The sequence below is a fragment of the Phytophthora infestans genome, genomic scaffold (genome assembly GCF_000142945.1).
Source record: "Phytophthora infestans T30-4 supercont1.4 genomic scaffold, whole genome shotgun sequence".
Taxonomy (NCBI): domain Eukaryota; phylum Oomycota; class Peronosporomycetes; order Peronosporales; family Peronosporaceae; genus Phytophthora; species Phytophthora infestans.
Window position 1 is genome coordinate 1,063,078 of NW_003303755.1, and position 138,584 is coordinate 1,201,661.

A 138,584-nucleotide genomic window follows, 5' to 3' on the forward strand; every position below is an offset into this window, starting at 1 on the left:
ATGCACTTCCTCATCGCCAGTCATTGCTTCCGTCTTCGAGACCCACCTCCTCGGATCAACACAAGCAACCACTTCGACCCCTCCATGGACGACGCGACGGCACGGACACGCTTCAATTTTACGCTGCCTCAGCTACGATTGCTAGCGACCAAAATGCATTTACCGAAACCAGTCATTATTACCCCAGAGCGTGACGCTGTCCCGACCGTTGAAGCGCTTGCTATGCTGTGCAGAAGGCTGAAGGAGCCATCGATGCTGTATACAGTAGCTAATGAGCTCGGCAGATCACCTGGGGCGCACACGCGCGTCTGTCGCCACTTAGCGGATACGTTGTACAACAAATACAAGGCTCTCCTGTATTTCAACCATGGTAATGTTGCAGCCCGTATTGAGAGGTATTGTGACGCAATTAGAGCCAAGGGCTCCCCGTTAGCACGTTGCTGGGGTTTTGTGGATGGAACTAAGGAGTATGTATCCAGACCAAGCGCTCGTAGGAATCCGACGTCACCATACGAGAACCTACAAAGATCTCTGTATAATGGTCATCCGAGACGCCACTGCTTCAACTGGCAAGCTGTTACAGCTCCAGATGGAAAAATTGTCAGCATATTCGGTCCCGTGGAAGGCGGGCGGCATGATTCGACGATGTTAAGCATGAGTGGTATTTTGGATGTCTTTAAAAATGATGAATCCATGTTTTTCAATGAAAAAGTAATTTACGGAGATCCGGCGTATGGCTGCAGCCAGTACGTTTGCTGTCCATTCGAAAATCCTGGATCAAATGGAGCTATGAAACTTTTCAATTCACGTATGAGCAGTGTTCGCGAGGCCGTAGAGTGGGGATTCGGGCGTGTCAAGATGCTATGGTCATTCCTGAATTGGGATAAAAAGCTGCGAACCCGACAGCCCGCGGTTGGAAAGCTTTTCGTTGTTGGAGTGCTACTAACCAACCTTCATGCATGTCTTCAACCAACAGGAAAACAGATATCTATATACTTTAATTTACTTCCACCATCAGTAGACAGCTACCTTAACGCAAATTAAGAATGACAAAACGTGTCGTATGTTTATAATCCGTTACTGTTTGTCTTTTGCACGTCCGAGAGCGATTTCCAGTAGCTGCAACATAAACTTCTCGCGGTCACGTTCAGCAGCTTGCATACGCTCATCACGTGCGCGCTCAGCTTCTTGACGCTGCTGTTCCAGTTTTAACTCGTGCTCTCTCATTCTTTTGGCCTCGTCCTTCTCGTATTGTAAGCGACTATTAAGATACACATAATTCTCAGGGTTGCCCTTCTTCATCTCGGTGATTGCCATCGCGATAGCCACGCTGCAACTCGCTCTATCTTTCCCACTTTGGTAGCTCGACCGCTGCTAGCCCTGTTCCCACGCTTCTGACTACCACATAAGGAAGTGTAACGGGGTTACATGGTGTGGAGCACACAGGGGTACGAAGTACCCGGAGAGTTAACAAACTCTCAGTACATAAGTTGGAGAGTTAACAAGGTCTCTCAGTACGTTGGCTGAAAGCCACACGTTATGCATTTGATTAGGTTTAACTATGCTAGATAGTTAAAGAGATACATTTACCCCTAGGCGGCTTGGCCGCAATAATAGTAAATAAAACACTTCTGGTTTTGAAGCATAAAAGTTAAGGTATTAACTTTGAGCCCTGGTCTTGGGCTGTAAGTGTCCTTTGGATAAGGAACTTAGTATTAGTGACTCTTTCAGTCGAACGTCTTCCTCTGACGCTAAAGCTACGGCAGCCCCGCTGCACTTGGTAGCACTTGTAGTCAATCCCGCTCCTGAGTCGGTTGACTATATCCTCTGCGAGGATGGAACACCCCGTGTTCGCGAATTTGCCCCCGGCGCAGCAGGACGCGCTTACTAAGCTTATGTCCTTGCTTGGCCCGGAGGGCGTGGCTCATCTTGCATCGCAAGGTCCAGAGGCGGTCACTGCCAGGCTGGAATCGTTCTCCCGCTACGAGAACGCGCTCTTGGAGCATGTCCAAGAGAAGATGAGCGCCGCAACGGCGGCGGCGTCGATGACGCGTGAAGAGTCTATGAGACTGAAACCGCTCATGGTGAGCGTAAAAACCTTCGAGGGGAAGGATGGAGAGAATCTCCTTCTCTGGACCCGTGAGGTCGAGATGGCCATGGGATCGGCCCTGCTCCAGTCTGAGCATCAACGCGTGGCGCTGGGCTATCTCCAGGCTTGGAGGTCGCGCTCGCGAATGGGCACTAACGTGCGGCACGTCTGTTGACGCTGCATTTCCCACTTGGGATCAGCTGAAGCAACAGCTTTCGCGCGTGTTCGCGCCGCCTAATCAGGCGTACCGTATCCGGTCAAAGTTCCTTGCTACCCGCCAGGGTAAGAAGGATTTATTGGACTATGTCCAAGAGTTGAGAACTCTTATCGCCGGAATGGCGGCGGACCCTCTTCCGGAACTGGTCAGCGTGACCGTGTTCATGGAGGGACTTCGTGTGAGCGCAGCTCGAACGGAAGTGTTCCGTGTACACCCTAACTCTTTTGAAGAGGCGGTGGATGTGGCATTGAATGCCGAGCACAACTTCAGGTCGGCGCGACCTGGTTGGAGCGCTGGTAGCGCAAGCTCTTCGAGCGGTCCAGAGCCGATGGACCTCAGCTATGCTGAAGATGAAGAAGCGGAGCTTCTTGCTGCGGAGCAGCGCGCCGGCATCCGCCGATGCTTTGTGTGCAATAGCACTAAGCACTTGAGGGCCTATTGCCCTCTGCGCAAGAAGCGCGAGGCTCCGGCGAGCCAACCCTCCGGGTCATCGCCGGGAAACGGCAACTCCCAGTAGGCGCGGGGCGGCCTACTGGGGAAGAACTGAGTTCTGTTGTGCCTCGAAGAGGTAGAGGACAACGGGGCTCAGCCCCGAAGAGAGCTGAGCTCTCTTACGAGAAGAGTGTGTGCAAGCCGGGCTTGCTGGTCGTTCAAGCGAACGTGAAGGGCTTTGCAAAGCCATGAAGAGTCTTGATTGACTCGGGAGCCTCGGGCAACTACGCCCGTCGCTCCACCCTGGAAGGGAGTCAGCTGTATGCTGAGGCACTGGAAGTGCCAACGAGAGATACGATCTCTGTCCGTCTCGCGACGGGGACACTGGTAACTGTGTCGAAGGTCTCTGTCGACCTTGGAGTGAAGTTTGAGAACTTCGATAGCGTGGAGCGCTGTTTGGTCTTAGACCTGGATGCGAGGTATGACCTCATCCTTGGCATGGCATGGCTGGAACGTCATGAGCCATGGATCGACTGGAAGTCGAAAACGCTGGGTGCGTCGCACCCTGCTCCTAGTGGAGCTTTGGTGAGTCATGAACCCACCTCTGCTAGGAAGCAGAAGCGCTTTTGGCGCGAGCAAGAGGCCGAGGCGGCCGTAGTGCTGGACATTGGTATGTCCGAAATTGCTAGCAGCGAGGTTGCTGTTTGCCCTGAGGGCGTACGTGGTGCGGCACGTTATCCGCGGAGCGGTGCAGGTCAGGTCAATGACCAACTGCTGGGTCCTGGTGAGGACGAGCGCGGAGTGGCGCGTAATCCACTGAGTGGTATGAATCTGGTCGATGACCTACCGCTGCGTGACCCGAGGGTCGCGGTCGACTGCGAGTCGAGGCATCATGGGCGTGGCCCAGGAGATGCAGGTGAAGTGACACCTAGTTCACTGTGTGAAGGTCAAGAACCTCTTGGCTTTCAGCCGAGTGTCTTGCGAGAAACTGTATCCTCTTCGAGGAGTGATGGTGCTGCTGCACCCGGTGGTGGTGACGGAGATGTCGCCACACCGCCCTCATCCGGCCGGGCTCGGTCGCGGAGGGAGAGGAGAAGAAGACGCAGGGCGTCTGTGACGTCTTCGACGTCGGACGATGTGTCCAACGTGACGAGCGGTGATGCTCCACGTGATTGCTGTGAACAGCTGTATACACTCGTGAACGGAGTGACGGGGGAGGTAGAAGGCGATATCAGCCTTGATACTCTGCCCGCTGCAGATGCTCTGCTAGAGCTGGACGAGATGTCCATTGCCGAGTTCGGCGAAGCCTTAAAGGCAGGCGAGCTAGCCGAGGTGGTCTTGCTGGGACCTGAGGAGGAGTTGAACTCCTCATCCGTCGTGGACGACGCGGTCCTAGAGGACACCAAGAAGGCGCTGAGCGCAAGAAGTGGATCGGCGATCCTCAAAGATCCTTCGGATCCCTTCTACCCGGTGGTGAAGGAGTATGGAGACGTTGTCTCAAAAGACCCACCGACGGGCCTGCCTCCGGATCGAGGCGTGTGTCATGAGATTGACCTGGTTCCTGGAACCAAATACTGCGTAACAAGGCAATGGCCTTTGCCGAGAGAGCAGTGTGACGTCATTGACGCATTCTTCCGTGCGAAGCACGAGGCAGGGATGGTGCGTGAGAGTAAGTCTCCGCACTCGACACCCACGTTCTGTGTCAGAAAGCCGAACGGCAAGTGGCGCATTGTTCATGCTTTTAACAAGCTAAATGCGGCCACTATCCCGGCGCAAACGCCGATTCCTCGCAAGGATGTTCTGCAGAACAACATGGTAGGCTGTACGCTGTACAGCGCGCTCGACTTGGTCGATGGCTACTACCAATTGCTCATGAGAGCGAGCGACATTCCGCTGACAGCGGTGAGTACTCCGAGCGGTATGCTCTGGGAGTGGCTGGTGATGCCCCAGGGGCTGTCAAACGCACCAGAACTTGCCAATCGTCTTGTGACGCAGCTGTTTAGGCCCCACCGGGCGTACGCTCAAACGTACTTTGACGATATATTCGTCCATAGTCGTGCCGAGCACGGAAAGTCAGACGTGGATAACCACATTGACCACTTGCGAGCGGTGCTCGAGTGCATGCGCACTAATAAGTTGTATGCCAACTTGGACAAGTGCGTCTTTGGCGCGGAGGAGATACCTTTCCTCGGGTGCTTCATTGGGAAGCGTGGCTTACGGGCAGATCCTGCCAAAGTCAAGGCCATCGTGGACTGGCCGGTTCCCAAGAACCAAAAAGACTTACGCAAGTGGCTAGGCTTAGCCAATTACTTGCACAAGTACAGTGCGAACTACGCGGAGATGGCTCGGCCATTATCAGATCTCCTTAAGAAGGACGCACCATGGTGCTGGAGCGTCGAGCACGACGGAGCCTTTGAGGCTGTGAAGGAGAGCCTTCTCCAGGCTCCGATCCTTGCGCTACCGGACCCGGATAGTCCGTTTAGCGTCGTCTGTGACGCCTCCGATTTTGCAATCGGTTGTGCTTTACTACAAGCAGACGCCGAAGGGCGTGAACGCGTGATCGCGTTTGAGTCTCGCCAGCTCAAAGCTGCAGAGAAGAACTATCCAGTTCATGACAAAGAGCTACTTGCAATGAAGTATGCTCTAGTCAAATTCAGGGTACACCTGCTAGGCTCTAAGCCTTTTGTGATCTTTACTGATCATGCGTCGTTACGCACTGCGACACAGTCGCCTCATCTCTCTCAAAGAATGGCAAGATGGCTTTCCTTCTTTGCCGAGTATAACTTCGAGGTGAAGTACAAGCCGGGGCGGCTTAATGTAGTGGCCGATGCGCTCTCGCGCAGGCCGGACTACGAGTTAGCTCATGTCACGACAGTGACGTCGTCAGTGCCTGACTTGATACGCGGAGCGTATGCACAAGACGACATGTGCGTAGCGCTGCTACGGGCTCTTGGGAGCGAAGAGTTTAAAGACTCTGACAAGGAATTGTCTGGGCGCTTACGCGCGAGGCTGCATCGATACTCACTCGATGGCGGCCTGCTGTACTACAGCACCGACGCTGAGGATAACCCTCGTGTAGTCGTTCCTCATGATGAGGATCTAAAGTATCGAATCCTCTATGAGGTTCATGATACGCCCGTGGGCGGGCACTTAGGTCGGGAGAAGACCTATGGCTCGGTGAGCTCGATGTACTGGTGGCCCAAGATGTATAAGTGGGTCGGCACCTATGTACGCACGTGTGAGACGTGTCAACGGACAAAGTCCGCGCCGAGCACGGCAGCGCCATTGGCGAGTTTGCCTGTCCCCAAAGGATGCTGGCAGTCCATGAGTATGGACTTTGTGTTTGGCCTTCCCAAGGATAAGGCGGGAAACACAGGTATAGTGGTCTTTGTAGACCGATTGAGCAAGATGGCTCATTTAGCGGCAGTGCCGGACACCATTGATGGTGAAGGTACAGCTTTGCTGTTTTTAGACCGAGTCTTTCGCCAACATGGCTTGCCTGAGGCAATTGTCTCGGATCGAGATCCGCGCTTCACCGCGAAGTTCTGGACGTCCCTCTTCAGAGTGCTCGGCACTCGTTTGGACATGTCCACGGCGGACCATCCGCAGACCGATGGTCAAACCGAACGCGTGAATCGCGTTGTGGAGGATACCCTCCGAAGCGTATGCGCTGAGGCGCCAAAACGCTGGAGCCAGATGCTCCCACTCGTTGAGCTCGCATTAAATAATGCAGTGCACGCCTCGACAGGCTACACTCCGTTCTATGTGAACGGCTTGGTTAACCCTCGCGTCCCACTGACGCCGCCACGCAGTGGCTCAGGGCTTGGTGGGGGAGGGATAGCCGAGCGGCTAGTTGATGTCAGCCCTGTTGCGGTTCGCAAGCAAGTCGATGACTTTGTCTCTTTGAGACTGAGCGTAATGCGTCAAGTACGCGACGCTATGGCTGAAAGCCAAGACACGCAGAAGGAACATGCAGATGCCAAGGGCAGAAGCAATGTTGAGAGGTTTGAGGTCGGTGACCAAGTTTTATTAAACGCTAAAAACCTACCTACTCATGCAGTGTCTGCAGTCTTCAAGACGAAGTTAAGACCTCGGTTCATAGGACCGTTCAAGGTCGTGGCCAGGAAGAGCCTAGCGTATACGCTCAACCTTCCGAAGAAGATGCGCACGCATCCGGTCTTCTATGTCGGCTTGCTTAAGCCATACCAAGACCCTGCCCAGGTGAGCACGGAGGCGTTGGCACCAACGGTGGCTGGGCCACGGACAGCTGTAGGGCAGCAGGTGGTAGAGCCACGGGAGGCTGAACGACAGCAAGTGGTGGATCCACTGATGGCTGATCAACAGCATGTGGCAGAGCCACAGGTCGCGGAGCGAAGTGCTCGAGATGCAGGAGCAAGGCAAGCTGAACGTTCAGCCGAGCAGCTGGACGCTCAAGGTCCGAGACCTGGTTGTGAGTCAACAGTGGTGGCTCTAACCTATCCACAAGGTGGATCATCTCTTCGAGATCGACCGATGGGCGGTGAACGCTCGCGTCGTGGACGCCGGCGTCGTATGGACGCAGACGCCGTTCCGGCAAGTGCTGACTCTCCCCGCGAGAGCCCAGCTGAGGCAAGGCCTCCTCCTGCTCTGCTCGATGAGCATGGTGAGCTCCACTTTCACGTGGAACGCCTTGTAACGTGGCGTAGACGCCAGGGTCGTACCCAGTACTTAGTGAAGTGGAGGGGTTACCCTCACTCACAGAACTCATGGGAGTTTGAGGTTATCCTCCGGCAAGATTGCCCTGACGTCGTTGACGCTTACGACCGGGCACATCATGTGCCGAAGCGCCACCATGGCGTGCGACAGCGTCGCCAGGCGCTGGGCGCCTCCCACTAGAGTGGGGAGCGATGAGGTCAGTAGTTGAGCTCAGGCTCTGACCAGTGGCTGCAGCAGCCAGCTCGTACGTATGAGCGGTGCTCGCAGCGGGAGCAGGAGGTGGAGAGACCTCGTAGTGTTAGGGACATGGTCCCGAAGGAAGCAGGTGCTTCGTGTTGTGCTGAACAAGGTTCAGGCACAAGCGTCTCGATAGACGCATAGTTGTTTTGAAACAACTTGCTCGATGAGCATGATCCAAATGTGGATGCGCTGTAACAGCGAAAGTGGTGTCCCGCACGGGGATCGAACCACTGGCCTTTGGCTTGACAGGCCGAAGCTCTACCATTGAGCTACAAGGGCGATGCCCGTACGTCAGTCCGAGAACGGACTACTCATGGTATGAGAGGGCTGCGCCCGGGTGGATTTGAACCACCGACCTGTGGCTTTCAAAGCCAGCGCTCGACCACTGAGCTGAAAGGGCGTTGCCCTTAAGCTTGTCCATTCAAGGACAACAGTTCATGGAACGAGAGGGCTGTGCCCTGGCGGGTTCGAACCACCGACCTGTGGCTCTCAAAGCCAACGCTCAACCATTGAGCTAAAAGGGTGTTGCCCTTAAGCTTGTCCAAGCGTGAACAATCGTTCATGGAACGAGAGGGCTGTGCCCTAGTGGGTTTGAACCACGGACCTATCGCTTGTGAAGCGAGTGTCCAGCCGCTGAGCTGTTGTCGACGACTCGAATGAGTCAAGAGCATTGCTCTAAGCGGTTTGCAGCTCTTGGAGTAGGCGCGGAGCGCGAGCGTAGGTCTGAGACCGCTTGAGAGCAAGATGCGCGCTGCGCTTGGAGCATTGGGCCGTGGGCCGACGACAAGAAGTTGGGCATCAACGATGCGTAGGCGTTTGTGAGCTCACGGAGCTGTACAACGCTGGTGTGCGGTGTAGTAACCTCCGCCGTCTTAACAAGACGTGACCTCGCTGAGGAGAGTTTCGAGAACGGAATGTTCTCATCTTAGTGGGGGAGAGTGTAACGGGGTTACATGGTGTGGAGCACACAGGGGTACGAAGTACCCGGAGAGTTAACAAACTCTCAGTACATAAGTTGGAGAGTTAACAAGTCTCTCAGTACGTTGGCTGAAAGCCACACGTTATGCATTTGATTAGGTTTAACTATGCTAGATAGTTAGAGATACATTTACCCCTAGGCGGCTTGGCCGCAATAATAGTAAATAAAACACTTCTGGTTTTGAAGCATAAAAGTTAAGGTATTAACTTTGAGCCCTGGTCTTGGGCTGTAAGTGTCCTTTGGATAAGGAACTTAGTATTAGTGACTCTTTGAGTCGAACGTCTTCCTCTGACGCTAAAGCTACGGCAGCCCCGCTGCAGGAAGTGCCTGCATTTGCACCTTCGTCTTGTCCCTCGTTGCCTTCATCACTGTTGGAATTTGTGTCGGATTGCAGCTCTTCCACCAGCTCTCCCATTGCCAATCTGCGCATTAAGACACCCGACGCCTCAATGCCATTATCTTTGGCACGCTGGAGCTGCTTTTCGCTATCTTGACGCTCCTTCCAGTCGTCCATACGGGTGACAATGTATTGCAAGAGCACGTCTCTCTCGTTGTACTCTTCCGTCGTTCCAGACGACCTCCTTGAAACTACTTGTGCGTCGCGATGCTGACGAATAAGCTTATCATAGCGCGTACGCAGCGCTGGGCCTTGCTTGTCTCGCACGAAACCAGCCATTTCATTGCAGATGTCTGCAATCTTGTCAAAGCTTTTCATTATACCGTTCGCTGTACCTTCGGCTGTCGTAAAGTTCTTTCGAGCTGGACCAGCGGGCTGTACGAGAGACCCACCTACTGTGAGGTTCTCCTGATCAGTTTATTGTGCAGGGGGCAAGCTCAACGGCGCGTTCTCTTCCATGTCGTAAGGTGCAGAGCTGGCAGTGAGTTAGCAGTTGTAATATTGAGACAGAAACTAAATAGAAAGCGTGGCTGCGAAAGTTCTCGAATGCAAATCAATTTAGGCAATCCTGTGGCAGCCGGGATTCGCTGAAAATAAACTCAAAAGGAGCTGCGAAAGGTCTCTAATATTTTATTAGATATCTAACTTTAGCTCAGGCTGCGCTAAAGCTGGTGAAAAAATATATCTACCAACTCTAGCGCATGTTGCCACTATTTCATATACGAGGATGCCCCAAGTAATTAGCTCTTTTGGAGATGGAGCTCTTACCAACCCTTTCCTCTAGTGCCACGTGCTTGGGGTAATTATCGCAACTGACCGTAAATACATCAAACTTTTCCAAACTGACCGTAAAACTTACACAGCCGGCGTTTGTACATGAAGTAAAGAGACATCGCAGTATAAAAGGTTTGATGTACAACTGGGACGCGGTGAAGAAAAAGAAAAAGACTGCTTCAGTGCCAGATCGGATCTATTGGTAGCAAGAAGAGTACACAGAGACCACGAAAGTTCTGCAGACGGGTATGTGCAGACTGAGTATCTCACTTACTTTTGCGTGTGTGTTGTGGACTAAAGACAACTGTCGTTGCTGGTTTTGCAGGATTAATATTGAATACGGCGAGACGGTTCTCAGAAAGAAATTAAGACGTAAGAAGCAGATGAGTCAGCGTCACAGGAATGAATAACTGACTTTGTGCTCGCAGCAACCAAGCCGTACGTGAGGAGAGAGCGAGCCAACTTCACAGGAATACCAGGCTTTGGGGGAGCAGGACCGTCGTACAGGTACGTGGACGAGTGTTTCTCTAGCAGTGAGTGTGTAATCTCAAAATTTATTTTGTTTATGTCAACTATGTTACGTAGATACAAGCGTCTGAGGAATTTTTGCGTCTTTAGGGGATCTACTGCTACCTGAACATCCTTGCTTGATCCCCATGTGGGGGGTGAGTGGTGTGGTAATAAAGCCCATTGACTTATTCTCGTTGAAAGCGTAAGCACGAAGAAACGCTGTACTGTCAGACGCTGATAGAAATACATCCCTAAATGTAACTGACTGCCTCCCGTACTTGGACTGAACGTTAACCTTGCCTGGTTCCATGATAGTTGTAGAGTGAGCGACTATGTAATGGAGCGGTACATGTGGAGTCGTCCTCGCTTGATCTTTTTTTACTAGTGAACTTCAACAAATGTAACCAATCAAACAGCATTTATAGACATGTGTATGTTTTACGGTCAGTTTGGAAAAGTTTGACGTATTTACGGTCAGTTGCGATAATTATCCCACGTGCTTGTGGTCACGCCAGATGAGCTGGGGGCACGCCACCAACTGCCAACTCAAGAGCGAGCAAGAAAGACTCCGTGCTTGCTGCCCAGCTGAATGCGAACGTGTGAATTTGCATTGGGAGGCACCGTATGACATCTTGCAGGTTCAAGCGAGCACAGGTGAATTGAGGCGCGACATCTTACCCTCACTGTCGACGTGAATCACGTCGTGATGTGTAAAGTTAATACATGTAGTTTGCTGGACGCACGCTGCAGAAGCCATTGGTTGCGAGGACAGCCTCTCCATTTGTTTGATCCACTGGTATGATACCTGCCATGCGCAATTGTACATGAACCGTCCTCATCGACAATGACACTGTGGACATGTGAGATTTCAGTCGAGCACGTCAAACACAGTCCCACCTAAATCTTCGCGTATTGTCGCCTTTGCGACGCCTGCAGTCGCTCCATGCTCTCTGCGAGACTCGTGAGCAGATCCAGTAGCTTGTCCTGTGTTTATTTCGTCTCGACCTCCTTCTTGACTTCATCATCTTCGCTTTCTTTATTGTGAACACCGGGCCTCCGAACTGTAAGCGCCAGGCAAAATATTAAGGCAGGCTGTGGTGGCGACTTTGGCTATCTTTTTTAGTGGCTACTCTCAACCATGCGTTGGCGTTGGTGTATTACTTACGCTGTTTCGTGGTGAGCTATTTGTATTTGTACGCGAGTAATGGATCTGCGACTTGTCCGACGGATCGACTTGTGTTTCTTTCGCCCAGTGTCAACACCAAAGAAATTATACGCTCAACTGCACGAGTCACCGCTGTACGTGTAGTCGAAGTTGCTCACGCGTGACTGACATGGATTTCTGCACTAATATACAAAAGTAGTAGTAGTTACGACAAGTAGAACTAATAGTGCTTCGTAGTATTATTTTTATACCTCCGCTTTCTTAGTTAGCCATTCTAATCTTTTAAATGAAAAAATACAAAGACATGACAATGTACTACTACATACATGTGCTATAATACACGAACATGTATTAATACATGTCATTAGATTGGATACTGTACACGTAAGTTACCTAGGAATATAATCTTGGTGAGGCTGTTGCCAAGCGGCGACATCACGATGCGAGAGACCTCGCACTGCAGCTCCGAATGAAATCGGATTTTATTGTCATGTCCTAGTAGGACAGTTCTACATCTTGGTATTGCTGGCAAATGTCGTCGCAGTGACAGCAAGCATTGTACATGTACCACGGCGGTCTCGCGACCCTGCAAGAGACGGCGAAGCTGAGCGGGGCTAGTATGAGCAAAAAGATCGAACGCGATGGCAACATGATTGCCAGGGCTTTGCGGATCTACAGGATGAAGTTCGTCCACCACCACCGCGTGGCAGGAAATCGCCAAGTTGCACTAATTTTTCAAGCGCCTACCAGCTGCCGGTGTGGCACGGCCTGCGAACCACTATTGTCTCCTCCTGCTGGCGCCCAAGAACTCCATGGAGAAACAACAACTGGCACAAGTCTTGCCACAAGAGTCCCAGCACCCAGTTGCCACCCGGCGGTTGGACAATCGCACCGCCGAGGAGTGGCACGCCAGCTCCAAAAGATACTGCGCAGCGGACATCTGCCGTGCTGACGTGGTGGAAGTCAAAGCTCACATCGCTGTGGTCACCACAGTGTGGTGATCGCTTGCTTCACATCCACTCCTGAGGCTCAGCTGCACCGATGTTACAGCTCACTCATCGTGTGGCGCCTTGCACTGATGCTCCTCGCGAGCTATCCATGGATAGCACCTCGGGTCAGCGCGGAGCTCGCCATTTTCGAAGACAACTGGGAACACCGGAGCCAAGTTGCCGCTCAAGTCGTGGTCCGGCTCTTTAACCCAGATGCCCAGAAACAGCCGCATCGACTGTACTGAAACTCTCTCCCTAACAAAAAGCACTGCGACAGGCTAATCATGTGGAATTCGATAAGGCAGCTCTCCCGTTGTTTTAAACTGGGCAAAGGCACCCACCACCTCCACGACTCGATTCTCTTTCCTGGCCGCAACTTCACAACGACGGACCAACCTGCCGAGCCGAAGAGCGAAACCAGCAGAGCCCAGCGCAGAGCACAGCCGACCCATCATTACATAATCTCTTTTGCTCGCTACGTGTAACGTGCTGCGTCTCGAACACGCAGGCACCAACCCACGCACACGACACTCGCTAGGACCAACGCCTGTCGTTACCAAAGATCTTGGAGCTTGACAGCTTGACACGCAGCGGCAGCGTTCATTTACTTCAGTAGCCTCATCCGCGCGACAGCTCGCTCTCGCCGCCCTCGGATCAACAATTAGTTCGCACTCGCAGAGACCGAGCGCAGCAGCTCCTCCCGTCCAGCACCACCTCCCGACCAGTTCCAGCACGGCCATGTCCATGGGCCTCCACTCTGCGCGCGAGGAGCTCGGACTGCCCAACGTGACTGGCAGTCACGGCATGGGCATCGCCACCACTACGGGATACCTCAACGGCGACGTCGGCCAGCCAATCGGCGGACTACCGAAGCCCATTAGTCTCAGTCCGCGTACATTCGGCATGGAGGACCTGCGCGACTTCTGTGGGCCCGTTGGCACCTTCAAGACTGGGCTCACTCCCCGGGTCTTTAGTACGGGTCTGACCCCGCGCTCGGGATTCACACCTCGGTTCACTACTGGCTTCACGCCGCGTATCAACGTCACGGGTTTGAGCCAAGCGCCCAATGCCCCGCCCACGGAGACCTCCAATGGCTATATCCACCGACCGGGAGCCGGCTACTCGCCGCGCAGTGGTCATGACGGCAACAATAACAAGATCTCGCCCTCTGGCTTCACTCCCAAGGATGTCTCGGGCGCCAAGGTGCCTATGCGTTTTCCTGGGGCCTTTTCAAGCAACAGCCCGCCCAAGATGCCTATGACTGACCAATTCAAGCAGGAACACCCCCCACCGCAGTCACACTTGCAGCAGATGCAGCATATCCACCAGCAGACCCAGCAGATGAGCCACGGCGGCCCTCACCACGGACAAATGCCCCACCCAGGAATGCCCAATATGAACATGCCCATGTACGATTACATGAACCGCCCCGCACTGCAGCAGCCTGCAGACCCGCGTCTTAGTGTGACGCCCAACTCGGACCGGGTTTCCGACCAGGAGGACCTGGACGAGCGTCGGCGTATGAAGAACCGCGAGCGTGTGCGCAAGTGCCGCAAGCGCAAACAGGACCGTCTGAACTTCCTGGAGGACCGCACTGCTGAGCTGGAGAAGGAGAATGGCTTGCTGAAAGCCAAGATGGCTCGCACGGACTCGGGACTCAAGGACGAACCTCTGACTGAGACTCAACTGAACGATCTCCGCAAGAAGCAAAACACCACCTTGTCCTCATATATTCGCGCTTACAACGAGGCTGATGGCTCGGCCTTCGAGACGAGCGCTCGTGGCATTTGGGCTGTCAACGCTGAGATCCTGTACGGTACCAATGGTGCTCGTATTGCGGGCGTGGCGGACATTGTCGCTAGCAAGAAAATGTATGCTAGTGTCTTTGCCAAGTACGAGATCAAGCAGTACACGGTGCAGTGGAAACCAAGCTCGACGGACAAGTGTCTTGTGAACTGGGAGGTCGAGGTGAGCGTGCAGAAGGAGGCGGCCAAGAACGTGCCGCTGACTGCTCCGTTCGCCGAGCTGGCGCCGCTTTTTGGCGGCATGAACGAGCCGTTGTCGTTCCAGATGACTTCGCACATTACCTTTGAGGAGGGCAAGATCGTGGAGGAAATTCGCCAGTTGAACCTGTCCCGCATTGGCGAGAAGGTACTGAATCAGTTCGCACAGGACCCTAAGAAGGCCGCCGATGTGATGCGGTGCCTGATGACAGCATAGGCTATTCAGACATTGCCAGACAAGGCGGAGAAGAGCTCGGGACGAGCTAGACCCGATAAACGGACGCACAAACGGGCAGAGACCCCACGCAGGTAGCTCGTAGCTTAAGGAGACTGTTCTTCTCCTTGTTGAGTAGCAGTAGAGCATCGTGTATCATAAAAGCAAATATTACTCGGAAACATACAACGTGTTGCTGTCTTTTTACCTACTTGTACGGTTCTGTCTTGTGTCATGGGTGGATATAGATATACGTTCCATCTTCCACGTCATCGCGTCCGTCCACGCTTGCTTATATCCTCAACATTACTAACACATGCGCATTATTACTAGCTAAACAAGAGTGCGGCAAAGTGCGGCGCTGGAGGTGACACGAAAAAAAGTAGGGTTGAGTTGATCTATTGGCTTCTTCTTTTGGTAATACATGAAGTGGATGGCGCGATACAGATCGCTTCTCGAATAAAAACTTGTGTCGCGGCTCAAAAGCAAAGCAGGGTCGGTCGTCTTAAGCAGTCCTGCGAGCGCAATGTGGCGCTTCGTTCGATGCTGCTATCCTCATGGGTTCAACTCTGCAGTTGAGAAGTCGCTTCAAGCTCGTCTTGCGACGTCTACACAGGTAAAAGCACAGCGGCAATACGACCATTAGAATGGGCGACGAACAACATTCACTGTATGCAGAAGATGGAGGAATGTACCAGCGAAGACGCTGTTGAGCGTCGGGATGTTGTTGGCCTTGAGGATCTCGGGCGGTACGTCGTTCACCTCATTTAGTTGCTTTAGCGAAAGCCATACACAGAAAGGTGAGTCCAGATCCATCCAGGCGAGGAAAGCATTGCACACGCGCGGCTGTCGTACCTGAATCTCCTTGAAGGAGCCAATGTAGTGGATGTCTGTGCCCTCAGGGTCCTGTAGAAAGACCTGTGGGTAGTTGGCACGGATGCCGCTGACCTCAAAGTAGCGGTTGCGCGTGTCGCGGTTCTCCTCGAGGCTGCAGTCCACCTCCGTATATGTGATCTTGTTGCCATCCAGAAGTTGCTTTAGGTGGCCGATCTCGTACTTTTGCTCAGTGATCGAGACCATCGAGGAGGTCAGCACGACGCATGTCTAAGACAGGCAGCAATGACGTCAGCACATGGCAGTGAGGATGTAACACATAGCAGAGGAGACGCGCCTTGACAGGACTCATAGTGTTAGCTGGAGTTAGTTTATAGGGTGCTGGAGCTGAAGATAAGAAATTTGGCGATGCGGTCTTAGTTTGGAGCTGCCCAAGCGTTTCTTCGCCGGCCTTTCACAACTGGATCGGAGCCCTCCACGCACGCGTGTGTGGCGCACACACTCACGTAAGTACGAGTTGAAGTGGCTAGGAATGTTCATGAGCTTCGATGTAGCGTTCTTTTCGCGGCGGGAACAAGGTGTCGCAGCCCACGCAAGGATAAGTCGCTTGGCTGCAGTGCGATGGTTGGACGGACGACGCGTGTGTAGCTAGAGTGAAGCCACTTTTCTCTGTTCCTGCACTTCCCGAGATGGCTACGCTCGCAACAATACTATTTATACATGTGCACTTGTGCAGCACTGCAAATGCATGTACTCAGATCGATGCCCGGAATACCGCAAACCGGTTTAAGCTTTTTATTTACTGTACTGCCATAACTGCTAGTTCCGCCGCGACCTTAAACCAGGTACTCTTCGCGAGCTATGAGAACCAAGGTCACCAGTAGACTTCAAACAACCACGAAGCAACAGCTTCTTCATCTATATAAGCTTACCTCGGTTTGAGCGTCGAGTCGTGTCAAATATAGGCACTGTAGTCAATCTGCCTGGCACAGAGCGCTATCGATTCTTGATTGTTGAATTACGATGCCGGCGTTACCCGTGAGGGATGCACATGCAAAGCACTCTCGGTCATGAGGAGCTCATGAGTCATGAGCTCCTCGGTGGGCACTGCCTGCATTCGGTCGATTCTTCCTCGCTCTGTGCTGACTGTTGAATGCTACTGCAAGTTGCAGTGCAACTGCTATGATGTCGAAGCGAACGCAGTATAAAGCTATATAGAGTTTCACGCGTCGGGGCAGCGAACGACATTAGCATCAAATTGATTTTGGGTTTGATTCCACGCCCCACTTTAGCAGTTAAAGATCTCGAGTGAACTAAAACTGGCCACCGAATAAGTCATAAGTCGACAAGGCGATGTTCGTGATCTTCAATCAACCTTTTACAGCGGCCGCACTTGGTCAGCCACCGATGCAATGGTGACTCAATGCGACCTTTGAAGAAGAACTTCATGCCTTCCGCCATTTCGCTAGGTGTGCCAGCTACGAGGGGATCATTTCTGTGATTGGCTATCAAACGCACCGATCCATCCAATCGCTCAATTTTATTTGTCCACGCGCTTGGCTCCAGTTAAAGCCGCCGTGACGCGCCGGAATGTGGAGTCCACTTCCTGTTGGCCACACTGCTTCGCACTTGCCATGGCGTCAAGCTCTCTGCTGCTGCTAGTGGTGGTGACCTGCCTGTGCATCTGGAGCCTGACACTTGCGCAAAATGTCAACGACTCACCGGTGCTGGACGTGGAGTCTGACGTGGTGTGTGAAGCGGCCACGGACTGCTTGGCGCAGGGTTTGAAGCACAGCACGTGTCGTGCAGGAGTCTGTGTGGACAACGCACTATTCCCGCTATCGCACGAGGAGATCGCCGGGTCTATTGGCGCGTTTGTGGCCACCATCCTGGCTGCAGGATCCGGTCTGGGTGGCGGGGGTCTGCTGGTGCCGCTGTACATCATGCTCATGAGCATGTCGTCACACGAGGCGGTGCCGCTTTCCAAGACCACAATCTTTGGCGGCGCCATTGCCAGTTTCTTGCTGAATGTACGGAAACGCCACCCTCTAGTGCGCAGCCGTCCTCTGATCGACTACGAGACGATGCTCCTGATGGAACCCATGACGCTTGCTGGTACAATTATCGGCGTTAACATGAATGCGGTGTTCCCCGAGTGGCTCATCACAATTTGCATCGTGTGGCTGCTGACCAAGACAGCTCTTCGCACATATAGCAAGGGCAAGAAGATTTGGAAGGAGGAAGTTGATGCTGACAACAAGATCATTATGGACATTGTGGCTTACTGGCGGTTGTTGCCGTACGAGTCGAACTTCAAGCAGTTCCAGGTTGTAGCGCGAGCGTATTTAAAGTGGAAGGCTTACAAGTCGCCCGAGAAAGAGGAGCTTCGACTGAAGATTCTGGCAGACGAGGCCAGTAGTGTGGAGGAACGAAAAAGCTCATCAAATATTACAGAAGCGAGCACTGAGGAAGAGACGAGCAGCGACGAAAACGAGAGTGAGAATTTGATGAGTTGGGGACTGCAAGACAAGCGACCGGTGAAATTCCTCTCGGTAGAGGAGATCGCCAAGACACGTCGCACTGTCCCTATGGCAGACATGGGCGTGCTCTTCTTGACGTGGATCGGTCTCGTGTTGTTTTCTATGGCGAAAGGTGGCCACGGTACGCCCAGTGTTATTGGTTTATCATGTGGAAGCATTGGCTACTGGCTGCTGGTCATCGTCTCGTTTCCCTTCTTCATGAGCGTGACGATCTACTTTGGTATGAAGATCAGTCGCTTCCACACGATGTTGCAGGCGTCTGACTACACGTATGCAAAAGGTGATATGATCTGGACGAAATTTGCAGTCGTCAAGTACCCAGCGTTGTGCACTGCCGCTGGCGTAGCCGCTGGTCTGCTGGGCATTGGAGGTGGAATGGTAAAAGGCCCGCTGTTAATTGAAATGGGTTTACTACCTCAAGTTTCGTCGGCGACGTCGTCGTCTATGATCCTTTTCACGTCCTCTGCTACTACGATCCAGTTTATAATCCTCGGCACGCTGTCGGTGAACCACGCCTTGTGGCATGGCGCGGTGGGTTTCGTGGCCGGCCTTATCGGGCAGCTGGGTATGTCGTACTTATTCAAAAAGTACCGCAAGTCGGCGCTGGTGATCTTCCTTGTCGCCGTCTTTATCGGAGTCAGTGGCATCGTCATGGGCGTGCTGGGTGCAGTTCGTATCTCGGAGATCGGCTTCGGAGGCTTCCGCTCACTCTGCCTCAGCGGCTAAGAAAGCCAGTCGACTGTGAAATAGCTCTCTGGTCACATATTATAACTTAACATGCATGTGCACTTCTTCTTGCTTTGGCAAATTGCCACAAACAACTTCTTCGACGAGTTAAAAAAATTCGCCATTACGAAGTATTAATAGGTAATGTGTTCCTTCAGCTTAACACAATCGGTGACAGCAGCTAAAGATGACGTCATCAAGATCTTATTAAGTATATTTTGTGCAATCGGGACAGCTGCTCACTTCTACCGGTACGGCGTTCCGCCTATTCAGTCTTCAATTTGCTCCACGTGTACCACACTTTACCTCAACCAAGGATCCTGTTGTCCACGATGAGCGCCTTCCCCTCCATTAAACTCACATACTTCGCCGCCGCTGGGCGCGCTGAGGCTCAGCGTCTGGCCTTCTACATCGGCGGTGTGCCCTTCGAGGACAAGCGTGTCAGCCATGCGCAGTTTGCGGCCATGAAGGAGTCGCTTCCACTGGGCCAGTTACCGATCCTTGAGGTGGACGGCGATGTGTTCACTCAGTCACACGCCATCATGCGCTTCGCCGGCCGCATGGGAGGGCTTTATCCCGTGAGTGTGCCCTACCTGGCGCTCAAGATCGACGAGGTGCTGCACGCCATGGGCGAGATCGAGGAGAAGATGGGCCCGGCGTTTCGTGAGTCCGACGCTGACAAGAAGAAGCTCATGCGCGAGGAGCTTGCCTCCGTCACGATCCCTCGCTACGCCGCTCTGTTCGAGGCTCGACTCGAGAAGATGAAGCAGATCCCAGCCTTCCAGTCCCAGGACGTCTTCATCCACGACGTAGCCATCTACGCCTGGGTTAAGTCCCTGCGTGCCGGATACATCGACCACATCCCCACCACAGTTCTGGATGGCTACAAGCTGCTGAACGAGGCACACGACAAGGTGGCCAACCACCCCAAGGTCAAGGAATGGTACATGCTGCAACACAACGCGCCCAAGCTTAAGCTGGTCTACATGCCCAAACCTGGTCGTGCTGAACCGATCCGCCTCGCCTTCTTCATCGGAGGCGTCGAGTTCGAAGACGAACGTATCACTCACGAGGAATTGGCAAACCTCAAGCCGTCGCTGCCGTTCAACCAGCTGCCTGTGTTGGAAGTGGACGGTGATGTCATTGCCCAGTCGCTCGCTATCCTTCGCTACGCTGGCACACTCTCAGGACTTTACCCTGCGACCGACCCGGTGGCTGCTTACCGTATTGACGAGCTCTTCGACATCCTCGACGACATGTTCAACTTCCCGCTTTGGGGTGCCTCTCACCGTGAGAAGGACACGGAGAAGCAGCTGGCGATGCGCGCGGAGTTGTCCAGTGGAATGGTGCCCAAGACGTTGGCATTCCTGGAGAAGCGGATTACCGCGAACAAGGGCCCCTACGCGGCAGGAGCGAACCTCACGGTGGCAGACCTCGCTATCTATGGTGTGCTGCTTGGATTCAAGAGTGGTGTGCCCGGATTCGAAAAGACCATCGCAGACTCGTTCAATAACTTGCAGCGTGTGTTCAAGCTGGTGGCGGAACACCCGAAGGTTGTCGAGTGGAACGTCGCACACAACCAGTAAACGGCCAAAAGGTTGCATCCTAAGAAAGTAGTGACCTTGCTAAAAGATACTTTGAAGTAAAATACATAACGCTTGTGAGTTTTAGAAAAAGAAGCCATAAAATGACTGATCTTGCTGACTTCAAGGTAGCAGACATGGACGCGGTGATTTAGTGCTCATGAATCATCCTGATAAACCAGTTGACCGGTAGTCGATTTGGTGCTTCACGAGTTGAGTGGCGATGGCGCAGAAACTCAAGTTGCATTCAATCGTTTCACTCATATTTGCACAAGTAAACCAAAGATAAAAAGAGTTAGCGGCGAGAGCTGTGTGTCCTTAAAAACGACGACGATTCTATCAATATGCCGTTGTGACCGTGTCCACGCAACGCAAGTATCACCACACCTGAAGCCCAAAGATCCCAAGACCAGCCTCAGTGGATAGTGAAGTTCCCTGAAGCTTCATCTCGAGCCCGCTTGTTTCCAACGGTGGGTTTCATACCAGAAAGGATTACGCGATCCAGCCGCATGATTTCGGCCTTGTGTGTCGGCAAAAAGTGCTTTCGGTGGTCAAACCCGGCGCCGCCTTTCACCAACCGCACATACGACTTCTGGCCACGCCCCTCAGCCGTTATCGATAGACCCGTAGCCTGCACTGTTTGAGTGAGCTGCGCGACTCGATAACGAGCTTGCGCAATGCTTGTAAAGCCTCGAACAATGAACGAAGAGTCTGGTCCTCGCAGAAACGCAGTCAGTTCCGCTGCCCCGGGGGCATCAGCTGAAGGAAGCTCGTACGTAAACGGCCTCGAAATGCTTGCAATCTCCGTAACAAGCCATGCTCGACGCCGGGATGCAAGAGAACTCAACGCAGCTTTATGCTCCGGTAAGCTCGTCGGTTTAACCAATGTCGAAAGTGATATTACTGCCATCTTAAGGAACTTGCCATTCATTTCCATGAAAAGACTCCTCGTGTCGTTAAATACTAACAGGTTCCCACAGGCAATTGCATGTTTCCAAAGTCGGTCAACGTCACTCAAACCAGCGAAAGCACTTGGCTTAATATTCGAAAGACTCCGAGCTCTCTCCACCGCAGCCTTCGTGAGAGATGTCCGTGCGGCGGAGTTGTTTTCAAGTGCGTCCGCTAATGACAATAGGAACTCCACACGATCTGCATGTGGTATACTGTAATGGTCTATGGATCTCAAATACGGATCACCAACCTGCCCCCAGCCAACTTTGCGAATGAGGTCCGCAATCACAGAAGTCATTTCCCGCTTTTCATTCACTCGAGAAAAACAAGTTTTGAAAAATGTTGCGATGTATGTCACGTCTCCCGAGTCAGCGAGCGCCTTGCACATCTTTTGACAAAGCTGTAGTACCATTGGCGTGGAGTTTCCGTGCATGATGTATCCATGAGCATAGGCATTTTGCCGCCCCTGTTCAGCTCTGTATTGAAGAATCGCATTCACCTTGGCGATGTCAACATGATTGTCGGAAAGTGCCATCTCTGTAGCAGCGACATCTCCCATCAATTTGAATGTGCACTTGATATCAGCGGACGCCGGCCAACCAACAACTGCAAATCGTTCATGATAGGCGAAACCATTCTCATCGAACCGTTTCCACAACTGGCCAAAGGTTTCGTTCCCTGGATTCAAAAAGTTGAGCTTCTCAGTCCATTTTAGAGAAGTAGGGTTGCCACTACCTAGCCGCTGCCCACTGAGCGAATACCACGAAGCGCTCTGTTGCTCATTTGAATATCCAGTTGAGGTATACTGAAGACGCGCTATACAGAGTTTCAGCTGTCTTTCTGGAGGGACAAGTGCATTTGCAGCTGTCAAGGCTTCACACCGATGCAAGTCAACACCTGACAGCGCCTTGGTTCCCTTCCCTTCGATCCCATATCGTGTGCATGACCGAGAGAGCATGAGAGCAAATACCGTGCTGTCATTGGCAACATCTCGTCTGTTTACTCTGTTCGTGACCCCATTTTCGCCTTTCACATTAACTGGATCTTGTCCCTTCATCTTCTTGATAGTCTCCGCAAGTTGCAATCGTTGCAACTGACCTGGACTTTTCCCATTCAAACTGGGCATTCCTCGGGGAACACACAGCGAATATAACAGCATCAAGCAGTAACCACTCGTCACCTTCTCCACGGAACGATATGCACCCGCAGTGTACACGGCATAGTACGGGGCGAATTGAGCAGCACCGGTCTCTTTGCCGAACTTGTAGACACTGTAAATCTGCGCTCCTTCTTCGGATATCAACAGATCACCCCCAGTGCACACCGACGGCAGCTGCACCAACAACCTCGCAGCACAGTGAGCTCCCCCGATGTATTTTTGTTTCTCGAACTGCCCTCCTTGCCCGTACAGTAGCAGTTTATCCAGCACAGGGCGAAGTGCAATGTTCTTGAACCCCAACTTCTCCGCGCTCATTTCGCACAGCCTCTCGATACCTTCCACCCACTCTGGGTTTTTCACTGTCACTTGATCTCCTGGCAACATCCACACTTTGTCGCGAACTTGCTTGCCGCAACTCTCAAGTTCTGTTGCATTTTCTTTCCGTATCGGAAGTAAAATGTTGCCGCAACTTTTCACTTCCAGCCCTGGCAACCCCGACAGCATTTTTGCTTCGTCTCCAAACGAATATTTCGTTTCACCTGACACCACTTTCCCCAATATTTCGCTCAGCTCTTTGCAGATTGCTCCTTTAGGCGTTAAAGTGTCGTTGACAGCGCCAATGGAGCTGAACGGCCAATACCGATCTGACCGCCCCTCGTACTCGTCCTCCTCATCGCTGTCACTGTCGCCGTAGTACTCTCGCCTATAATATCCAGCTTCACTGTCGCTGCTGTTGTCCCAACTTCGACCGCGTCCCCAACCGAAAAACACGAATGAATTGTCGAGCAGAGCAGAGCAGGTGCGCGTTATTCTAACGTTGGATTTCCATCTGGCCAATCAGCGCTGTTAATTTATCCACTACTGTACCTGAACGAAACTTCCTGTGGTGATTTTCACTACGCATGGGGCAAAGACCCTTTAAGGACATTGCCGATCCGGATGATAGCGACTATGCACCACGAGGTGCTGCGTGTGTGAAGATTAGTGACGCGCTGGGTCGTGTAGGGGTAAACGACGCTGGTCTGTACGCATTCGGAAGCTCGGATGTCGATCTACCTGCTCTACCTGGTCTGGTAGTGTGCGACGCCGGTATCATCCCGATTCCATTGGCCGACAGTTTCGCGTCCTGTTTATTAGACCGATGCACACGAGTCGAAGAGGGTGATAGCACACGCTGGGAGCTGGCGGCGGATAAACTTTGGATAAAGAATCCCGAGTGGAACCGCAAGATCGGGGACCTGGGGGTGGCTTTAGGAGAGAAATTAGGGTTCCAGGACGTTTTGTTGGACGGTGGTATACGCTCGTGGAGGACACGAAAAGCGACAGAAGGACGCTGAACAACACGAAGATGCTGTGGCAAAGCTTGTGGTACATTTGCCATCGCTGCACGAAGGTGGAGACTTGATCGTGTATGATGACGAAGACGTAACCAAAACCTACAGATTTGATTTGGGCAAGTTGATGGGGAAAGCGACGTTCAAACCCAGCTATGCAGTGTACGTGGCGGGTGCCGAGTTTGAGCTGGAAGAAGTGAAGAAAGGATACTGCGTAGTATTGGAATACTCGATACATTTGCCGAATGATGAAACTGTGGCACCAGTGAACCAGTCGAACTGAAGGAAGCAATCGAGGAATTTGGTGACTCGACTGGAACATTTGCACTTTTGTTGGCGAACGAAAATAGTGGAGATGGGCAATTTGACTTAGAGGGATCCCAGCGACTCACTGGGGTTGACAGAGGTCGATTCCAAGCACTGCAGAAGGCAAATAGTCGTGTACCTGATGAGAAGAAGGTGAAGTTGTATGTTGCCAAAATTGAACACACGGCCAAAGTTGTGAAGGATGTTGGAGGCGATGGTACTAGTGCATGTACACTGTTTCGCAGCTACCCGAGGATCTCCACTAGAGGTGGCGGTGCGGCAGAATCTCGTTGGAGAATTCGACAGAGATGTGAATCAGTTGTGTGGCTCTCGACGAGTGGCCAAATCTTGCAAAATTGGGACTGGCAGGACTCGAGTGACAGCCTTGGCCGGACTAGCAAGATGAATTTCTTGAACCCTGACCACTCCTCGCCTCGCTCCACGTGGAGTAAACACTTAAGCCGTGATGAGTTAGTCGTAGAGATGACGATCAAGTACAAGGCGTGTGTCGTTGTGGGGTGGCCTCTTGCGCATGACTTGAGATATACTACTAGTTTGATTGGGGAGAATGCGGCTTTGTCGTTGATTCTAGCTGACAAGCCCGTGAATGCATCAAAACTGCGATCTTTCATGAATATGGCGACCGGAACTGATCAAAATGATGCCGACCGGGACAAACCCACAGCTTGCTTGGATTTTTGTCAACGTATGTGCAAGGCAATAGCATCAAGTGGGGATGTGGAGTTGGTGTGGCTATTTTTCATGCGATTCTTCGATAATTTGAAGGAGAAAGAACTACTGACCTCATCACTAGGCTCTCTGATCGAAAAATTCGGCTGGAAAATGGTGTGTACGCCGCTGACTAACGCTATTGACCGAATGGATTCTCTTGATGCCATGAGTTTAGCTCTCGAGTTGGCGAAAGTGAGTGACGCTCAGGTCGCTCTGACGACGTTAGCAGTTACGAAGGCGCAACTTGTTCCCGAGGGCGTGTTAGCGTCGTCAAAGCATGTAGCTTCACTTTGGAAATGCTCAGCAAGCTGTCACAACGAAGGTCTATTTAATACGGTCGCGTGTATACTCCCGAAATTGGATCCAAGTGTGCTTGGCCCAATTATAACAGAGGTGGCGGAGTATGAACAAGCACAACCTACCCCGGGGCAAAGAGTGGTGCTGGCTTCGTTGGTATCCACTCGGCGTCGATGGTTGGGAGCCGAGATTTCTCGTCTCAACGAGCTCACGTTGCAGATACCAAGCGCTTGGATATCCGCACAAGATCGAATTGAGACAATTCTTCGGGAACAAAAACAAAACGATTCATTTGTTATCGGCGAGTTTGCGGACATTTCTGCAGCACTTCGATTTGTAGAGAACCTCCCGCACTCAACCGATTCGACCTCCCGAACCCCATTCACTTTGGAAGCCCATCAAGCTGATGCGAGGGCGATTGTAATTGTTAACAAGACTGGGGATCAGTACGAGATCTCTAGACAACAACTGGAGCAGTATAACGCGGAGATCAATCTTCTTTCTGCCAGCTTGAGCTCTGGAGGATAGTCGACTGATATTACTGAATCAAGTATTGGTGAGAAGTGGCGTTTGGTTTAGAAGGACGATGCTCATTGAACACGCTCAAGACAGCGGCTAGCAGATTTTAATCAGAGTTTAACAGTGTGTCATGCTGCCTCAGTACAATGAGAATAAAGGGAAAGTTGCGATCACGAAAAAAAAAACATCGCGCTAACGTTACTGATAATTCACGAATTCAGTGCTTCATAGAGCCCCATTCGCCCACTTTCGGATGCTCTGCAACAACGTCGTAAATACTCAGCAGCTTTTTGAACGGCGCAACGACAGACACAGGAACGCCAAGAATGCGTCCGCTTCTAAATGTCCACAGTAAAGAGGAGATAGCAAGATCTGCAACGGTGAGGCTGTTGCCGACAGCATGACGCTCATTCCACTTCGACGTACGCCGCTCGAGGAAGCTCAGCGTGTTAGGGAGGGTTTCTTTGGCCAGACGTGTTCGCAACTGCTTCTGCTTCGCCGGATCTGCCTCAAAGTACGAAGCGTTCCAAGCGTAGGAGCTGTAGAACTCATCGATCAGTGCAAACACCTCATCATTCCGGAAAGCCTCCTTGGCCTTACTGGCTGAGTAGAGTCCCCCGAGCGTACCAACGTACCGGAGAATCCCAAGCGCCTGTGACACGACCTCTCCGTCCACTTCAAGCACTGGTAGCTGGTTAAAAGGCAGCGTCGAGCGTTTTCGGTTCAGCTCACACGCATCGATGCGCTCGTCGTCAAAAGGAATTCCTGCGATGAATAGAGCTAAGCGAATCGGCTCAGCACGTCCAGGGAACGGAAAATAGGTGAGGGGTATATCTTGCAAGAACTCTGTTGTTTCTTCAAAAGCTTCGCTCTGGGATGATTCCCACCTTTCGCCTCCACTGCGACAATACATTTGTGCTTGTCAATCTGCTCAGCCAGTTTTATCTTCCTAATCGACTTTACCCAGCAATACAAAGCGATGTCATGGAGTAATACGTCGTCACTGAAAGCCTCTAACGTCGGGATTTCTTGCAGCCGCTGAAGACGTCTCTCGATCAATGAAGCGTAGCGCGAGATGCTGGACGTTTCTAATGGGCTGGAGTTGTTTGGTTTGGCTTGGGCTTCACTCAGAACGTGAAGAATTTCATCAACTTGGAGTGCCATGATAGGGGAACTGACTGGATACAAGCCACTCAGACGTCCCGCATAACGAAACATGGCGTCACACTGCGTAAATGATACGCCGTTCATCTGAAGCTCGGTGCATTGGCCCTGCGTAACATCCCTTGGCGATAGAGTCCTGTCTTCAAAGGCGACACCGCCAATGCTGAGTACCAGACGAAGAGGGTGGAGACCCGCAGGAGCGACAAGGCGGGCTACTGTAGTTCGGTGTTGCGCATGTCGAGCGGCGGAAAATGAATGACTCAAAACAAATCTCAAAAGATTGAAGATTCTAACATAAGAGTAAAGAAATAGTTTAGATTTTAACTACAGTTTTTGTCCTCTCAAACGTATTTCGCTGGTCAAGCAATTATGTTTATTTGGCAATGTTTAAAAGCGTGGAATGAGCTGCGTTAAAAAAATGCTTTCACCTGCGAAACAATCGCTCGGTCGACTTGTTTGTCTCGACTCACTCACGCGTGAGCAGTGCTCCACTCGATAACTTTCGGGTGCTCTTTCACCTGGCCAAAAACACGAATCAAGTTCTTGTACGGGTCGGAGATGTTTGTAGGGATACCAGGTCTGCCGACTTTCAGGAGAAGGATCAACGCGTAAACAGCCAAATCGGCCACCGTCAACTTCGGTCCCGTAGCGTAATGCCCCTTAAACGCATCGACACGCTTCTCTAAGAACCCGAGTGTCTTCGGGATAAGACCCTTGGACAAGTTCTCACGCATCTCCTGCAGCTTGTCCGTGTCCCTCTCTCTGACAGTCGCGCGCCACTCAGGGCTGTTAAACATCTCATCGATCAACACGAAAACTTCGTCCACGTGAGAAGCAGCGAGCAGATCCGTTGGATAGAGACCCGCAAGGCTGCCAGCATAGCGAAGTATAGCCAACGACTGCGAGAAAGACTCACCGTCCACTTCCAGCACTGGCAGCTGCTTGAAAGGCAGATCTGACTTGACCTTCTCGTACTCATCCAACGAAATTCTCACGTCCTCAAAGTCAATGCCTCCAATGAAAAACGCGAGTCGAATTGGCTCAGCTCGGCCTGGAACTGGGAAGTAGGTCAGCTTCAACTTGTTGGGCGGACCATGCGGCAGACTGTACCATTCTTTCACTCGTTGGTGTGCAGCGACCTTGTCAAACGTGGCATTGTGGAACTTGTAGTCATCCAGAATTGTAGTCGGGATGTGGTCCAACAAACCATCTCTAAAGCCTTTCATCCACGTGTACAGAGAGATCTCGTGCACGTATACGACGTCCGACTGGAAGGATGGCAGTTGCTGTAGCTTCTCCAGTCGATCCTCAATACAAGCTGCATAGTGTGGAATGGTGACATTCGCCAGCTCTTCACGCATCGCCTTCTTCTTGTCCGCATCTCTTTCTTCAAACGAAGGAATTATTTGCTCCCCCATCTCGCACAGAGCATGCAGCATCTCGTCGACTTTAAGCGCCGCGAAGGGAGAACTGGTTGGGTAGAGTCCACCGAGACGTCCAACGTATCTTAGGATGGCGTCAGTTTGCGTTAGCACTTGCCCATCCACCTCCAACACCGGCACTTGGCCTAACGGGAATGAGCTCTTCAGAGCACCGAACTCCTCGCGGGTCAAGCGTTTGTCTTCAAAAGGGACACCACCAACGTATAGCGCCAGTCGAACGGACTCAGCCCGGCCGCCAAAGTTGAAATAAGTGAGCCTAATCGAGGGGAACGCCGCCATCAGCTCGATTCTTGGGTGGAACAGAAATTCTTTGCGAATGATGAGTTAGTTTTCCGACAGGACCAATGATGACGCAAGTCGTCTTTTCCAGGAAAGATTAAGTTTGGCCCGCGAGTGTTGGTCAAGCGCTTACGTATTTCAACGTCCCACTCATCCAATCGTTACATCTTTAGAATAGGCTCATGCCTTGCATTTGCTTCTCTTATCTACTTACGTGTCACCGTCGGTCAGAATTTTCTTTCACTAAGAAGGCAGCATCTACTTTAATAATGATTCGCAACGGGTAGTGCAAAATTAGATCTATTTGTGCAAAATGACCCGTCGGGTACGCAAGACGTTATTCTCCGTTGGGTCCGCAAGACGTCATTTTGCACAAATAGATCTAATTTTGCATGTTTTAATATTATCACTTTTTTATAGATTTCGACGAGTTCTCTTGGCGCGACACCACTAAGCTTCATACGTGGCAATCGCTCGTATGGATAGGGTGCGTATTAAGTGTATGCATCAACGAAGCTCCACCATACATGCATTTGCGAGGTATGCTCATGCAAGCGAGCCGACCACGGTCGCTGATTGGCTGGTAGTTTTGCGCTTGAAGTCATTGCGATATTCTCTGTCTTGGGCGGATGTTCGGTAACCCGGCGGTCAACGGCAACGGGGTCCTGGACGACCCGCTCTACAGCACCTTGCTCGCTTCCGGTGACAGCTCGACGGATTCATGGCCTTTTCACGACATTGGAGCGCCTCATGACGTCCTCGTACCAAAGGGAGAAGCCTGCCAAGCCATCAGCGAGCTGTTGAGTCGCGTGACGCACCAGGCGGGAGAATATTCCTTTGGAGGTGCAGCCAAGACGTTGCCTGTGATGCCCGGAATGGCCCTTAAAGGTGATGAGGAGTTTATCTCGCTGCCACTTCAAAGAGACAATTGTGAAAAACTTCTGAAAGTTTGCACTAAAGAAGGACAAAAGCTGTGGACGTTGCCGGGAGACCACGTGGAGATGAGAAATCCAGAGTGGAGTGCTGGATTGGAGCAGCTGAGCGAGCTGTCGGCTGTCAGAATGGGATACAAGGGCGTCAGGATGGAGATTGTTCTCTCAAAGTTGATGGTGGTTGGGCAAGGAGGGTCTTTGCCGTTACAACAAGATCCTGATGAAAGTGATCGGTGCATTGCTAAACTAGTGGTGCAATTGCCGTCCAGATGCTTCGGTGGGAACTTTGTGGTGAGCGAGGAGGAACAAAGAACCTGTTCCGATACACTCTGGGTGGGCACAAAGGGGTGGCAGCATTTAAGCCACACTTTGTGCTGTATACAGCTGGAGCGTTTTATACGATGGAAGAGGTGACAAGTGGGTTTAGCTTGATGCTGGTGTACTCGCTGTGTTTGCCTTTAGATCTACGGTTTATTCGCGGCACCAACGGCTCCGATTTGTTGCGGTTGGAACTTGCTGACAACATTATGAAGCTGTCACATGAGCAGAGAGAGAAATTTAAATTCTCAAAACGTAATTGAGAAAAATGTGGATGATGGAGAATCAAGAATTGCACTCATCCTTTCGAAGACATTTCAGCTGCAAGACTTGGCTGAAGCCTCCGATATGCAGGTCAATATAGACCTTGAGCGTGTTGCGTGTCTAAAAATTGCCAACGCCAGTCTGCGCCCCGAAAAGCAGCTACGACTCTATGTTGCTCGCCTTCAGTACGAAATTCCGGATTGCTATGGAAGGTGGGACCAGAAGAAAGCCGTCGAGAGCGCGACTTGGTATACTGTTCGTGGCGAGAAGCTAGGAAGTGGCTCTCCTTTTCCTGTCACCTGGACAACCTCATTCAATTTCTTAAATCCAGGGAAAGAGCCATTGGGTCAGCTTTGGAAAAGTGGAGATGGAGAGTTTGTGTGTAGATACGAGCGTTTGGCGATTGTTGGATGGCCTGCATCGGCTGACATAAGGAATACGCACCGGTTCATGGGGGAAGCTGCAGCAGCAGACTCGGTTTTTATGGATGAGCCTGTTGATTTGGCTAGACTTCAGATGTTACTGAGATACGACGCAGATCAAGGCAATCAGGGAGTTGCTGGGTCGCCACCGCCCATTGCTGCTCTCGCTGACCTGAACACCTCTTACGCAGTATGGGCAAGAGAATGGCAAGCAGGTGCCATGTCGAAGTGGACAAACTGTCAGCAAAGCACCTGTATCTTTGGCTTGTTGCAAGAACCTCTGCAAGGCTATTGTCGAGTCCGATGACATCCTACTGGTTGATGTATTCTTTAAGAAATTTTTCAGCCGTCTGGGACAGAAGCGTGAGTTGATCTCATCACTTGCAGACATCGTGCACAAATTTGGCTGGGAGATTGTAAATGCGACTTACGTGCAAGCATTTGATGGCCTTCCGTACTCTGTTAGTATGGGATTGGTCTTGAAGTTAGCTGATGCGCTCGTCGATCTTCCATCAGTAGCGGCTTGTCTCACGATTTTGGCGGTGAAAAAAGCTGACACTCTATTTGTCCCGACGAACTTGTGGAGTCTAGTAACGTGGATTTACTGTGGAAACTCGCAATAGCGTGCTCGAGTCCGCAGGTTTTTCGTGATGTGGGGAACGTGTTTACACGACTGGAAGCAAAAATTATTGGTCCAGTCGTTCAATCTCTATCAAAATGCGCTTCTGCGTCGAGCTCACTGGAGCATCGTAAGCTCCTACAGGCTTTGGCAACAAGGCGTCGGCAGTGGCTGATGGATCGGATTGCGGAAACGGAGAAGCCATTTGCGTGGGAAATCGTCGACATGAATTTCGTCGGAGCTACTGGAATGGCTGCATTTTTGCAAGGTCCCAACACTTCGTACCAGGTTCGATGTTTTAAAGGTATTGACGAAGCGCACAAACGAATGGCACTACTCCAATTGAAAATCAGAGCTCCACTAAAGATGACGGTGGGTGGCAGAGGGCGAGATGTGTACGTGCTTGTAACGAAACAAGCAGGCAAGTTCACCCAGAAGACGCAGGATATTCATCGATTCAAAAGCGAAATTCATCAGCTCAATCGCATAGCTGCTGATGCAAAGGCAATTGATAGTGCAGTAAACGCGGCCAAAAAATATTCAGCCAATGCAGCTAGTGCAACGATAGGAAAGAACCAGAAAACCTCTGCTTTAACAGAGATGGCTGTTATTACGGGGGCCAAGAGACCACGAGAAGAGCCCGAAGTTATTATCATCGAGTAGATGGTTAATGAGATGATGCCTAATTTGAGTTTTGACAAATGGAGTATGATGTGCTTCGCAGGTGTTCGCCTGCCACTTGGGGATTAATTGCATCAACAGGGCTGTACGGCAACTTGTTGCCAACGATAATGAATCACTACATTAGGATATATGCGACTTGTGCAAAACTGGTGTGTCCTGATTGGCTGAAAATCTTTATAATGTGAAACGCCAGTTGAAGTGCAACATTTCCGATTTCACCGCGACGGGAAACACATGAACCACGAACCCAGCGGAAACACTGAAGTCCCCAGCTCTGGTGTCGCCTCGCAAGAGATGTGGCCATTTCACATGATCGGAGCGCCCGAGGACGTGCTCGTTCCGCGAGGAAAAGCTTGCCAAGAAATCTGCAGCCTCTTAGGGAAATTTGTACCTGAGAGAGGAGAAATATCGTTCGGTGGCGTTGCCTACGTGTTGCCAGCTCTTGCCGGGGTTAGTGTGGCAGATGTGGGGACTGTGTCACTCCCAGTACGGGAAGAAATGGCCGCAAAACTCGAGACAACGGGAAATTACCAAGGAAATGCAACATGGGTGTTTCCGTCCTACCTGGTGCAAATCCAGAACTCAGAGTGGGTTGGCGGAATCGTGACACTATGTACCGTCATTGCAGAGAAATTCGGATACAAGGACGTTGCGTTGCAACCGGTTCTATCCAAGGTGATGCTGTATGGGCCCAGAGGGAAGGTGGAGAAGCAGCAGATGCCGGGGGGAGAGCGTTGTGTAGCTACACTCGAGGTGCACTTGCCTTCTGAGCATCTTGGTGGGACTCTGATGGTATACAAAGAAGACGGTCTCAACACGACCCGGTACGAGTTTGACAGAACCAACAACACTGCAGCGTTTCGACCACATTATGTGGCTATCGCCCCTGGTGCATTCTACAGTGTGGAAGAAGTGAAGAGCGGCTATCGACTTGTCGTAGTTTATTCTCTGTATTTACCTCCAGAGGCAACAATCGGCAAAGCCAGCATGAAGCAGATGCAATTGGAATTTGCCAACGCTATTGCGAAGCTCTCGGATGAAAATGCCGATGATCTGAGAAGTGCAGATGAAATTGAGATGCTCGCGTTGATACTGTCAAAAAGCACTACCAAAACGCAACTTCAAGCTGGTGCATTGTGTGATGTGGACCGTGATCGAGTGGCTTTGATTAAAGACGCAAACAGACTCTTGCCCCCGGGTAAGCAACTCAAGTTGTACTTGGCACACCTTCGATCTTCTGACCAAAAGAAAGCAATAGATGTCTCCTGGTACTCTCCTAGTGGTGAGATGATGAGCAGTGGCGAGCTTGTCTTGTCAGCGAAGTAGAAGATCAATTTCTTAAATCCTGACACTAAATCGCTGGAGCAGATGTGGATACACGGTGAGAAAGTCGAGAGCAGGGATTTCCAGTGTTGCGTGATTGTCATGTGGCCAGCTTCCACGGACATTGCCAACATTTTTGCGCTGATGGGATTCACCGCTGCCTTGCCTGCAATTCTGGACAGTGAAGCCATAAGCATTTCCAATCTTCGCCAGCTCCTTTGTGATGATGGTCTGGGCTACTACCAGTTCATTCGAGACATCCATGACTCCAAGCAACTTCCACTGCTGTGTGAGAAGCTCGTTGATGGGATAGTTGACTCGGGTGATGTGATGCTGGCTGTAGCGTTTCTTAAGAAGTATTTTACTCAGTTGCAAGAGAAGGAGAAGACCCAATTTACTCTCTCGTTGGCAAAGCTTGTGCGACGCTTAGGATGGGCTCGCATCGGGAACTCAATGATACGTGCCATCGATGGCGAATCCATAGCGTCATCAGTGAATCGAGCGTTGGAGATGTCCGAGACACTCAGCGATGATATCACGGCCCACTCTGCTATCACGCTATTTGCGGTTAAGGAGGCTCAATCTCTGGCTCACAACAATCCAGAATCACTGGCGTCTTTAAGCAGCATCGAGTTGCTTTGGCAGCACTCCCACACCCTAGCAAACCGACATCCCAACGTTCCTCAATCCATCCGAAATATGTTTCTTCAAATGGATGGAAAATTTCTCGGCTCTGTCGTAGATTCCATCTCGAAAGCTGTCGCCAAGTCGCGTTCTCAAGAACAATTCACCACATTTGCCGCAATTGTGTTGAGACGTCGCCAGTGGCTGATCAACGAGGTTTTCGAGTGCAACAAGCCGTTTACGTGGCAAATCCTCAACTCCAACTTTTCCTACGTCTCTGAGATTGTGGATTTCCTGCAAGGGACACAGACTTCGTTCGAGATTGATCAATGCGCAACAAGGTCGGAGGCCCACCTTTTAGTTGCCCGGCTACGCGAATGTATCAAGGCCCCGATTACGATCGAAGTCGTTGGGTACGGACAACACGCGCTTGTAAAACTGGAGAAAGTGGGCGGTGAGTTCGATACGCGCCGAAAAGAAGTGCCCAAGTACATGGCTGAAATTGCACGGCTAGGAAACCTGCTACTTCTCAATGAAAATTTAAACAGTAGTAATGCAACTACCGGCGCGATCAAGAGCGGAACGAAGCGAGCACGCGTCGACGAACCGGAAATTGTGGAGATCGACTAGGTCACGGAGCTGTTACGTTTACGATTTATTGCGTAAGTCAAATGAGTAGAGCCATTGATTGATCTATCTCCAAGGAACGCATTTCGTTCATTTAAAACTGGATACGAATGTCATGCAACAATCACATGTTAGCCTACATGTAGAGCCTATCAAGGGCGACCAAAGACTTGTTTGAAGGTCGCATGGCGTCATTATCAGACATAAGCGCGATTTAAGGCTGTAACTTTGCCTACCACGAAGCAACAGATCAGTACTGAGTGATTTCACGTGACATGGATTGTTGCAGCTAAAAATGCAATACTTCCAGAACACTCTCGCAATCACAGCGTTAGCGTACTTTGCACTTGAAAAGGAAAGTGCAAACTCGACACGCTCCTCCCAGGTAGTTGACTTCAATTAAGCTGCTATGGTTGTGCGATGTCGCAAATATTGGGAAACTATCCATGAAAATAAAAATCGCCCTAAAATCTTGAAACGTTCATTGCCTATTCGAAGATGAACTCGTCGCCTGCTTCCTCTCGCGCTCGTTTCTTCCCCACTGCGCTGAGATCGACGTTGGTGGTATTCGTGTTCTCATCCGGCGGCAGCAGATCACTCACGAGCTGTCCAAGCCGGTCGATCTCCGCTTCATACTTCAGCAAGTCCTTCCTGCGAGTATCAAAATCTCCGCCAGCTTTGAGAATTTGCACAAACGCGTCATGTCCTCGCCCGTCCGCCTCAAACTTGAGAGCCCCTTTAATTTTCTGACGAAGCAATTGGGCACGAGCTCGAGCGTCTCCGATACCGGGGAAGCCACAGATCTTAAACGCGACGTCGGGGCCTTCAAGAAAGCTCACTATTAACGCAGCGTCAGGGAAGTCCATCGACTCCGTGTCCCATGTAAATGGCCTTTTGGATTCTTCGACCTCTTCAGTCAGCCACTGACGCCGTTTGATTGCAACCGAGGCCAGTGCAGCGCGAATTTCCGGCAAACTCGACTCATCGACGCACTCTGAAAGTGTATCGATGACAGGACGGAGAAGCCCCCCACTGATCTTCTTCAGTAAGACCAATAGAGAGGCGAAAACCTTGGCACTTTTGCATGCCATCGCGTGATTCAACAGCGCGATAACTTTGCCCGACGCAGCGAATCTGTCTGCGTGAGTGGATTGCCACGAGCACGTTTTCTGCAGAGCAAAAGTTGTCAGATCAGTGTGCGCCGAGATATTCTGGCTGAGGATGTCGGCAAGTTCCAGAGCTCGATCCACGCGAATCTCGGACGCTTTCACGTTGATAGCTCCCAGTATCGCTGAGCTCACATTTTCCCACTCGAATTTCTCTACGAGAGTTGCAAACCATGGTAGAAATGAGATTTTCTCCTTTTCCTTTAGCAGAGTAACGCCGTTCTTGACAAATGTATTGGCCAAGTTGACGTCTCCCGACTCGACAACAACAGCCCCCAACTTCCGACAGAATGGGAGAAGCTCAAAGTTCCTTTCTGCTGCTCTGAGTTGCAGGAAAAAATGTAGTTTGCCCCCACCTCCGTCGCTAGTTAGCAGCAGTTGGAGCGTCGCGACACTGATGAAGTCGTGTGCTGCGATGATAGGCACAGACGCTGGAGCTCCGAACCAGTTGACGGCGTGTGCGATGTCGGACGATCGAGGCCAGCCGACAAGAGCAAAGCGTTCCAGACCTTTGGCCACGGGCTCCTTGTCGTTTCCCCTTTGTTCACCCAGTTTCTCGTTGCCAAGATTCAGGAAATTGAGCTTCGTTGACCAGTTGACGAAGCGCATGTTGTCTGCACCAATTTTCTTCCCAGTAATTGAGTACCAACACACCGCCTGCTTCAGCTCCGAGGACTCACTGCACTCGAACGCGGGAGCTTCGAAGCCAAGTCGTGCCAGGTAGAACACCAGTTGGTGTGCCGGAGGAAGCCACTTGTTCGCTTCAAGTAGCAACTGGAATCGATCCAGATCCACACCAGAGAGGGCATTTACACCTGCATTCTCAATCTCCGTCAGAGTCAAGGTCTTTGACAGCGAAAGTGCGATATTATCGGCATTGTTGCTGCTACTTTCAGCTTGTTCGCAACGCTGAGTGATAGCATCCATATCGTCCGGTCCTCCTTGCAGTTGCTTGACAAGCTCAGCGAGTTCGATACGCAACAAGTTGCGAACGTGGGGACGGGTAGCCAGCGGCAAGCCCAGAGGCAAGCACAGCGAGTAAACCAGCATTAAGCAATACCCACTCGTCACCTCTTCCATGGCATAAGACGCTCCAGCGCCGTACACCACGTAGTGTGGCTTGAACGCAGCGTTGCCAGCCTTTTTGCCCATATCGTAGCGATAAGCTTTCCGTGTTTCCGCGTCCCAGACCACCCAGTCACCTCCAAGATAATCAGACGGTAGCGTCACCACCAGCGTCGCCCTGGAGCGACCGATGTTCGTGTCTTGCTGCTTGTCTAGCTTCCCGCCAGCACGTACCACCACCACCTTGGACAGTACTGGCTGCAGCACCCCATTGTCGATCCCGAGCCTCTTTGAACTCAGTTCAGCCAGTGTCTGGATACCTGCTGTCCACGCTGGGTTTTTCATCGTGATAAGGTGGGGGAAGAGCATCCAGACGTTCTCTTGTTCCCCCACGCCTTGCTTTACGAGCTTCTCGAAGATCTCCCGACATAGTGGGAGAGGGACAGTGTCCATTCCCTCAAGGACGAGGCCTGGCACGTCCGGGAGGGCAGATGCGACGTCTGCAAAGGTAGGTTTCCCATGGGGCTGTGCTCTACCAAGTGCATTGGCGATCCGTTGCCGGAGTTGAGCACGTGGAACGAGTTGGTCAGTGGGTTTGCCAATTGGGTAGGGCAGCCGCGAGCCCTTCTGCTCTATTGGTTTGATGCCAGGGTGCATGGGGACACTACTGTAGTAGTCCATGGTGGAGAGCTAATGTTTCTCTTTGGCAGCAGATCGGAGAATGAGGAAGGAGCGCGATGTTGCAGTTGCGCGCGTCACAGATTCTGTGGTGCGTCATTTCATCACCATAGTGAAACCTAGTCAGTTCGTGTTTCAAGTTTGTAGGCCATGAGTAACAGAGAACGCTGAATACTGGTGAATCTAGGGCATAACAGACAAATATACTTGGAAAATTATCAATGGAAACGAGAACGGCAGCCGAGCCGAGTGTAAGGCGAACAATAAGAATGGGTCTAAGGTACAAGTGCCACCTTGTCTGCGGAAAGAAACGAGGCCAAGACGCCAGCCTCATCCATGGCGAGTTAGTTACAGCAAAGACGCAGAAAACTGAAAGCCCATTTCACTTTGTACCTGTGACAAAGTGAAATGGGCTACCAGTTTTCGCCATCACGCTGTGCTGCGGAGGTATTATAAAACTCGTTTGACAAGCCAAGTAACGTTCAATATTAGGTATTTACGAATTGCTGAAGAATGTGACGCTTGCTGTATGGACATAATTTGCAAACTCGAATCTGTAGCCGATAAACTGCCAAACCCGCATATACAGTAGTATCCTGCAGCTTTGTATCGAAGCGAGAAAAAAGCAGCGTGCTCAAATCTAAATAGTGGTAGTGGTCTACATCTGCGCTTCTTGAAATAATTGTTATCCCACAGCGCAAATCGACTTATCAGAGTCACCGATCTCTGCTTCTTAGAACAAAAACAGAAAATGATATTCATCGTTGCACTCAGCCGTATGTCTACTCAACGACATATTCTTCTTCGTCTTCTTCGTCCTCATCCGCGGCAGCAACAGCCTGGGATCGTTGCTGCTCGGATGCTTGGTGGCTAAGCACATTACAATAGCGTCAAAACCAAAATCGTCACAGCTAGAAATACAAGTCAAAAGGCCTCGCACCTGCGAGCAATGATAACTTCCATCTCGACGTCGCGCTCCAAATTGTTGAACGACAGCTTCTGTGGACAGCCTGCATACTAACATTAGCCTCTCACACACCTCAATAGCCCCCTTCCATCCACCAACACGTACCTGCAACAGGGCATTTCTTGCTGCGCTGCAAGTGGGCCTGAATACCCTTCTTCGAGTACGTGTGACCACAGCCCGGACTTCATAACAGTAACCACATAGTCAGAATCCCCATCAACAATAGCCTTATTCCAAGCCACTCCATACTTTCGCAAAGGGTCATCCATCTCCATCTGCGTCACAGGACAAATCGTGCTCCTGACGCTCTCGCTCTCCTGAATAAATACGTCGTCATCTCCATCCGCCGCCAGCTCAATCTGCAAATGTACAATTCAATTGGTCAAAACACATCTACTCGGCTTGGAATTATTGGTACATGTAGTACCCCTGCACGGTCGCAAAATTTCTTGTAGAAGTCGTGTTTGGTGACGTTGACGCGAGGCGTGACCAGTGCGTCATTGAGCACCTTGTCGATCTTCTTCTGGTCAAGTCTTCCACTTTCCACAAGCGGTTCCAGCTTTTCCAGCTGTGTCTTGTAGCGTGTGAGCTGTGTCTGAAGCACGGCGAAGCCCTTTGCTGTCTCGCCCAATTGCTGTAGATGTTCCTGGTCCTCCAGGTCTTTGAGAAACACCGCATTGTTGCACAGTGAGTCCGCGCCCTCGATAGTGTATTTAAGCAGGTCCAGGTGCTGCTTCTTGGCTGCGTACAGCGCCATCTTGAGCGCGCTCGGCAGCGCCTGTTGGATGTTTGCCTCCAACTCCGCGTCCATTGTTGCAGGTCAGCGTTTCTAAAAAAGCGCGCCAACTGTTAGAAAGTGTGTTGAAATGACCGACTCTATGTCGTGTTTTCAACATCAACGGAATCAATCTTTCCAAAACAGCTTTGACAGATTTGCCACTTCATACTGTATCTGTCGAGAAAGTGCTAGTCGGGTGGCGATAATGGCGTTCGATGCAGCTGGAGCGGCGGGTCTTGAGCAGTTTACGCTACTGGCTAAAAATGCGCGTGGTCGGGCGTGTGTGGCGCTAATTCAGCAGGTGCTGAGCAACAAGAAACTGTTCGTGTTCCGCGAGTTGTTGGACATGCCCAATGTGGAGGCACTTCAGGACTCGGAGCACAAGGAACACTATGAGCTGCTGCGCATCTTCAGTTTTGGCACGTACAACGACTACGTGGGTAAGTGGGTGCTTTGTACGTGGATGGAGGTAACGGGTTGACTAACGGGTTATGACAGCCCGCAAGGACGAGCTGCCTGAACTCACGCCGCAGCAAGTGAACAAGCTCAGAAAACTGACGGTGGTGTCTCTCGCACTTAGATTTAAGGTAGTGAAATTGTATCTGGCACTTGAGTGATTAGAAGTGGAGGTTTACTTGTCTTGATGTTTGTAGAATATCCCGTACGACACGTTGATGCAGGATCTCGATGTGTCGACGGTGCGCGAAGTGGAAGATATCCTCATCGACACTATCTACTCTGTATGAATTGCGAGGCAGGCTTGTATTAGTGGAGTTCGGTCTCTTTACAAATCTTTTGGTGTGCATTCTGCCCGTTACCAGGGATTGATTCAAGGCAAACTGGACCAGAAGTTGCGATGCTTCGTCGTCAAATATGCGGTAGGACGCGATACGCGCCACGAATATATCGACGACATGATTCAGAAGCTCACGACTTGGAAAGAACAATCTGTTGAGATCTGCGAGAAGATTAACACCATTCTCACGTACGCCATGCTGTTGATTGCTGCTATGTTTGACTCACGCAATTGATCATGTTTATTGCTTTGCTGCGACTTGCTATTCGAATGCAGATTGGCGGAGAAGCAGCAGGAGGACGAAAAGACGAGGGAGGAAGGCATTCGAACTAAAATTGCTTCCCGAGCAAGTGAGCGTGGCAAGGGCTTTGCTTCTAGTGGCGCTGGTCTCCGTCCAGGCGAAGACTTTGCTCTGTACGCGGAGGCTGGACCTCGACGAGGGTAAGTCCTCCTGTTACTGTATATGTTAATAAGCGTGCATAGTTTTGATTAATGAAACGATCTGTTTGAGCAGAGCACCATCCAAGCAGCGTATGCACTCGATGGGCCGCAAAGGTCGGATGTGAGCACAGAGCAAACTAAAATTCAAACAGCAGTCGAGTAGCTTAAAAACTCACGTTGAAGTCAATTATGCTAGCCGGTTCAATTTCATCCAATCACATGGCTCCGAATTATAATTTCAACTCACTTGGTCTCAGTAACGCCACTAACCTCCAGTCAATCGAGCATGACAATTCCAAGCCACGGTCAGCACCATGGCGCGCAACGCAAGCGTCCAATGCAGACATCACGCCCAGGATTTAAACAGCACAAGAAGCATCAACACCGCTCTATTAATCCCAATCCTGCTGTCTCGGAGCTGCAACGCACTCGCCAGCGCCTCCCCATCTACGCACACCGCAGTAAAATCATCGAGGCAGTTAATGACAATCAAGTGGTGATCCTTGTAGGCGAGACGGGAAGCGGTAAGACGACGCAGATCCCGCAGTATATTTGGGAGAGCGATCGTGCTCATGCACGTGTAGCCATCACGCAGCCACGTCGCGTCGCCGCCATCACGGTGGCTCAACGTGTGTGTGAAGAGGCCAACCGCGGACCTCTGGGCGACTCCGTCGGCTACTGCGTCCGTTTCGACGACACGACGTCCAAGAACACGCGACTCAAGTTCATGACGGACGGTATGTTGGTACGAGAAGCGCTGCTGTCCCCCACGCTCGAGAGGTACTCGGTGGTAGTGCTGGATGAGGCCCACGAACGTACACTGCAGACGGACATCTTGTTTGGCATTGTCAAGCGCGCCATGCGCAAACGTAAAGATCTTAAGGTAGTGGTCATGTCTGCTACATTGGATGTGGCGCTGTTCAAGAGATTCTTTCAGGACTTTAAGCCGGCGGTGATTCAGATTCCCGGCCGTATGTTCCAAGTCGATGTGTTCTACACAGCCAAAACCCAGCCTGATTATCTAGACTCGGCGTTGGTTGCAGTGCTGCAAATTCATTTAGAGGAGAAGACGAGCAATGGCAGTATCCTGGTGTTCTTGACAGGCCAGGAAGATATTGAAACGCTGGAGACGCTGCTGGAAGAGTACGCTCGATCACTACCCGCCGATGCATTGAAGCTCATGGTGTGTCCAATTTTTGCTGCTATGCCGCGTGAGCAACAGATGAAGGTGTTTGAACCGGCACCTGCAGGAGTGCGCAAGGTGATTCTAGCCACGAATATTGCAGAGACTTCAATTACTATCAACGGCGTCCGCTATGTCGTAGACACGGGGCTTGTCAAGCAACGCTCGTTCGTTGCCTCGAGCGGTATGGAAATGCTGCAGACCGAGTCGGTATCGAAAGCTCAAGCGTGGCAGCGTACAGGTCGCGCTGGTCGAGAGGCTCCCGGCATTTGCTACCGGTTGTTCCCGGAAGAGACATTCGAACAGCTTCCAGAGCGGGCGATTCCTGATATCCAACGCGTCAGTCTGGAGGTCGTGGTGTTGCAGCTGAAAATCATGGGCATTGACGATGCGTTGGCCTTTGATTTCATTGAAAAACCTCTCAAGACGTCTCTTGTCAAGGCTCTTGAGAAACTGTACGCTCTGGGTGCACTGGATAACAAGGGAAAGTTGACCACGCTTGGTCGACAAATGGCTGGTCTTCCCGTGGAGCCCATGTACGCTGTGATGCTCTTGAAGGCGACGGAATTGGGCTGTGCTGAAGAAGCGCTCAGTGTCGTGGCTATGTTGTCTGTTGAGTCGATCTTTTACTCTCCCCGCGACAAAAAGGCAGAGGCAGCGCAGTCCCGTGCTCGGTTCGTCGCGTACGAAGGTGATCAGATCACACTGCTGAACGTCTTCAATGGGTACATTCAGTGCGGCTCGAAACAGCGCAACAAGTGGTGTCGTGACCACTACATTAACCATCGCGCCATGACGCGTGTGGAGAGCGTGAGATTGCAGCTTAAAGGTTACTTGGAGAAGCTGGAGCTGCCCATCGACACGAGCTTCCCTGACATTGACCCATTGCGTAAGAGCATTGTGGCCGGTTTCTTCCTCAATACAGCAATGCGGTCCGTCGCTGAGGGTCTGGGTGGATCCAAGACGGCGTACAAGACCATGTGCGGACGCTCGGAGATCGTTAAGGTGCACCCGTCATCGTCGTTGTTCATGCGCAACCCGCCGCCCAAGTGGGTGGTGTACAACGAGCTGGTGTTCACGAGCAAGCACTATATTCGGTCGGTGCTTGTAATTGAAAAGGAGTGGCTTGTGGAGCTGGCGCCAACGTTTTTTGCCAAAAAGAACAACACCGATAAATAGACATCCCAATGCCAATGGCATTTTGTATTGAGGACGTTGAAGTTGCCGTTTGTGGACTTATCTTTTAGCTTTGTGTGCCACACTAATCTGGATGGCCTAGTGTAGGCTACCCAGCATGCAACGTTCACTTAGTGTTTGTAACTAACTGTTAAAACATGTACCCTTGTCCTATCCTAGCTCATGGATTCGATACATTGCCCATCTAAGGTGATCACTTTAAGCGGGTAATATTGACTTCTGCAGGTCTTCACCACTGGGCGTTGGCCGCCAATCGATTGGGCCCCAAGTCCACTGCACTTGACGCCGCAAAACCTTCAGTCCCTCGCTCGTTCAATTCATTCAACTGGTACGTGGGGAGCTCTTGGATTCCATGCCACCGTCGTCTTGGAGGCCCTGCCCGCCTCCATCATCTCTTTCATGCTGTCCACCCAGAGAGAGAGAGAACACTGTACTTCTACGCTACGCAGCTCAGCACTACTGTCCAGACACACAGGCCACAGGACGCTATACAGACAGGTTCCATTCTCTCTCTCTCACTTCCTGGGCTATAAGAGGATGTGACGGACATACAGGCTCTTCGACGGCGGATGGCTCATGAAAGTTTTATTGAAAATGCAGAGATAACTTACTGGTTGTTGGTGCCTGTTGCAGAACCTCGTTACAATGGTCGCTTCCTCCGGTCAGCCTACTCGTCTCTACGTCAAGGGTGTGTTCCTTGGCTACAAGCGCGGCCTGCGCAACCAGTACTCGCACACGGCGCTGGTCAAGATTCAGGGCCTGACGGACAAGAAGGACGTGGACTTCTACCTGGGCAAGAAGATCGCTTACATCTACAAGGGCAAGTCCCTGAAGAACGGCACCCAGTTCCGCGTCATCTGGGGCAAGGTCATGCGTGCTCACGGCAGCAACGGCGTCGTGCGTGCCAAGTTCGCCAAGAACCTGCCGGCCGAGGCCATCAGCAAGAGCGTGCGTGTCATGCTGTACCCCAGCCGCGTTTAAGTGCGTCTGTGCGAAGGTTTAAGTAGCTCGTGCGACGTCATCAAGCTAGCTTCGGTAGCCCAATGACAACGAAGAGGGATTGTGACAACACACATCGGACGCGTTGCTTTTCTTCCTTTGACTCTTACTTAAGTATCTTTTCAGGTGTTTTGCTGTCTGTCTTGGGTTGCTTTCCTGGTTTCGGCAACGGCAACAAGCTTGTCAAACCACTTTGGAATAATGCAGTTTTTACTACGTGGTGAGAGATATATGCAACGAACAAGTGCTCGACGCTTTTCGAAAAACTCCTTACTTATTGGTATTCAACGACGAAAGCGGACAAACGATGGGCGATACAACACATACGCACTAGGCAAAGCTGTTGGGTAGTTCTACATCTCAAACTCCTCATAGTGCACATCGAAGATGCCGGCAAAGTTGGAGGCCTCCGTCTCCACGGCGTGGATGAGACCCATGGGGCCTGATACCCACGTGCCAATGCCCGTAATATTGACTGCAAAGTTGTGCGACTGTTCCTTCACAATTTCGTTGAATAGTTCCTTCACGTTCAGCCGTGAGCGACTCACAGGATAGTGGAACTCGACTTCCTGGCCGTCGAACGAGAGCGAGTGCGAGTACTCTGAACCACGGGCGACATTGGCCATCGTCTCCTGCGGCCCATAGCCTCCTAAAGTAGGCATCATACGAGACTTCTCCAATCGGCTCATAGATCGAGGCGTGGGCTCCGTAAACACCACAGCCCAGCCCGCAGCAGCACCAGCAATCATGATGAGAACTTCCACGACACGCTGCATGGGCCACATGTTCTGGTTGACGCGCAGGTCACCCAAAATGGGGTAGTTTAACCGGATGAGGAACAGACACCAGAAGCTGCACGTGAACGTGACAAAGAACAGCAGCATCTGACGAGGAACCGATCGCGACGACTGGAAGAACGGACGAGTAGCCACCATACTCGTATCGTCCATAGGCTTGAGTGTAATACCGTTGGGAATATCCACGCCTCCTAAGTGCTGGTCACCCGTGAAGCAGAGACGAACCTTGAACTTGATGTGGTCCGGGTCATATTGCTCGATGGCATCCAACAGAGGCTCGAACTCGTGGAAAATACCGATCTCACGTGACGTCCAGTGGAAATAAACCTGAGTGAACTCCATGTTCGGGTCGTTGTTGCGCATGCAGTCCAGGATCTTACCCACGATACTGATGACTGGAGTAGCGCCAATACCACCAGCCACAAAAACCAAAGCTGGGTAGTGCTGGAAGTCGTCGGACATCTTGCCATAGAAGCCATCAACGTAGATGAGCGGCATTTTGCGTTCCTCACGCGCCTGAATAGCGACGGCATACAGTGACTTGGTCCAGTTACCAATACACTTGACGTGAACAGTGAACGTGTCCTCGTACTCGATCGGCGATGAACTGATACTGAACGGATGCCACTGCGTGTGTGACAGTAGCGGGACACGAAGGTACACGAACTGGCCAGCATGGTAGTGACCGGATTTGCCTGGTGAGCGACGGAATACAAGACGCGTGATCTCACCGGGGATGGCTTCCAAGTCCACGACTTCGCACGGCATGCGGCTCTGGCTGCGAGCCAAGATGCGGTGCATGACATAGAGACACACAGCAGGATACATCCAAATGACGAACTGCGAGAAGTGTAGAGCACTGAAGAAGAGCACGAGGATGAAGAGATGGTGGCAGTAGTAGAACACGTCGTAATACTTGCGACGGATCGGACTTAGCGACGTGACGCCGATGATGATGCAGCACAGCAGCGCTAATTGACCGCAGAAGTTCTGCAGACGCCCCTTGCCCACCGTTCCGTAGTCGCAGTCCATGCATGGGAAGGCTGACTCAAGGAACGTGCCGCTCTTGAACCACGCGTAGTAGTACGGGATGGCGTGAAGTGCCACCATTGTGACAGTGAAGAACCCAATCCATCGATGATACTTGATAGCGTGGGAGTAGTCGATGCCCATAGAAATCATCCAGAACGAGTTACGAGTCGCGGGGATAATCAGCAGAGAAAAGCACAAGATGGCGTTAAAGCCAAGGACCTGACCTACGAGTCGGAAGACTGAAGCCGAATCGGTGGAATCTGCCTCTACGAGGGCGTCGTAGTTGCGCGAGAATACGGCGGAGAACCAAATGGCGTTCAGTCCGAGGAACACCAGTGTGCAAATAGACTCGGCGTACGAAATGTTGATGGTGCCGACGTATATTTTGCGCTTGAGGAAGCGCATGACTGTCCGGTGTGCTCCCGTCGGCACAGGCGGCAGTGCATCTCCTAGTGCAAGCGCCATGCCACCAATCATGAACGGCAGTCCGATGAGCATGTAGTTGACGACAAACTCGACGATTTCACGGTGTCCACCGACCCATTTGGCGTTCTCGACGGTCGAGCCGAAGAGAACGTACAGCTGGTAGCGAAAGCCTAGACGGTACTCGGGCAGCTCGTGGTAGATGATGCCGAAAACAACCATTGCCGCACACAGGCCGACAGTAAGGAAAGGCCACGTCTTGTAGGTCTTGTCTACGGGCGTGCCGTATACGAAAGGAGTGGCGAGCTGTGACGGCTTGCCGGCCATGTTGGTTCCGCTCATGCTGAGAGCAAAAAACTTGCTCTCGCCGCGGCTGCTGTCTCCGTTGGCAGTGTAGCCCGAGGGCGGCTGACGCAGGTCCAGCGAGTCCGCGGGTGAGTCCAACACGTTGCTGTCCATCGAGAAATTTACCATGGTCGTCGCCTTAGTCCGTCAAACGCGGTGGTGAGGCGGGGAAACGAGCGACGCTCCTGTGCTGATGGAGAGAGCTAGTGACTGCAGCTGCCTTCCTGGCGACCGATGTAAAAGAAGCGTTTTAAGAGACTCGGTGACGATGAGGCGACTGAGCTACGTAATCGATGCTTGTTGCCGTGTGGACGCTTGCGGCTCTCGGATACTGAAGGCGATTCCCCGACTGCACGTGTGCCACACGGTGTGGGCCTGACAGATCGCATGATGCAGATGTGACAGTAGTCAGTGGGAGTCAGCGTTTTATTTTGGCGACTTTATGTGGGACCTACCCCTCTAATTAACTACCAGCCGGACCACCTCCCCATCGTTTGGGCGGTAGACACCCAATATGATCATCACGCGCTTCTGTTGCGACAGCGGTGACTGCAATTGCAACGGCAAATACGACGCTGAGCATTTAAAAACCTGTATCGAGCTAGATGTTTGTAGTTTTATCTGCAGCAGGCCGCGAACAATTCAAGCACAGTGAGTCACAATGTGACACTTGAGTGCTATTATAGCTGCAAATTGGGCGCTTCAGAAGAAAAAAAAACGATCTCGGACTACAGTCTTTCGTTGGATACATGTCAACAGGAAAACCGCTTGCTTGAAGTAGCGAGTCGCTACTTCACATAAGGGATCTTTTTGTTGGCTGGTTACGATGGCATTTTATAAATGTTTGTGGCGCGCTAGTAGCGAGTTTGTGGCGAGGAACAGCAAATTGCAATTGAGTCGCAAAAACTGCTCCTCGCAGCAAGTATATTATGTAAGTTTAAAAAGAACGTCAGCTGACAAACAGCGATCAGCCATGACCACTTCCGGTTAGCGACTTGTATACAACCGCGGCAGCATCTTCCTCTTCGCAACTGTTGCACATCAATATTGTGGTGATTTGATCGGTTATTTTAGAGGCTGTGCTTAGAAACGGAGCTCGTGGGCTCGGTGAGCAACGTTGCAGTGCAGTTCACCGAATTGTGTGCACGAAAAAAATGAAACTTGTAGCCATTGCAGCGTATCCAGCACGTTTTGTCAGTATTGTGCGCATGTGAAGGCAAGAATCTGTGGAAATCTCATTAAAGATGCTATAAGAAAAAAACAAAAGCGATAAAGTACAGTTTTTTGTATTTTTGTTTCTACACGTGCCACCAACCGTCATCATTTCCATCCGGTGTACATGTACAGTAGTACACTTGTTTGACCCGACACTTTAAAAATGAACACTAGACACCGAAAGTTAATCTTCCGCCCGGCTACAGTTCTTCCATCCCAGGTCTCTAAGCTTTATGGCTGGCAAGAAGCGCTCGACAGCACCACTGCCGAGCGCTAGAAAACAAGATGAGTATTCAGATGATGGAGACGATGTCCCACTTGCCAGGATACTCCAGCGCCGACGCCTTGTAGCCAAAGCAAATACGAAACAGAAGAATGGGGCCAGAACTGCGGTTACCGGTGGGCGGCGAACCACTTGAGTGGATGTTTCTTTGCTGAAAGCTACCGCAGTGTCTGATATTCGTCTGTTGCAGCTACGAGAACGAAGGTTTCGTTGCTTTACGAAGTGGCCGTGCGTTCCATCATTGAGTTCCTACCTGTCGTGCCCGACCGTCTGCGTGTCGAAGTTGTGTGCAGACGCTGGCACCGACTGATTCGGGAGGAACTACCAGTCACCGAGCTCGACTTCGGTCATGTTATGGCTCGGCCGTTGCTGAGACGCGACGTCAGTGCGATGCTTGAGCGTGCCAACCAGCAGCTAACGCGACTTGTGTTGCCCGACATCACGCTAGTCGATGCGCTTATTGAGCTCGTAGTGCAGCAGCAAAACCTTTGCGTCTTCCGGGCACACAGGTGTGTACCGTCGTAGGGTGCGGCTGGTGACATCTTCTTCGAGTACATCCAGTTGCTATCGTTTCTAACCACTGTATCCATGCTGCAAAGGATGCAGAAGAAACACATCTTCAACATCTTGAAGCACTGCCCCAATCTCAAAGTCGGTAATGCTCCATGTGCTGCTGTGAATCACATCTCAGTGTCTTTGCTTTGATAACTGATTATAGAGTGTGGATTTGTGTAGACTCTAGAGCTGCTGGACTGCCGTGCCTTGACGTTGAGCGGTTGGCCACGCGATGGGGTGGCGCTGCGCGAAGTGTACCTCAACGGGTGCAATTTTGTCACCAACCAAGCAGCTAGCTCGTTGGTCAAAGTTTGTGGGAATACGCTGGAAAAGATCATTCTGACCGGTACGCTGAATGTCTTTATAACGACGGATAATGTTGGTGAATTCTACATCGTAATCCTGACATTGCTCTGTTTCACTTTTACAGAAGCAACGAGTCTGGATTCACAAATTCTTAGAGACCTCGCTAGGCATGCTGGGAAGCTAGAGGAAATGACATTAAGGTGCGTTGCGCTGGGTCATTTCGGTGTGCGATACGCCGCGTGCCTCGCTGCTAACACTTGCTCGACATTGCTGTTCTTGGATAGCAATTGCACTAGCATACGGCTCCGCGATCTCCAGGTCTTGACAGAAGCTCTGTGGGGCTCCTTGCGCTGGTTGGACCTGTCATCCTGCCGCGGTATCTCCTCGTTTCCGGTGTGTTCGCGTTTCACTCCGTACTGGACTGTATTCTCACTTAATCTGGCCAACAGAATGCTACAAGTTTGCCTCAGCTTCAAGTACTTATTTTGGACAGGACGAAAATTAACGACGATGGCTTGCGACGGATATCTCAAGTCGCTCCGTCACTTCGTTACCTTTCCCTGCAGGTACGAAGAGATTCCATTGCTAGATCCTGCTAGAATGTATTTGCATCAAAGCACTTTAACTCAGACCCAACAAACACTGCATTCTAGGACTGTCGTGCTATTTCCGATGATGGAGTCACTGCTCTTGCAACGTCCGACGTGTCAGAAGGATGTTCAAGTTTGGAGCTTGTCGACCTGAAGGTTCGTAGCGAAGTCAGTAAATACATTCTCCCCACGGTTGACGTTCATATTCCATCAGGGCACACCTGTGACAGATACAAGTCTACGTGTACTTGAAGCTCAATGCCGTCGTCTTTGCTTAGTGCGTGTGGACTCATGTCGGTCCGTTTCTCGAGAGATGAGGACCAAGTACAATGAGCGTGCACGACGAATTCTAGCGGGTGGCAGACTTAGCAAATGTGAACGGATATTTGCCGAAAGAAAGAGGATCGAGATGATCGACCCCAATAAGAGCAGTAGCGAGTCTGAAAGCGATCAAGATGCAGACGATGACTTTGTCATTGAAGTCCGACGTAGCGGAGCTTCATACCGAAGACGACGATGAACTGCTCGCTGGTCGTAACTGGCTTTAGGCCTGCGGGACTGGACGCGGTCGAAAAATACACAACAGGTTCATAAATTGTTTCCCCCGAACGGAACGGAACTGGAATGGGCTGCATTTATGTTAATACCCCGATTCCCACCAGCCTCTAGACGCAAACAACTGATTGCACTTAGAAGCGGAGCTTCTTGAAGAAGAAGCTGACACCAGCAGCCTTCTTCTCCGACTTGCACGCGGCCTGGTTGAGGTAGCTGTAAAGTCAACAGAAATGTCGTCAGTATTTCTCTTCAAAGCACTACATTTGCAATATGCTGAGGCAAAAAACGTACCGCTCCTCGAACACCTTCTTGATGGTCTTGCGGGACTCGATGCGGGACTCCGGGTTGGCCAGCACCTCGTCGTCAAGGACCTTCTTCAGGTCGATGTCGGCCACGTAACGGGTGGGCATGATGTGGTTGTAGTTGACGTACTTGACGAACGGTTTGACCTTGGTGCGCTTCTTGAGCTTGTTCTTGCCCATGGCGCGGGTCACCTTGCGCGGGTAGCGGTCAATGCCGGCAACTGTAAATTGACAAACACCAAGTGTCAGCCTTGATCCTGTCTAAACGAGCCTGCAATATCTGCTGTGGCCGTACCGATGGCGTGACTGAACTTGCGGTCACCCTTGCCCTCGTCGAACGTCTTCACGACGATAGCCTTGCGGCCAGCGAAGCGGCCGTTAAGCAACACAACAACCTTTCCGTTCTTGACACTACACAGCAGCACAGGCCTGCGTCAGTATCTTGTCTACAATTTCCTGTTTATTGCTGTGTTCCTGTCGCCTCCGCCCGCTAGCTCACTGCTGCCATGTGCCTCAGCCTCAGATGTGTACCCTCCTTCATCGCAATAAAGTTTTCTTTCCACACGTTGTTCTTTTGCCACATTCATCCTGATGATCCGAAGCACGCAGCACTAGGCGTAGCGAGTGAAGGCGACCATTGTCTGCCTGTCGCTACACGATCCTTTTTTTACTTACATGCCCATGTTTGCTTTTCTTGGGAGTTTTGGTGCAGTTCCGTACTGTTGGCGGCGCGAGGCTTGAGGCAGCCAAAAGCGCTTCCCAGGGCCAACCAATCGTGCGCTTCGACACCTGATTGGCTCTCTCATTCGGGTCACTCGGTCCGTCGGAGGCCATCACGGTTCAGTGAACCGAGATAGGGAAAGGTCTTAAGATGAACCGCTTTTGCAGCAACCTTCGCGCTACATTTCCTCATTATTTTGTGTTGAGCACGAAGATGCAGTCGCACATTCACTCTGCGCATGATCGCCTCCAGCATGATCTTGCCGCGGTTGGCACGTTTTAATCTGCAGTGATGAGCGGTTTCAGACGCAGGGCGGGAGTGATTCTGGCGGGATAATAATAGTTGATGTGACTTGGCCTATTACGGAGGCATTTTCAGTCTGCTGTCCTTGAGCCTTGACACATTTTCGGGGAGGGGGTCAAGGTTCGTAGTGGGTAGGCGGCCATGATGATGTTCTCGCGCCCAAATGGCACGAACCACTCGCCAGTGGTGCAGCAGCAAGCCTTTCGGAAGCTGACGGAGATGATGCACTCGAGCTCGGAGAATCAGAGCTGTGCAGATTGCACGTCGCGTCTGAACGACTCTATCTGGGCCAGTACAACGGTCGGTGCGTTCCTGTGCATTCATTGCGCGGGTTCTCACCGCAAGCTTGGCGTTCAGCTATCGAGAGTCAAGTCGCTTCATCTCGATACATGGACAGACGAGGAAGTTGCAGCGATGAAGGGTGGCAACAAGAGCGTCAAGGAGATCTACAGCAAACACCTCGACGAGTGGCTTGGGGTGGACTCATCACTAAAGTTGCTGCCAAGTGCAGCCACAGAGTTGCGCGAGAAATACATCCGCGCGAAGTACGAGGCCAAGCAGTTTACAAAATTGCCGGTTACGATCGAAAAGAAAAAATATGATTGCCCAGAAAATCCGGAGGATCCAACTCTTTCAACCTCTCCTGGTAGGCCGGCGGAGGCAAATCAGCAAGGAAGTCCCGGTCGGACGGTGCAAAGTGCAGGGCCCACTGTGATGAAGGCTGGTAATGTTGTGGAAGTGAAAAAGCGCTTACTTAACTATTTTGTCGTCGTGGGTCGCGGCGCTTTAGTTCCAGACCAAAACAGTACGTACACCAATCTCAGCAGTGTTTTTTTTGCTTGTTTCCATCTCGAAAGTGTATTGAAATGTATCCACTTCAACTGTGTGCAGTTGAGAAAACGAAGAGCCCGACAGAAATACGATTCCTTCCGGCTGTGCTTGATATGTTTCCAGACTTGTATGGAGACGCGCCTCTACCCGCACATCTAGCCGATTTCGCGTTCCCAGAGGGTTTTGTGCTGAGCAAGTCCTACGTCGCCCCCGTATTCTTTTCGTTTGTCCTCACAAACATGAGTGGAGTCAAGATTTACGCATGTGCACTGAAGTTTTATGAGGAACTACATCCACTCGAAGTTGTATCCTTAATAGCACCGCACTATCACCGCCAGCGCCACCGTCGACGACCATCAAATGTCCCCCACCAACTTGACGAGAAAGATGACAACCAACGTACTCAGCTTCCGCAGTGGGTCCAAGATCTATCAGGAGATGCGGCAAGCGCACCGGGGCCGGTATTTTGTCCGAAGGGCATTGTAGTAACGTCGCTTTACCCGTACTTTTCAGCATTTCGCCAATTTCTGCAGCAGGTATTGCCTATCCGAATGCCGCGGGTTACTTACCAAAGATTGACTGTGTATCGATTGTCTTGCTAGATTTATCGAGTGACGCTATCGGAATCGCCGATGCCAATCGAAAGATATATTGCGAACTTTTTGGTGGAAATCCCGCTGCCACCACCCGGTCAGATACAAGTCCAGTTAACCTTGCCGGATCGCAATCTGGTTATTTCTCGCCCTCCGAAGAATGAGCTTCCTCTTGCCGATGTAAGCAGTGGCCTTTAGATTCACTACTGGATTCTGGCTAAATTGTACCATGCGCATCGTCCAGTTCCCATTTCGACCTCTTTTCCAAGTTCTGGACATCAACAACGTGCTGCTGGTTTTCTCGTGTGTAGCTTTGGAGCTCAAGGTATTAAATATCGCTTCTAAGATGCACGAAACGAGCTGTACTAATAAGATATTGCCGGCCTTAGGTCGTATTGTGCTCTAAGCATATTGGGCTGCTCACGCCTGTAGCGGAGGCGCTCTTGGCCACTTTACTACCCTTTTCATGGCAAGGGGCCTACATTCCTGTCCTCCCGACCTCACTTCTTGATGTCATTGACGTGAGTGCCAAATACAGATATGGAGACCGAGATTAACGAATTCTGGACTTCGATATAGGCACCTGTCCCTTTCCTAGTTGGCACCCACGCAGACTGTCTTAAGCAAGTAGTTGGTCGATCCACCAACGTTGTCTTTGTCGACTTGGATCACAATCGGTTAGATTGTTGCACCGTACTGCTTATAATGTTTGTTAGTTTGTAATGACTGACGCTTGCTGTGTCATGCTGCCTATCACAGTGTCATCCCTGCTGTGGATGACTCAGGCAAAAACATTTTAGTACCAAAGATTCCTGATCGAGAAGGATCTAAACTCCGTGCGAAACTGGCCGAAGTAGCTAGTGTACGTTGAAGTTCGTGAATGACTCATTATTGCAAGGCAGAAACACACCGACCGTGTTGATCACTTTTTGTAGATATTCGACCCGTACGCTGCAGGCATCAGTCGAGTAGATCTGGTTCGTACTTTCAATTTTTCTAATACCTCAAGGGGTGTTAAACCAGTGCTGCTTTTCCTGTAGGCCTTTCCAAACGAGGAACACCTCGAACCTATTGGCAACTTCGCCTCCGATCACGGGCAAACTATCCCCCTGTCAACGTCTTATTCGGAGTCGTGCATGTCGGACTCTCTCAACTCCCATTATTCGATAGGCAAGATCAAGCGCGGGAGAAGGTCGAGTGCAGCATTTAGTCTGCCCTCGTCATCGCTGTCCCCAGCTTCCTCAACATCATTTTCACGAACCGGTTCGGGTAGCCTGAATCGACACACTTTTTCTGCATCGACAGTGGCTGTATCTGCAACTGGGAACGATGCCAGCGGAGGGCTCACTGACAGTCAATACAACGAAACAGAAAAGTTTTCAACTGAGGGGATCCGTAAAGCATTTTTACGATTCTTTGTCACGCTTTTCAAGAAATATGCAAACTATTTGGTAAGTAATGCGATGATGCTACCGCGAAGGTTAGTGCTAATCAATCACCTATGCTTTATAGCAACGGGCTGTCCAAGGAGAATCAGGGATATCAGCGTTGTTTGACAGCAAGCGGTTCCTGCAAGACAATTTCGATGCTGCATCTCGTCCTTTTGTTGCTCAGCTGATTGGGACACAAATGTTCGACCGCTTTATTGAGGATCGGGTCTTTAGTCCTCAGCTTCCGGAAGTGCTGTTCTTTGACCAGTCAATTAATCAAAAGCTAAACCGTTCCTTGACAATCGGTAAGAAGAAATACGACTGCAGCTTCTTGGAGGATCGCTCGGATGAAATTCAAGAAACATTTATTGCCCCACCACCTTCAAACATTGGTCTTCCAGACGATGGCACAATCTACAAGGTGCGTTGTTACCTTAATTTCAATACTCTGGACATTTCCCTTTCTCACACATGACGTTTGTAGTATAAATCTTTCCCACGATTGAAAAAGTAAGCATTTGGTGCTCTTGAAATATGCGACGGTCAGTATTGACAGTTTGTGGGTTTCTAGGAACCTGTTTGGTAACGTGAGAAAGCCCCGTGAGCTTTACAGCTCTCGAGAACAACAACGTAATGTATCTCGAGTGAGTTTTCACCACGGCATGTTCAACACAGCAAAGTAAGCTCCACGAGAACACGAAGTCTTACTGTCGAAACACTCTGCTAAGCTATATACTTATTCTGGATACATCAGGTCATTTGTGGGCAGTGGTTCGAGTTGGGAAGCCACGCGCCAGCTTATCATCAGTGTAGGTCTGCTATTTGCTTGATAAGTGTTCATACTTCAGACTAACAGATGCACTATCACCACGGTAAACAGCTTCAGACACAATTCCGAATGTACAGTGCTCGGAAGAAATATCGCAGGAAGAGAAACGCTGTCGTATCGATTCAAAGATGGGTGATTGCCCGAATGAAGGTGAGGAGTGGTAGTCAGTCTTCTCGAGCCAATGATAAAAGAAGCACTAAAAGCATTGTCCTGCTGCAGGGAAAGGATGATCGACAGCAGTTCTTAGCACTGCGGAACGGAGCGATCATGATTCAGAAAATCTATCGCACGCATTACGCAGTGCTGAAGTATCGAAAACAACGTGAGGCCCTGCGCCAGCTTCAATTCATGGCGAGGGGCTATGTCGTCTATGCGCGCTATCGACGTGTGTACAGAGGCTTCCATCGTCTTCAAGCACTAAGGCGTGGAAGCGTCATTAAACGCAGCTACAAGAATCTGAAATTTCAAGTTGTTCGGGCTCAGTGCCGCATCCGAGGCTTTTTGTCGCGGAAGCAGACTACTAAGTAAGTAGTACATTTGCATCAGTGTAGGCTGAGAATATATTCTCTAACGTGCTTAATAGGTGGAAGACAGGGATGCTCGAAGAGGCCCGCCGAAAGGTTTACGATTTATGGGATCGATGTGACACACCACTGCTATATCGATCCAAGTTCTGGCTCACATTCAACCGGACAAATTTCTTTACTATCGGGGTGATACTTAGTAATATCATGCGAACTATCCGGTAGGTTCACTAACTTGTGTCTGATCACGACGTTGCATAGGTCTACCACGAAGAAGAAACCCGGCTCAACACATATTTCTCTGAAGGAAAAATGTTTCCAGATGTTACAGATAGGTGCCGGTACTCTGACGTGAATCCGCAAGACACAGGGAAGCAGAATGAGGTCCGTGGATCGGGTTTTGCTGCATTTAAGAACATAATGAGCCCGAAAGCGCGGGGTCCACACAAAACTATTAAAGAAGTTGTAAGTGAGGAAACTGTTTTTGCGATCACAAACATATCTAACGATATTTATCAACAGACTGCGAAGAGAATGAAAACAGAGCGGAGCAAGATATACATCGGATTGAAGCACCATACACAACGTCACGTTTTGGAGGAGCACTACAAGAATTTTAAAATTGACCCGGACTCGAAGAGGAAGAAGAGGAGGGTGAGCCACTGCAGCAGTCTGAATTGTTTGCCATGAACTCATGCGGATGATGGTGTATTGGCAGCTAGCGGCACTTGTATGGACCAGCTACGCCACTACAGACATTAGTGCTGAGGTACTATTCGTAAAGTGGATAGTACCAGTGGCAATGGCACTAACTAGCTTCGTCGTTTTGATTTGTATCAAGGTTGTCATATCCACCTCAATGAGTTCTGACCAGTCTAACCCACTGCCAACACAAATTGATCATCAAAAACAGGTACGAAAGTGTGCGCATAACTAACCTACAGCTCTCACTGAACACGCGTTCTGAACACACTGTAGCTTCGCCTTCGTGACGACCTCGCGTTTACAGTCAACGCAGCGCTTAAGTCGATCCGGGTTTCTACAGCCAGCTCCTCCAATTTATCGTCTCAGATACATTTACCCAACGATCGCGTACTCATCGAGCTACAGCACCAAGTGCGCATACTCGCGCTGCAGAACCACCGGCTTACAGACGACCTCGCTAAGTCGAAACGCCAGACGAGTGAGTTGCGTGTGGACCTGCAAAACGTGAAAGTGCAGCAACTACCGCAGTTGCAGCGCACTCGCTCCAGCAGCATTTAGAAATAATAGCTCATGTAGACGTCCCTCTCTCCCATTCCTCGTCAATTCATAGTGGCACAATTGCCCGTGAGAACAGCCATTTTGCGGAAGTTGAAGTGACGTTATGTGGTGCGCACCATGTTGAAGTTGCAGTGGTGTGGTACACATAACACATTTCTCTTTCTCTTCGCGACTCCTTGGCAGCATGCAGACGCACCTACTCACTCTGGACGACGCCCTACTGGTGCAGGTGCTGAGTTTTGCCGCGGAACGAGACGTGGAATCCGTGACGATGGCCTCCAAATTGGTGGCGCTGCACCTGCTGCCACAGTATCCCAAAATCTGGCGCGTCCTATTCGCTCGTCATTGGGAGACAGTCAACTTCCAACTGGATGCATTGACAGAGGATGCCAGAAATCTCGTGGTGGACGCACGACTTCGTGCGCTTTTGCCGCGGTGAGTACATCTTATCACTTATAAGGTGATGGGGTCCGAGCTATTGACAATTTGCTGTTTTATTCGATGAAGTGAGTGCACCGAAGCACGGGTCTTCCAATTGCTAACACGCGCAATAGCTCATTTACCGTCAGGCATGGACATTGGAGAGACACAGCGATCTCGGGGATATTCAGATACCCAGCATAGGTAATATACTTTCGTAGCTGTCAAAATATTGTAGATACTGATGGAGCCGATTTTGGTGTTGAAAAGAATTGTAGCACTGGAGAAAAAGAAGACGGAGAGCCAGAGCGATGATGCTGTGGTGACAGCATTTACATTTGATAGTAAACATTTTGGCAACGATCGCTCCGTGCGCTCGAAAGTGCCGTTTCCAACGTCACTCTATGTCGCGGTATTCAAGCGCCGAGTGCAAGACCCTACGAGCGAGAAAGAAATGTTCGTGTATCAAATCGGTGCGACTACAAGTGGCTACTTTGAAATCAGCATTTCTGATCCCGTGTCACGACCAAGTCCTCACACGGTGAGGAATGGGAGAGAGGAAATGACCGCTATTGGACTAGTCCCGTCCAGCTTTCCACTGGTGGGGAAACAACCAGGATGGATTACTCCGTCGTTTGGGTACCATGGTGACAATGGAAAGTTATACTCAGCGTTTCCTGTAAGTGTGCACTGGATTAGGTTGAAATACCTTTTCAAGTGATACTGATCAGTTTTGCTTGAGGTTCACAGAGGAAACCTTACGCCCCGCGGTTCGGCGTGAATGATACGGTCGGTTGTGGTATACGACGCAGCTCACAGGGCAATGGCCGGCGTGTATTCGTCACGCATAATGGTAACACTATAACATGTGAGTGTTTTATTTACCACTACAATCGGCTGTCATATGACGTCTCTGCGTCCTAGCTCGTTACCTCCCTGGATCAGGTCGATATATCCCGTGCGATAATGAGCACGAGTGGTTCCCTGCGGTGGGTCTGGGCTCTCCGAATACGATTCACGTAAACTTCGGTCAGCAACCGCTCAAGCACGAGCAGATAGTCGGTAAGGCTTCCGTACAGTTAGTTTATTGGAAAATGCATGCAATTAACACGATGAGCTGCGGGTCACTTGACTCAGATGAACTGTTTAGTGAGTGCATTGGGATGAACGCTCTTGTGGCTCGCGAAATGCTCCAAAACGTCAACAAAGCTCGCTTTCGCTCCGTGCGGCGCAACTGCATCGACGCCTTCATTGCCAACGTCCTGGAGCGACGACGTTTGACCACAGCATAAGGAGCACCAGCATGTTGCATTTGCTGAAGTGTGTACAGAAATCTGCCTGAATAAGGAACGCCTGATATAAATTAAGAAAGAGATTGCATCAGCTGACAATGCCTCGCTAAAAACAGACTATGATATCATATCATGTGCATGTATTGAATTAAGTTAGGATAAATTGAAGCTTCGACTTTTGAATGAGACTAGAGTGATTCCAGCAGTGCTGAATCGTAGAAGCGCTAACTTTAGACCATGCAGCCTCGCACCAGAGCAGTGCAGTTAGCTGGTCGACGTTGTACGGGTTGTCGAGGCCTTCGCCTAGGCGATCCAATGCGAACATCATTTTTTGTGATAAGATGTAGCGTTTAATGCTATTGATGACCCCCTGATCCAGCGGCTGGATCTTGGCGGTGGTGTTCGAGGGTAGCTTCTCAACACGGACATTGCTTAGAGAGAGACCAACCTAATGGTGAGGCGAAGCGTTATCTACCAATAGTAGAATATTGCGATTCTGCTCGCATTCTCTCATCCAGCGTCACCAGCCACTGTTGGTACATTCAGCTCGTCATCCAGCCCTTCTCAGTCCCGTCCGCGCAGCACAGCACTTGATTTGAACAAACGGCATATTGTCGTTTTGCCGGGGGCCGTCGGAAGCCCAAACTCTTCAACCGCCCACTCAGCTACTGTAGCTCATTGTACGACAGACTAGGTGAGCGAGCAGCCTTCTTGAGGATGGCTACCTTCTCGGACCAGGTGAGGCGGAGACGATTGGAGGACATGGGGGTGCTGAGGACGCAGTCGGCTAGTAAGCTTGAATGTAAATGTAGGAATGAAGTTCGGCTCGTAGGGCTTGAAGCGAAGGAGGATCACCTGCTGCGCGCCATTTTTTAAATTGAAATCAAAGTCGTGCCTGGATTGTTTTGTCAGTACCTTGCCCATCACTATCCCATCTCCCTAAATCTTTCCCGACTATAAAAATTGCGAGGTTATTAGTTGAAACCCCGTTCCTGATTCAGGCAAATTTCTGTAGTCTTTTAAATCTGATAATCCTTTCCAAAATCATATCTCAGAAAAATGAAATTTATCGGTATTTCAAGATTCTCTAACTGGAATGACGACTATTCTCTCCGACGAGCTCTTGGCTCATGTTGTAAGCTTCGCCGCGCCGAGGGACGTCGAGTCTGTCACTGTGGCGGCGCCTGTGGTCGCTCGTAATGTGGTACCACGGTTTCCAATCATCTGGAAGACCATCTTTCGCCGCCGTTGGGAGGCACTCAACTTTCCACTGGACAGCGGCGCACATCTACAAATGAACGAAAAATTGGACACTCTGTTTCCCAGGTCAATAGTAATTTTGCTATGTTTGATCAGCTTTGTTGACCGTGAAAACTGACAGCGTTGTGGGTGAATTGCTTCAGTTCGTGCACTGAGAGTCGCAAATTCCAGTTGCTGGCCCACGCAATTGTCCCCGTGCCTTCCTTTGCTGACATTAGAGAGACGCAGAAGGCTCGGGGCTACACAGATGCATACCATCGGTGCGTAGATATCTTGCTGTACTACTGTACAAATAATCTGGCTGAAAGCTGACGCGCCTGTTCTGGTAGAATTGTGTCGCTGCATGCCCCAGGGTTAAGGGAATCACACTCCGTCGACTTTGCTCTGGATGGAGGCATGCTGGGGGATGATCGATGTGTTCGGGCTAACATGCCTTTCCCGACTACGTTTCATGTTGCGGTCTATCAATGCAATCCAACAGAAGAAGCCAATGCACACGGACAAACACGGCCAGTGTATCAAGTCGGCGTGGTTCCCGGAGGATACTTCGAGCTGAGTCTGTCGAAACGACAGCACCGACACGCTAGGGCTCCCACTCTTTCAGGCCAAGAAGCTATGACGTCTATTGGTCTGGTGAACTCGAAGTTCCCGCTGGTGGGCAAGCAACCAGGGTGGACACGGATATCACACGGATATCACGGTGATGACGGTCGATACTATCACGGCACTCCTTTTGAGGTACAAAAAATGTATTACTTTGAAGTATTAAAGTAGCGATTTGAGGATCTAGGTCGATATTAACTTGTGCTGTACAACCTGGTAACTCCTTTAGCAGGGCCGTCGGCTTGGTCCAGTGTTCAAGTCCGGCTCTACAGTTGGTTGCGGAATCCGCATCAATCCAAGAACAGGGACAATGTTTGTATTCTTTACAAGTAATGGCGAGTTAATCTCTGGCGAGGATGGCGCTTATGTGGAGTGTGGGCATCAAAATTGGTACCCGGCGGTTGGACTGGACTCGTACGACGGGTTGCACCTCAACTTTGGCCAAGAACCTTTCGTGTGCAGTGCTATCACTGGTACAGTATGCAACGACAAGCTCGCGGCAAAGTTTTCTGTGGAAGTGTTGTCTTTTCATCGATTCTTACGAACTGTGTTGATTTTGTCGTAGATGAGCTGTTCGAAGAGTGCAATGATATGGCGACTGCCGTTTCAGAGCAACTGCAGTGGTACGATATCAGTGACTCGGACTGCCAGAGCTCCGAAGATGAAGAGGACGACGACAACAATGATTTAGGAGATGGGTTTGGATCGGACATGTCGGACGAGGCAGACTGATCGTGCGCATCCATGCCATGCGCCGAGCAGGGATGGACGTTGCATGAAACTTTCTCGTCTTTTCGTTAGTTTGACTGCTTTGAGTTAGCCATTTGAAGATTTGCCTTCCGTGAACAAGCCGATTTTTATTTGCGGTGTGAAGATCGTGGTCTTATGTTTTTGAACTGAAAGAAAGACCGAGCTTGGCATAGAACAGTACTATACAAATCTGACTACAATCTCGTTCAGAATTCTTCATAAAAGCATTAATGTACGCTAAATATAGGCTTACGTCCTCCGGGTGGAGGTGATCACGCAGCGGCTAGAATGGATAGGTGGCGTGCTTCGAAGAAAATATGCGAAAGGTGGCCCCACTTCAAGGTGCACCCCTGTGTCATATTTCGGTAAGCTAAAAAATCCTGCAAAGAAATGCACTGTTAAACATAAGGCGGCAAATCGACGGACTATACTGTGACCGGGTGCCGGATGTCCAACCTCGTGCTCGCGTATAATACAAACTTCATTCGATAGCAACGAGCATGTCGGAGCCGACGGCGCAATCGTCGTAGCCGTGCAATGATTGTGTCACATTTTGTTACATTTTGTGGAGCAGCTTGCAAAGCTGACGCTTGATTGGCTAGAAAATGTTCCAGCTCAAATCTACAAGCTGTCCGTTAGAACAAAGCTCCCCTTGCGCTGGCAGAACAGCCTATGGAACATCCTACCTACCTAAACAGCCCATACAAACGTCAAGATATCATCCTTTACCCATCACCCGACGTCCATTGTCCCAACAGTTCAATGTGTTCAACATGCGTTCCGAAGGTCCATTCTGGAATTGTCACCACATGTGCCAGGCACACCGACCATCACTCAAGCGAGCTCCCTGCCGACTCACGGCGCTGGACGACGTGCTATTGCATCAGATCCTGCTCTTCTCGAGCGCACGAGATGTTGAGGCACTGGTCGTGGCAGCACGTGTCGTTTCCCAAAGCGTACTGCCGCGCTTTCCAGACGTCTGGCGCGATCTCTTCGCACAGCGCTGGGCGACTCTTAATTTCCCGCTGGACGTCGAGGCCACGCTCGAGATAGAGCCGAAACTATGCGCGCTCTTCCCCAAATGCACGAGCGAGAGCCGCATGTTCCAATTGCTGACGCACGCTATTGTACCCGTCCCGTCATACGCGGATCTGGATCAGACCAGGCGGTTCCAAGGCTACAGCGATGTCAAACACCAGTAAGCTGCAAGAGAATGAAGACAAGCACGGACGCGATGATTGAGCGGATGTTTCTTGTGTATGTGTAGGATTCAGTCGCTGCACGAGGCGGACACGAGACCGTCACACGTCGTTCGCTTTGCGTTTAGCGGGGACGAAATGGGCGATGACCGCAGTGTGCGGGCCAACGTGCCTTTCCCGCCAGGATTCCACGTTGCAGTGTTCAAGCGGCGTGATACTGGGGAGGACGGTAGACCAATGTACCAGATTGGACTCGTGGCGAGCGGATACTTTGAGATTCAGATTATCCGTCGAGAGAGGCCAGCGATGAGCACTGAGACCCAGGAAGAACAAGAGCAGCAGATGCAACTTGTAGAAGAGGAACTGACGTCTCTGGGACTGGTGCCGGCAAGTTTTCCGTTGGTGGGGCGACAACCAGGCTGGAACCAGAAATCTTACGGTTACCATGGAGATGATGGCCGCTTTTATCAACAAACCACGAGGGTGAGCTTGAACTACATGTACTTTAAGCTTGAACTCGCATGTGATCAGACTTGTTAAACAATGCTTCTTTGTCTTGTAGGGGCGACTATTCGGACCTCGCTTCGGGGTGGGCGACACTGTGGGCTGCGGTGTGCGGCGGAATATGAGCACAGCCCAGTCGCACGTCTTCTTCACAAGCAACGGCAAAGAGCTTGATCGGGTGGTGGAAGGTGACATCGAGAGCTCTCACACGAGCTGGTACCCGGCAATCGGTGTGGACTCGTACAACGAAGTTCGCGTCAACTTTGGACAGGAGCCATTTGCACACGACAGCATTGTGGATGAACTGTTTGCCGAATGTGAGCTGGGTGTGGTTGGTATGAAAGATTTGCCCTGGCATTATATCCGGGAATACAGCATCGAGTGCTTGGTGTGGCGTCGCCAACAGACAAGTAAGGCACGAGCTCGTGCCACGTCGGAGGAATGGAAGGATGCTATCTCTGAAGACGAGCAGGGCGAGGAAATCTGTGTGAAGAAATGGATGATGGGGATGCTGACACGCCGACAGCAGAACCGACTTGCTTCAAGCGAGGAAAACGCAAATGATGAGCGCTTCTCGTAACATCAGTTGGAGCGCTGCCATTAAGAAAGTTACTACTTCGTAGTACTAAGTACTACTACATGAAAGTCGAATGTATCAGTAAATACCACAGTAAAACGTTCTTAAAAAAATTCGTGCTAGATGGCGTAGTGCTGTCTACATGCGCTCTATTAGAGGGCAATCTACCTGATCGAGACAGCATATCACTGCATCTCTACTTGACGCAGCCCTTCCAAGGTTACGTTACAACGTGTCATGAAGGCCGACAACCGACCACTCCTTTTAGCGGCCATTCTACAACACTTTCAGCTGGGACTCCATGGCGTCTACAAGAGCTGGGATGTTTTCTTTGTCGAGCTTGTGTTGTGTGCAGAAGGCAGATGCTAGCTCCTGAGGGTTTTCGTTGCGGTGTACTGGTAGCTTGATCGAAGTACCATCACCCATGTCAATGTCGAGTGTGAAAAGAAGGACACCTCGAGGATCCACGAGAGTCTCCGCTTCAGTTTGTGGCGATTTTGCAGGCTCGGCTTGACGTGGAGCTTCCGGTTGGGCAGGTGATTCAGCGGTGGACTCCCCGGACTGTTGCTCTCCAGGCTGTCGCTCGTCGAGGGTGTTGAGAATCGACTGCACCAGCACATTTTGACACGCTAGCAGCTGATCTCCGTCAAACTCGACGCCTAATTCTGCGCGTACAATCTCGTGCTTCTCTAAACAGAACGTGTTGGCAACATTGTGCGGTTCCTGGCCTTTGAAGTACTCGAGATTGTACACGTTGCCACTAATTGTGACTGGAATGGCAAACAGCGGCTCCGGTCGTGTCGGTTGCGCAGCTTCTGCTGTGTCCTGTTGCTGTGGGATTGCGGCAATCCGTTCACGCACAAGAGACGAAAGCTGCACGACGTTATTGGTGAATCCCTCGCTTTCACCCAAGCCTACCGCAACGAGGAACCGCTGCACCGTAGCTTCGACATCGTCGCCTTCAAAGTAATCCAGATCGGCTTGGCGCTGCTCATCAAGGTTTATCGGTACCGTAACGAGTGGCTGTCGCTGTTGCTGAGCTGTACTTTGAGCCAGAGCCTGGGCCTCTTGCTCCAACAATACAGCCATCCGATTGTCCACAATACCGACAAGTTGTGGCATCATCGACTCAATTGTCGCGTCGTCTGTAATCCCATTCTCACTCAAGAAACGCACCGCCGTCTCTCGAGCGGTAGATCCGTCATAATGGACCATAACCGCCGGTTGGTCATTCAGCGTCAGCGGCTCCGAGAAGAGTTCTCGTCTCTGTAGGGTCTGCTGTGTCACGGGTTCTTTAATCTGCTGGCTTTGCTGTTCGAGTTCTGTTTGCCTATTGTTGATCTCATTGACAATCTGGTTGGCGATCTGCGGTGCCACTCTGTCCATGAACTCTCCGTCGTTTACGCCAATGCCACGCAGCGTCTCCACGGCTTCATCCATTGGGACACCCCCTTCAAAGTGTCGGACTGTGATCTCCCTTCCATCCAACGACAAGACAAAGGCAAAAAGTTCCTGCTTAGGGGGTTGTAGCTCCTCTAACTTCTGGTTGACAAGTGTAATCAACTGGGGGTATACTTCCCTCATGACGTCCATGCTGAAGCCGCTGGCGTAGAGGAATCTCTCCACAGCGGCTTCAGGGGTCTCCGTCTCGTATTTCAGTAGATCGCCCGTATACCCGTCGATGGTGAGTGGGATGGAGAGATGCACACTAGGTAAAGCCTCATCAGGCTGTGTCTGCTGTTGCTGGGCCGCCTCCACCTCCTGCATTTTGTCCTTCAGCAGACCTGACAGCTGATCGATGACAGCGCGCACTTGAGCGTCGTCTGTGGCAGCCGTTAGTCCGTTGGAGCGAGCGAAGGACATTGCAGCGTCCTCGAAGCTCTCACCCTTGAGCAGCTGTAGGTTTTTGAGCGACCCATCGATGGCCACGGGCATCGTGAGCAGCACGTCGTTATTAATGGCTTGTTGCTGGGCCACCACCAGCGCGGGTAATAGCAGCAGCGACAACGTTTTGACCATGGTGACTCGCAAGGGGAAGATCAATGTGCTCCGCTTCACGTGCTGGCGAATCGGGAATGACTGGCACCGTTGAAAGGCGAAATCTATGGAAAGATTTTGCTGGAAGATACGTCTGACCTTTGGAGATTGTTCGAGTAACCTTCGAGCGACCGCATTGGATGATCTCCTGTACATGGACGGTTCCAGAACAAAATTTGTACTATAAAAAAATAGAATCATTTATTTATTTAATTTAAATATTACAAAACCAATTTTAAAGGAGAATAATTTCCGAGAATAATATTTTTAAAATATAAAAACAATAAATAAAAATGTCCAACGGAAATGCGTCACAATGCGATCCGATTAAAAGCAGTAATTCCGAAGCCAGCATACCGGTACATCTGAAGCACCCAAAATCTGACCAAGCTAGAATGCCCCAAACGGGCTGGATTTGAAATTCAGCTTTAGGCAAATTATTAAATCGGGCTGGACAAGTTCAATTGGCAATCTATTCGTTATTTATTCCGGTTTTATTCAGAGTATCGTTGTTCCAATTTTCTTAACTGTTCATGTAGCAACTTAAGCTCTCTTTTAAAAAAAAAACGTGCTTTACGAATATTTAAAGCACTTGTATCAGTATAAAAACATGTATTATACTACGTTGCAAGAAGTTATACCGGTATGTGGTAATTCCTGCTACCCCCTAGGTCGGCTTCAGTCTTAAGCACCTCAATCTGTAGTCAGGTCACATCGAAATGCAACGTTACGCAGTTGGTGCCATGTGTCGTGAAACTGCATCTACAGCGATATTTCTTGAATTCGGAGCATCTGAAATCGAGAAAGGTGACAATAGCGATCTTTTTAGAGAGGGAGAACATCTGGAGGTTGCCCTTCGGTTTGAAAATTCAAAAGCTACCCGAAAGTTCAAGCTTGCCTCATTTCGAGATTTCCATACAAAAAACAGGAGTACGAAGCAACGTTGAGATGGCAGCCCAGATCGCTGATCGCAGCAACACCGCGATGAGCTTCAGCAATGGAGAGAGTGCGCCTGAGCTGTCCAAGCTGGAGGCCACACGCCTGGCGCTGGCGCAGGAGCAGAAGAAACGCATCGACGCCGCCGTGGCGCGAGTGACCGGCAAGAAGGAAGGCGGCAAGCGGAAGGGTCTGAGCTCGCTTGACACTGGCCACCTCAGCAAGAAGAGCAAGACGGTAGTGGATGTGGCCAGCGATCAGGTGGACAAGAAAAACTCGATCGCACGAAGGATGGTGGACAGGTTCTCTGCTATGCCTGAGCCCGAACGCGAGGAGGAGGTTGACCAGCAGAATAAACCCACGACGCGCTCTGTGTCAACACAGCAGTTTGTAGCTCGCTCCACGACAGTTGCCAGTCCGTTGGACAACGCCCTACGGTAGGGCGCTACGTAGAGGTAGTAGTAGAAAGTAGAAGCTGACGGGTTGAGTGTGTATTGTTGATGCTCCAGTGAGACGACGGAAAAAATGGTGGTAACCACTACGATCACGACGGTGGAAAAGGCGACCGCGAAAAAAGAGAATGTTGAGGAAGAGGATGCACCTGCTCAGGCGAAAGAAGAGGAGGAAGAGAAAGAGGAAAAGAACGATTGGGACGGACCCACCACCAATTACCACGTAAAGCAGCTCGGTCTGGACGATAAGGTGGACATTTACGCGCCTGTAGTACAGCAGCAGCACGACGTACAGCGCGTGCGTGAACGTACAAAGTACATGCCTAGTACCAGTGGCGAGAGCATCAACACGCTCAAGGCGACGAGCGATTCAGAAGCCGATTCAGATTTCGCACTGAAGGATCCAATTAGTCAGGAGAGCGAGGAATCCGACGCCGTGTCTCTACCGGAGGTTGACGCGAGTGAGACTCAAGCGCTTGCTGAAGAGGCAGAAGAGTTTGAGAGGCAGACTGCCATTCAGACGGCTGAGATCCGTCGGACGTGGACCAAGCGTGTGTTTGTCTACACGCCTCTGTTCATTGCGGCAATTATTGTACTATTTTTTGCGCTCCTGTTTGCGATCGACTGGTCGCAGGAGACATTCCAGTTCTGCGAGATTGATGCAGAGAAGGCAGAGAGTACGTTTTGCTGGTTTTGTTCCCGCTGTTGATGCCGCGCTCTTGTATCTAGCTCCATAACTATTTTGATTTGTTGCTATTGCTGCTGAAGGCTCTGAAGAGATTTTCTCGTGCTCATCGTTCGTGGAAACGCAGTCGTTGATCAAGTCCACCCTTCGGGAGACTGTGGAGAAGGTGCAGGAAACAGTGCAGTCGTACTTCGAGTAAGCTGAAGCGTGGATGTTCCTGTCTTTTGCCGCCGTGGAGCCAGCCGTCAAGGGAGTCCTGGAGCCGGCGGACAGGTAGGCAAGGATCTTCACCGCCGCAGCAGAGCGGCGGACAATGCGGCCGGATATATTAGTAGTTTGCATAGTGCGTTGATGGATTTGATAACTTAGGAGTAACACGGACACATGCCACCACGCAGCAAGTGATCGGTTGATGCAAGCCGAAGATCGATAGCCATTTCTAATGCTACGTCAGTTAAGTAAATTCGATATCATGTTTTACAGGGGACACAATCATTCTCTCTTACAAACGCCAAGTTAGTCGCCCACCAAGAGCACCTCGATCATGGCGACCTCCAAGACCGTGCTGTCCTTCGAGGGCGAGCGCGAGCTCGTGACGGAAGCACGTGCCCACGAGTTGGTGCAAACATACGCGAATGAAGAGGCGGAACCGCCGGCCTTCACGCACATCACGCTGCGCAACAAGAGCTACACCATCGAGGCAGCGCGAGTGATTGCCGCGTTCTTCTCGCGTCTGGAGGCTCGCGGTGCCTTCGCTCAGCTCACGAGCGTGGACTTTGCCGATATGATCGCTGGTCGCCCCGAGGACGAGGCGCTTCAAGTGCTGTCCACGCTCTGCGACGCGCTGAGCGCCATCAAGACGCTCACGCGCATCGATCTAAGTGACAACGCACTAGGCGAGAAGGGCGTGCGTGCCTGCTTCGGCCTGTTGCAAAACCAGGAGCAGTTGCAGCACATGTACTTCTGCAACAACGGTATCTCGGCTGCGGCTGCGGGTGTCATTGCACAGGAGGTGCTGCTGTTCCGCGGTCAGGACACCCCCACCAAGCTCGAGACCTTCCACTTCTACAACAACATGAGCGGCGATGGTGGTGCCATTGCGCTGGCTAAACTACTGCCGCTATCCCCGGCACTCAAGGATCTAAGATTTTCAGCCACTCGAGCTCAGAGGGAGGGAAGTCTAACGTTTGCTAAGGCTCTGGCCTCGCTTCAAAAGCTCGAGAAACTTGACCTAAGCGACAATACCTTCAAGGCCCAGGGAGGTGAGGCTATCGCTGCAGCAGTCAAGAACATGCCCAATTTGGTGGAGATCAATCTCCGTGACGCTGCCACTGAGGACGACGGCTTGGTGGCCATCGTAGATGCGCTGCATGAGAGCGGCGCTGCTAAGTGGCTTACGGCACTGGATGTGTCTGGTAACGACCTGACTGCTGAGAGTATGCCGGCGCTGGGACACATGCTGCGTGATAGTGCTGCGTTGCGTGTGCTGCAGGTGGAGGAAAACGAGATCGGTTCCAAGGGCGCTAAGGCCATTGCCAAGGCTCTGAAGGCTGGAGCGCCGGCGCTGGAGAAGGTGGTCGCTAACGTGAACGAAATTGGCGCGTCTGGCGCGATTGCATTTGTAAAGGTTGTCGCTGACAAGAAGGCGTTCGTGAAACTGGAGATCGATGGCAACCAGATCTCGGCGGACGGTGTGGCTAGCATCGAGTCGCTCCTGGAAAGCATGGGGAAAAGTGACTTGCTGGGATCGCTAGAAGACAACGACGAGGACGAAGAGGAGGAAGAGGACGACGATGAAGAGGAGACTGCTGCGGTGAAGGACGTGACGGCTATGCTTGACAAGGTGACGATTTCTGAAGCAAGCTTTGAGTTCGAGAACAAAAGTCGTGAAGTTGTTGATGCTGCTCGTGCCGAGCAACTGCTGGAGGCTGCTGGGATTAAGGTGAACGAGCGTTCGCCGCTGCACTTTAAGTCTATTTCTCTGCGCGGAAAGAGCTACACCGACTCTGGTGCAAAGGTCATCGCGGACGCGTTGCTGTCGCGCCTACAAAGCGATCTCAAAGTGGTGGACTTGGCTGATGTGATCGCTGGCCGCCCAGAAGACGAGGCTCTCCGGGTCCTCTCCGTCATGTGCCGCGCACTTCGTGGCCACGGTCTGGATGAAATCGACTTGAGTGATAACGCACTTGGAGAGAAGGGTGTGCGCGCTTGCTTTGACCTCCTGATCCCACAGCCGACGCTCCGCCGTCTCTTGTTCTGCAACAATGGCATTTCCGCTGCCGCTGCCAGTGTGATCGCCCAGGAGATCGTGCTGCAGAATGGGAAGGATGCTCAATCAACGCTGGAGGAGTTTCATTTTTACAACAACATGAGCGGACACGACGGCTGTGTAGCGGTGGCTAACGTCCTTGCCCAGTGCAAGAAGCTGACGCTTCTGCGCTATGCCAGTGCCCGTGCAGGCCCGGAGGCGAGCGAACAGATGGCTCGCAGCGTCAATACACACCTGCGTGACCTTAAGTCGCTCGACTTGAGCGATTGCTCGTTCGAAGAAGACGGCGCCACGCAGCTCGCCGAAGCCATCAGCAAGCAGCCGAGTCTTCAGTACCTCAAGCTGCGCGATGCTTTGCTGTGTGCTGAGGGTGCTACGAAGGTGGTGAAGGCGTTAGCAAGTAGCAAGATCCAATTGGTGGAGCTGGATCTGTCGGGTAACGAGTTGGCGGACGACGGTATCGTGTCCCTTGCTCCTCTGCTGAAGTTCCAATCGCAGCTGAAAGTTCTGCGCCTCGATGAGAACGAGGTAACGTCGGAGGGCCTGAAGGATTTTGTGGCGGCTTTGAGCTCAGGCAGCCTCCCGGCCCTTGAGGAACTGTCTCTGTGCGGCAACGAGATCACAGCCAAGGGAGCGATTGCAGTCGTGGACACCTTCGTGCCTACGAGGACGGCCCTTGCACGTCTGGAGCTAGACACCAACATGATCTCTGACAAAGGCGTGGAGCACATCAAGGCCTCGCTGGCTAAGCAAGGTAAAACCACCATTTTGGGCTCGCTAGAGGAAAACGACGGGGACGAGGAGAGCGACGACGAGTAGAGTAATGACCATAAATGCAACAATAACTGCATTCTAGTACTGGGAGGACAGCTTTAGCTGGCTGGACAGCCTAACCAATTTTATTGCATTGGCGGTGTCCCAATTGCGCGACCACAGACTGACCCTACAGTGCCCGCCAAATCATTAAGACCCCCGATTTGGCGGGACAATTCTGACAATATCTCGGCTTCTAGCCTGAGTTGAGAGCTGCTACTTTGATATGTTCTCTCTATTAGGCTTACAGAGGTGCCACTTGAGTTAACAACTTAGATTTCTATGTATCTGACAGGGCTGGTATACAAATTCAAGGTTTGGACATCAGCGTCAAATTTTTAAGACCACATCCTTTTTATGACGAAAAAACACTTTTATGAACAGACCTTACAAATTTCTATATTAAAAGAGTGATGTTCAAAATAAGTAGATGGTTGGCGGAAATGAGCGGGTAGCTAGACGCTACGGAGGCTGTGAGCCTTTAATTTGATAATGGGCCACGGCAAGACCCTCTCCCAACAAGAGTACTGGTTTATCGTCGGTCTCCACGACGGAGGCTCTGCACGAGATCGCTAGGAAGACAGGTCGGTCCCGTACGTCCGTCCGGAACGCAGTCAAGGCGGAGCGGGGACGGAAGGAAGACAGGGGTGGAGAGCGAAGGGCTGGGCGGCAACCGGCACTGACGGAACGAGAGCTGCGGCAGCTTGTGCGTGCCACGGCGACAGGTGAGTTCTTTGCTGCGGAGCTCAAGACGAAGTTCGGCATCAAGGCGTCCGTGAGGACGATCCAGCGGGTTCTGCAGCGTGTGGACCATCTGGTTTACACCAAGATGGACCGCACGCTTCCCCTCACGGCAGCGCACAAGGCTGCCCGCATGCAATGGGCAGAAGATTACATACTGAAGCCAGGTAAGCCTCTCATATTAAAGTTTTGCTGCAATTTTGTTTTATAACAATATTTATTTTTTAGAAACTGGTATTTACACTATTTTTTCAGATGAAAAGAAGTTTAATCTAGATGGTCCTGATGGATTCAAGTATTACTGGCGGGACATGCGCCAGCCTGCACAGTCTTATCTGCGTCGCTAAAATGGAGGAGGGAGCGTCATGGTGTGGGGCGCTTTTAGTGCAGCAGGTAAGAGTGAGCTGGCCATCTTGCGTGGACGTTAGAATTCAGGTGACTATATTTACACGTTATCTGAATATCTACTCCCTTTTGCTCACGCTAACTATGGTGTTGACTTTGTATTTCAGCAAGACAATGCTTCGATTCATGCCTCGCATGAAACGAAGCAATTCTTGCAGGAGATGCAACTCAACACCATGGCTTGGCCAGCTCGCTCGCCTGACTGCAACCCCATCGAGAACGTCTGGTCGGCGATGGCGGCCAAGGTGTATGCACATGGCCGCCAGTACCAAAACGTTGCTGATCTGGAGGCAGCAATCATGGCTGCATGGGACTCCATTCAGCTAGACTACTTGCTGAAGCTGATAGAGTCCATGCCTCGCCGCTGTCTAGCGGTGATCAAGAAGAAAGGTGGTCTGACTAAGCACTAATTTTTAATAAAGAAATTTGTAAGGTCTGTTCATAAAAGTGTTTTTTTCGTCATAAAAAGGATGTGGTCTTAATAATTTGACGCTGATGTCCAAACCTTGAATTTGTATACCAGCCCTGTCAGATACATAGAAATCTAAGTTGTTAACACAAGTGGCACCTCTGTAAGCCTAATAGAGAGAACATATCAAAGTAGCAGCTCTCAACTCAGGCTAGAAGCCGAGATATTGTCAGAATTGTCCCGCCAAATCGGGGGTCTTAATGATTTGGCGGGCACTGTAGGGGTACAAAATATTTAGCGTGCTCTGTGATAAGTGTTGCGTGAATGTTGCTAGGAAGCTTATTACTGACACCGGGGTTGGTTTTTGCAGCAGTGGTACCGGTAATAAGCTTGCGCAAACTTTGGATGCTTCGTTTATAATATATATTATATCACAGGGTCGCAATATACGCCACCTTATCCAGAATACTCTCAGCAAGTTGGCCCAAGAGCGATTCTTGTCGCTCCACTTGTACATGCTGTAACAGCTCGTGGCTTCTTTTCTCGATGCGCATGAACGTCTCTCTCGGCTGCACTTTGGGCCATTCTTTTATTGTTTGTCCCAACAGCAATGTTAAATATTACTTCAAATTATATTTCTAAAATTAAAAAATTGTATTACTAGTAGGTAGGCCCTCCGAATAAAGATTGTTTGTCCCAACAGCAATGTTAAATATTACTTCAAATTATATTTCTAAAACTAAAAAATTGTATTACTAGTAGGTAGGCCCTCCGAATAAAAGATTGTATTGAAAATTAACGGAAATATTAATACGGAATAATTTATTTCTTGCTAAACAAAAAAACGTGAAATAACTAACGATTGTGGTTTTTAAGATTTTTTAAGGTAAAAAGTGCTTTGTAAAAATGATTGTTTACCGTGATTACTTTTTTTTACAGTAGTTGGTGCACTGTGTGCTTCTCCCAACCAGTGATTTAATCTCCTGTAAAAGTTGCTCTTTCGCCAAACGTGTCCTCATTTTCGAATCAAGATGGCAACCAACAACCCCTTCAGCACACGGCAGGTGTGCAGCTACTTCTACAAGCCCATCTTAGGTGCTCAGTGAGCCGACGGAGCTCTTTCACTGTCGCTGTAATGTTGTGCGGAAGCAGGTATCCAAGACGGGCTGCAGTAACCTGCTCGACCATGTCCTAAAGCACCACCCAGACTTCGTGGCAACTATGATGACCAGCGGTACCAACACTGCCACTCTCGTCAGCTTCATCGACCGAAAGTCGCAGACTATCTTCTACTGGCTGGAGTGGACTACTGGCAGCAACCTACCATTTTCATGGTGCGAGGATCCCCTCGTGCTCAAGTACACGAACTTAGAGAGCATTTCGTCGAAGACACTGATTAAGTACGCCGGTTTGGTCGTTCGTGAGATCTAAATTGATATCGGTTTGGCGATGCCCGTCAAATTTGGTATCATGTTCGACGGGTGGACGTTCCAGTCCGAGCATTATCTCGCGGTTTTTGCCGTATTCGAGCACGATAATCGCACTTACAAAGTGCTACCTGCCTTTGCTCCTCTAATCGACGACGATAGGGACGATCATTCTACAGCAAGCCACCTGAAGTTTCTCGAAGGGATCCTCCTTTTTTAATCGCGACATAGTAACGTGATCTACCTTGTCGGCGACAACTGTGGCGTCAACACCAAGCTGTCTGATTTGCTGTCAATCCCCTTGATCGGGTGTGCCTCACATCGCCTCAACCTCGCCGTCCAAAAATATATGGCAGACCATGGCACATTGTTGAGCAAGATGCAGGAGATGATGCGAAAGTTACACAATCCCAACCAATCGGCAAAACTTCGGTAAGTCTTACAACTTTTTAATTGGCTGATTTTTTTTAACCTTTGACTTTTGACATTTTTTATTAATGAGAAAAAGCACTTCTTTGAGGCCTGTGCTGCGACAAGCTACTTGTTGGGACTCGATCTACACGATCGTAAAGCGCTTTTTTGCAATCAAGGACTTCACTGACACTTCGGACGACGAGCTGGCGGAGTTGTTGCCAACGCGTCACGAGGAGAACAAGCTACGTGTGCTTCAGGACGACTTGCGTGACTTCAAGTCGGCTTCCAAGAAGGTCTAGAGCGACGATACTGTCACGCTTCTTGACGTGCGTGACATTTTTGACGCTCTGATCGAGCCGCACCCGTCGGTGAACGAGTATCTGGACGCGGAGGCCTCCGTCGTGAAGTGCCCCGCCTTTGAAAAGGCGTACGTCGAAGTCTTGCTTGGCAAAGAGGCTGAACTAACGCCTGAACAGCACAGCCTGCTCAAGGACTTTGCGGTGCTCACAGCGGATCACGTCGACGAAGACGGATCGAAGATGCTGACCGCAGTGGCTTTGCGGATCGCGCGCTGAAAGCGCCAAAGAAACAGCGAGTCGCTGCTCAAGCCTACGGTGCTATGCGCTTCATACCACCTACTTCTAATGCGGTGGAGCGTCTGTTCAGCAAGGTGCGGCACGTGCCGTCTCTTCAGCGCCACAACTTGCTACCAATTCGCCTGGAGATGTTGCTGCTCTTGAAGATCAACCGTCGGTTCTGGGAGCTGCAATTGTATCGAAGGTTGTGAGCGCGTAAGTTCAGAGCTAGCCAACTACCAAATTACAAGTTGCCATCTTGTAGATTTGTTGTAATAGTTACATTACGTTTTTCAAGGAAAAGTCTAAGGAGCAATGGCTCGGGAGCAATGGTGCATGCGGCGAAAGAATCAGCTGATCCCAGCATGTCCATCAAAACTTCAGCATCAAGATACACGACGTGTAGCTCATTTATCATTTCGCACGGCGTTTGCCTGCTGGATTCTACCGGTATTACTGTCGTGAACGCACAATTGCAGTGCTATTGGCGAAATGATTAATGTATATAAATGCAATGCCCACAGCCCAGCATTTCCCCACGACCGAGGTGGATGAAACGTCTCATCAAGCGAGACATTTGTTTCGTCGCTTAGAAGCTCTTGAAATGATTGACTATGTGCAGTCGACATTTCTGCAGACGCAACACTCTGCTGAACAATCTCAAAAGGTGAGGACTCTCGTCGCGTACTGCTGATTTCATACCCAGCATTGCTTTCGTTTTGGTAGGCTGAGCGGCTCAAGGATTCGTGACGGAATTACTGACTGAAGATCGGCTTCAGCGTCTTCAGCCTGCGACTGCGGAAGTCACCAGTGTGCATTAAAATGACAGGGTTCTAGCTTTAGCTGCGCATCAGAGTCGATGCGTACCATGCGATCGTGTATACACGATCAACCCTGTGTTTACCGAAGCTGCCGTTGCAGATACTTTGCACAAGTCCATTGACTACGATGTGAAGGACCTATTTCCATAGTATATCAGTTTGCTTTAGGGCGTTTGATGCTGATGGTTCGAACAACACCTTCGTTTTGCTGTTTTCCCCGAAAATACAAAGAAATGAATGTAGCTTATACGTGACGGTTTTTCCATCCTCGATAGCGGTAAGCGCTCGAAAGCATTAAGAAGGCCCCCTTTTCAGTTGTCCAACCATTTTTTTCATCGTGGCATGAGTACCTTCACCTGTAGACGTGTCGTGACAGCCAAAGTGACAGTTTCGTTCTGCCCAGAACCTTACAATCCTGGCCTTATACGGCCACCACTCCTTGTCCAGATACTTACCCATTGCACTGCTTGTCTGTCGTAATGATTCCGCTCGAGATTCGAATTGAGTCTTAGTTTCGGCAGCTACTGCGTGCCGGTACCTAACCAAGAACCTTTTGACTTCCAATGTGTCCTTACCCTCTCCAATCTTTTATACCTACTGCGTTAATAGTCCTCTCGATATACCGACGACCCAGCAGTTTTCCCGCATTAGGAAACACTGTATCCGTAGCCTTGGCACAAGCAAGATCTCGGTCAGTCGCAATCAGGCGAGGGAGTGGAATCGAATTTTCCAGCCGTAATGCCTTTATCTTTGACAATACCCAGTTGTAGTCAGGTGTTGCTTCGCCTGCCAGCCATACTTGAGCGAGCGGGAATATCTTGTTCATCTCAGTCAGTACCATTGCTTTCAGCGGGGGTAAGCGGTAACGCTTCGTCTTGTAGGTGCAGTAATGAACAAGAGGATACATAAAATGTTTTGCAAGGTGCGTGGTTGCGGAATGAGCCCATAGAAGATATTTCAGTCTTCTTGTATTAAAAGTAGCGTCAGCCTCATACGTGTGATAATTTTTTTGTTTTCGTAACTCCTTAATGGCATCTTGCTGCGACAACGCCGGTGGAGGAGCAATGGTGTACTTGCGTGCTTGAGTCATCGTCGTAATAGTTTGGTTTACCTGTGAGAGATGTAGAGAAGAGTGAATTTCTTCTATGCATCTAAATCTATTTTTTCAGATAAGAAAGTGAGCTCCTTCTGTTCGAAAGTTTATTCTTGTTTTATTTATACATTTGTTGCGTCTGCTGTCATTTATGATTGTGCCTTCACGACAGTAATACCGGAAGTAACCCAACGGGCAAACGCCACGCCAAGATGAAACGCCGTGCAAAATCGTGAATGAGTCAAACGTTGTGTATCTTGATGCTGAAATATTGATAGACATGCTGGGTCCCAGCATGGGACCAGCTGATTCTTGCGCCACATCTGGTTGGCCTTTCGCACGCACCATTACGTTTTAGACTTTCCCGTTTTTCAACTCGGACACGGCCTCAGTGTCAGCTGCTGGAAACGTAGCTCTCGTCAGTGATGTCCAGCATATGGAGCTCATATTAATATAAGTCCGATTGTAAAAAATCGACTGTGAGTATTAAAAGAAACTGGTCGACCTCAACGCTAAATTCTGAGACGAGGGGTTGTCAGAAAGTATGGAAAGTTTTGGTTCTGGTTCTCAAGTAAGAAGAGAAAGAAGAGATCTGCTCACCACCACACAAATACACTCTAAGGCGTCTAAGACGTAGTCTGCGCCGACCCACAAGTGCTGTCTTAAACCTTGTACGTCTTTAAAGTTATGAGCCCAAGGAGAGAGCATGGAAGGTCAGAGAGTTGATACTATCCGCTCGCTCAAGTTCGACGGCAAGAATTTTCTTGCATACAAGGAAGGCCTTAAGGCGGCATTACGTGCTCGAAAGTGCTGGAAGATCCTGATTGGAAGAGAGAAAAAGCCAGAGAAGGACGGCACGGGTGCTACGAAGCAGAAACGCAAAGAATATCGGAACAAGGTGCTGGTGCTGAATGATATTCTGACGAATACGTTGGATGATGGAACACGAGTCCGATTAGCACATTTGAAGCGTCCTCAGGTCAAGTGGGCTGCACTGGTTGATGATTTCGAGAAGAAGTCCTTTGCAGTAGGATTGTTCAAGCGTCGAGAGCTTCTAAATGTCGAATTTGATCCGGAAAATGAATCGATCCCTGATTTTATTCACAGAGTTGAGGCCATTCGACAGGAATTAACGCTGATGCATGAGGAAGTTTCGGATAGAGAAGTTATAACTGCTTTATTGACTGGTCTTGGTGATACTTATGAGAGTATGGTTGAAACTTTCGACAATTTGGATGACATCTCTCTACAGCAAGTGAAAATCAAGCTCACCAGTCGTGAAGAGCGTCTGAATCAGGCTAAAGCGGTGAAAGAGACTAAGGCACGAAAGAAAGCAGGTTTCAGGCTAGAAAATGAAACGTGGATACTAGTGCCTAGACCAAAGAATGCTCACATACTCAGAAGCAAATGGGTGTGGACGTTGAAGGAGAACGAACTAAGGATGTTACGATTCAAAGCCCGATTGGTTGTAATGGGTTGTTTCCAGATTTGCAGAATTGATTTTGATGAGACGTTTGCCCCGGTTGTGAGATTCGAGACTCTGAGACTCGTCTTTCTATGGGCTGGTTTGACTAAAGCAGTAGTGAAGCAGTTTGCTTTTGTGACTGCCTTCCTAAACGCCCCCACCGAACGCATCATTTTCATGGAACAACCTGAAGGTTTTGTAAAGCGTGGATACGAAAACTGGGTGTGTCTACTGAAGAAGAGCATTTATGGATTACGGCAATCACCACGTAACTGGAACAACACGCTACATATCGTGCTGATTGAGTTTGGCTTTCATCAGAGTTATAAGGATGAAGGTCTGTACTGGATTCGGATTGAGGGCAGACTTGTCCTTCTGCCAATCTATGTGGATGATATTCTGCTAGTTGGTAAGGAAGAGGATGTGGATTTCGTAGATGCGGAGCTGACGAAGCGCTTTAAGCTAAAGTGTCTCGGTGATGTTAATTATCTATTGGGACTACAAATCCACTACGATCCTGAGACTCACGTTTTGTTCAGGCAAACGAAATACATCCAGGATATCATGGCAAAATTTAACATGGAGTCCGCGTACCCGGTACGCATTCCGATGACAGTGGATGGGGTAAAGTTGACAAATGCTAGCCCTGAAGAACAAGAGAAAAGTGAACGGTTGCATTATAGAAGTCTTGTTGGGTGCCTACAATATTTATTAAGTGGATCCCGACCAGAATTGGGTACAGCAGTTCGAATTTTGAGTAATTTTTTGGACAAATACGCTGTGACTCACTGGCGAGCAGCAAAGCGTGTTTGCGGTACTTGATTGGTACGCAGGACATAGGGTTACAATTTGACTTTAAAGAGGCACGACAATTCGACAAATTGAAGATCGAGGTCTACACTGATGCAAATTTCGCCTCGGAAGGCGGAGATATGAAGTCCGTAACTGGTTTTACCGTGTTTTGTAACGGACAACTTATCTCGGCGAAATGTTGGAAACAAAATACTCTTGCTGAGAGTACTTGTGAGGCCGAGCTGATTGCAGCGAATACTGGTATTCATGAAGCAATTTGGCTGGAGCAACTTGTGGATGAGCTAGGCTTGAAGAGAGAGACTACAACACTATACTGTGACTCTAGTAGCGCTAGTGAGCTAATGAAGCATGCTGGAAAGCATCGCAGAACCAAGCAGCTCAATATCAGTGACCTCAAGATTCGTGAGTACGTGAAAAAGCGGGGAGTAAAGCTAGAACCCGTTGCATCAAAAGAGAATGTGGCCGATATAATGACAAAACCTCTACCACAAGAGGCTTTTCAAGGTCACAGAGATACGATGGGAGTAAGCACCGCAGGGGTGAGCGCGGATGAAAGCCACGCTTTTACTGAACCACTGACCAGTGAAGAGAAGAATGTGAGGGATCAGAATGATTCCGAAGCCGACGAGCCCATGACAGAGAATGTCAATGAGAAACAGAAGGGTCGTCGAGGAATCCCAGTTCGCTTTGAGAAGAGATCCCGAGCTAAGCGTTGGCCGAAACGGCTATGAGCGTCAAGTAAGTGGCATGAGGATTTGGCAGCAAGGGCTTAGCGACTGGAAGAACTGAGACCAGATCCGCTCATGTGAGTTGGAACTTGCATGTGATATGATAAGAAGTACAGTGTGAGTGGTGTGAAGAGTTTGATAACTAATGGTGCTGATCTGTATACGTAGTTATGATGATATGCAGATAAAGACCATTGACGACATAAAGTTGATGTCGAGAAGAGAGTAAAAGAAACTGGTCGACCTCAACGCTAAATTCTGAGACGAGGGGTTGTCAGAAAGTATGGAAAGTTTTGGTTCTGGTTCTCAAGTAAGAAGAGAAAGAAGAGATCTGCTCACCACCACACAAATACACTCTAAGACGTAGTCTGCGCCGACCCACAAGTGCTGTCTTAAACCTTGTACGTCTTTAAAGTATAGTCCGGAAGAAGGACACAATACGCACAAAACCACGAGGTACATACATGCTCACTTCCAAAGAAGAGACTCCAAGGGAATAGCCCCTGTGCATGTTAGTACGAGCCCCAACTCCAAGTTTCTTATTCTCATTTTTTTTCTCTTAACCAACAACCGATTCTCAATCGACTTCCTATCCAACCTTCCAATCGATTGGAGCTCACGACAATTGGCAAAATAGAGACTACGTCTAAGACCCCGTAAAAACCGATACCTGAATTTCCGGGAGCCCGACATAAGAGTTACCTGCGACGTGTGAGAATCTGTGACGTGTGCCAGCGTCAACCCGTTGTTTCCCATAACATCAACGTTCCAACTGCCCAAATGGCTCTTTTAAATTCTCAAGCCTAATATAATTAATTACCCCGGTACGACGCAAATCGTGAATACACACTTAGCCTCATGAGTGTGTACTAGGAATTTGTATAAAAATCGGAACTGTCTCCGCCTCTCAGTACAAAGTCATATATTACCACTGTCTATGCATCCACACGCGCTCTATTAAGCTTGATCTGCATAAATGTGTGATGTAGGGATTTCCAGATTCGACCATACGTCAACCTACTTTAGATCTAGAATCGGCTCGGTCTGATAACCCCGAGCTTAGGAACAAAGGATCACGGTAAGTACTCAGCGATCTGTCCGGATGATGCTATCCGGATAGCCGCTGAGCTCAACGGTCGCCTGAACCCATCGGAAGGGTCGGTAGAGATCCGAAACGACTACATTTCACTAGATATTTGTATGAGAAGCATAGGATTAAATAGCAGAATTTTCCTAGTCCAAGACACGTGTACACTCTTCCTGAAAGTCCCTGCATAGGGCTGGATTATGCCTGCCGCCAGTACTCGAGAGGCATAGCTTGTAGGGTATTGACTGGTAGCGCCAAGAGATTAGGTCGGTCCGGGTAGGACAAAGTCTCGCTACGCGCGAAAGAAAGCCCCGCATACTCAGCGGGCCGGTACGTCGGATAGCCCGGGTGCCGTAACACTTCTAGCTGAGCAGCCTCTGCGCTCGGTGACCTGTAAAAGCGCTCGTGCGCCGTCGTCCATCCTTTGGTGGAGGGCACATGGTTTGTGAACGAGCTCAGCCGAACCAAACTCGGCGGAGCCTCGGAAGTGCTCTGACTTGGTTAGTCGGAGCCGAGTGGAAGCGAGCCACTCGTCTGTCCCGGAAGTGCCGAACCGCGAGGGGACCACCTTCTGCGCAGGCCATACAACCGCCGACCTAACTCGGCGATTTGTTGTGGTTTGTGTAAGGAATCCACATCTGATGTAATTTGTGTGTTCTACTACACCACAACTGGTGCCGCGACCCGGGAACAGGAGTGTGTGCTTGTTTTTGTAGGTGCCAGCTAGCCAAGTTAAGAGGAAGAGAGGAAAAAGAGAAGAGTGAAGATGGTCAAGGGATCAGCAACCCCGAGCGACGGAAGCCCCGCGACGGCTGGAGGATCGCCTCTCGCGGGGTCGGACCCGGCGGATCAACGACTCGTCGCCATGACGATGGAGGTGGGACGAACCGTCCAGTTCGACGAGGATGGCCAAGACCAGGAGAGCGACAACGGAGATGCAAGTGAAGGAGAGTATGAAGAGAAGGCCGAGACCGCTGAGCTCGGAGAAACGAAGACTTCCGCCGAGCTACTTGGCGAGGTGGAAGAGTTGACGCTGCAGGTGGGACGCATGGGAGCCCCACGTCCTGTCGAGCGCAACTTATCCGCCGAGCTCGACGAAGGAGCGGACGATAAAGAAGATGAAGAAGAACATGGCGTTGCTCAGGGGGACCGTCCGCCCCTTAGTCCGAAAGCGACGAGGAACGCCGATACGCCGAGCGCCAATAAAGTGTTGGCTCGACTTGGCGAAGAGATGAGAACGAGATCGGAATGGATGATGATGTTCGCGCCTGTTGCGATGGCGCAGGCGAAGTGGCCGATGTTGGGTCCCGAGTTAACTCAACCGGTGCGTGCAACCAACATCAATCAGTCGGTGGAAGAAACTGTGTTGCTGCTGAAGGCGATGGGCTATCGGTTCAACAGCCGACCAAACAGCCTCATCCTGTCCGACTGGAGTCTGACCCGCGGCGGAGCTGAGCTCTGGCAATGGAAGAAGAAGTTGAGAGTGGCGTTTGGATTGGAGAAGGCCCCTGGTGGAACAAAGCAGGTGTACAGCCGAGTAGCCGAGTTCAAAACACTCGACGAAGACCCAAGCAAAATTCCTTTGCTGAAGACCCCAGAGACGAAGAGACGTGAAGTGTTTCACGCTACGCAAGGCACTCCATACTTCGAAGACTCCCACATGCTGACTCCGATGAAGCTCAACCCGACTCAGCGAGCGCCGAGTCGTGGACAGCGGAATGCAGGTCGTTACCGTGAATTGTATGACGCTGCAGACGAAGCTAAGGCTTACGAGAAGGATGAGGAGGAGGACGATGACGCCTTCGATGTGAGAGGAAACCATGAAGAAACCGTAAAGGACTACATCCGAAGCTTGAGCTTCGGCGCGGCAGAAGAAGACTCGACTCAGTACCTAGAAGTCCGAACCCACCCCTCACTCGACAAAATCACCGAGTTCGAAGGAAAACGCTACCGTTCTGACGCATCGCTCCAGTGGCTTAAGCGTTTCATCTAGGAGATGAAGAGCACCAGGATGCCCCAAAGTACCTGGTGCGAACCCTTCTCGCTATGCTTGGAACGCGCGGCGAAGAGTTGGTATATGCAGCTGCCGAAGAAGACTCAGCGACGCTGGAAACTACTCAGCGAGGCGTTCCTGGACTATTATTGCTCACAGTTTGACCAATCCGCCCGCACTCGCTACTACTCGGCGAGACGTAAAGGCAACGAGCCGATCTACTTCTTCATCCGGCTCAATGAGTATGATCGGACAGCCAAGATCCAGTACGAGAAAGGTGGCGCCGACGCAGCTGACCATGTCGAGCACTTTTTGCTGCATTGTGGAGATGACGATGCGATGGATTTGATGTACCCCTTGCAGTTGGAAGACATTAGAAAGGTGGAGCAGATAATCAATCGTCGGATCCTCGGTGAAAAGCGCAAGAAGCAACGCGACCGACTCGTGATTGCACGAGGCCGAGACGATAAGCGGAAGGATCCAAGCCGCCGAGATGAACGCCGAGATGGACGTCGAGATGAGAAGCGCAGTCGCAAAGAAGACAACCGCGACCGCCGAGTCACTTACGTTGACGCAGACTCTGACGGGGAAGAACTACTCGATCAGAGCCCACCGAGTCTATACAACTCTGAAGACCAATGGGATGATGAGGACCAGCCCGGAGGTTACGACTCAGCGGAAAACGACGACTACATAGACGCCGGCGTTGCCAATGATAAGGGAAATACACCGGACCGCCGAGAGAACTCGGCGGGAGACCAGAATGGCTCGAATCGAAGTTGGGGGAACTCGGCGAATCGACCTCCGCGACCGTACAACCAACGAGAACAGCCGAACCGTGGAGATGGATCACGCGGCAACTCACAGCGTGGACCTTGTGCAGCTTGTGGAAGAACGGGGCACCCGGCTCACTACTGTCGGCGGCGCTGCAAATTCTGCAGACAAGTCCATTAAGTCGGCCAGTGCGAACTGTTTCGTCAATACGAGCTGGCTGCGTTCGTGAAGAACTCTGTCGACAAGTCGCAAGTGCCAGAAGACCTGCAAAACCTTTACCCGCCGAGTCATTTAAACTCAGCGGCCCGCCAACACTGACTGGGTTGGAATATGCCGGGCTGCCACAGTCAGCTGAACCTGCAGTTGAGGCGAACTTCTTGTTTGCCTTCGTAGGCGAAGCAGGACGGCCCGAGAGACGAAGCGGGGATGGCAATTGGATGTGTGAAATCGACGGAATTGAACGTGAGCTCAGTGAGTTAGATGATAACTACCGAGCGATTGCAAGTGTAACTCGGCAGTCAGACCAGGCTGTGCATCGTACCAGAATCATGAAGCTGCTTCCAGGAGAACGGCTGGGATGGTGGTCAGCACAGACGTTTGATCGCCGAGTTAGAATGAGAGCTCTCGTATTGGGGGCAGTGAACGACCAAAGGACCAAGATATTATTGGACACCGGAGCATATGTCTCGGCGATTAGTGAGTACTTCGCGATGAAATTGCGTCTCAAGAGAGTGGCCAGCCGAGATAAGCGGATCGACATACAAGGAATAAGTAAAGACAGAATGGTGACAACGTCACGAGCAGTTGTGAAGGTGACACTCGGCTGGGAAGTGGTATACGAGTTTGAAGTGTGGATAATGCCTCAACATGCTGGAATCGATTTGATTCTCGGCACTGACTTCATGATCCCAGCTGGGATCCGTCTGGATTTGTACAACTCGTCGGTCAAGATACCCGATGAGATGGTGATCCCACTCATCCGATCAAGTAATGCGCCGACAAAGACCGAGTTCGGACCAAATGTCCCATGTGGGCCAACAGACGGATTAGCAATCGAAAGTCGAATGACCGCTGAGTTCAAATTGCCCAGGCGGCAATCCAGTGAGTCGACGCATGACTTGTGGGTGCGACGGACGACGGGTTGAATTCCCACGGTTGATTTTAATCGCCGAAGAAGACCAACTCATGTATTAATTACAAATGTACGACCCAAGTCAGTCTGGTATCCACCTCACTTTTATGTGATAAAATGGCAACCACACGGAGTACTGGCCAATGAGGTATATGTCCGCGTGAACTCGGCGAAATACCGTGACTGGCAGATACTGGCATTTGAGTCAGCGATGGACAAAGATTTGCTGCAGAAGGAACAACGACTGTACGGAGAGAGAACCAGTGAATTGCACACTTAATTGTTGCGTTGGCACCTCAAATGCCTGTAAACACCCCAAGTTGCGTTTTGGCACATTCTCACCATGAAAAACACATTAAAATGCGTATTTTCGACAAAAAATACAGGGCAGCACCTCATAATATGGTACCGCCACACTGTGCGTGGACGGCCGCAGCTTGAGCAAGGGACCGCACATCCAGTCTCACCGACAGCCAATCACGTCGAGGCGGCCCCCTCACACTCAAACTCGTCGACCGGAAGATGCCGAGGGTGCTGCCGTGGAGACAGCTCGGCGGTGAGCTTAGCGCCGATGAAGCAGACGCCTCGTTTTCGCAGCTCAAGTCACATAGTACCGGAAAGAGCAACATTATGGCTTGTACTGCGTGTGGTGGCTACTCAGAGCACAGCATGCGGTACAAGCTACTACAATGCGAGTCTTCTACTTGCAGCGAACTTACGTGCTCTTGGCGTGGGAAAGTTTTGGTCTGCCTTGACACTGAGCGATACTCTATCTACGAGCTAGCAGAGCACTTTACGTGTACCACGTCACCCAAGCGCTTGAAGCTGTCAATTAAGCAGAAGAAATACCGCCGCGGGCTCGCGGAGGAAAGACTCCGTCCGTTGCGTATTCGGCATGCCATGGCCCGCAAATTTTCGCTTACTGCTGGAGACGTCCCACCGCTGGACAAGGTACAGAACTTCTGTAACTACTTTGCTCGCACAGAGCTGAACAATCATGACTGTCTTGATGACATCACGCAGTGGGTTCACCGTCGAGCGTTTGTGGGCAATGAGGGAGAGAATGACACGTTTACCTTTGGGTGGCGCCTCGATGAGACTGGAAAACCGATTGTCGGCGACGGATCTGATGAAGATCCCTTTATTGTTGGATTGAGTACGAAAACTATGGTGAGACGACTTGATTTGCCGACTGACAGCTATATTCTACACTTAGATGCGATGTTTAAGTTGAATACTTCGGATTATCCTCTGATTGTGGTTGGGATCTCTGATCGTGGGCGCAGTTTTCACTTGGTTGCGGTTTTTATCGTCTCGCAGCGCCTCCAGCCGATTTATGAGACCTGTTTGGCTTCATTGTGCCGCATCTTCACGTGGCTAACACAGAAGCGATTTGTTCCTCGCTTTGTAATGGGAGACGCTGAAAAAGCGCAGCGTAATGCGGTTATGTCGGTATTCAGCCATGATCCCAACCTCCAGTATTTGATGTGTTTTTTTCACGTTATGACAAACGTGGAAAAGAAGCTGAAGGGATTTTCCTCGCATGTAGCAGGGGCGTTAGTACGTGGACTATATGATCTGCACTTTGCGCGGGACCAACTCACGTTCTCTTGGATGCGGGACCAACTTTTGAGGAACTGGAGGTGTTACCCTGAACTATCCGAGTTCTGTACCTATCTAAACGATCAGTGGCTTACCGGTCACTTTACGCTTTGGCAGTGCTACTCGACGCCGAGTGGTTTTGCCACCACCAACAACCCAGTGGAGCAATTTAATAGGGTGTTGAAGCGAGACTACACGTTAAGACGGCGGTTGAAAATGGGCATGCTTTTAAAAGAGCTCAACGATTGCTGTAGCGATGAATCGAGTCGCATCAGAGTTTTCCGTACTCGAATCGAAGCTGCACCGACGTTGCCTCGCCGAGTAAACGAACTAGTTCGCGAGAAATTGCTCGAGCGTAACATTGAGGCCGATAGTGCAGTCGGAGATCCTGGCGTCATGCATGTGGTGGCTTACCAGGCCAAGCGAATTGTGGTGGAAGGAGCAAAACGTTCAACTGAGGAGCAGATCGCTGTATCTGCACAGATGGGGGTTAACTACGCCAGGATGGAGGTCGAGAGTGAACCTCCGTCAGGATGGCCTGTACAGCTTCGGTTGCAATGGTGCCCGTGCAACTACTGTTACAAGTTTGGGACCTGCGTACACTTGCTATTCGCCATGCGAGCGACTGATCGCCTTGATGAAGCTGGACGGCGGGTTCTAGTTAGTCGCCGCGCTACCGGAAAGCGCAGAGCTGAATGTCAGGGTGGCAGGCCTCCTAACATTGGCCCAGCACTCTTGTTGGAGTGAGTTCCACCTCCAGTACTTAGCGGTTGACCACAATATATGCCTATCTCCAGCAACTGCTACACGAACCTTTCCGCCCTAATATTTAGGATCAGACATTGCAGTAGGTGTCGCGGACGCTGTACCATTAGAGGAAATTTAGATTTGCAAAGAGGAAGCTCTAGAACTCGACAGATTGTTCGCACATATGCTGCACATACGTACGTGCGCTTCTGATGTACATGCAGAGGCTGTGAGGCCGAGGAAGGGGGAGAATATCAACTTCCGCGCGTGCAAGTGGTTCGTAGGGATAGTAGAACCTGTACGAGCTTGCGTTAGAATGCATGAAGTACTTGACTGAAGTACTGGACTGTCAAATGTTTTTTTAGTAAGAGCAAGCGTCATTTACAGAGTAATTAACCGAGCGTACACCTAACTCTCTACTCTACCCTGTCCAGCACTCCTCGCATGCGCATTTAAACCAGACTTCATCGCCGTAGTTGACTGTAATTTGAGTTCCGGCCTTTACAGCCTTCCACATAACAACCAAGACCTTCACTGAGCGTCTGTTGCGGACCTCCGAAAGTCTGCGTTAGGTTCACAGGCGTGTGATAGGAATCGCATCATGGAGCCGCACTTTTCTGCTTCGACGTAGACGAACTTCTTCTTGGCAGACTTGGTGTAGTACAACATCGTGTACCCGGAGTTCGTCTTCTTCGCTACCTCTGGCTGTCCTTTCGTTTGCGCATCATGTTCACTCAATTGACCAACGTACTCACCAAGAATGTCTCCTACGTCAAGATACGTTGTTGTGTAAACACCAATACCAACGCGCATAGTATCGAATAGACGGAGAGTAGCTCGGTTTCTTGGGGAATTACTGCAGACACCACCCAGCGCGCAGCAGTCAGCAGTGCAGTAAATAGACGAACGTGCATTGTCACAGGAGTCTAAGAAACAATCGCCCACGCATACACACGGGTCGAACTTGCCGACGTCAGGGAAAGTGAGACCACCAGGAACTCTGCACTCATTAATCTCGTCGACGCCGTCCGGCCACTCTACCGCGTTGTCGGGCGGTGGTAGTATTGGACAAATAGGAGCTGGGGCGTCAAGGGAGAACGTCGGCCGTTGGAAATGTAGCGCTTTCAGTCGTTCTCGAACTGATGGCAGGCGTAGGAAATCTCGCAGCTTCTTTGCCTTTAACGATTTTGCATAGTAGATATTGGTGCCGGAACGAGTGATGGGACTCATTGCCATATGTTTCTTCTTTAGTGATCGAGGCTGGTGCCACCCAATGGATCGCTTCTTTGCTTGGTGGCGAATTTTTTTCCGTCCCACGCGCGTAGGAATATCATTCAAATGGTCTTTTGCGGCCAACACTTCTTCCTCTCTAGGTATAGGATCCGTGGCATGTTCTGATGTATCCTCACTTCCAGTAGTTTCTTCAGTACGTGCGGGACTTAATACAAGCGAGGCATTTACAACTCCGACGACAGCTGAAGTGCTGGGGCTCGTATTGTCAATTTCATCCAACTCAATGATATCCGAATTTGATGCAGGCGCCACATTCTTCACTAAAACTTGACCTTTCGGGTTTTCCTCAAGTGGAAGGCGTTGAGCAGAGCCGTAAGCAACAGTTGAAGGTGGTTGGGTCCTCGTAGAGCTCGTATTCGAAGAACTGGAGCGTGCTGTAACTTCTACTTCGCCGTCAGAATCATCAGGTTGCCGCGACTTCTTTTGCTCATTCTCTTGTTGGATACGTACAGATGCTGCTGCCTAACCATCGGCGACTGCCTGACGCAGCGCAGAATTGAATCTGCTGGACATCGTAGGCTAATTTACCTCGCCGTCCTTCATGATGTATGTACGCAGCTTACGCCACTTGCAGACCTTGAAGAGGACGCCAGATGCGTCGGAAATACGCCTCATTACTTGGCGTTCCGACAACATCTCGCCCGTGTCCACACGGATCGGGTATTCGGGGTCTTCATTCTGAGAGATCTTCAAAACTCGTGCGATGCGATGACCTCTGGGATCGCCACCCACGAACATCCACGAATGATACTCGAATGTATACCCTGGGTGAAGAGTTTCTTCTGGTAGCTCTCTCAGCGAGAGACCTACCATGGCGCTGCCGGGAGTGCTGTACGGCGTCGTGCAAGCTCGTGTACTGGTGGAGTTTGTATGCCGCGGAGGAAGCTGGTGTGTGGCAGTAAGCACCCTCAACCCACTACATTCAGACAACATTCGCTCACGAGTGAGCACCGTTGGACTTGCGGACCGTCTATCATCCTGAGCGCGAAGTGAGCGAGAGATATGCGCGCACGGGGGGGGGCGGCCTGCTAACCGTCCTGTCCATAACGTTTTGTGGGATTGTTTCGGGTGTTTTTCAGGTCTGTACATGTAGATCTAAGGTTTTCTCGTACGGAGACTGGTTGTCACACCAGCCGCCAGCTGTGGAAAGACGAAAATACCCTATTCCGACGGCGGTGGAAAACCGACCCTCTCCAGTGGAGAACGGACCAGAGTTAACATGCGCCGAACGCTGGAGGAGGATCGAAGCTGATACAGGAGCCGACGAAGACCAGAGGCGTCGCGATAACGCCGACGTCAAATCAACTTCAGGGGTGACAAGGTGTGACCCGGCTATAAATTCAGCGTTCAACCTGGAAGATGCCCGAGCGGATCGTACGCCGGCGCTACACGATGGCCAATATGTCTCCTACCATCTGTCCAAGTTTGTAGACGATGGCGCCATTTCTGACGCCAGCACTAGCTCAGCGGTTGAAGGAACAAGTCCTGTAAGGACGAAGGAAGAAGCGTCAGCGACTGAAGACTCAGCTATAACAGAAGGAGACCTTGAAGAATGCTCGGAACTGGTCCTACGCGACGACCAGCCCGTTATTGACGACCGAACCAAGTTTGAAGTCAATAGACCAAATATTGTGGGCGAGGTGAACTCAGCTATGAGCACCCTGACCACTACAAGTGCTGGGATTAACCATGTGGTGACGGCGAACTCGGCGCTCGAAGATCCAGCCGTAAGAAATGACTTGGGGGCTGTCCCAGCGTGCCATAGGACTGCCGACTACACGAGTGAAGAGTGTGGACGCGTGGATGTCTGTCCTGCCGTCGCAGCAGACTCAGCGGTACAGCGCCCTAGCGTGACGACTGCAAATTCCAAGCTGGAGGTATTACTTTCAAGAGATGTCGAGGCTAACAGTGAAGGACTGAGCTGGACGGTGAAGACAAGTAACCACGGTGATGAAGGTGAAGCACGAGCCAAGTGTGGAGTCGATGAGTTAAGTTCTGCAGACGTGGTGAGCTCAGGGATGGGTACGCCAAAAGCCTGCATTATCCAGTCGGCGGCGGTTGTAATGGGCCCAGCTCCAATTACATAAGTAGGTAGATATTTCTTTAGTTATTACATAAATAGGTAAAGTGGCATACGGGTAGAGTGTGCCAAGGTGTCATCATCTGATTGGTTGATAGTGAGGAGCCAGACTCTATTATTGACCAATCAGATAAAGACATGTGTTTGAGTGGTTCACACGAGGCCAGGGGTAGCCGCCCTGGTCCTAAATAAATCAGAGTTGAATTTGACACAAACCTAAGACTTGGTTTTACTATTGCGAGCTTCCTCCACACTATAGTGTAAGCTAGTGACGGTATACCCCGTTACACCTGGTAGCACTTAGTAGTCCTTCCAACGACCAATTCTACGATGAGCCAAGTCCAGATCTCCGAAGCGACCCTGGAGCATGCTGCATTCCCCCATCTCACTCGCGTGGAGTGGGAGGCGCTTCACCGCCTCGTGGCGGTGTCCGGAGACGCTGTTGTCGCATCGCTGCTGAGCTCAGCGACGCCCGACCAGCAGCGTCTTGCAACACAAGAGTTCATGGAACGCGAGCTCGCCGATGCGAATCGGCGGGTGTCAACTCCCTCGCGTCCATCCCAGAATGACGTCGTCAAGATGGAGACGTCTACGTATTCTGGCGCCGGTGAAAACCGGCTCCCGCAAAACCGGTGGTTCCGCGAGATCGACATCGCTATCGCCTCGCGACGCATCGAGGCGTCATCCGCCAAGATGAACTTCCTCCTCTCCCGGTTAACCGGGAAGGCCAACGAATGGGCCCTCGGGAAGCTGGTTGTCGACCCCGAGGCTTTCCCGACTCTGGAAGCTCTCCAGAGCGACTTGCGCCTCGCGTTCGAGCCCCCGCAAGATGAGTCTCGCGTTCGCGCAGAGTTCTTCTCGCTTCGGCAAGGGCAGATGTCCATGCGTGATTACGTCCAGAAGACGCGACATCTGGCGTCATGCATCGTGACCAAGCCAATCGACATGGCCTCGCAAGTCCACGTATTTGTGTTCGGCATGCGCGAGGGTATGACCCGCTACTGCCTCACCAGAGCTGAGCCCTCCTCTCTCGAGGAGGCGTTTGCACTCGCGATTCGCGAGGATTACATGGTCGCTGCATCGTACGCCGCAGCCATACCTGCGGAAGCCCGAGAGTCTACCCCCGAGCCCATGGAGATCGACGCCATCAACGCGTCGAGCGATCGACGTCGCGGGTCCTACCGCGGTAGCGCTGGGCGAAGCAATCGTTCCCTCAGTTGCTTCCGCTGTGGGAAGAAGGGTCACCGCGCGGCGGAGTGCCGCGCGCCAGCTCCCGTCGTCTCTCACGTCGATGCGGAACACTCCTCGGTCGCTCATTCAAAAAACGACCAGGACCAGTAGGTGCGGGGCGCCCTACTGGCTTTAACGAAGGACCGGGCCCTCCGGTGGCAGCCCAACCTTCGAGCCCTCCCGTGCTCCAAGCACACACCAATGCCACCACTACGCCGGGCGACTCGAGACTGATCATTGTGAGCCTCCACGTCACCGGTGCCCGGCGACCACTGCGCGCGCTCCTTGACTCAGGAGCGACCAACAACTTCCTTCGCGCGTCGTGTTTGTCGGTACTACCCAAGAACGTCCACGTCCGGAATGGTCCGGGCGAGATCCAAGTCAACCTCGCAGATGGTAAGGCTCGCCGCGCTGCGCGGCGTGACGTGTCCTTGTCGTACACGTTCGACGGCTTCCGTAGCAAGGACGACTTCTTGGTGATCGAGATGAACTACGCGTTTGACTGCATCCTGGGCATCCCTTGGCTTGCGCGATATCAGCCAGAGATTGACTGGCTGGCCCAATCAGTCAAGCGTCGACGTGGATTCGACGTGAGTGAGGTCTTCACTCACCTCTTGGTGGCGCCAAGAGACTGGCCCCACGTCACAGTCGTGGACAAAACAGCAACGACACAGGCAGTGCACAGAGCGAGCGATGGCCCTCTCTGCATGGCTTGTGCTACGTTGTTGGACGACGAGCCCTCGCGGTTTCGCGAGGTAGATGATGAAGTGGTTGAGCAGAGGCTCCCACAGTACAATACGGTGGTCGAGCAGGGGCTCCCACAATACGAGACAGTGGTCGAGCAGGGGCTCCCACACAACGAGACGGCGGTAGAGCAGAGGTTCCCGCCGAACGATTCGGCGATCGAGCAGATTGGGCTCCCGTCAAACGATGCCGCGGTTGAGCAGGGGCTCCCGCGTGTTCCCGGCCCGGTCGAGTACGGTCTCCCGCGCCTAGAGGAGGGTGATGCATCGTCGAGTAGCAGTGCGTCAGACTCGAGCGTAAGCTCGAGGAAGTCGAAGAAGAAGTCGAAGAGACGACGCCTGAAACCTCGTCGAGACTCCACGACCAGCGATAGCCCGCCGATGGAATCGGTCAGCGCGCTGGAGTACGTGGAAGGAGGCCTCAATCGGTCGCGCAGCATCGAAATCGCGAGTCCGCCGCGCGAAGCGGCGGCGATCACACGCCTTCCAGGCTTGTCCTGGAAGAACTTTCTTCGGGACCTCAAGGCTGGAGACGTCGAGCAAGTATGCTTGGTCACCGAGGCAGTCTCGGTGGATGAGTCAGCAAATGCGGTCGCAACGGACAGTGAACGTTCACGTCCGCTAGGTGCTGAACCTAAGTCTGCTCGAGAGGAACGATTCCAAACGCAGTCTTGGGAGGCCTTGCGGGAGTCAGCGAATCCCGTATACGACACCGCCTGCGAGTACGCCGACGTCTTCCCGGATGAGATCCCCGCCGAGCTACCGGCGGATCGTGGGGTTCAGCATGAGATCGACCTCGCGCCAGGTACGAAAGTGTACTGCGTCACCAGACAATGGCCACTTCCTCGTGATCAAGTGAAAACGATCGATTACTTCTTCGAGGGCCGCCGAAAGGCGGGTCACGTGCGTGAGAGTACCTCTCCCCATTCCAGTCCAACGTTCTGTGTGAAGAAAGCTACAGGGGGATGGCGTATTGTTCACGCATTCAACAAGTTGAATGATGCCACCATCCCCGCGCAGACTCCGATCCCTCGGAAGGACATGGTACTGGACTCCATGGCTGGCAGCGTCATCTACAGCGCCATCGACCTGACTGATGGATTCTATCAGATCCCGATGAGAGCATCTGATGTGCCTGTCATCGCCGTAAGTACACCGAGCGGGATGCTCTGGAAGTGGCTCGTGATGCCACATGGTCTCAAGAACCCGCCTGCCACCTTCAATCACATGGTCTCCCATGTGCTTCGCCCGCTTCGAGACTTCGCGCCGAGTTACTTCGACGACATCTTCGTGCACAGCCGCGCTGAGGGCAACCTCAGTGCCGTGGAAGTACATCTGAAACACCTGAGACAAGTCTTCCAGGTGATGCGAGAGAACAAGCTCTACGCAAACCTGAAGAAATGTATCTTCTGCGCACCGGAGATTCCGGTGTTGGGATGCTACGTGAGCAAGAACAGTGTGCGCGCGGATCACGAGAAGGTATCGTCTATCTGTGCTTGGCCAACGCCGACAAGCCCCACTGAGTTGCGTCAGTGGCTTGGCATGGCCAATTACTTGCACAAGTACACGAAGAATTACGCTGGGTTGATCCAGCCGCTGTCCTCGCTGCTAAAGAAAGACGTGATCTGGGAGTGGAAACCGGACCACCAAGCTGCATTCGACTCGGTGAAGCCGAGCTTGGCGTTTGCGCCGGTTCTGAAGCTTGCTGATGACTCAATGCCATTCCACGTCGTCTGCGACGCGAGCGATTTTGCCATCGGCTGTGCGCTGATGCAGTTCGATGATGACGAACACGAGCGCGTTATCAGCTATCAGTCGCGCCAACTGAAGCCAGCCGAAAAGAATTACCCAGTCCACGACAAGGAGCTCCTGGCAATGCGGTACGCTCTGATCAAATTCAGAGTGTACTTGCTCGGTGAACAGTCATTTGCAGTTTACACTGATCACGCATCGCTGCGGACAGCGATGAAGAGCCCTCACTTGTCGCAACGGATGGCCCATTGGCTGTCCTGCTTCTCCGAGTACAACTTCGTTGTTCACTACAAGCCGGGCAAGAATAACATTCTCGCCGACGCGCTGTCTCGGCGTCCGGACTACGATCCCCGTGAAGCGCTAGGACATCAGCTGGCTGATGAGGACGACGATGAATGTGCGGTCTGCGTGTCGTCAGGCATCAACTTGACGTTGACCACGCCCACGCTCCCGCTGGGCGACGAGATTGCTACAGCGTACGATGATGACCCTATATACGGTGCCATCATGAAGCACCTGCGTGCTCCTAGTAGTGACACGCTAAGTGCCCTGTCAAAGACCACGCGGAATCAGATCGATCGATGTCGACTGGACGGCAATCTGCTCAAGTACAGCATCGACAGGTTCGATGGACCTCGAGTCGTCGTCCCAAACGACGCTGATCTACGTGCGCGCATAATCCACGAGTATCATGACGCCCCGACTGGAGGACATCTCGGTCGCGAGAAGACGTACGCGGCTCTGTCGAGAGACTTCTATTGGCCGCACATGTTCAAGTGGGTACGCAAGTGGGTCCGCACATGTGAAACTTGCCAGCGAGTCAAACCGTCTTCGACGTCTCAGGCCCCATTGCGCCCTCTTCCGATCGCCACGGAAGCCTGGCGCTCCATTTCGATGGACTTCATCTTCGGTCTTCCGCCCGATACAGCCGGGCGCGCGGGTGTACTTGTGTTCGTCGATCGTTTCAGCAAGATGGTCCATCTCGTTCCGGTGGCAGCCTCAATCACCGCGGAAGAGTCCGCGGCCCACTTCGTTGACGTGATTTTTCGTCACCACGGTCTACCGGAGTCGATCGTGTCCGACCGCGACCCGCGGTTTACATCCGCGTTCTGGTCACGCCTCTTCGAGCTCTTGGGAACAAATTGCTGATGTCGACTGCGGCACATCCTGAGACGGATGGACAAACAGAGCGCGTCAACCGAGTCCTTGAAGACGTTCTCCGCAGCTACGCGACTTCGTACACGAGCTGGAGCTCGTTCTTACCGCTAGCCGAGTTCGCACTCAACAACGTCAAGCACTCCTCGACGGGCATGACGCCGTTCTTCGTGAACAACGCTCGACACCCACGTGTTCCGGCACTTCTCGCCGTGGGCCACCCCATGGATGCTGGCAGCTCCACCCTTGGTGGGGGAGGATCTCCTTCGGTTGACATGGATGCTGAAGTTGCGGTCAGTCCTGCGGACAACGAGTCCCGTGTCGTGGTCATCACCGGTAGCCTCACCGGTGCCAACAGGCCTGCCGGCGCACTCGACTTCAGGGTTATCTTCGGGTGTAGCCAGTGTGAACGCCTTGACTCGCTCTCCGTCCAAGCACTCCATCGAGCCTCCTCGGCGTACTGCATCTCCAATAACGAGATGGACGTCGCAGAACTTGATCGATACAGGTAGCAAGATTCGTGAGCAGGAAGCTAACACGGCCAATTATACACCGAAACCCTCGGTGCTTCCTGCTGATCGCTCGGCAGTTGCGGAATTCGTCATGCAAAGGCAATCCATCTCAAGGTTCGTCCGCGACGCACTGCAGAATGCAGTGGACAAGCAAAAGGAACAAGCTGACAAGCACGGTCGAAAGAACGTGAATGCATTCAAGATAGGAGATCGCGTTCTCCTATCGACCGAGGGAATCCGAGCTTCTGCCGTAACCAACCTCGGCGCCAACAAACTTGCTCCACGCTTCATCGGTTCTTTTCGAGTAACCAAGTCTGTGGGCGACGCCTACACCCTGGACATCCCGTCGTCACTTAGACTTCACCCGACTTTTTACGTCGGGCGACTGAAGCGGTACTTCCCTGCGACGATTCCTGACCCGAGCCAGCAGACGGAGGATGCGTCGGGCGACCAGCCCGACGAGCCTGACGCGTCTGCCAGGCACGATCTTCCGCCCGCTCAGCTCCAATCTGAGTGTCCAACGCACGGTTCGAAACAGTCTCCACCTCGCCCTGAACGTACAGAGCGTACACCGTATCATCGTGAAGGCCCACCACCGATAATTGACTCGGTGGGTGATGCGCGCTGGATTGTGGAGCGTATCGTTGACCACGAGGATCCCCACAGCTCGACCGACCAACGTAACGTCCGTAGTCGTGTCCCTCGTGCGGTTCCAACCGCGCGCCGCTATTTGGTACGTTGGCTCGGTTATCCCCTAGAGCATGATACGCGGGAGCCCCGCGCCAATCTTCTCCGCGACGTTCCGGACGTGGTCCACGAGTATGAGACCATGCAGCTTGAGAAGAAGCATTCCGCGGGTCACCCCGCGGAGACCGTGAACGAGATCGAGAACGTCCACGAGAACGACCCGCACGAGGAGACGACAACGACGCCGCGCTCCGACGCGTGCAACGTCGGCGTGAGCCGCGGCGAACACTGACACAACTTGTCAGTGCAAGAATGAAAACAAGAAACCACCGGCGACATCGAACCGGTGACCAGTGGGTTGTCAACCCGACACGCTACGACGGCGCCGAAACGACTTCGATTACCAGCGGCGACACGGTGGCCAACAAGTACCTGATTCTGGTGACACCAGTGGTGACAACGGGATGCTCACTTGGGTTGCTCAAGTGGTTGACTTCCGTCGACAAGTCTCATGTCTTCGAGATGTTCGAAGCTATTCCGTTCTGGCAGCAAAACAACACTCGCGTGTGTGTGAGTGAATGCGCCTGGTGGGAATCGAACCCTGGCGTTCTGACTGGAAGCCCCGTGCATTGACCATTTCTCCACGAAGTCGGCTATGGAGGTTCTTCGTGTCCGTGATCCAAGTGCCTCCAGTTCGGAGTCTTCTAAGTCGCATGTACGCTTGGCACTTCGTCGATGTGTGTCCTGGGAGCCGAGACACGCAGTGACGGCCATCGCAGTACATCCAGCGCTTGTGGCGCACCTGTCGACCCTGGGCTTGCCCTTGTTACCACCGCCAGCGACGCGCTGGCGCTGCCGCCCTTCGCGCTGTCTCCGATGTCTCCGCCTTGTCGGTTTTCGAGTTTTCTTCAAATGTGTTCCGTGCGCAGCGCAACTTAGAGAGGAGGGTGATGTAATGGGCCCAACTCCAATTACATAAGTAGGTAGATATTTCTTTAGTTATTACATAAGTCGGTAAAGTGGCACACGCTACCCGTGTGCCAAGGTGTCATCATCTGATTGGTTGATAGTGAGGAGACAGACTCACTTATTGACCAATCAGATAAAGTCATGTGTTTGAGTGGTTCACACGAGGCCAGGGGTAGCCGCCCTGGTCCTAAATAAATCAGAGTTGAATTTGACACAAACCTAAGACTTAGTTTTACTATTGCGAGCTTCCTCCACACTATAGTGTAAGCTAGTGACGGTATCTCTTACCCCATTACAGCGGTGGACTCGGCGTCAGTGGGTCTAAACGCTGAGAGTGATTCGGACGTGGCCACAGCATGCCGCCAGGATGTAAGCTATACTGGAAGGGAGTTTGCGTTCAGGGAAGTTAGTTCTGCCGTCTCGGTAAATTCGGTGGACCAGCACTATGACGCGACTCAATACTATGATAGTCGGAAGGTATTACTACATGAGGGAATTAAGCCTAACGACGATCAAGCTACGGCGGACTCAGCGTTGGAGACTATGGGTGCTGAAACCAGTTCGGATGTGGTTAGACGACACGACGCGGATACCATCCACCTCGGAGACAAGTTTGAACACGCAGAAGTCAGATGGGACATCAGGGCAATGTGCTTGTCCCAGTCATTTCGAAATCCGCGGACGTGGTAGGTAGCGAGAATTGTATTAGCTCGCTAACTTGACCCTTAGTTCGCTGGTGGTGGGCCGACGCCATCTCCAGTTTTGCGCCGATAATTGTTGCACACGCTTCCCAAACCGTGGAAAGGTAAATATGAGTCTCTATCCGACACAATATCCATTGGAAGATCATGTAACTTAACAAATTGCTCCACAAATAACTCTGCGAGTTGTTGAGCCGTGATTTTCAATACGGTCGGAATCAAGTGAGCTCTCTTCGTGAGTCTGTCCACTATCACCAGAATTGTATCATTGCCTGAGTTTGTACAGGGCACCCCGGTAATAAAGTCCATGCCAATCGATGTCCATCGACCTGTTGGGAGCTCTAGTGGATGTTACAGTCCTGGAGATTTTCCAGTCCGGCGCTTCTTTCTTTGGTAGGGCTCACACGGAGCGATATTTGCTCGGACATGTTTGTGTAGGTTTTTTTTCCAGTAGAACCTCAGCTTAATTTCTTCGATCGTCTTCTCAATGCCAGGGTGTCCTAACGTGGCAATGGCATGGTATTCCAACAGAATTGTGCTTCGCATTTCCACATCGTCGTACGGTATGGCGATCCGATGCGATCCATTCTTCTTATTGTAGTACATGAGTAATTTATCCGAGTTGAAATGAAGATTTTAAAGCTTCTTGTCTGTCTTGATTGCTTCTTCAGTCCACCCCGCGCGTCGTTGAGATCGCCGAATTAACGTCAACAATGTTAGTGGCTTCAATTGAGAGGTTGCGTTTATCTGTGTCTGCTTCTCCTGCTCGAAATCAATTTCGAAGTCAGGACGACGACTCAATGCGTCCGCGACGGTGTTAGTTGGTCCTAAAATATACCGAAATCACAAATTGAATTTCGTTGGTAGGTCATACCATCTGCAAATGCAACGATTAATTGTCTTCTGGGTCAAGACGGGTTCTAGTGAACGGTGATCCGTTTCGACTGGGCATCCTCCTTCAACGAGGTACACTCTCCAAATTTTAAAGCAGTGGAATATGGACAACGTTTTCTGCTCGTGTGTGGGATTATTCCGTTCTGCAGAGTTCAGCCTCCTTCCGCTATGTGAGTTAGGGACTTGACCGTGTCAATAGACCTCTCACCTTATCACTTATATCCTGGTTGTGCTCTAGATTGATGTCTATGAGTAGAACTACAAGCGCGATGGATGAGTTGTATGGTCAAAGTTTTTTTGGCTGGTGCTTTCCTGCTCGTGCACGGCAGATTTATCTTGACTGTTACTCTGCGTTTTGCTTTAATCAACGCAAGTGCTCGCATCTTCTGTCTATACTACACTTACTCGCAGCGCTAGAGCTGCTAGGTTATGAACCCAAAGGTTCTCGCGAATGTAGTGTAATTTTAACTATTAAGAATGAGCAACGGTGGAAATGGGAAAGCAGCAGTAGGGGCTGTGCAACAAACGGGCGTGCAGCAGCCTCAACTACGCGGCAGCAACAAACCATCACCCTTTGTTGGGACGTTTGAGCAGTATCAAGCTGAACTGGAGCTATATCTTGGAGATCGGGACGCTTGGAGTATGGATCATGAGACAGGTGAAGATCTTTCCATCATCGGAAAATAATAGCACGGAGGCCCAGAGCCAAGAAGTGCGAGTGGTTCGCGGAGCCGCATGGGCTGCTTGAACCCGAAGCAACATGAGAACGCGATGCAAACCTCAAACACGTTTCACATTGTCTTCAGCTTCTACATTGGGTTTACCTCTCTGCGAGGTCAGAGATCACCCGGTGAAGATGTCATATCTGCCTCTGGCCTCCGGGCCTACGAGCCAGACAGCACGGATGCATCAGTCCTGGCTTGCTTTTTCATAGCCAGAGGCTAAATGTCAATGAAACTGCTGCGTTGCGTGCATGCAGCTACAGTGAGCTTACATTAAGTTCGATAAAAATACAAGTGCCGTAAAATACAGAAAAGGAAGTAGGGTAGACAACATAGGCACGAAAGAAAACCCAGAAATACGCAGATACAGTAAGAAATCCTTGTTACTCTACTAGAAAGCCAATGAAGGCATGCACGTTAGGGACATCAGCATTATTCACTATTAAATACACCGTTCACCTCGCACTTCTACCTCAACATCTATAAGACTTTTACAAGACCTACACTCTCTACAGCTTCAACCTCTAATAACACTTTCACTCGACCACACGACACTACTCCAATATTCGAGCTGGAATCCGCTACCACGTGCATGTCACTAAAAGCTGAGGTAGTGTTTCCAAGTTATTGCCTGTCAAATAGCTAGCATACGTCGAGATGATCCCGTTACATGCGCCAACGGAGCCGAATTATTTTTCATTGTCTATTAAGTTCCAGTTGCCAGGCAAGCGCAACGAACGTCTAGACATAACCAATCGTCCTGAGGCACCACAAGCAGCGATATTACTAGCAGCAGTCACCACTTTGCGCTCCAATTTGAGACTCAAAATCAAACCTCTTTTATCAAATACTTGAGAGCTGGAAATCAGCTCAGGGCTAGAATGTCGACAGGACTTTACGAGTCGGGGCTCAAACTTTGAGTCAAAGGGTGGCGAAGGATCTATGGAATCCATCGCTGAACGACGAAGGAAGGAGTGGTTACGTGCACAGGTGTAAAGCCAGAAATTGCCAACACCAGTGCTAAGCCAGTTGAAATTCTTGACAACTCTTCAGGGACTTCTTCTGACCAAGTCGTACAGGTACTCGAGCACAAGTTTTTGTTTGTGCTGGCGATACTAAAGACAGTCAGTAGCTGGTCAGCAGTGTCGGTCTTCAAATCAGCAAACGCCGTGTTAGCCTTCTCGTCTTCGAGGTAAGAATGTATGTGTGTGTTGTTGCTCACATTCACGGCGCATGGACTCCATGCGCCAAGTTCCACATTTTTGGTTTAATTTGAGTGCATTAACATTTTGTTGACGATATAGGTTATGTAAGCAGCTGTTCAATTTTGAAAGTGCCAGCGTTTTCCGTAAGGTAAATTGACAGTTTAGTAGCTTTGCCAGCTTAGTAGCCGCTTTATTTTCAGCCGGTACCGACAATGAATCTTTTCAAAGCGTAATTTTATTTGTCAAAATCGATGTCGGACGATTTTGTGAGAAAACTGGAAGCATTATATATACCGTAGTGCAACCCATTCCCGCCAATTTCGGACTGGCAGTCCGATTTCCAGCAGGCAAGAGCAATGGGACAGCTTCGCGGGAACTACACAGAAGCAGAATTGGACGGGCCGTCCAAGCGGTGCTAGCTGGGGCCACTACGAAGGCGACCAGTGATAAATGTGGCACACCGCATAGTACCCTTAAGAAGTACGAGACTGCAGCACGCAAAGGTATCCCTCGCGAGCCAAAACGCTGTGACCCGTCGCCTCGCTTGCCACAAGAAGCGGAAGTAAGTCTTCGCGACTGGGTTCTTGGACGGCAACAGGTTGATTATTCTGTCAGCCGCAGAGAACGTCTTGAGAAGGCGCAACAAGTGGCACAATTGGTGGGCTTCAAGTATCAGAAGTGGTGCGATAGGAGTTTCTGATCCTGCCAGCATCGCTTACAAAAACAAGTAAAAGGAAGCGTAAGCGCACAAGAGGAAAAATTCTGACGCGTAAGCTTCTCGAAGAGGAGGAAGCATCCAACAACCGCGGCAAAAACAATAACCGAGCTCCGAGACGAGCTAGCAGAGAAACTGCGGTATTACCCGCGATCGAGACCCAGTACGCGATGACCGCGCTGTCTACTGTTGAGCCTGCGATTGAGATGCACTCCACGCTACCTGTGATTGAAAAGAGCCCGGCATTGAGAGCATGGGTGTAAGGTTTGATACTGCAGCAATTGATAAACTCCCGTGGGTGCTCGATTTATTAGGCCCATTCACAACCGGCCGCATCGCATCGCATGAATATGTACAGTGCGGTCGCAGCGGTTGAAAATGATTATGCGACCATACATAACAGAATAAATTGACGCCTTTTAAATACGGTAGTCAGTTTCAAAGCAAACCACCGGCGGTGAAGCTTCTTACGCGCGATTCCTGGAGCAACAGTGGTGTCAAATCGACTACAGCATCGATTAGAAATCCAGGTTTTCGCTCTCACGATAATATTCGTACCCGGAAATAAACACATACAGCCAGTTCATGCTTACAGATGACTTCTTCGTCGGCATAGATCCTTCAGTTATCAAGGATCACTCAGCAAAAACCTGTATGATATGTGGTAGGGGGCGAATCGGTATTACATTGTAGCAGAAAGGAAATTATGTACGTCTGACCAGCATGAAAACGATTTCCGCCGGTTGGTTTAGTGGTCGTGGGTTCGTCCTGTATTTGCGGAAATTGTTGGAAGTAAGTGCAAGCACGTATATGGCACGACCGAAAACTATAAGGTGTAGCTACTAATAAATATTTTACTGTTTAATTGCATGTTTGTATTAGGTAAAACCAGAGCTCAAGAACTACGTCAAGAGTGGAATACTCGACAAGGATCAATTTGATGCGATTGATCATGCTGTTTCAACCCACGGAAAGAATACCTCGGCAAACTCGATTCCATCAAAGACCAATACTCGCAAGGAAAATGATATGCAGTCAGTCGTCTCATTTACTACCTATGTAAGAGATCGTCGGGCCGCAGTGGACCGTGCTGCAGCTTCTACAACTTCTAGACTATAAGTAAAATCAAGCATTTTAACGATGCTAAGTGATATACGTCGACAATTGGCAGATGTCGACCGAGAGCTGGTCCACACTGGAGGTGACTCAGTCGAGAGACTAAAACAGGATCTTGACCTACTTCTTTATGGTCATGCTTTTATTATCAAACTGTCCTCGTATCACGAGGAGGAAACGTATGCGAAATATTTAGAGAAAGTAAAGATATCTATTGAGGCTTTACGGAAAATGAATTATGCAGTGAATATTAAACAAGATCAATTTATTTTTACCTTTTATGTAATATTTCACTTCTACATCCTTTGAGCGCCGACGCGAATTGTGAAGTGGTCGATGTAAATCGTGACTTGAGATGTGTTGGAGTACACTTTCGCGAATCGATTCGTCCAAGAGCATCACAGCTTTCACCATCAGTCTCATACTGAGTTTAACCAATAAGGCAGGCCTCTGGCCTCGTTCCACCTCCTCACTTCTTTACATATGGCTTTAATGATGCGTTTAACAGTATCAGAATTCTCAATGCGATGTTATTCAAAACAGAAAATGTGTAGGCACATACTAGCATGTATGATTGTAGGAACGTTCGCCAAGCTGAAGCACAGTGGTCTTTTAAATGTTCTCCACTTATTCACTAAAAGTCCAAATGCCATTTCAATACGAATGCAGCATTGACTTAGATAAAATTGTTTCTGTCTCGATTGGATCCTTCTCTCAATTGTGGTTGGTTATAGGTGTCAGCACCACATGTGTCTGAGGATACGCGTTTTCTCCAACAACAAAATAGGGCCCTGTTATGTTTTTTTTCTCACGCGACTTAGCGACCTTTGGAGAAATGCAACAGCATCATTGCGGCCCCCCGGAGCCCGACACGTCATTGCAGTAAATCGACATCTATAGTCTGCGTATGCGTCTACGTTAACATCGTAACGTTGGTAGTGACCAGAAAAAAATGCTGTAGCACGCCTCAGTACGTGGCACTCTAATCGGACACAACCACCCATCGATAGCACCGATGCAGCCCGGTATTGCACTAACTCTACTCAAAGGGCAAAATCCAACCGCCGTAGCCTCCATATCATCATTGGTGACAGGAAGCTCGAGCGCTATACTATTGTACCGGCCACCAAACCTCGGACGGACTTTGCGCTATAATTAAGGTGTTTTGCCGTTCGAAAACCTATATCGACATTTAGATATATACGGTAAAAATGGGTGCTGGGTCCGAATCGGATGTCGGTTTTTGCAAATTCGAAGCCCTTCCCCTTCATTCTGGCTGTCGAAAAGACCCACTGTTTGTTGCAGTTATTTGTTGCTGTTACATATCAAAAATGTCATTGCAGTAGTACGACTACTGCAATGACATTTTTGATATGTAACAGCAACAGCACGGTGGTCACCGATAGACGATGAATTCGGCCTATAACTTTCCTCACAGACGCCCGTATTGGCTCAAACCTGGCGCTACAGGAAGCTAGCATACCACTTAGCATACTGAAGAAAGCTGAGGGCTTCAATTTGCGCTGAGCTTAAGTTATGATAGGTCAAGTATGTAAGGACTCATGCCTTACATCTTTTCGCGATAGAGATACTAAATTACGTGCACAATTTAGACTATACCGCTCTCATGTAAGACGCGCTGCATGTCTGAGCGGTTTCTTTAGACGGGCATCTAACAAAGAAGGATAAGCACGTCTTAAGTTCTCAGCAGGAAGACAAGATATTATCAAATTTATTTGGGCCACCTGATTTTTTTATTTTCCGTCCGAGCCTTTTTGGCCGGGACAATAGGACATCCATTTATTGCCCGCAATACGGTATGTACGACCCGAAAAAATCTGCTCTACTTGTCCCAGTTATACAGCGAATATGGTGGTAGCTGCCACCAGCTAACCAAGATACACACGTCTGCAACATCCTCACAGGCGACACAAGAGGCTCTTCGAGAGCTCTGCGAGCAGATTGCAAGGGATCTAGACCGACCCACCAAAGACAATAATCGCTCGAATCCGGCAAAACGCATCCAGTAATACAGTTTAAACTGCCCTTCCAGTACTACTGTAAGCGCTCGGCGCGTGTGTTCCATTTAATCCGCTCTCGAACAACACGCAGTTTACTGTACCTTGATTTTCGCCACCACAAAGACATCAGTCGGCAAAATATCTGAGCATAACTCCTCGTCGTCGGCCCCACAGTATTGTGAGCTCTGGCTGGTGGAAGGAGGAAGCGGTCCGAGCATCGTACGGTTTGTGCGAGCAGGAGAAAGAAAGCAAAGGTTGTTATTGGAGGTATCGCGCTTAGATCGACAAGACCACATTGAAGTAAATTTATCCTCGAATTCCATTGTCTCGATAATCGAGACAAATAGCGTTCTGATCGGTGGTTTTGAGGAACGTCCTCGTGCGAAGAAATTATCACCTGAGTCGAATTCGTCGCATGTGAGTCTATTTATGTGATTCATTGCATGCGACCACCTAGCCCGTTAACCAATCAATCATGGTTTTCCGTCGCATGCGACGAAAAGAAACGGTTGAATGTGCCTTATTATAGTATGACTCGAGACAGGACTCGTTAATCCCTAGCCCTGAGGAACATTCGGTCTGTCAGCTGAACAGCAGAGCATAATAAAAGCCAGTCTAAAACGGCTACTAAACTGGCAACACCGTCAAATCGATCGTCTTCGCACATAACTGCATAGATATAGCACAGCTGTATCTAAAAAATTAAAAAAAAATCAACTTGTGTTTTTCTTTGGAATGACACAAGTAGCACCTCAATCCGAGCATTGTACTTGAAGTTATGTACATTTTTATGTGTTCCTCTCTCTGAGGCTACTAACAGATAATGCCGAATAGAGTACTCCTCCAAAACGTATACCTAGACCTAATTGTGTACCGTTTTGACGGTACTCAAATAATACTGTACCGTACCAAATATAATATCATAACCACCAGCCACCAATGACCAGAACCACCATTTTTCTTGGTCGGCTCTCTTTATTCTGAGTTTTACCAGTCCCAACAAGCCCCCAGCAGCAAAAGCACTCCCGGTGAAGATGCCGTCGTCACGCATGCCCAGGTCAATGGCCGAGAAGAAAGAGGTCGTTCAGGGGATCAAGAAAAACGGCGGTGTGCCCACCCCTGCCGCTGTTTACTTCAAGAACGAGCGCGGCTGGAAGGTTTCCGAAGATCAGGTGCGCTACTGGTGGAAGAAGCGCACCGCTATCAAGGCCGCGCAAGCGCTACGCAGCCGCCTGGCTGGGGCGGGCGCTAAGCCACGGCTCTCCGAGATCGAGGATATCCTGCTCGATCAAGTGCGGTTTTGTCGGTCTGCAAAAGAGAAAGTCTCTCGTGATTGGATTTGCGACGCTGGGCAGCGGCTTGCCGCATCTGAGCTGGGCGATACAGATTTCGTTGCGTCGGACCGCTGGGTCAACGGCTTCATGCGTCCGTATGGGCTGTCGCTGCGCCGCACCACCAATCTTACCGTGCTAACCGATGACGTGTTGACCGACCGGGCGGTAATCTTTCTAAGCTATCTCACGTCACGCATCGATGGGCTTAGCGACGATCACACCGTCCTGATGGATGAGACGGCCGTCTACTTCGAGGACCCGCGCCGCCAGACGGTGGACCAAGTTGGAGCTCGCCACGTCGTGTTCAATGCGGGTGACGGCTGTGCTGGCCGTCACGGCAACCGGCCGCAAGCTTCCCCCGCTGTTGTTTGGAAAGGGGCCAAGCAGAATGGCAAGATTGAGCGCTACGGCAACGTCTACGTCGTAAACTAACCCAAGGCATGGGTCGACTCGGCGCTTCTCACTCGTTGGCTGGATCTGGTGTTTCCGCCCATTTTCGACACGTGCACGCAGGGAAAAGCGCTGGTCTGGGACAGCATGCGTGTACACATCTCTAAGATGGGGAAGGCTCGGTGCGCCGCGAAAGGGGTGCAGATGTTCGTCATCCCAGGAGGCACGACACCCTACGTGCAAGCGGGAGATATCGGGATCTACAAGTCGTTCAAGGACAAGCTGTCGCCCATCATTGACAGCTGGAATAAGTCTGATGCTGTGCTCTACACTCGCGGAGGAAATCCAAAGCCACCATCGGTTGAGACCGTGGCGAACTAGGTGAACGTCGCTTGGCGCGATGTTTCAGCTGACGCCGTTGAGCGCTCGGTGGCAGCAGTTGGTTTTTCTCCAAGATTTGGAGATTGGCATGTGGCGCGACACGACGTTTACGGCGAGCTCTTTTGCACAAAGTGGAAGGAGCGCACTAGCGAAAATGCTGACGACGTGAGCGATAGCGGGGGTGCCCTCAGTGAGGACTATTTCGATGAGTTTACGATTTGGGACAACGAAGAGTCTGTGTAGGACTAGAATTAGTGTACCGGTCCTATTTGAGTACCTTTTGGTAGCTGAAGGTATAATACAGGAATTGTGTACCATACCGTTTCTGTTCGGACAAAAATAAAGTTGATCGGACAATCGGACAACCTCTGAAAGAGTATTAGTAATTTTTTAGAACAAGTGTGTCATACATCATAACTTGCCATCAGCGAGGAAGCAGTTCTGGAGTGTGGCGTGAAGGGTTCGTGAAGTGAAGTGCGGCGTATTAAATCTGCGGTGCGTGAGATCCTGTGACGAGACGCTTGTGGAGCTGAAGGCGGGGGAGGTGATGGCCCTAGCCGCCCTTACGTGCAGTGTGATGCAGTGTGGAGCTGGTGGCGGGGCGGTGGTGACCCTCGCCGCCATTACATGCAGTGTGGGGTTAATAGTGGAGGAGGTAATGGACCTCGCCGTCATTGTATGCTGTGTGGAGCTGATGTGGTGCCAAGTGGCCCCGTGTGGAGCTCGTGGCAGGGGAGGTAATGGTCGGTTGGGTCGGTGATCACAACAGCGTCCCAGTGAGATGCATTTCCCGCTGTGGCAGGCTTAAACACTGTTCTTGTATTGTGGTGGTTGTGGCCAAACAAGCACAAATTCCAGGTACCAGTAAAGTGTGTGTAGTATTGAGGGAAAAAGAGTATTTACAAAATGATTTGTGGTTTCACGCAGGTCATGCATGACCCGCAAGTTGGCACAAGGCCGTCGTCAGCTCGATGCAGTACACGGTGCGATGACTCGAAATGTTGGCGACTGGTAGATGTAGCCTCATGTTGAATCTTGTATGTTGCAGAGTGAAAGCTTGTAAAAGGACTTTGGAGGCGAGTCATCGATGACGCATCCTTCGCGGACTTGCGCGTGGTAATGCTGAATTTGGCCGTTTAGCTTGCCCGCCTCGTGCATCTCTTTTAGAACTCTAATCACAGTCCCGTACGATTTCGCCTTCTTGTGATGTGAATCTAGCAGGACTCGGATATTCGCTTCAGCTTCACGACCAGTCTCTAGAATTCGCTCTTTGTCGGCAGCGCAGTTCCCAGTGGCGTCATACCCATTCGGTAAGAATAAACGCATAAATGCAACCGTAACTTTCATCTCATGGTAACGTCTACGGTCTTCATGTGCATAGGGTTCCAACTTGCAGAACCCCTCGAGCCACACTGCCGTTAGCGACTTGGGTCCTGATTTCCTTCGACCAGCAGCGGCGAGCCTTGCTGCTGGTCGATTGACATCGCTGGCACCAGGTTGAAGCGGTGGTACTGGAAGCGGTGTTGCCGGACCACAAGATGAACCTTCAAGCTTCTGTACGCGGTCGCTGAGCAGGCGGACTTGCTTCAGTAAGCCGTCCACAATTTTTGTTTGCTGCTCAAGCAGCGTGGTTCGCTTGCGAAGTAGCTCGTCAGCTCTCGTCTCAGCGGTCTGGCCGCGACCCGCTTGTTGAGAATCTACGTGTTGTGTACGCATAAGGGTCTTGTGAATGGTAAGGCACCATGAGGCCACCTCGCTTTCTGTGATATGGAGCTTACCTAATGCTTGTCGTACACGTGCAATATAGGGGGAACTTGGAGCCATTTGAACCATGTCGTGATAATGCAAGATGATAACCGCCATGAAAACTTCCACCGCGTCATCGCGTAAGCTAAGAGTATCCGAGAATCCTTGAGCAATTCCAAAGAGGAGACCTTGAAGTAGACGAACCCGACGGACGACTACATCATCGAAGCCTTCAAAAGTTGGTAGACGAGCGTCACTCTTTAATCCCATCCAGCAAGCGTTTTTCCCACAGCTTGATCTTCTTGCGTTGTGTTCACTATGTAATTGAAGGCCTTACTGACCGCGGTCATACTCCAACCGCCCCTATCCATTATCCAAGGGGTACTAATGCTGCTGCTACCATTTGCACTTTGAGCAGCGCCGCGCCGAAATGAATGGGATGACAACCCTTTCGCCAAAGCGGCTCCATCTTTTGTGCAAAAAGCACTCCACTTTCGAAGCAATCGGTTAACGTACGCGTGGATTCCTGGAACTGTGGAACGGTGCTGCTCAAGCTGGGTCTTCAGAGCATCTTCTTCTCTTCCAGAGGCAACCTTCGCTTCGAGCAGCTCAATTAGAGACGTCTCACCTAGGTGGATTTGATGGATGTCTTCCGGTTCGCGAGGGAGGTGGTCAAGCAAATATTCGCTTGGAGTAGATTGCATTATTGTGGCCACGGCAACTGTGTGAATAGGGCAAGATGCAAAGTTTGCACGGTCGTGAAAAAGTGAAGCACCTTGACAGCTAGCAGACTTCATTCGCTTAAAATTGATGTAGATACATCCTCCTGCAAAATAAAATACAATTACCAAAATATCAATGGTAAAAACAAATTAAATTCCGGGGTGCTACCGGCCCACGATATTTAGTCATTGCGAGCTCCTGTGCTCTCTCAATACCTACCAGGGAAAACTGCTATTTGACTTTTGAGTAAAGACATCGTATCTGAAGACCGGCCCAGGAAATACCAAAGTAAATTCATAAGTGCAGCGTCCTTGTAGTCGTCATCATGGGTAGCCTCACTCAGTATTGCAGTAGTCAAAAGACGTAGGTCTTTCTTGGTGCACGGAGGCGCTTGGTGGGTAAATTCAGTACTCCTCTTCGAGCAATACTTGTCCAGTACAGAAGCTATTTTCTGCAAACGACGACCTGCCACAGCCCCAACAGCTGGGTAAAGCTCTATAAGATGTCTTTTTACGTTCCCAAAGTAGCTGGCCACGGAGGTTTTAGACAACAACGACCCCTTCGAGCTTTCTTTAAAATCAAGAAAGACGCCAGGCTTGTCCAACACAAGGTAGAGTACTTCTCCTGTAGAATCGTCACCAATTAGCTTGTACATAGTCTTCATGGTCATGTTCTCAGACGCCGCAAAGCGTTCAAACGCATTCAGCGCCGGGAATCAGAGCCTTCGTCGACATCGATGGGGTTTAAGTGGTTCACAGTGACTCCTCTGAGGACCCTGACACATATGATAATTGTCCGAATATTTACGATATTTTAATGATATTCATTTGATTTGAAGTTACTGAAGAATATTAAATATTCACGATATATTCGGACACAATATGTCCGTATTATCCGAGTTTAAAACATTGATTTTTTTATGGATTTGATTGGGTACAATCAAATTCTAAACATATCCCATTGGCTGACTACTAATACAATCTTTAAATGTCATAAAGTTGATGTCCGAATAGACACGATATTCTTCCATACCGTTTCTGTTCGGACAAAAATAAAGTTGATCGGACAATCGGACAACCTCTGAAAGAGTATTAATAATTTTTTAGAACAAGTGTGTCATACATCATAACTTGCCATCAGCGAGGAAGCAGTTCTGGAGTGTGGCGTGAAGGGTTCGTGAAGTGAAGTGCGGCGTATTAATTCTGCGGTGCGTGAGATCCTGTGACGAGACGCTTGTGGAGCTGAAGGCGGGGGAGGTGATGACCCTCGCCGCCCTTACGTGCAGTGTGATGCAGTGTGGAGCTGGTGGCGGGGCGGTGGTGACCCTCGCCGCCATTACATGCAGTGTGGGGTTAATAGTGGAGGAGGTTATGGACCTCGCCGTCATTGTATGCTGTGTGGAGCTGATGTGGTGCCAAGTGGCCCCGTGTGGAGCTCGTGGCAGGGGAGGTAATGGTCGGTTGGGTCGGTGATCACAACAGCGTCCCAGTGAGATGCATTTCCCGCTGTGGCAGGCTTAAACACTGTTCTTGTATTGTGGTGGTTGTGGCCAAACAAGCACAAATTCCAGGTACCAGTAAAGTGTGTGTAGTATTGAGGGAAAAAGAGTATTTACAAAATGATTTGTGGTTTCACGCAGGTCATGCATGACCCGCAAGTTGGCACAAGGCCGTCGTCAGCTCGATGCAGTACACGGTGCGATGACTCGAAATGTTGGCGACTGGTAGATGTAGCCTCATGTTGAATCTTGTATGTTGCAGAGTGAAAGCTTGTAAAAGGACTTTGGAGGCGAGTCATCGATGACGCATCCTTCGCGGACTTGCGCGTGGTAATGCTGAATTTGGCCGTTTAGCTTGCCCGCCTCGTGCATCTCTTTTAGAGCTCTAATCACAGTCCCGTACGATTTCGCCTTCTTGTGATGTGAATCTAGCAGGACTCGGATATTCGCTTCAGCTTCACGACCAGTCTCTAGAATTCGCTCTTTGTCGGCAGCGCAGTTCCCAGTGGCGTCATACCCATTCGGTAAGAATAAACGCATAAATGCAACCGTAACTTTCATCTCATGGTAACGTCTACGGTCTTCATGTGCATAGGGTTCCAACTTGCAGAACCACTCGAGCCACACTGCCGTTAGCAACTTGGGTCCTGATTTCCTTCGACCAGCAGCGGCGAGCCTTGCTGCTGGTCGATTGACATCGCTGGCACCAGGTTGAAGCGGTGGTACTGGAAGCGGTGTTGCCGGACCACAAGATGAACCTTCAAGCTTCTGTACGCGGTCGCTGAGCAGGCGGACTTGCTTCAGTAAGCCGTCCACAATTTTTGTTTGCTGCTCAAGCAGCGTGGTTCGCTTGCGAAGTAGCTCGTCAGCTCTCGTCTCAGCGGTCTGGCCGCGACCCGCTTGTTGAGAATCTACGTGTTGTGTACGCATAAGGGTCTTGTGAATGGTAAGGCACCATGAGGCCACCTCGCTTTCTGTGATATGGAGCTTACCTAATGCTTGTCGTACACGTGCAATATAGGGGGAACTTGGAGCCATTTGAACCATGTCGTGATAATGCAAGATGATAACCGCCATGAAAACTTCCACCGCGTCATCGCGTAAGCTAAGAGTATCCGAGAATCCTTGAGCAATTCCAAAGAGGAGACCTTGAAGTAGACGAACCCGACGGACGACTACATCATCGAAGCCTTCAAAAGTTGGTAGACGAGCGTCACTCTTTAATCCCATCCAGCAAGCGTTTTTCCCACAGCTTGATCTTCTTGCGTTGTGTTCACTATGTAATTGAAGGCCTTACTGACCGCGGTCATACTCCAACCGCCCCTATCCATTATCCAAGGGGTACTAATGCTGCTGCTACCATTTGCACTTTGAGCAGCGCCGCGCCGAAATGAATGGGATGACAACCCTTTCGCCAAAGCGGCTCCATCTTTTGTGCAAAAAGCACTCCACTTTCGAAGCAATCGGTTAACGTACGCGTGGATTCCTGGAACAGTGGAACGGTGCTGCTCAAGCTGGGTCTTCAGAGCATCTTCTTCTCTTCCAGAGGCAACCTTCGCTTCGAGCAGCTCAACTAGAGACGTCTCACCTAGGTGGATTTGATGGATGTCTTCCGGTTCGCGAGGGAGGTGGTCAAGCAAATATTCGCTTGGAGTAGATTGCATTATTGTGGCCACGGCAACTGTGTGAATAGGGCAAGATGCAAAGTTTGCACGGTCGTGAAAAAGTGAAGCACCTTGACAGCTAGCAGACTTCATTCGCTTAAAATTGATGTAGATACATCCTCCTGCAAAATAAAATACAATTACCAAAATATCAATGGTAAAAACAAATTAAATTCCGGAGTGCTACCGGCCCACGATATTTAGTCATTGCGAGCTCCTGTGCTCTCTCAATACCTACCAGGGTAAACTGCTATTTGACTTTTGAGTAAAGACATCGTATCTGAAGACCGGCCCAGGAAATACCAAAGTAAATTCATAAGTGCAGCGTCCTTGTAGTCGTCATCATGGGTAGCCTCACTCAGTATTGCAGTAGTCAAAAGACGTAGGTCTTTCTTGGTGCACGGAGGCGCTTGGTGGGTAAATTCAGTACTCCTCTTCGAGCAATACTTGTCCAGTACAGAAGCTATTTTCTGCAAACGACGACCTGCCACAGCCCCAACAGCTGGGTAAAGCTCTATAAGATGTCTTTTTACGTTCCCAAAGTAGCTGGCCACGGAGGTTTTAGACAACAACGACCCCTTCGAGCTTTCTTTAAAATCAAGAAAGACGCCAGGCTTGTCCAACACAAGGTAGAGTACTTCTCCTGTAGAATCGTCACCAATTAGCTTGTACATAGTCTTCATGGTCATGTTCTCAGACGCCGCAAAGCGTTCAAACGCATTCAGCGCCGGGAATCAGAGCCTTCGTCGACATCGATGGGGTTTAAGTGGTTCACAGTGACTCCTCTGAGGACCCTAACATATATGATAATTGTCCGAATATTTACGATATTTTAATGATATTCATTTGATTTGAAGTTACTGAAGAATATTAAATATTCACAATATATTCGGACACAATATGTCCGTATTGTCCGAGTTTGAAACATTTTTTTTTTATGGATTTGATTGGGTACAATCAAATTCTAAACATATCCCATTGACTGACTACTAATACAATCCTAAAGTATCAAGGCTAGCACGGTGTCTGTCCGTCCGTCACACGAAACGCTCAGGTTTTTGAGCATTCTCATTGGCTGTCGAGCGGAGCGAAGGCGGCTCCAATTGGTTAAAACCGGATTATGTAGCTTACATCAGTAAATTCATGTGGTTTACAGAGCACATATGGAAATTTGCACAAGACTATCCATTACCGGAATCCGAAGGCGGCATCGTTTCTATATTACGAGGTGTTTACTATTTTAGTAATGCATGTTACTTTTAATATTTGAGTTCTAACCAGAGTTACTTATTCTCAAATGAAATAGCCCCTTAAGAAGCTTCCTATGCTGCAAGGTGCTTAGCGTACACGTAGGAATGCGTGTTTTCGAGGCCATACTATCATAAAGTATCAAGGCTAGCACGGTGTCTGTCCGTCCGTCACCTCCGCCGCGTAGCGGCGGCGAACGGCTAGTAAAGTATCAAGGCTAGCACGGTGTCTGTCCGTCCGTCACACGAAACGCTCAGGTTTTTGAGCATTCTCATTGGCTGTCGAGCGGAGCGAAGGCGGCTCCAATTGGTTAAAACCGGATTATGTAGCTTACATCAGTAAATTCATGTGGTTTACAGAGCACATATGGAAATTTGCACAAGACTATCCATTACCGGAATCCGAAGGCGGCATCGTTTCTATATTACGAGGTGTTTACTATTTTAATAATGCATGTTACTTTTAATATTTGAGTTCTAACCAGAGTTACTTATTCTCAAATGAAATAGCCCCTTAAGAAGCTTCCTATGCTGCAAGGTGTTTAGCGTACACGTAGGAATGCGTGTTTTCGAGGCCATACTATCTTACCCCCCTACTGGAGTCTGACGTGTGTCTGTCCGTACGTCCGTCCGTAACGGGCTAGGGTTCTAAAATGTAACGCTAATACGCGCGTTCTACTGGCTGCCGAGCGCAGCGAAGGCGGCGTCGATTCGCTAAAATCGTATTATGTGGTGTACACATTGTATGTGGGCTACACATCGTACTTAAAATGCACAGTTTAAATTTCATTTTGCCCCCATTTTCATAACGGAAGCAGCGGAACGCCACGTTACTCAAGGTACGCTGCGTGTATGCATGTTAGTTTACATTAGTAGCTAGCAAGACACACATACACAGATAGCCCGAGGTTCCTGGGGCTGCTTAGGGGGTAGCTTATAACTTGCGGGATTTTATCCTGCAAGTAGGTAGCCGTGCTATGGGGATTAAGCTCTAGAGCCCTCTGGGGTCTTGGGGCTTTATCCCACCGCCCACTCTGCGCGAGAGCACATTTGGCACCTGGTCCATTGACCGCAAACCCGACAGCGAACCAGTTGAGCCGGGCCCGTAATGGTTATTGATGGGCACGCACATTGCGTGCGTGCAGTTGGTCAGGAGGGGTACCGTAACTGGCCTCTTTTAACCGACAGATGGGATGGGGGCTGTAATAGCCTATCAATACCCAGCCTTTGCAATTAACGGCCGCCTTTTTGGCAAAAGGATATCGCACCTCAAGCTACAGTACTATCCGGGGGCCCAACCTTGAAGATTCGACTGCACAATTTGCAAACTAAAACCGCTCCGGGCCTCACGGCCCGTGAGTGTGGGAGAAGTGATCGGAGATAACCTTGATGGGAGCAAGCAATCCCGGGTAGTACGCGTATTCCAACACACTACTCTATGAAAACCTACTGCTACGTGCGGTGTACTTAGACTATGTCTAACGCGTCACGTTTTCGTGTTCGCAGAACTATGGCTTGAACTAAGCGGAAAAGGACGCGCGAGGAACTCGAGGAGGCCCTGCGCGAGAACGAGCGCATTAACGCGACACCCATGCAAGAGGAAAAGGATGCACGAAAACGACGTCAGACCAAGCGCAGGAAGAAACGCTACGACTTGAACAAAGAGCTGAAGGCCCTCAGCGTGCATCAAGACGAGACCGAAGTTACGGAAGTTACGGAAGGTCAAGCTGGCCGTTTTCAAGAGCGAGGGGAAAAGACGGAAGAGTCCGATCCTGTGATATTTCAGCGCCGGTTTGCGGCCCATATGGAGGCAGCGTATCAAGCGGGAGCTACCGAGGTGGCTTCATTGGCAGTGCTTTTAATACCTCCAGCTCCTGTTCAAGAAGCGATTCCGGTGTCAGCTGCGCAACGAGCTCGCGAAAGACGAGCTAACAGGACACTGTCTCAGACAGATCGCGACCGTACACGCGACGCACAGAGATCTCGCACAAGACGAGCTAATATGTCACTCTCTCAGCGTGATCGTGCGAGGAAAAAAGACGCAGAGCGCAAGCGTGCCCGAAGAGCTCGGTTACATGGAGAAGATCTTCACGAACAACGAGTGAATAATCGGCAGCAGCAAACAGCACACATGGCGGAGCTAAATCAACAGCAGCGACAATACGAACGCGACCTAAACCGCCAACAGCATGCAGTTCGCCGAGCGGAGCTACCACCAGAAGACCGGGACGCTGAGCGTGAGCTAAACCGCCAACAGCACGCCGATCGACGGGCCGATCTGTCGGACAAGACGAGATGCTGAACGTGAGCTTCACCGACAGCAGGAAGGTTATCGACGAGATCGCTTAACGGATGAGGAGCGTCAGCAAGAACTGGAGCGGGTGCGCACTCGACGCCAATGCGTCCGTCATGGCCAAGCTCTTATTTCCCTTGCAGACTTCGACGCGTCCATGATAACGGGCGATCACGTGGTCAACGGCCGACACAAGCTCCCGGCTACAACAGTTTGTCCGGTCTGCAATGCTTGGAAGTGGCCTGGGGAGTCTGCGATATCATGCTGTCTGGCAGGCAGGGTAAAGCTGCCTCCACTGCACCCCGCGCCACCAAAACTGCTTCAGCTGTACGGAGATCCCGAGTTTCGCCGTCAAATCCGTGCCTACAACCAAGCCTTCGCGTTTACGTCGATTGGTGCTTCGTGCTCAAACCGATCGTTTCAAAATGTACATCAAGACGAGAGCGTTGCGAGTACTCACGGGGTGTACACATATCGCATTCAAGGGGCTATGGGGCACTACCTAGGGTCCCTCCTTCCCCACATAGACCGTCGCGGGTAGCACCCAAGTTTGCGCAGATCTACATTGTGGATCCAGACATGCAGCGCCGCGTGGAGCGACGTCTTGGTATATTCGCGGATCTGGATCGTGTTGCACTACTAGACATCGAGAAAATGATGGCAGAGCACAACCCATTGGCGCAACGGTTCCTCCACTTTGGGCAGCAGGTGCGTCAACACAACACGGAGGCTCCAGTAGACTTGATCTTCCGTCTGCACGACAAATCCTCGCGACCGAGGACGCATAACCGCCCCACTGTGTCTGAAGTGGCTGCGCCTCTCATTGAGGATGGCAACCTGGCTCAGCCTCGGGATCTACTACTCTTTACACGCGATCAAAGACTGCTACGTTTGTACAAAACTCACGCCGATTACGATCCACTCCAATACCCGCTTCTCCTTCCATATGAAGAGAAAAGCTGGACCTACACAGACGAGTTCGCGAATGGTGCTGAGTATCGAAACAAGAAGGCGATGTCGCTCCGTGAGCACGTCGCGTTCCGCCTTCAGCAGAAAGTGGATGATCAGTCCGCTCTCCACCAAGGTGGGCGTCTATTTCAACAGTGGTGTGTAGATCAGCGTGCAAAATGTGAGCAAGAGCAGCTTCGCTGGGTGGCCGACAATCAGAAAACACTTCGCGCCGATCAATACAGGGGTTAACAAGACGCTTTGCTCAACGAAGATACTTTGGCTCTGGCGGATGGAGAAGTACTGCTGTCGGAATATGACCGGGCCCAGAACAGATTGGTGCACCCGACGGAGGCGGCAGAGTACGACCTACCCACTTTCTTAATCAGGTTGGCAAGCGTATCATACTACCGGCTTCGCACCTGGGTAGCCCGCGGTCCATGTACAAGTCGTATCAAGATTCGATGGCAATTGTACGCGAGTATGGACGGCCCGACGTCTTCCTCACTGAAACGTGCAACCCCAAGTGGGACGAGATTCTTGAAGCGATACCTTCCGAGACCCAGACAGCTCAAGATCGACCAGACATCGTGGCTCGCGTGTGGCAGCAGAAATTGCAAGCGACGCTTGATGATTTAAACCAAGGCGTTCTGGGGCGAGTGCGCGTCGGATTTACGTTGTCGAGCTTCAAAAACGAGGGCTCCCCCACGCTCACGTATTGATTATTTTGGCTGACGAAGACAAACCTCGAACCCGCGAGATCGTAGACAAGATGGTATGCGCTGAGATCCCAGATAAGGATACAAACCCTCCGCTGTATGAGACGGTCATGTCATGCATGCTCCATGGTCCATGCGGGCCTGCAAACCCTTCCTGCGCGTGTATGAAGGACGGCAAGTGCACCAAAGGATATCCGAAGCCCTTAGCAGAAGTTACACAAGCCAATGCCAATGGATATCCAGTGTACAGACGACGTCGACAGCAAGAAGGTGTTCTAAAGTTCAAAGGCAGAGAATACGACAATGCTACGATCAACCAGTGGGTTGTACCGTACAACCCGTACTTATCCCAGAAGTACAACTGCCACATCAATGTCGAAGTGCGCACGGATATTACTGCGGTTAAATACCTGTACAAGTATGTGTACAAAGGACCCGACATGGCTATACTCGCTGTGGAAGAAGTCCGAGGAGGGCAGCAGAGTGCGCGTCAAGAACCAAATAAAATTCTACGTTTCTTGAGCGCCCGGTACATTTCTCCGGTGGAAGCTTGCATGCGCCTGCTCGATTTCACAATTCAGGGGAAAACCCATGCGGTGACACAGCTAACGGTTCATCTCGAGTCAGGCCAGACAATTTGCTTTCGCGAGACGGAAACCCCGGAGGCGGTTTTGGAACGTGGTAGTCACACGATGCTGACCAGATTCTTTGAGGTGTGTGCGAGTGAAGAGCCTCAAAATCATATTGCCAGGACGATGTTGTATCAGGACATCCCTAAAGAGTTCTGCTGGAAAGCGCCGGAGAAAGGGCAACCGAAAAAGTGGGTTCGGCGGAAACAGTACCAAGCTGCTGTTGGTCGCATGATTCACGTGTCTCCTCGAGATATGGAGCGGTTCTACCTTCGGCTACTGCTCTGTCAGCGTAGAGGTCCAATGTCGTTTGAAGACTTGAGAACGGTTAACGGAATTGTGTGCCCAACATTCCAAATTGCGGCGCGGGAGGGGAGAATGACAACGAGTGGGTTTCGTGTTTGAGGGAAGCGGCTGAGTTCCAAATGCCGTATCAACTACGCCAGCTCTTCGTCGCCATTCTGGTGTATTCAGCTCCAGCAAATGTTGGTGTTCTATGGGATCGGTTTTTCGCGGATCTTTCCCAAGACTTCGCACGCAAACATCAGGCTTTGATGGACCCCTTCAAGTCGGCGTTGGTCGAATTTGAAACGCTGATGAGCATTCAAGAACTACTTCAATCGAGTGGGTATGCGGTAGCTGACTTCGACGAACTTCCTCAGTTGGGGTCGTTCCCAACATTGATTCGTGAAGCGCTTCGCCAAAACGGATTACTACGACGCGATCTCACTGGATACGATGCGTCAGCTTTGGAGGCGATTGTAAACACAGAAGATCAGCTAAACGAAAGTCAGCGGGTGGTTTACGACCAGAGTATTGAAGCGGTTGAATGCCCGGAGGAAGGCAAGAAACTATTTTTTGTCGATGGCCCGGGTGGTACTGGAAAATCTACACTGCTTCGAAACATACTGGCCAAAGTCAGACTCTCGGGGAAAATCGCCATCGCAGTGGCGTCTAGCGGTATTGCCTCGCTCTTACTTATGGGTGGTAGGACAGCGCATTCTACATCCAAGATCCCTTTAGAAATTGAACGAGAGCTCGACGTGCGGTATCAGGAAGAACTCCCATATTCAGGAGTTGATCAAGCATGCAAGTTTGATTATTTGGGACGAAGCACCTATGGCTCATCGCCACGCATTCAAGGCAGTAGGCAGAACACTGCGGGACATACTTGATAACGATACCGAGCCTTTTGGGGGGAAAGTGTTTGTACTTTCGGGAGATTTCCGCCAGATTCTCCCGGTCGTTAAAGAATGGAACACCCGTCGAGACAATTGACGCTTGCCTCAAGTCGTCTAGGCTGTGGCCCCAATTCCAGACGTTCCGTCTTACGGAAAACATGCGAGTGCGCACAGCTGATACTGTAGACACAGCTGAAGAAATGGCTGCGCTCTCCGAGTTCCTGCTGCAAGTCGGGGAGGGAAGGCATGATGTAACTCCTTCCCTAGGAAGCGATTACATGAAGATCCCGCGCGATATGCTGATTGAGAATCCTAATGTGCCAGAGGACGATGACCAGGAAATTCGTCCGGGCGTTATTCCAAGAGGCATGGATCGGATCATTGACGAGATGTATGGCGAGATTAATAACCCCGAGGTTGCTACCGACGAGTATTTCGCTAACCGAACGATCCTCACGACCACGAACGCAAACGTGCACCGCATCAATGAAGCGGTGACCGATCGATTAACTGGACAGGCGCGGGAATACATGTCTTCCGATTCTGTACAAGACGACGGTGACGGCAATTTCTTCGAGCAGGAGGTACTCCACTCGATGAATATCAGTGGAATGCCTCCCCACAAGTTGACTCTCAAGGTAGGAATGCCTATCATGATGATGCGGAACCTAAATCCAGATCTAGGGTTGTGCAACGGAACACGGCTTCGAATTGTGGCCCTCAAGCCACATGTCATCCACGCCACAATCATGACCGGTGAGCGACAAGGGCAACATGTGTTGATCCCCCGCATTGTTTTCATCAGTGGCGGAGACATTCGGAGCTTTCCGTTTTATTTGAGACGCAAGCAGTTTCCTGTCCAACCGGCCTTAGCGATGACGATTAACAAGGCGCAAGGACAAACGGTGCAGTACTTGGGGCTGTATCTTGCTACGCCTTGCTTCTCCCACGGGCAGCTGTACGTTGCGATATCGCGAGTTACTTCAAGATCAAGATTCAAGGCGCTGGTCAAGTACCCAAAGCTGGAGAAGGAGCATGGGGTCTACGCCCAGAACATTGTCTACAGGCAGGTCTTTGGTTCGGAGTAGGAATATTCAATTTCATATGCATTTAATACATCACGTTTACGTAAAAGATGTTTACGCCGGAGCGCAGCGAAGGCGTGAGCCCATTTCCCCTGGGACTACAGCCTGCCACCTCCGCCGCGTAGCGGCGGCGAACGGCTAGTCTTACCCCTCTAGTGGAGTCTGGTCTGTGTCTGTCAGTCCGTCTGAGGGTAGGGTTAATAAAGGGGGACGCAAATACGCGCGTTCTACTGGCTGCCGAGCGCAGCGAAGGCGGCCCCCATTGGCTAAAATCGGTATTGTGTTTTGTACACACTGTATGTGGACTACACATCGTACTTAAAAGCGCCGCTTAAATTTCATTTTGCTCTAATTTTCAGCTGCGGTATGCAAGGCCACGCAAAGGGCGCTGCCTGTGTGCGCGTTAGTTAGCATAATTATAAGCCGCCGATGAGCACACACGTACTACATGTATATCGTCGTAGGAGCTGTTGAAAAAAATTGTAGGCCCTGGTGACCTTTATTTCGGCCTCAATCGCAGATTTAGTACTTATTGGATATATAATGATGTTTTAGGCTTCGTAGTACTTTTCAAAATTTTAAACTTACAATACTGTTTTGCGTAGTACTATTCTAAAGACATCTCAGATTTTTGCTTGCAATTATTTGTAGTAGTAGTAGTACACATAAAAAAATTTCAGCGTTAGAAAATGAATCACAATTGTATTACTATTAGTAATATTGCGAAAGCTTTAAAATATGACTATTGTGGCTTACACCCCTGCACCCCACACTACCTCCGTAAGAAAGTATCGTCTTCCTTTGTATTTGCGCGCGTAGTGTGCGACCTTAAGAGATTGTGTAAGCTTTCCAACAATATATGCTGCGTACATCAAACAAAATGGGAGCACCGTTTGTGATTAAGTTAGCGCGGAGGCACGTGACTCAGCAAGAACACGAAACACGATGGAATAGAAGAGCAACACGAAGCACGGTAGGTCATGGACGATGATAGAAGACTTAGCTGATGCAATCCACGAAGTATTATGCGTAGCGTGAAAGACGGAAAAGCAAACAGCCATGAAAAGGACATAAGGACAAGAATATGACGGGAGCGTACGGGCCACGGAAAGATACGAATTATATAGACACCCCAGCATGCTGAAAAGCACGACTACGGAAGAGCACGCACGTTCGAGGCCACAGTAGAGCACGTAGCGGTAAGAGTGCACGGAAACGTATTCTCCAATAGCGCCACGGTGGAGCACGGAGCACATGGGCGGACCAAACACGTGGCCACGAGACACAAAGGGGAAATCACCGAGCATTAGAGCACGATACAAGGGTAGAACCGGAGCTCACCAGGCCACGGAGCGCGATACCACAGAAGAACCCGATAGCACAGACACCATACCAGCCACGAAATCACGAAGAACACGATAACGTGGACGGTGATCCAGCCACTAAAACATGGGAGAACGCAGCCACGGGAGCTATATATATAGACTGGGGATCACTGAACCACGAAGCACGATACCAGTGTAGAGCTTAAGATCACTGAGTCACGGAAAACGATTGTACCATTGCACGGACGGCGGATCAGGCATGGAAGCACGAGGGAGCGACCACGATTGCAGACTACAAAGCACTATACCATTGTAGAACACAGTAACACGGGCACCGCATATAAACTACGCGAGCACAAATGCATAGACAACAAAGCCACACCGCGAGTGCACGATAGCGCGATAACGCGGTCCATGGAGCCACACGAGGAAAACACGTTACACGGGAGACGGAACAGCAAGACTGCATGGAGGTACCATCCCACGGAATCGGCCACGAATGACTATGTATCATGAAACCGGTGCCGCCCACGTAAACGTTTGAGAGCAGGGAATAGTGAGCAGCCACTAAACGGACCGTACTAAGGCGAGTGACCCCAAAAGAGATAGCGCGTAACCACTAAGCAGCGTGTGCCACGGGTGAGCAAAGAACCTCGAAGCCAGGAAGATCATTGAAGAGCGCCGACCATTGAAGAACATGACATCCAACCTGTAGTACGGGGTACCAAACCACGATATTATACGGGTCCACATGAGACTACGGAATGGTAAGTGGTTAAGTACACGAAGCCAAAACCTACTGAGGTGAACGAGGCTAACAAAGTACGCGACACCAAGAAGCACTTAAATTTGTGGTCACCTCATCTCCAACAAACCATGCCACTCCGCCGCGTAGCGGCGGCGAACGGCTAGTCTTACCCCCCTAGTGGAGTGTGGTGTTCGTCTGTCCGTCCGAGGGTAGGGTTCTAAAATGTAACGCAAATACGCGCATTCCACTGGCTGCCGAGCGCAGCGAAGGCGGCGTCGTTTGGCCAAAATTGACTTTTTGTGGTGTACACACTGTATGTGGTCTACACATCGTACTTAAATGCACCGTTCAAATTTCATTTTGCTCTCATTTTCAACTGCCGCCACCTCACGCGAAGGGCGCTGCCTGTGTACGCGTTAGTTCGCATAATTAAAAGGCGCCGATGTGCACACACGTACTATATCGTCGTAGGAGCTGTTGAAAAAAATTGTAGGATTTGGTGACTCGTATTTCGGCCTCAATCGAAACGTTAGTACTTATTGGCAAAAATATGATTTGTTCTGGCTTCGTAGTACTTTTATAATAATTTAACTTACAATACTGATTTTCGTAGTATTATTCGAAGCATAATTCTTATTATTGCTTGCAGACGTTTGTAGTAGTACAACACCTTTTTAATAAGCAGCGTTTGAGATATATTTATTAGTTATAAATAATTAAGCTATAGTATTTATTTGCGTCAGATAAAGGTGCACAATTTATTATTCGAAAACTTTTAAAATGTGAATATAGTTGCTTCCCACCATCCCACCCCACATAATCACTCCGCCCGCTGAAAAAAAAGGATCGTATTCCTTTGTATTCGCGCGCGTAGTGTACGACCTTAAGATATTGTGCGCACTTTCCAACACGATATGTAGCATACATCAAACAAAATAAAAGCAGCGTTTGCGATTGAATTAGCGCGAGGCAAGTGGATATACAAGAACACGAAACACGAAGGAGCACCGGGGCACAATATGTGCACGATGGGGTACAGGGAAGAACACGAAGCACGGAAGGCCACGGACATTGAAAGAGGACTAAATCAATGAAGGCAGTTAGCAATTCTGAAAAGCACGAACCGCGGACGAGCATGCTACCATGAAAACTTGGAATGGCAAGAATATGATGGGAACGTACGGATCACGGAAAGTAACTGAAGTAATGACACCCCAACATGCTGAAAAACACGGGCCACGGAAACGGTAAGATGCACGTGAAGCAATTCTCCCATAGCACCACGGTAGAACATGAAGCACAGACGATGAACCTAACACGAAGCCACGGGAGAGCATAAGCGGGAAATCACCGAGCTTTGGAGCACGCTATTAGGGTAGAATCGAAGCTCACGGAGACCCACAGCACGATACCACGGTAGCTAGCGATCGCCCAGACGACAGACCAACCCCGACATCAGAAGTTAGTACGATAGCACGAACTATGCCACTAAAGATGGGAGAACGCAGCCGCGAAGATCGATACCAGTGTAGAACCTGAGCTTACCGAGCCACGGAGGTCAGTAGTAGATTAGAACTCGATTGCACGGACGGCGGACCAGCCAGGAGATACACGGGGGGGTGCTCGGGGTGACCACGACTGCACACTGTGGAGCATGATACCGTTGTAGAACACGATAACACGACAGCGCATATACACTACGTAGCACAATACCATAGACAGCATTACCACACCGTGATTGCACGATAGTGTGATACCGCGGTCGATGGAACCTCACCAGGAGAGCACGATACACGGGCGACGGAACAACACGACTGCATGGAGACACCAAACCACGGAATAGCACACTTCGGCTAGAGCACCGGCGATGGAAGGCCAATTGCCACGAAATAGTATCTACCACGAAGCCAGTGCAACCCACGTAAACGTTTGAGAACATAGAAAAGTTAGCATTTACAAAAAAGGCCGTATTAAGAAGCATGAGCCCACAAGAGAGAGGGCATAACCGCTGAGCAGCGTGGGTCACGGGTGAGCAGGAACCACGGAGCCGGGAAGAGTACGAACGAGCATGGGCCATTGAAGAAAACAACATCCAATCTGTACTACGGGGTAACGGAAACGTTCCAAACCACGATATTATACGGGGCCGAATGAGACTACGGAATGGCAAGTGGTTATATACACGATGCCAAATTCTATGGGGTGAACCACGGTTACAAAACACACGACACCACGAAGCACTAAATTTGCGGCCACCTCATCTCCAACAAACCATGCCACTCCGCCGCGTAGCGGCGGCGAACGGCTAGTCCTAAAGTATCAAGGCTAGCACGGTGTCTGTCCGTCCGTCACACGAAACGCTCAGGTTTTTGAGCATTCTCATTGGCTGTCGAGCGGAGCGAAGGCGGCTCCAATTGGTTAAAACCGGATTATGTAGCTTACATCAGTAAATTCATGTGGTTCACAGAGCACATATGGAGATTTGCACAAGACTATCCATTACCGGAATCCGAAGGCGGCATCGTTTCTATATTACGAGGTGTTTACTATTTTAATAATGCATGTTACTTTTAATATTTGAGTTCTAACCAGAGTTACTTATTCTCAAATGAAATAGCCCCTTAAGAAGCTTCCTATGCTGCAAGGTGCTTAGCGTACACGTAGGAATGCGTGTTTTCGAGGCCATACTATAATATACGTAATACTATGCTCTAAATAGTTTCTGCAAGTTACAATGACTAAAATAATAGGCACAACATTTCTGTTGTAGAAATATTAAGAACATATCTGAGTGTGAGGTAATTGATTGAGCTGTCAAATAGTAGTACACGTACAACAGAAGCTGGCCGTAAGAACAACGCTGTGCCAATAAACGCTGTCACCTGATCCATAAAGATAAACAGTTTTAGATTGAATAGAATGAACTCATATGTGTTACTGCAGTAACCATTGCTTTCTAAGAGACTGCTGTAAGCCATTGTTTTCTAAGAGTTGTTAGGCAGCAAAATCCGATACTACTTAACTGGCGGACGTGTCGCCGACAGGGGCGTAGGATACGATTTTAAATGGAGCGGCAGCACAACAACAAAACACGAGAGGTGTTAATTATAGCTGGCTAAGTAGACACCATAAAGAAACGTTAATAAACTTGGAGCCTAAATGACGTCCAATAATCCTGGAATCATCGTTAAATTATCAAATAGAAAACACTACTGTCAACAGCAACAGCAGCGAGCGTCTTGCGATACAATATCTAAGTGCTTCAATCATAAGTTATGAGTTTTGTGTCAGTTATGATTCATAACTGACACAGATTCGAGTGCTAATTCTGAATCAGCACATAATGAACGTATATTTTATTGTTTTAGCTTTCATTGAGTTTGATATGAGAAGTGAGCAATCTTTAGTTACGTACAAGCTGAAATAGGCAGTGCAGGCAGGTGTTAATAAGTAGTGCAAGCTGGACAGGCCATTACTATCGTTTGCGCTGATGTGAGCTAAGTTTCATAGCGGCTCAGAAATGGCCCGTAATTTCGAGCACGACGCTAAACTAAACGTATTGTGTAGCGTTTGTATAAATGTTATTTGAAGTGCTGGTGGAGGATGAAGATACAGTGATAGCCAGCAATAAAAAAGAATTTGCATTAAGAACCTTGATATAAGATCATTAGAATATTTATTATTAAATCTGGTAAGCATGATGCTGACCCAAATTAATAAATTAAAAAATCCGATTCTGGTACACATGGGTTCAGCGTTTTTTTAAATAGTTATCCCGCCGAAGCGTAGCGTAGGCGGGAATGCCAAAACGTGTAGAACTAAACCTAATTCACCGCCGCGTAGCGGCGGCGCTCGGCTAGTGTTTAAATGTCATAGAGCTGATGTCCGAATAGACACGATATTCTTCCGTATCATTAATCCGTTAAACTGGCAATTTACCTTAGATGTCCGAATTTTGACCGGCAACTTTTCGCAATGCAGTATGTGCACCACACCATTTTAGATCGTAATTCGTTACATGGGGGGGGGGATCAGTACCACTTTTGGCAGAGAATAATGTCCGCTGAAGGCAAGGCGAACGACTTCCTGGCGCAGGGCGAGAAGGCGCTGAAGAAATCTTCGTTCTTCTCTTTTGGCTCGAGCTCGCAGCGAAACGAAGACGCCAGTGACCTTTTTGAGAAGGCCGGCAACCAGTTCAAGATCGCTAAGAACTGTACGCGTCTCAATGAATTGACTTAAACTTGCAGTAACTAACCTTTTTTTCTGCAACGCAGGGCAAAAGGCTGCCGAAGCATATGAGAGATGTGCACGCTGCCAGGTACGTTTAAGCGAGTGAGATTGCTTGAATGCTGCTGAAAGATTGCGTTGTTTTTGTTTTGCTGCAGTCGCGTTTGAATGAGAACTCTCGTGCTGCCCAGTTCTACCAGCAAGCAGCGGAGGCTCTGGCCAAAGTGAACCCTATGGGTGAGTGCTGTACCGAGATGACTGTATTGATAGGAGCTGACCACCTTATAATTGCTGCTGTACAGATGCCATGGTGCATTTTAAGACGGCTATCTCGATGCTGTGCGATGCCGGTCGCTTCTCGAACGCTGCTAAGCTGCAGAAGCAGATTGGTGAGATCTACGAGCAGCAAGACAACAAGGAGGAAGCGCTCGAAGCGTACCGGCAGGCTGCCGACTATTTCTCTGGAGAGAACCAGTCGTCTTCGGCAAATAACATGATGCTCAAGGTGGCGCAGTTCTCGGCAGAGCTGGAAAAGTATGTCACCATCCTACTCTATGATAGTAGAAAAGAAGTTTTTTTCTAACTGATTCTGCTACTGCTGTTCAGGTACGACGCGGCATTGGAGATCTACGAGAGCATCGCGAAAACTTCGATGGAGTCGAATTTGCTTAAGTTTAATGCCAAAAACCACCTGCTTAATGCTGGTATCTGCGCGCTGGCCACCAAGGACACGGTGCTCGTGCAGATGAAGTGGGAGGAGTTCCAGGATATCGACTATACTTTCGCAGACAGCCGTGAAGGCAAGTTCTTGCAGGCCATGAACCAGAGTTACGAGGCTTTCAATGCTGATGCATTCGCTGATGCCGTGTTCCAGTTCGACACGATCTCCAAGATCGAGCCGTGGAAAATCACGTTGCTATTGCGCATCAAGGAGGGCATCGTTGGCGAGGTCGATGTCGCCCAGGACTTGACTTAAACATTCGACGAGGTTGCTACCCTGGGCTTTGTAGATTTGAGCCAGCATCGCTTTGCATTTTTCGGTTGACTGGTGCGTGGTCAATAATACAGACACGGGTTTGATACGTCTAATCATCGTCGTCGTCACCAATTATGCTCTTCTTCTCCGAGAACTTGACAGATGCAGACACCAGCGGACCTTGCTGATAGAAGAAATACTTCTGGTACGCCAGGACGGAAGGGTTTCCTGCTTCTGTCGGTGTTTCCTCAATCTCTGGACAAATCGCACCCTCTGTTGTAGCCTCTGACTCGCCCGGTGGGGGTGATTTGTTCTTCGGTTGCTCCTCGACATTAAGTGTTCTTCCGGGGAAAACCTCGCCCTTCGTCAGCGCAATCCGTTCCTCTTCCTGCATTTGACAGAGCGATCAGCTTATTTCTGGTGCAACCACAGCAAATGCCTTCAGTACAAACCGTTAGTTGTTGGTGGATAGTAAACCACGCTGGCAGTTGCTGCGGTAAAGTGACCAAGTCCACATCGAATAGTTCAATAAACTGCTCGTTTTCGAAGCGGGTCTTGACACTGCCAGCAATGTTACGATACTGCACGATGATCAACACGCGTTTTCATCTAAAAAACTTCCAGATATCCACTCACCTTGTCAATAGTTGACGTTAAACTCCAGTTCTGCAAACGGCGCAGGCAGCCGACCATAGTACCAGCAAAGTGCACACCAGTTCTACGACCAGTCAAAGCATAATAAGATACAACCAAGCAACTCCAACCTCCATGAGCGTCACCCTTACTTGCACATGATCAGAATGGGGTGTCGTCTTTGGTCCAGGATGCACTCGATGGCCTCCTTGGCCATCCCTTCCGAGATACCTTTCCATTGGGATGACGCCGTGCGGTATTTCGCGCCCAAGTGGATCTGATCGCGATAAATACTTAGCATCTATTACATAGTCGCTACCTTGCCTTCTGGATACGCACCACGCTGATATCCTTCTCGGCGAAGAAGGCGGCCAAGTCGCGCGAGAGGTCGTCGTATGAAAGGTACACCACCGTGTTTAGCTGCAGCGTGGCCAGGAACGGAAACGACGACGCATCGCACTTATTCGAGCGGTAGACCTGGTCCTCCACGATCTCGAAAAACAGTGGAGGGTTCATTGACGGCAGCGTGGTCACCACCACAGGCGATGCCGCGTCCGAGCTCGCCTCCGCCATGTTTTTTTGGTGTACAGTTATTTAAATATACCGGTATTTATACTAATAATTTCAATATTTTTAAATAAGAGCTATTGCTTTTAAAAATAGCAATAGCAATTATTTTGACATGAAGCGTCGACCCAGTTATATTACTTTCCAAATTGAACAGTTGCTTTTGCTCAAATATGAATGTAGGGTTTGCTCATTCTACTAAAGTAGCACTCGACCGGTACTACTGCTTTTGTGCGTAAATCTCATTCACCCGTTTGGGCAATGTACTAAAGTTAAGATGCGAACTTAAGCACATCGTATAAAGTTGAACAGCTCAACGGCAAAACCTTGACAAGCGCACCTACAAAACCCAAGATAGCCGAATAGTTGCAAGTTATCCACGAGTCAAATTTGACTGCACGATAGCCCCAAAATACTAAATCTGCAGCGTTTTTAACACCTCCAAACAGTCGCCCTCCACAATTTTAGCGACTGCCTTGCCTCCAGATATGTATTGTCCAAACGGGTGGAAATGCTCAGTCCAAGCCAAGCTTCAGAGCTACTATAGTAATAGTACTATATTAGCAAGCTATTAATACTGCAATCGCTCACCAAAACCTAAACAGACCGACTCAATGTCGCCACTCCATCATTGTCGGTCTCCATGCGTTGGATCTCCTTTCGGTTGTGCCTGAAAAGTACTTGCATCTCTGCTCGGCGAGTATCCGTTCGCGTGCGCAAGGGAATCGTCACGATTCCACCAGTCGAGAACACCTCTTCTTGCTCGCCCAGCCAAAGCTGCGTGCCAAAGATACAACTGACGGGAATCGTGAGCTGCCAGTCTCACACAACCAGTGTAGAATATCTGCGTATTCGCAGATGGCCTCTACTCTCCAAAAAATCATATCATTACGCCTGACCAGTAGCAGTGGGGAGAAATCATCGGTGATCTTTGTGTCGTCAGCCGGATGGAGGACTGCTCTTAAAATCCAGTCCACTGTGTACTGGTATCACTCGTCCAAAATCCTGTCAGCTTGATCATGAAGTGACGGCGGAGAAGCGTTAAGCTTCATCATTTAAAAGGCGACGACGACGTCCACTCTGCACTCAAAATATAACAGATGTAAACATATAGTACTTGTAGCACTCAAACAACTATTCTACCACTCACATTTCTCGATAGCCACTCACCAAACACCTGAAACCACCGTTCAGCCTATCCAGACCACCTAAGGACATAACCTCATCACCTAAACGGCACACAACCAATCCAATGCAAGAATTTACTATTGTTTCAGCCAATTATTCCACACAACATTGAGCGTCAGTAGTAGTGCCTGACCACCACTCGCTCATTCGACGATTCACCCAGCACCAAGGCTCCCCCTCCTTCCACGTATAACCCCTCAAGCAACCATGCCCACCAAGATCATTTGGACTACTATCACCCCAGTCATACCCACCAGCGATGCAGAAATGCCTCTGGAATCGCTGAAGGTGTTCAAGGAGACGAAGAGCCACCTCGTATCATGCGGTCTATGCAGCCATGCATCGCCTCATACGATGCAAGTTCGCCTCTTGTCCTGCAACTGCCCGACATGCGCTGCAGTCGTGCCCTTCTCCCTGTGTTCTTGGTGTGGCAAGACCCTCGCCTGCCAACACCTCAATCTGATGGGAGTGGATGAGGCAAGCGCGTACATCACCTGCGCCCTCCCCAGCCCGAGCTCGCCTCACCGCCACAATGCATGAAGTGGCGCGTGAGTACAAGGGCTGAAACCGTCGCTCTTTCGTAGCGGGTCTTTGAGGCGCTTTAGCCTCGATGAAGAATCCCTACCATGGTGCAGAGGTTTGTCCAAAATTACGCTGCTTCTCACTTGCGCAACAAGGACATTCTGGCTTCATTAAAGGAAAAGATACGCGAGGTCGCATTCACCGGAGACGAAGAGGAAGCGGTGCCATTCACGCTCACAAGGGAGAATGACCCATCTGGTCTTCTCACTGTCGGAAATGGCAGCGACAATGCTCCCTTCATCGTTGGGGTGACCAGTAAAGGCTCCTGCAACGCTTGGATTGAGATCCGACCCCTTTTGTTCTCGATCTTGACCCCACCTACAAGTTGTGCCAAGCCTCTTACCCGGTTCTCGTGGTCGGCATCTTTGACAAGACCCGAAGTTTTCATCCAGTTAACATCGTCATTATGTCGCAGCAGAAGCAGCTTCATTACGCAAGAGCCCTATCTGCTGTGCGCAGAGTCTATGAGAAGGCCGTGGGAAAGCCGCACACGGTTCATTTTGTGATGTCTGATGCGGACAAGGGACAGCAAAACGCAGTCAATGAGGTTTTCGCAAATGACGGCTCGTTAGTGCACTTAATGTGCTACTTTCGCGTAGCTAAAAAGGTATATGAAACGGTTAAAGGCCTTGATCCTTCTCTGTTTGCGATGGTGCTGTGGGATATGCATGACCTTCACTTTACTGTCAACGAAGCAGAGTATGAGAAGAGCAAGAAAGCTATACTTGCTGAGTGGGCTTCCGGGCCTGGGTTAACATCATTCTCGAAGTACTTTAAAGCAACGTGGTTGATGGGGAAATTCTGGCGGTGGCAGATGTACCATATACTCTCCGGGCAATAATCATGTTGGGCAGTACAACGCTGCCCTCAAGCGCGATGTCACCGTGCATCGCAAATTTAAGATGGGACTGCTACTGGAAAGGTTTCTCGATTGGTGCCGTCTGGAAGGTGGACGCACGATTGTGTTTGCATCCAAAGTTGTTACCGATGGACGTTTGCAGCGTCGGGCGCGCAAGATGGAGCGAAAGAACTTGCTTGCCGAAGTAGTCGTCAGCAGGCACAGCATTTCGTTCATGTTAGAAGACACGCCAGCCGATCCAACCCCCCCGACATTGTGTACGTGCGCTTCCCGCGAGCAGACCTTACGGCGAGGTTCAGCGCCGACGGCACGAGGACTTACCCACCTCAGCACAGCTGGCCTGCCGCACTGGCCGCAAGAAACTAAGGGCATGTCCGAACCTGGGTGGAAGGTTAACGCCCGCGAACTCTCATGTCCATGTCTGTTCCACCAGAAATTCGCGTGCTGCACTCACGTTTTGCTCGCTTTGAATACCCGCGGTCACATCGACCTGTTTGGTCGCGAGCGTCTCGTGTACAGAGGGCCGAGCAAGAAACGTCGCGTTGGTCCTCGTCGTCAAGGCCCCGGACGCCCGACGTCGAACGGGCACGCGCTGAATATCAGCTAATCTGTAAGAAAGCAGAAACATCAAAATAACAATCGCTTAGCGGTGGACACAAATCATAGATTTTTTGTGTTGTAAGCTTACCATTAGAGAGAAAGCGTTGCTCGACAGTAGGCATACATGTTGCCGCCGTGCAACGCTGCCTCGTTGAGAGGCTTTGGCCTTGTTTACGTCTCCACCATACAAAAAGTGTATCATGTAGAAGGCTGGTACTACGATAAGATATGACGAACACGCCTATCCGAACACCCCCGCACCAATTTGAGCTAGGTAGAATCCAATATCAGCTGAGCGCTGCAACCCGTTTTATCTCGAACTCATTCTTCTGGCCTCAGGTCGATCGCCCTGCGCGATACAGGCTCGATCAGCATGCAAGCCGCCCTTTCGGGTCCTTTTTACATCAGTGTTAGGTATCGGTCTGAATATAGCTGCCGGGCTATCTTGGCGGGTCCGTTGCGCAGCGATAGAGCCACTTCGCACTTGCTGGGGCGGCTTGTGCGCATCAATAGCGCCTGCGAAATGCTGCCGAGCGCTGTGGGGCTTCACCGACCTGCGTGTAGACAGAACGCAATCGCGTGCTCGAGGACATTTTGCGCAGTGTGTGCGCGGGAGTCCCACGTACGTGGCCGCCGCAGCTTCCAGTTGTTGAGTTTGCACTTAATAACGTGGTGCACGTGTCCACGAGGCTCACGCCGTTCTACTTGAATGGGTTCGTCACTCCAGAATGCCTCTCACGCTTCGAGGAGACGCTGCATCCTCTATTCTAAGTGGAGAAAGGCTCGGAAAGCTCTTTTCTCCCAGGTCTCATATGCGAGACCGGTTTTGCTGCGAAAACAAGTGGTGTCCTTCGTGGACACTAAGCTGAGTGTGATCAGCAGGGTCCGTGATGCAATGGCAGCGGCCCAGGACAGACAGAAGGAGTACTCTGACAAACATGGAAGAGGAAACGCAAGTGTAGTTAAAAGTGGGGGACTTTGTGTTATTAGACACGAGGAATCTACCTCTTGGCACTGTCAGCTCTGTTGGCAGCAACAAGCTGAAGTACCGCTTCATCGGACCATTTGGAAGTTTATGTGTTTAAGGTGGGTGAAATAATGTCGTTAGACACGAGGAGCCTACCGCTAGATACTGTCAGCTCTGTCGGCAGCAACAAGTTGAAACGCCGCTTCACAGGACCGTTCGCGGTCCTGGACAGGCATGGTGCGTCGTACATCGACCTGCCCAACGCACCCAACGTTCTACGTTGGACGTCTTAAGCGGTACTATGGTCAGCAGGGGGTTGCTGACTCGCAGACCCACCTTGACCCAGCTCCTCGAAGCGAGGTGGGGTGGTACCACAGACGCCGACGAGGGCGCCGGAGCAGGCACCCTAGGCTCGAACTGAACAGCAAGGCTGCGATCGAGACCGTACGCCGGAGGGGTCCCGTACGAACGGACCCCAGAGCCATACGCAGAGTACGTCGAGTACGTCGGGTACGCACTATAGGCGTACGGCAATGAGTGCGCCGAAGGCGGCTCCGGACGTGACAGCAGAGCCTCAACACGTCGGACCAAGCGGAAGGCCTCGTCAAAACCGGACGAAGAGGCCCGGCGGCCCACCCGCTGATGCAGGTTCGATACCTTCCGCTCCAACTGGTCCAGGCGGCCCGCAAGACGAGCGAGCATGCCCTGATTCCCGGTCTGGGCAGCAACATCACCGCCAGTTCCAAGGCCAGGTGCAATCTCAAGCACGAGGATGCGCTGACGGAGGCGGTCAGCCTCAGGGCGCTGCGTCGGACCAGCAGGTGGAGCACTCGGACGAGAGTAGCGCTCCGAAGGCGCCTGGTACTAGTACTCGTACAAGGGCACCTCCGCCTCTGCTTGACAAAACCTGACAGGTCCAGTACCACGTGGAGCGGATTCTCCAGGAGCGACGGCGTCGCGGTAAGCGACAGCTCATCCTGAAGTGGAGGGGTTATGCCCACTCCGAGAACTCGTGGGGGCCGATTGAACAGCTCCTGATAGACTGCCCGAAGGCTGTCGCAATCTTGGAATAGAAGCGGCGGCAGCTTCGTAAGTAGTCTGGGGCTTCTAGCCAGAACGGGGTACGGACGTTGACGACATTCCGTACCCGTGCTCATCGTTAGCGCTAGAAGCCGCGCGCTTCAGAAGGTCCCTTGGTAGCATGCGCTTGCTGACCAAGTGGGCGAAACGGACACGAAGATCACGCTGGTTCAGGATGCGGGACAGCAGCTGATCTTCATGGAGTTCCCGAAACTCCGAGGGTGAGTACTTGTGAGACTCCACCCACGCCCAGAACATGTCCTCGCACAAGTTCCAGCTGGGACAGCTATCGGGAAGAACCCAGGGGTAGCCCCAAAGAGGGAAGAAATCACCCCGGTACTCGGGATTCTTACGACAAGCCGTGAAGTCCTTAAGAGAGATTCGGTGCGGCGCGAGAAGCACGTACCGGGTCGCCTTCATGTTGTCGGCGAGCAATTGCTCCTTCTAGACCAGGTCACGTTCGTAAACGCGCTTTGAAGTGTGGTCACTGACAAGCTCACGAGGAGCGACAAGAATCTCCAGAAAGAGGTCAGTTCCAGAGCTCTCCTCGGGAGGCCAATAACCTCTTGAGTTGATGGCAGCTCCCTGGCTGGCAGGTGTCGCCACCGGACCCCAACGCATGCGCTGGGAAGCTTGAAAGTCCTCCTGCTGCTGGTCGCGATATCCCGGGGCTCATGGATGGCACCCTCCTCTTCTTCTTCCGTCGAGAAACCGAAGAGGTCCCGATAGGAGTACCCGGTCTACTTCTCCTCGCGGAGGAAGACTTTGAAGCCGTGTGCTTCTCAGAGGGATTGGCGTCCCCGGCTGTGTTTTGGCAGCCTTGGCACGCGCAAGACCCTCGGCGAGCGAGAGATGTTTGAGAGGTTATCTTTATTGTCGTCGCCAGCTTTGAGAAAGCCCTTAGCCATGACGGCAGGGCTTTCAGAGCGCACAGATGCCCTGGAACTGTGATCACCGTGATCACTAGCGAGCGAGTGCAAGCTGTCGTCGTGCTCGCTGGGCACTGAAGTGTGCCCTTCCACGGAGCCCACAGGAACATCGTGAGTGCTCCCAGACTCGGCTTCGTCGTCACTCCCGAACCGAGCTCATACTCAACGAACCGCGGGTTCGGTCGGTTTTCTGGAGAGATCGAAGGTGATGGATTGCGGCGCTTGCTCGCACGTTTGCTCGCAGCTGCGTCACTGGATGAGCAGATCGCCTCCGAGGCCACCTTAGTAGCCTCCTGGAGTGTAGAGCCTTTTCTGCGAGGCTTAGTACTTTTGGATTGGGTCTTTTCGGCAGCAGCCTTGGGGTGTGCTTTCGCACCGCTCTTCGCAATGCCACGGGGCATGCCAAAGGTCGAAGTAGAGACCGAGGAGAAGAGTGCTCAAGTGCTGCTCGAGGCTCTAACGGCAAAGTGAGCCTCCGCTGCGTTCGCGCAGCCAAGTCGACGTATTTCGACTTTGAGAATGAGATGTTGTGACGTACACTTCCTCATTCGGGTTGGTCGGTAAATCGAACCGAAGTGTGGGGGGGTGTAACGGAGTGCGTCACCCCGTTCGTACCCCTGGTTACATGAAGTGTGCCATATCAACACTTCAGGATACCTGGTACATGGTACCAGGGTCGTACGAGGCCAAACCATTGGCTTATGACATAGCTTTACTAAAGGTAACTTATTGTTTGTATATTTAACTCAAGCTTAGCCTACCTATAAATACATTCAGCTTACAGTTTACCTTAAACTGGTCACTTCGCTCCTTTCGACAAATGGGACCTGTGAACTACTGCTCACTGAGAGTTTGTAAGCTCTCGGAAGCCGACTTCCTCTAGCGCAAGGTGCTGCGTGACCCCGTCACATTCACAATTAAATCACCGTTGAGCTGTTGGGCGTCTCTATTTTCAGCCCTATTACATAGTAGAGACGTGAAAGGCTGTTGAACTAATCGCAAAAAGTATTTTCTGTCACATTTTACATGACAGTCAGGTAAAACTCTGTAAGCGCTTCACTTGACTAACCTGATCATTTGCTGTCTTTCACAGCCTTGGGGTGCGGCAAATCTTCGGCCAGGATCTTGAGGGTACACACGGCTAGTCCTGCAATTTACCTATTTCGTATTGCACTTCATACAATAATTACTTTTCTGGTAGGACAGCTTCCAACGTGGCTTCTTATTTGTCTGGTGCAGGGGGGGGGAATCGAAGTATTGACATCATTAATCTTTCTATCTAACCCGCTCAGATTTACGGTTGCGTTTTATAACAATTTTAGCTTTTTTAGGTTTTTAAATCATTGCCACTCTTAGATCGGCAGCAAAGCACTATACAATAAACTCAAATATAGCCAGTAAACGCTTTATGTTTAAAACAATACCCTCTTTATCGGGTTTTCGCGGGGCATTCGATAGTTTAATGCGGGGTTGATCTTGATTGGGCAGAAGCCCGCTACACCACCGATTTCGCCTCAAATTTATAATGCTAAGGGAAATGGTCACTTTAGTAGCTTTTGCCAGTTTAGTAGCCGACCTATTTTCAGACAATATCATCAATTTACCCATGCTTTTACTGATTTGATTTGTCAAAACTACAATTGCTCCATCTAAGTAAAAGCCTGAAGCACTTTATATCTGGATATTACCCTCCCATTTCCAAGCCCTGGCTCAGTGGGAAGGCTTCGCGTACCTAATTCTGACGCAGAACTTGACGCTGCCGTTCAAGATGTGCTTTCGGGGTCCACTAGAAAGACAACGAGCGACAAAACCAAGGACCACATAGCACGCTTAAGAAGTACGTCACTCTACCTCGGAAAGGGATCCCCCCCCAAGCCCAACCGCCGCGGTCTGCATCCCATGCTACCAGAAGATGCAGAAGAAAGCCTCCGAGACTGGGTGCTTGGGAGGCATCAGGTCGGGCGCCCTTTAAGCCGCCACGACCTTCTTGAGAAGGAGCAGCAGGTGGCTCAGCTGGTGTGCGGCTTGTCGATGGAGACAGGCTGGCTGCTTCTGAAGTGGAGGCATGGGTTTAGGCTGTAGCATTTCATAAACTGCTTATAACACTGAAATGGTGAAAATATGACCTGATACAGGATTTGCTTTCCCTAACCCTTAGTGTTCTTGGGTCGATCAGACGAATTGAGCAGTGTAATGAAAATTAAGTCAAATATGGCTACAAAACTGACCAGTCCGTCAAACGTAGCGCCCAACTTGCAAGCCCCACAAACGCAACAAAACAACAGCATTTAATCACTAAGAAAAATCACAAAAATTGCTGTGTGTCTGCTCTTTTCGATGGTGCAAGTAACGTTTAAATTAGCCTATTTCTCTTGAAGATATCGACCAAAGTGTGCAAGCTGTTCAAAGCGGCTACTAAATCGACCATTTCCCTTACTCCAGATAGTATACTCTAGCGCAATGTGAGAATATATTGATGGAGTGTATTCTGTATAAAATATGGTACAACCCTTTACAGTAATTTAGTTTTCTTTAAATCGAAAATTTAACTACGCTTTAAGAAACTCAAAAGGAATTTTTCTGAACGAAGGTCGGTCGGTCAAAAAAAAAATTCGCGCTGGACCAACGAGTCCCTTTTCGCCACAAGGTCGTCAAAAAATGTGGACGTTTTGCCAATCAGAGCACGTGGAGGAATTCTCAGCGACAGCTCGTGGGTAGGGTTGGACTTTTGAATAGAATAAGGGATATTTACCTCCAGACTCCACAACGAAGCAGCTCAAACTCCACAACGAACGCACACTCTCCCATTGGCTAAAAAACGTCCGTTTCAAAAGTTGTTTTTAGGAAGATAGGAGTACGTAGCTAGGCACAGCACACAGGAATTCGCGCTGGAGAAGTAAAATGCCGATTGGCTTATTGGGAGAGTATGGCTACAACGATATTTCCCTTCACATTGCTTTCGCAAATGCTGATATTGCTGGGAAATTTATCAATGACTTTGCACTGAATACAAACAAGTCTGTACGGCTTAAGAACAACCATGGAAACTACAGGAAATGGGTTTGTTCTGCGAGGGGCAGTCAGTGGTTCGTTGTCTTATCACGGAAACGAGTCAGATTGGAAACGAAGAGAAAACGTAAGCGACCGGTGACCAAGCTCAGCTTTGTTCCAGACAACTTTTGGTACACTTCGAAATTGAATCTTCAACATGTTCAATGCTGTTCTAGTACGGCCAGCCCAAATAGAGGTCAAATCGAGCGCTTGGACGGATTTCGAGCGGCCATTTTGGAGGGCCATAGTTCGTCAAAGACTCGAGTTATCAACAATTTCGAGTCTGTCGAGCACATCGATGTTTCGAAGAACCATTCTGTGCTTTACCGAGCTATCAGCTCTGCTTTGAGTAGATTGGAAAGCGATACAAACGAAGAATTCAAGGCGCTCCCAGCATACATGGCGTTGTTCGCAGAACAAAACGAAGGGCTGCGTGTGTGTTGCCAGCTCGATGATTCGGGTCGTTTCTATCGTTCTTTTCTTTCAATTGGTCCAACTTAGAAAGTTCAGGACTCACTTCTTCCTGTGTGGGAGTGTGACGGAACCCACATGAAACACGAAAAGTATAATGGCGTTTGTTTGACATTAGTTGGAAAGGACGACAACAAGAGGATTATACCTGTTGCTGTCGCGTACGTTCACAAAG

The 138,584-nt window shown here is 50.5% G+C and overlaps 28 protein-coding genes across 28 annotated transcripts; 19 read left to right on the forward strand and 9 right to left on the reverse strand.

Moving 5' to 3' along the window:
- Window positions 1-13,225: 13,225 nt before the first annotated feature.
- PITG_03223 (uncharacterized protein) lies at window positions 13,226-14,890 on the forward strand (the record flags this gene model as incomplete). Its single annotated transcript, XM_002906257.1, has 1 exon — window positions 13,226-14,890. The coding sequence occupies one exon, from the start codon at window positions 13,226-13,228 to the stop codon at window positions 14,705-14,707; it is 1,482 nt and encodes a 493-aa protein (XP_002906303.1).
- A 402-nt stretch (window positions 14,891-15,292) lies between these two features.
- On the reverse strand, window positions 15,293-16,078 carry PITG_03224 (uncharacterized protein; the record flags this gene model as incomplete). The annotated part of the gene is made up of 3 exons (XM_002906258.1): window positions 15,293-15,312; window positions 15,400-15,808; window positions 16,022-16,078. The coding sequence occupies 3 exons, from the start codon at window positions 16,076-16,078 to the stop codon at window positions 15,293-15,295; spliced, it is 486 nt and encodes a 161-aa protein (XP_002906304.1).
- Window positions 16,079-17,151: 1,073 nt separating this feature from the next.
- On the forward strand, window positions 17,152-18,804 carry PITG_03225 (uncharacterized protein; the record flags this gene model as incomplete). Its single annotated transcript, XM_002906259.1, has 1 exon — window positions 17,152-18,804. The coding sequence occupies one exon, from the start codon at window positions 17,173-17,175 to the stop codon at window positions 18,802-18,804; it is 1,632 nt and encodes a 543-aa protein (XP_002906305.1).
- Window positions 18,805-19,091: 287 nt separating this feature from the next.
- PITG_03226 (glutathione S-transferase, putative) lies at window positions 19,092-20,480 on the forward strand (the record flags this gene model as incomplete). Its single annotated transcript, XM_002906260.1, has 1 exon — window positions 19,092-20,480. One exon carries the CDS (start codon window positions 19,137-19,139, stop codon window positions 20,388-20,390), a length of 1,254 nt encoding a protein of 417 aa, XP_002906306.1.
- A 2,919-nt stretch (window positions 20,481-23,399) lies between these two features.
- PITG_03227 (uncharacterized protein) lies at window positions 23,400-23,834 on the forward strand (the record flags this gene model as incomplete). Its single annotated transcript, XM_002906261.1, has 1 exon — window positions 23,400-23,834. The coding sequence occupies one exon, from the start codon at window positions 23,400-23,402 to the stop codon at window positions 23,832-23,834; it is 435 nt and encodes a 144-aa protein (XP_002906307.1).
- A 2,068-nt stretch (window positions 23,835-25,902) lies between these two features.
- Window positions 25,903-26,903, reverse strand: PITG_03228 (glutathione S-transferase, putative; the record flags this gene model as incomplete). Its single annotated transcript, XM_002906262.1, has 3 exons — window positions 25,903-26,519; window positions 26,573-26,698; window positions 26,813-26,903. The coding sequence occupies 3 exons, from the start codon at window positions 26,901-26,903 to the stop codon at window positions 25,903-25,905; spliced, it is 834 nt and encodes a 277-aa protein (XP_002906308.1).
- Window positions 26,904-27,319: 416 nt separating this feature from the next.
- On the reverse strand, window positions 27,320-28,586 carry PITG_03229 (glutathione S-transferase, putative; the record flags this gene model as incomplete). Its single annotated transcript, XM_002906263.1, has 1 exon — window positions 27,320-28,586. One exon carries the CDS (start codon window positions 28,568-28,570, stop codon window positions 27,320-27,322), a length of 1,251 nt encoding a protein of 416 aa, XP_002906309.1.
- Window positions 28,587-29,631: 1,045 nt separating this feature from the next.
- On the forward strand, window positions 29,632-31,622 carry PITG_03230 (uncharacterized protein; the record flags this gene model as incomplete). Its single annotated transcript, XM_002906264.1, has 6 exons — window positions 29,632-29,754; window positions 29,814-30,037; window positions 30,225-30,639; window positions 30,710-31,096; window positions 31,147-31,429; window positions 31,492-31,622. The coding sequence occupies 6 exons, from the start codon at window positions 29,632-29,634 to the stop codon at window positions 31,620-31,622; spliced, it is 1,563 nt and encodes a 520-aa protein (XP_002906310.1).
- A 421-nt stretch (window positions 31,623-32,043) lies between these two features.
- On the forward strand, window positions 32,044-34,386 carry PITG_03231 (uncharacterized protein; the record flags this gene model as incomplete). The annotated part of the gene is made up of 2 exons (XM_002906265.1): window positions 32,044-33,007; window positions 33,200-34,386. The coding sequence occupies 2 exons, from the start codon at window positions 32,044-32,046 to the stop codon at window positions 34,384-34,386; spliced, it is 2,151 nt and encodes a 716-aa protein (XP_002906311.1).
- A 485-nt stretch (window positions 34,387-34,871) lies between these two features.
- Window positions 34,872-37,271, reverse strand: PITG_03232 (uncharacterized protein; the record flags this gene model as incomplete). The annotated part of the gene is made up of 1 exon (XM_002906266.1): window positions 34,872-37,271. One exon carries the CDS (start codon window positions 37,269-37,271, stop codon window positions 34,872-34,874), a length of 2,400 nt encoding a protein of 799 aa, XP_002906312.1.
- Window positions 37,272-38,074: 803 nt separating this feature from the next.
- On the reverse strand, window positions 38,075-39,070 carry PITG_03233 (uncharacterized protein; the record flags this gene model as incomplete). Its single annotated transcript, XM_002906267.1, has 5 exons — window positions 38,075-38,162; window positions 38,233-38,302; window positions 38,365-38,441; window positions 38,509-38,618; window positions 38,687-39,070. 5 exons carry the CDS (start codon window positions 39,068-39,070, stop codon window positions 38,075-38,077), a joined length of 729 nt encoding a protein of 242 aa, XP_002906313.1.
- A 313-nt stretch (window positions 39,071-39,383) lies between these two features.
- PITG_03234 (DEAD/DEAH box RNA helicase, putative) lies at window positions 39,384-42,636 on the forward strand (the record flags this gene model as incomplete). The annotated part of the gene is made up of 7 exons (XM_002906268.1): window positions 39,384-39,477; window positions 39,536-39,624; window positions 39,691-39,777; window positions 39,859-40,022; window positions 40,110-40,274; window positions 40,348-40,395; window positions 40,551-42,636. 7 exons carry the CDS (start codon window positions 39,384-39,386, stop codon window positions 42,634-42,636), a joined length of 2,733 nt encoding a protein of 910 aa, XP_002906314.1.
- Window positions 42,637-42,937: 301 nt separating this feature from the next.
- On the forward strand, window positions 42,938-43,734 carry PITG_03235 (60S ribosomal protein L35a-4; the record flags this gene model as incomplete). The annotated part of the gene is made up of 2 exons (XM_002906269.1): window positions 42,938-42,982; window positions 43,288-43,734. One exon carries the CDS (start codon window positions 43,300-43,302, stop codon window positions 43,633-43,635), a length of 336 nt encoding a protein of 111 aa, XP_002906315.1.
- A 272-nt stretch (window positions 43,735-44,006) lies between these two features.
- Window positions 44,007-46,379, reverse strand: PITG_03236 (uncharacterized protein; the record flags this gene model as incomplete). Its single annotated transcript, XM_002906270.1, has 1 exon — window positions 44,007-46,379. One exon carries the CDS (start codon window positions 46,377-46,379, stop codon window positions 44,007-44,009), a length of 2,373 nt encoding a protein of 790 aa, XP_002906316.1.
- Window positions 46,380-47,840: 1,461 nt separating this feature from the next.
- On the forward strand, window positions 47,841-48,273 carry PITG_03237 (uncharacterized protein; the record flags this gene model as incomplete). Its single annotated transcript, XM_002906271.1, has 2 exons — window positions 47,841-47,857; window positions 47,946-48,273. The coding sequence occupies 2 exons, from the start codon at window positions 47,841-47,843 to the stop codon at window positions 48,271-48,273; spliced, it is 345 nt and encodes a 114-aa protein (XP_002906317.1).
- Window positions 48,274-48,348: 75 nt separating this feature from the next.
- Window positions 48,349-49,719, forward strand: PITG_03238 (uncharacterized protein; the record flags this gene model as incomplete). The annotated part of the gene is made up of 7 exons (XM_002906272.1): window positions 48,349-48,399; window positions 48,484-48,649; window positions 48,734-48,809; window positions 48,906-49,002; window positions 49,059-49,175; window positions 49,263-49,355; window positions 49,414-49,719. The coding sequence occupies 7 exons, from the start codon at window positions 48,349-48,351 to the stop codon at window positions 49,717-49,719; spliced, it is 906 nt and encodes a 301-aa protein (XP_002906318.1).
- A 67-nt stretch (window positions 49,720-49,786) lies between these two features.
- Window positions 49,787-50,823, reverse strand: PITG_03239 (60S ribosomal protein L27; the record flags this gene model as incomplete). The annotated part of the gene is made up of 4 exons (XM_002906273.1): window positions 49,787-49,967; window positions 50,046-50,277; window positions 50,352-50,467; window positions 50,732-50,823. 4 exons carry the CDS (start codon window positions 50,737-50,739, stop codon window positions 49,889-49,891), a joined length of 435 nt encoding a protein of 144 aa, XP_002906319.1.
- A 398-nt stretch (window positions 50,824-51,221) lies between these two features.
- Window positions 51,222-56,550, forward strand: PITG_03240 (uncharacterized protein; the record flags this gene model as incomplete). The annotated part of the gene is made up of 21 exons (XM_002906274.1): window positions 51,222-51,885; window positions 51,972-52,447; window positions 52,514-52,684; window positions 52,749-52,829; window positions 52,894-53,025; window positions 53,084-53,181; window positions 53,264-53,366; window positions 53,440-53,481; window positions 53,545-53,959; window positions 54,042-54,355; window positions 54,419-54,444; window positions 54,506-54,613; window positions 54,689-54,743; window positions 54,815-54,913; window positions 54,983-55,287; window positions 55,347-55,476; window positions 55,672-55,752; window positions 55,810-55,941; window positions 56,006-56,056; window positions 56,129-56,200; window positions 56,266-56,550. The coding sequence occupies 21 exons, from the start codon at window positions 51,222-51,224 to the stop codon at window positions 56,548-56,550; spliced, it is 3,840 nt and encodes a 1,279-aa protein (XP_002906320.1).
- Window positions 56,551-56,734: 184 nt separating this feature from the next.
- On the forward strand, window positions 56,735-58,262 carry PITG_03241 (uncharacterized protein; the record flags this gene model as incomplete). Its single annotated transcript, XM_002906275.1, has 5 exons — window positions 56,735-56,985; window positions 57,058-57,174; window positions 57,241-57,653; window positions 57,895-58,048; window positions 58,121-58,262. 5 exons carry the CDS (start codon window positions 56,735-56,737, stop codon window positions 58,260-58,262), a joined length of 1,077 nt encoding a protein of 358 aa, XP_002906321.1.
- Window positions 58,263-59,358: 1,096 nt separating this feature from the next.
- PITG_03242 (uncharacterized protein) lies at window positions 59,359-60,857 on the forward strand (the record flags this gene model as incomplete). Its single annotated transcript, XM_002906276.1, has 5 exons — window positions 59,359-59,588; window positions 59,666-59,782; window positions 59,852-60,260; window positions 60,355-60,598; window positions 60,691-60,857. The coding sequence occupies 5 exons, from the start codon at window positions 59,359-59,361 to the stop codon at window positions 60,855-60,857; spliced, it is 1,167 nt and encodes a 388-aa protein (XP_002906322.1).
- A 791-nt stretch (window positions 60,858-61,648) lies between these two features.
- On the forward strand, window positions 61,649-63,204 carry PITG_03243 (uncharacterized protein; the record flags this gene model as incomplete). The annotated part of the gene is made up of 3 exons (XM_002906277.1): window positions 61,649-62,073; window positions 62,143-62,557; window positions 62,637-63,204. The coding sequence occupies 3 exons, from the start codon at window positions 61,649-61,651 to the stop codon at window positions 63,156-63,158; spliced, it is 1,362 nt and encodes a 453-aa protein (XP_002906323.1).
- Window positions 63,205-63,431: 227 nt separating this feature from the next.
- On the reverse strand, window positions 63,432-65,218 carry PITG_03244 (uncharacterized protein; the record flags this gene model as incomplete). Its single annotated transcript, XM_002906278.1, has 1 exon — window positions 63,432-65,218. The coding sequence occupies one exon, from the start codon at window positions 65,172-65,174 to the stop codon at window positions 63,432-63,434; it is 1,743 nt and encodes a 580-aa protein (XP_002906324.1).
- Window positions 65,219-66,110: 892 nt separating this feature from the next.
- PITG_03245 (uncharacterized protein) lies at window positions 66,111-67,536 on the forward strand (the record flags this gene model as incomplete). The annotated part of the gene is made up of 4 exons (XM_002906279.1): window positions 66,111-66,565; window positions 66,638-66,659; window positions 66,717-67,257; window positions 67,349-67,536. 4 exons carry the CDS (start codon window positions 66,141-66,143, stop codon window positions 67,462-67,464), a joined length of 1,104 nt encoding a protein of 367 aa, XP_002906325.1.
- Window positions 67,537-67,781: 245 nt separating this feature from the next.
- PITG_03246 (uncharacterized protein) lies at window positions 67,782-70,353 on the forward strand (the record flags this gene model as incomplete). The annotated part of the gene is made up of 1 exon (XM_002906280.1): window positions 67,782-70,353. The coding sequence occupies one exon, from the start codon at window positions 67,810-67,812 to the stop codon at window positions 70,351-70,353; it is 2,544 nt and encodes an 847-aa protein (XP_002906326.1).
- A 28,713-nt stretch (window positions 70,354-99,066) lies between these two features.
- PITG_03249 (uncharacterized protein) lies at window positions 99,067-99,276 on the forward strand (the record flags this gene model as incomplete). The annotated part of the gene is made up of 1 exon (XM_002906281.1): window positions 99,067-99,276. One exon carries the CDS (start codon window positions 99,067-99,069, stop codon window positions 99,274-99,276), a length of 210 nt encoding a protein of 69 aa, XP_002906327.1.
- A 6,153-nt stretch (window positions 99,277-105,429) lies between these two features.
- On the forward strand, window positions 105,430-106,134 carry PITG_03250 (uncharacterized protein; the record flags this gene model as incomplete). Its single annotated transcript, XM_002906282.1, has 1 exon — window positions 105,430-106,134. The coding sequence occupies one exon, from the start codon at window positions 105,430-105,432 to the stop codon at window positions 106,132-106,134; it is 705 nt and encodes a 234-aa protein (XP_002906328.1).
- A 20,193-nt stretch (window positions 106,135-126,327) lies between these two features.
- PITG_03252 (alpha-soluble NSF attachment protein, putative) lies at window positions 126,328-127,595 on the forward strand (the record flags this gene model as incomplete). The annotated part of the gene is made up of 5 exons (XM_002906283.1): window positions 126,328-126,492; window positions 126,554-126,597; window positions 126,665-126,743; window positions 126,809-127,040; window positions 127,113-127,595. 5 exons carry the CDS (start codon window positions 126,336-126,338, stop codon window positions 127,480-127,482), a joined length of 882 nt encoding a protein of 293 aa, XP_002906329.1.
- Window positions 127,596-128,263: 668 nt separating this feature from the next.
- PITG_03253 (uncharacterized protein) lies at window positions 128,264-128,688 on the reverse strand (the record flags this gene model as incomplete). The annotated part of the gene is made up of 2 exons (XM_002906284.1): window positions 128,264-128,392; window positions 128,455-128,688. 2 exons carry the CDS (start codon window positions 128,686-128,688, stop codon window positions 128,264-128,266), a joined length of 363 nt encoding a protein of 120 aa, XP_002906330.1.
- Window positions 128,689-138,584: the final 9,896 nt, after the last annotated feature.